General features: G+C 43.8%; 1 protein-coding gene across 1 annotated transcript; it reads left to right on the top strand.

Annotated features, from left to right (window-relative positions):
* Positions 1-32,750: 32,750 nt before the first annotated feature.
* Positions 32,751-113,071, top strand: PTGFRN (prostaglandin F2 receptor inhibitor). The gene is made up of 9 exons (XM_003806281.6): positions 32,751-32,882; positions 64,365-64,733; positions 67,329-67,742; positions 71,836-72,216; positions 83,926-84,351; positions 89,607-90,026; positions 96,904-97,011; positions 107,372-107,677; positions 109,499-113,071. Exons 1-9 carry the CDS (start codon positions 32,834-32,836, stop codon positions 109,663-109,665), a joined length of 2,640 nt encoding a protein of 879 aa, XP_003806329.4. The 5' UTR covers positions 32,751-32,833; the 3' UTR covers positions 109,666-113,071.
* The last annotated feature ends 8,825 nt before the right edge of the window (positions 113,072-121,896 follow it).

The raw sequence follows: 121,896 nt of genomic DNA on the forward strand, positions 1-121,896 counted from the left end.
GTGAAAGGGAAGCCAGAAGTCCCTACCAGTGTAAAAATAACCTCCCCATTAAAACCAAAAGGCTCCAGTTAATAATAGAGAGCTTCAAGTGAAGAAATAATAGCCCTTCCTAAATTAGGCTAGATTTGCTGCCACCTTGGAAAGAGGAATGAAACCCCATAAGAATAGGAAGGGCTGGGAAGATCTGGGGGTGTGTGTGAGTCTGGGGCTGCTGAAGACACTTGACCAATTTACAGTCTCGCCGTGGGCTAGTTCTGCTAGAGAACATCTAGTACTGATTCCAGTCAATAGGGTATTCTAGTCACAGAAGGACTGTGAGATTTGGCAAAGATCACAAAGCAAGAAATGCAGACAAAAACACTCAAAAATTGCAGCTTGGGATAGAGCAGAAGTAAAACCCCAAATTCTGGATTCACATGTTCTGACATACCCAGTTTATCTGGAACAAGAATCAAAAATTTAAACTGAACAGCTACCAATCAGGACTTATGTCTTCCCTAAAAGGCTCTGCAGTATGGGCACTCAAGGAATATTTTTTTAAAAAATAATCAGTGATAATCTGATAATGAAATAACAGATGAGTTTGTCATTTTAATTTCTGTATCTCCCCTTCCTATTATCACTGCCCAGACATTTTGCCTTAGTCTTTAAAATGTAAATTTACCTACAGCTATTCATTCTGCCTATTCTAATGCCTGTCAAACCAAAATGAAAGAAAACTGTACCAAGGCAAGTCTGAGATCTTCGTCTCAATCAGTAAAATCTTCCGTGAAAGCTTGCACTACTCAAGCAAGACAGATCTGAGCTCTTGATACAGTTAGGAAATGTGACCTACTTTAAAACCCAGCAGAGTGAGAGTGTGTGTGTGTGTGTGTGTGTGTGTGTGATGAAAGTGAATTGTTTTGCTGAAATCTGACACTAAAAATAGGGCACCGGATCCTTCCCCTGCTGGAAAAAGAAAAAAAAGAAAGGCATTAAAATGAGTGTGTGTCTGTATGTCTGGGAATATGTCTCCATGGCAACCATTGTCCCACCTCCCCTATCAACAGCATTACCCCTCTCCACGGAAAGAGGGCATATGAACGCCTTTCCCAGCACCCCTCCCAATCCCTTACTCCATGAAATCTAATTAAAGAGTGAAATGAATTTTAGCGCTGGTTCCAGAGGCTGGGAGAAGTCCACGACTGGGGGGCAGGGTAAAGAGAGGAGCGCTGGGGGAGGGACAGGGAGACCTGCCCTTCCACACTGGAGCAGCAGCACGCGACTCTGTTCTCATTTTTAAAAAGAGCCACAGCTCCCACGCTGAGGAGCTGCAAGGGAGTGATAAACCTGCCATGCAACGATGTTATTACTTTAATGGATACAAGACCGGTTGAGCACTTTATTTCCACCAGGGCTTTTTACTTTGCATCTTCCCTTTCCACAACATCCAGTTTTCCTCAGACACTCCCCCCTTTACTAATGAACGTTGTCCCCATTTCTAATCCCGCTCAGGTGAGGGAGAAAGAAAGCATTATTTGAGATAATAGGTCTGCCTCTGGGGTGAGGCGTATGAGTCAATCACACTGGTGAACAACCCCACCCCCCAATCTCAAAAATCCTTTTTTGTATAGATTAGAAGCCAGAGAAGAATAGGGGGACATGGAGTGGTGAGGAAGACACTCTGGGGAGGTTGAAGCTGATTTGGGCAAATGAGTTTCAGGGTTTTTTTAGCATCTGCCAGGGACCTCCCTTCCCCCTTTCCAGCAGCTGCCTGCCCTCCCTCCTCCTTCCCCCCACCTTTAGTGTCCAGTCAGCAGCAGCTCAGGCGCCTCCCTCTCCCTCCTCTTTGGCCATCCCTGCCCTCGGCTATCTAGGCATCTGTTCCTCATTCCTGCATCCAAACATTTTCTCCAGGTTGGCTGTCAGTCCGGCATTGTGCTGCAGGGGTCTCAGCTGGAGCAGAATTGCCCTCACATGAGCATGAGCATTCGGACAGGTCTGGACTTGTCCCTCTGACAAGGAGGAAGCGGTGGCAGGAAGCCTGTGGGCCCACCTGGGAGAGAGGTGAGAGTTAGTTTTACAGGGGCTCCAACTGTGTGATGTTTCAGCGACAAGAAGAAGGAAGAGCATGAAGAGTAAATCGGAGCCTGTCACTCAGACTTGTGTCTTCTGTCCTGGTGGACTGAGTGTGGCGGGCTGCAAGCACGAGGAAAGTCAAAGATGTGCTTTTTTACCCACAACAGGGTGGCAGGGTCGAGAGTCGATTGGCACAGGGCAGCCAGCGTGTGACTGTGGGCACCAGCAGGAGACAGCGCCAGCTGTGGCATCTGCAGTAGCCGCCACCTCGACTGCCAGCCCTGCCGCTTCAGCAGCAGGCACCTCCGTGTCCTTGGAAGGGATAACCAGCCTCTCCACCTGGACAGTGGGCCTTAAGCGAGCCTTCCCTTCTTGCAGCCAACTGAGGCAGCCGGCACCCTTGCTTGCCAGATACCCTGAAGCGTTCTGGAAAAAGTCAGGGAAGACCCACAAGCATGGGTCACTGTCAAGCCAGAGAAATTCCTCTGACTTTAGTTTTTCTTTTTTGCCCAGGTTGATGTGGCTTAGGGCACATGGCTTATCCACAGTATAATCATGAGAACCAATATTTACTAAGTCCTCACTCTGGGCCAGGAATTCTTCTAAGCATTTACCAACTCACTTAGACTTGCAAGAGCCTGTGAAACAGATGTCATTCTTATCTCCATTTGACACAGGAGGTAAGAATATTCTCAAGGTTGTATAGCTAGAAAGTGGCAGTGGCCAGGGTGCGGTGGCTGACGCCTGTAATCTCAGCACTTTGGGAGGCCAAGGCAAGTGGATTTCTTGAGCCCGGGAGTTTGGGACCAGCCTGGGCAACGTAGTAAGACCTCATCTCTACAAAAATTTAAAAATAAATAAATAAAAAGTAAAAATACAGCTAGAAAGTGGCAAAGCTATGGTCTCAAATCAGACAGTTTGAACCCAGAGCCCATGTGCTGGCCTCTCAGACTGGGATCTACTCAGTCACTGGACAACAACAAATCTCCAGTCTTCATCAGATTATCTGATTTTTTCCAAATTGCTTAGGAATTCTTTAAACATCAAAAATTCATTATATAACCATTATGTAAATAACATCATTAAAAGCATGTTCAAATGAGAAAAAGAAGTCACTACTAAACTTACCACCCCAAAGCAACTGATTTTATATATGCATGCTTTTTTGATCCTTGCACTCACATGTTCTATATAGTGAAATATAATTCTGTATTATGATTATTTCCTGATGTTATAACATTGTATTATAAGTGTATTTTCATAAGGTTATTTTCTGACATTTTAATTGCTGGGTAGCATTCCTTCAAGTTGATGTACCATAATTGACTTAGCTACTTCCCTATGTTGAGCATTTAGATTGTTTCCACTTAAAAATTTGAAAAATAAACAAACTCTTTGCCCTCATTTTTTCCTTTTATCAAATGCCTTGACTCTGTCCAGACGCAGGAGAGATGTTTAACCTGTGCAATTGAAGCTATTTTGATAACCTTTAGCTTATCCTTAAGGTTTATGCAAAGGTTAAAAGTGTATGAGCTGGAAGAATTTCATTCTGTACTATTCATTGCTGAAGGACTTGGAAGGAATGAAATGGTGAATGGAATTGCGCTTAAAGTATTGCTGCCAAGGTGCTAGAATGGTGTATGTAACAGACACAGGCCAAGGAGGCTGAGCAGCAGACTTGCAGAGTCAACATTTTTAACTTGGTAACAGATGGCCCACTGGTCAGAGCTCAAAAGGCTGGGGCTCCTTAAACCAACAGGACCCAGGCATATGATTCAAATGTTCTCAGTAACCAGAGGGACCGCTACTGTCCACTTGCCAAGGGCTGTGGTGACATGTGTGAATATGCAAGAGACGGGAATTATTTATCTTCCCCTAACCTCGATATTTCATTAGCCTCAGATAGAGACTTTTTTTTTTTTTTTTTTTTGAAACGGAGTTCCGTTCTTGTTGCCCAGGCTGGAGTGCAATGGTGCGATCTTGGCTCACTGCAACCTCTGCCTCCTGGGTTCAAGTGATTCTCCTGCCTCAGCCTCCCAAGTAGCTGGGATTACAGGCGCCTGTCACCACACCCAGCTAATTTTGTATTTTTAGTAGAGATGGGGTTTCATTATGTTGGTCAGGCTTATCTCGAACTCCTGACCTCAGGTGATCTACCCACCTCGGCATCCCAGAGTCCTGGTGTTACAGGCGTGAGCCACCGCACCTGGCCGAGACTTCTAAAACTCTGAATCACCACTGACTGTATTCCCAACTCCATCTGGACTCAGCCCTTCCGAAATAATGAGAAAACCTCACTATCTAGGGTATGCTTAGACAAGATGAGATTCAGCTTAAACCCTGGTAATAATTATCATTCTCCCCGTATCCTGAAAGCTCAATCCTGGGTGCTAAGTCAATCCAGACAGGCAAAGGGGTTTAAGAAAGCCAGGACTAGGGAGAGACAAGTGAGGTGCCTAGTGGGCAAAATTGAAGGAGGCATCACTTGCAGGTGCCGGCCCTGCACTTGTGTGACCCTGAGAATGAGGGCCTCCTTACATTTTGTGCCCTGAGCATCCCACTTGCTCACCCTGCTGGCCTTGCCCTAATGTCGCAGCAAAGCTCTGGCTTAGTCATTGCTGTCCTTATCAACTCCCTGCCCCTGTTAGGCTTAGAATAACTAATGGAACCTAGGTCCTTGACCTTGGCAGGTGAAGAAATGGGCCACATCCACTAAGGTAGCAGTAGTAGAAGGGCATAGGCTGATAACCTTCACAGGACCAGGTGGAAAGTGGAAGCCCATGTTCTCCAACCAACTGTGGACAAACAAAAGGACCAGACAGCCAGAACTGTAACTTCAATACGCACTGGCACTTGTGTTTTTAAGCTTGCCGAGAGAATTAACGTTCAACAGCTGTGCGTATTCACACTGCTGAATGCGTATTACACAATATTCTCAGACATTCTCCTACGCAGAGCAGCAGTATTGGCCCATCGGGTGATTCATGAGGTTCCAACACAAGCCGCCAGAGAAAGGGAGCTATCAAGATTTTGGTGATGAGAGAGAAGCTGTAGCACATGGTAAAAGAAGAAGACAAACCGGATATCTTTTCAGGCTGGATCAAGAAAAAGCTTTGACAGAATGAGACATGATTTTCCTTTATTTGAATTGTTGCAGGTCTACGGATCTTGGTGCAATTTGTTCAGTATATGGAGCAATGCAATGAGTATTCCAACCCTGAACAGCTGGGAAAGGAGAAAGATGTGAAAAATGAGGAGGGATCCAGGTGAGTTCACACTTGAATAATAGATTCTCTTGGTAATAAAACCACAGAGAGAGCCAGTGCTTGCCCAGATCTAGAGCTATCAAGAACTCCATTGAAACTCTACCGGCTTACAGTTCCTTCTATGCCACCTTAAGCACACCTATTCTGAGAGCATGGCTCTCCTTTTCTGTTGTCTGAGTCAGTGGCTGCCAACACAGGTGTGTGCACACAAATCTATTGGGGTACCAAAAAAAGAATTATATTTAATAATTATTTGTCTTCATCTGGCTAAATTTCTATTCTTGAATAGGTTTTAGGATGTACATCATATATTAGTACAGCAGTGGTAAGTATTCATTTTGACAGAAAAATGCTAAAAAAAAATTCATACTAATGGGTCACATGATCAAAAATGCTTGGAAGAAGGCCAGGCATGGTTCCTCCTTCCTGTAATCCTAGCACTCTGGGAGGCAGAGGCAGGTGGATACCTGAAGTCAGGACTTTGAGACCAGCCGGCCAACATGGCGAAATCTCATCTCTACTAAAAATACAAAAATTAGTCGGCTGTGGTGGCATGAGCCTGTAATCCCAGCTACTCGGGAGGCTGAGGCATGAGAATCACTTGAACCAAGGAGGCGGAGGTTGCAGTGAGCCAAGATCACACCACTGCACTCCAGCTTGGGTAACAGAAGGACTCCATCTCAAAAAAAAAAAAAAAAAAAAAAAAAAGCTTGGAAGTCACTAAGCAAGAAACTCCTGACTGGGCGCAGTGGCTCACATCCATAATTCCAGCACTCTGCAGGGCTGAAGTGGGAGTATTGTTTGAGGCCAGGAGTTCAAGACTAGCCTGGACAACACAGTGGGACCCAGTCTCTATACACAGTGGGACCCAGTCTCTATAAAAAATTTAAAAATTAGCCGGATATTGTGGCACACACCTGTGGTCTCAGCTACTCAGGAGGCTAAAGCAGGAGGATCACTCAAGCCTGGGAAGTCAAGGCTGCAGTGAACCATGACTGTGCCACTGCACTCCAGCGTGGGTGACAGAGTGAGACCCTGTCTCAAAAAACAAAACAAAAAGAAACTCCTTAGCTTGATGTTCTGGGCCCTCTGCAACTTGCTTATTCAACCTCCCCTCCTGCTATTTCATCCCTATACTACCCACTGTAATAAAATGGATCTGGTCATCCAGTAATTCCTGGTTTTTTTTTAAACTTCCTCTCTCTGTATCTTGGCTGGTGGAATACCAGCAAATGAGGAGAGCTAATGAAATCTCTTGGATACATTGAGCCTACAATCATTTTACTAGCAGAAATTTCAGCCCTGTCCAGGATACCCCTTCCTAGATAAGCTCTCCAGGGATAACTATCTTGTTCATAATTCTCAGTGAAACAACCTACTGCTGTCTGCCAGAGAGAAGTGGTGGCTCAGATGTATTCAACTTTCTTTCTTTTTTTTTTTTTGAGATGGAGTTTCGCTCTTGTCACCAAGGCTGGAGTACAATGGCGCAACCTCAGCTCACTGCAACCTCTGCCTCCCAGGTTCAAGTGATTCTCCTGCCTCAGCCTCCCCAGTAGCTGGGATTACAGGCACGTGCCACCACGCCTGGCTAATTTTTGTATTTTTAGTAGAAATGGGGTTTCACCATGTTGGCCAGGCTGGTGTCAAACTCCCGACCTCAGGTGATCTGCCCATCTCGGCCTCCCAAAGTGCTAGGATTACAGGCATAAGACACCGTGCCCAGCTAGATGTTTTCAACTTTCATGAACAAACATTACAACTACTGCCACCCCCACTGGCAGCTATCCCCACTGCTTGGTAGACTAAAGACATCAACATCATTGGAATTAATACTAACTGTGTACCCTGCCACACCAGTGTTGGTGCTAAGACCTTGGCAATACAAAGGAAAAATGATTCCAGGAAGTACAGTATGGAGATCCAGAAAACACCCTCTATCTCTATAATTTACTCAGCCAGGGATTTCCCAGAGCCAAACTGCTGGTAGCAAGGGTGCTGTATGTTTCTGTAGTTTGTACATGGCACAGTGGTGCTAGGCAGGCAGTGGATCAAGCCCTCAATCCAGGGACTTTTCTTAAGGTATCCTAAGGCAGATTGTATTTTCCAAAGATGGCAGCCACAGTATCTCCCATCCCTCAAGCTCTTCTGACAATGTGACATTGACACTTCTCCTGTAGAGTGGTGAGGTCAAATGACCTCTCCTTGTAAACTTGGGCGGATCTTTGTGATTTCTTTGACCAATACAGTATGGTAGAAATTATGGTTTGTGATTTCTGAGGCTAGGCCATAAAAATGCCATGTACTTGTAGAAGTACACTCACATACTCATCACCTGTGCCACGTAGCACAATATGCCCCAGATGAGCTGTGTGACTGTGGGCAAGCTGCCTAAGTTCTTGGAGCCTCAATTTCCTCTTTCATAGAATAGGGATAAGATTAATCCCTACTTCACAAGGATTACATAAATTAATCCATGCAAGTGCATAGTATAATGCCTAGCATATAGTAAGCCCTCAATGTTAACAATCATTATCATGTGGCATTTGGTAGGTGGCCAATTAATATTTGTTCCTTGATTAATTAAATTGCACTGTACACAGGTGGAAAGAAGATGAAGATCCAATTTGTATCCAATGGCACAGAAGGCTCTTCATGTCCATGCTCTGTTAATGTCACCTTCCCCAAGCCGTGTCTGCACCAACTGCCCTGCACAAACCGCCACAGGACACCCGCAACCCTGCGCCCTGCCCTAGTCTTCTCTGCATTTTCCCTCAAGCTCCATGTTGCCTGCCGATGTCTGCTTTTACAATTCCCTCTTTCCAGAGTATTCCCTTCAACTTCCTCATTCTCCTTTCAACTAATTTTTACTGGTACTCCAGTCCTCATCCTGCAGGGCACCCCTTTGGAGTCATTTTCTGACCTGGAGGTTTTATAGAAAATGTTCCTCTCTGTTTACCCTATCATGGCAGTGGTTTGCCATAGGGCAATTGCCTGCTAATTTCTCTGTCTCCTTCATTACCTGGAAGCTCCTGGAGGGCAGGATTTATATAATCTTCACCACTGTTTTCCTAGTAGTTAGGAGTGCCCAACCAATAACAGTCACTCAATAAATACTTTTTGAATAAATTGTTGCAAATAAATAGTAACCCTAGAATATTCAAGGTAACAATGTTCTGTACAATCACTGGAAGAAAACAGCTGTTTAGTACATTTTGAAAATATTTCCATCAAAACAGATTCAAATAAAATCTTGGCACTTCAATGGAATAAGCTTCAGTTAACTGGGAAAATAATGTGCTTGCAATGTGTTAACAGAAGATGGTAAATAAATGAGAATATAGTTACCTAGCTTTTTCACTGACCTTTCAAATAGATAAGCTCTGGAGATGACAGGGGGATGGGAAGAAGAAACCATATCCATTCTACAGTACTAAGGATTGTGCCTTGATTACTTAGTTGCTCAATGAATATTTGATGACAGACTCAGAAATGTAGGGCTTAAAGGAACTTTGATGACTGAGGATTGTTTGATTAAAACTGAACCATTTAGGACCCTGGGGGATGAACCACAAAGCAGCTGTCACTGGCCAGCAGAATAAGGGAATACCTCGCTGCTACTCCTAGGATCTGGTCCCAGGTGTCTGCACTGAATGGCTTTCCAGGAACCCCAGCAGTGCCTGCCAAGACTGCATTTTCAGATTTAACTGCTAAGGCTTTCTGTATGGAACAAGGAAATATCTGCAATGCTTTTTGTCTAAATGTGATCAGCACAGCATTCTGTAGTATTCCTTTCCAAGGAAAGCACACCACATTTAGGCTGGGAAAACATCCCAAATTTCCATTGTGATAGGATCCACCAGGGTGAGGCTAACAGCAGTTTCTAACATAACCAAGGCCATTTTAATTTCCCACAGAGGCCTTTCTGATACCTAAGGCTCCACATTGGTTTGCATTGCCAGAACCTGTTGGAGCACTGCATGCCATAACCTGTGTTTCTTGGTGAGTTGCTTGTCTAGTATTGAAAATCCCAAGACCATGACATCATGGCAATAAACTTCAGAATGCTGAGTGGGTTTCCTCCCTGCCTGGGAAAGCCTCCTTCTAGACAGGATATGACATGATGGTCTGGGAGAGCTTAGGTTAAATTTTTTTCTGCCACCACTCAGTGTAATATGGAGGTGGATGTATCTACTCACAGACTATGCCCATCATTTCTAAGCCTTCCTTAGATTCTTTCTCCACAACAGAGACCCCCACTGATAGTCCCACACAGTGTGTTCTAGTATAGGTGATTCAAACACACAATCAAGTTTTAGTACAATATGAAGAAACTTGGGGTCCAAAGAACCTGAGCTGCCATGTTTCACAGCTCCAGCGGGGCACCGTTCACTCATGCTGCTGTGCAAATCACCTGTTGCCGGCTGTCCCACATTGTTTATTAGCTCTCTTGGAACAAATGTAAAATCTCTAATAGGAGCTTCCTAGTTGTCACTCTCATCTTTGTCTACAGCCCCTTTCGCCTAGGCTCTGACCTTGGGAGTTGACATTTCTTCAGGCTAAAATAATAACACCTTCCTTTCACTTATAGTTAACAAAACACTTTCAAATACTTTATATCACATGAAACTCAATACTCTCATGATGTAATTTGGATATTTGTCCCCACCCAAATCCCATGTTGAAATGTAATCCCCAATGTTGGAGGTGGGGCCTGGTGGGAAGTGTGTGGGTCATGGGGGTGGATTTCTCATGAATGGTTTCGGCCATCCCCTTGGTGATAAATGAGCTCTCACTCAGTTCATATGAGATCTGGCTGTTAGAGAGTGTGTGGCACCTCCCCTCAACTCTCTCTCTTGCTCCTGCTTTGGCCACAAGTCACACAAGCTTCCTTCTGCCATGAGTAAAAGCTACCTGAGGGGTCTCTAGAAGCAGATGCCCCAGGGCTTTCTGTACAGGCTGCAGAACCATGACATGAGTCAATTAAACCTCTTTTCTTTATAAGTTACCCAATCTCAGGTATTTCTTTATAGCGATGCAAGAATGGCTGAATACAGGGAGGTTAGGCAGTTATTAATGCTCTGTTTTATAAATGAAGAAACAAATGCTCAGAGGTCGCTGGCTTGCCAACAGTCACCCAACTAGGAAAGAGCAGAGGTCATGACTCCTGGTTTATTGCTTATTCTATCAGAACAAACAAGCTTTAAATTATAAACAGAATCACCCTCAGACCACTGTTGCTGGCGCCCAAGTCAGCCTCAGTCTCTCCTACTTAAGACCCTAGGAAGATTTGTGCATGCTCATGAACAAGCCCTTTCAGCTGCCCTGTGGTCCTCCTTTCCCCTCCCCTCCTTCTTTGGTTTCCATCAGTCCCATGATGGCTTACTGCTGGTGCCTGCAACCGGGAAGATGGAACTAGTGCTCAGTGCCAGAGCCACCATTTTGGGTCAACTCAAATGTTTTGCAGGGATAAGGGGAAGGGGAGGGGGTCAGGAAATGTTCCAGCAGCCCCTACTGTTGTCCTGGGGCAGGAAGAACTCTCACTAGAGAACAAGAGGTACTGAGACAAGTTTCTGCATCTGACTCTTTCTTTAGGATGACTCCTTTTCCAATAGCCTCTTCTCCAACTCTTCTTGGCCCTCCATGTAAGTAGTCTCTGGTGGCCTGCCCCTTTAATCCTCCAGATATGCCTTGATGCATCTGAATTTCAGTCCAAGCTGGATTAAGAGGATCCAGACAAACAACTGCCCAGGGTGCCAGAACACCATGGATATAAATCTGAATGACTCCACTTAATTCCCCCCAGTCATGTGAACATTGGTTTCTCTCCCAGGACACAGCACCTGTAAGTGGTCAATTTAAAACCACTCTTCCAGAGTTGATCTATCCTTGTGGAATACATGCAGATGTACCATGTCCATGTGTAAGTGGCTTGATGCAACCATACCCTGAAACTGGAAATCACAATTGCATAAGTTTTGAAACCTAATAGGGTTTTGAACCCCAATAGTGCTACTTACTGAGATCAGTAATCTAATTATTACTGATTACTTTATTAAATAGTAATCTAATTATTTTTACTTACATTTTAAGTCCTTTCATACTCCTATCATGAAGTTGCCTTGTTTAGAAAATTGCAAAGGAAAGCTGAAGCAAGAATAAGAACATCAGAAAAGGGAAAAATATTTTGCCAAGTTTTATCAGTACCCGGACTCTGTTTTGGCTGCTGGGAATAAATTAATAATCTGTTTCAACATAGAACTTTTATTAATAGAAAATCAGTTTATTTCTGAAGTCACTAAATACATGTTGAACAAATATTTCAAAAATATCCATTTGAGGCTGAGCGCAGTGGCTCATGCCTCTAATCTCAGCACTTTGGGAGGCCAAGGCGGGTGGATCACTTGATCTCAGGAGTTCGAGATCATCCTGGCCAACATAGAGAGACCTCATTTCTACTAAAAATATGAAAATCAGCTGAGAATCATGGCATATGCCTGTAGTCCCAGCTACTCCAGAGGCTGAGGCAGGAGGATTGCTTGAACAAAGAAGGCAGAGGTTGCTGTGAGCTGAGATCACCCCACTGCACTCCAGCCTGTGTGACAGAGGGAGACTCTGTCTCAGAAAAAAAAAAAAAAATCCATTTTAAGGGGCACCAACTTGTTAGCCTTCCAGGATGCTCACAGTTTTGGTCTAGCCCTGATCCTAGAGGGCAAATCACAGCAGGCATCTCCAAACTCACTCGGCCTTTGGCTTGCTCTTCTGTGAAAGGAATTAAAGTAGAAGCTTAACAAATGTTTGTTAACTGTGTGCCTTCAAAATCATATGAATCTTTGATGTTCTTTTTTGAAAGAAGAAGTAAGCTGGAATTTAGAAATCTACTCTGCAAGGGATTTTGCCATGAAAATATTGCTGTGGTAATAAGATTTGATCTGAGGAAGTAGCAATGGTTCCATTGCCCCACCCAGGCAGGCTGGGATCCTCTCTTTACTGTGGCTCATTTTCCTCTACTTCTTACATAAGCCCAGTTTAGCCACCGTTTTGGAAGAAAGCTGTGGGCGAGCCTAGAGCCAGAGTGACTGATCAGAGAGGATGTTTTCAGAGGATACCATTTAGGGCCTCCTCTTGGGGAGGTCAGACTCCATAAAAAGCATGTGTGAACTCACACGCCCAAACACAAGCTCACCATCTACCTGTATTAGCCTCTAACCCAAGGCTTTGAAATCGGAATGTGCATACAGGTCAGCTGGGGATCCAGTTAGCGTGCAGACCTTGATTAAATAGGTCTGGAGTGGGTCAAAGTCAGCATTGCTAATAAGCTCCCGAGGGACGCTGCTGCTGCTGGTCCTCAAACCATACTTCGAGTGGCAAGCTCCATCCCGCATTCTCTACCTGACTCAGGAGCACAGCAGTCACGGTGTTAGAGTCTAGGGACAGGTGAATTAGGAAGATGAGAGTCAAGAAGAGGAGATGAATATACAGGCCAGTGACTATATCACAGTATTACAAGTGTTCATATGGGTACATATAGATGTGCGTAAGCATGGGAAAAGGGACTGAGTAGAGGGGACCAAGGCTAAAAATAAATCTTGCAGAAATCAATGGATTTTTTAATCCATGGATTCTCTTGACAGTGTCTAGGAAGAAATGAGGGCAGTTTGGCAAGATTGTATATTTAGCACCTTGGATGGCAACCTCCCTGGGGCAGTCAGATTGTTTACTCTCTTTTGTGTTCTGTCTAGTTCAGTGCTGGCGAATAAATTCTCCATAAATACTTCCAGACAGAATGAGTTAGTTACTTACTACATTTCATTTTTTATTATGGTAAAATATGCATAACATAAACTTACCATTTTAACAATTTTTAAGTGGACAACTTAGTGACATACATTCATGCGGTTGTGCAACCAACACCATACCTTTTGCTAGAAATTTTTTTTTTCTTTTTGAGATGGAATCTGGCTCTGTTGCCCAGGCTGGAGTGCAGTGGCATGATCTCGGCTCACTGCAAGCTCCACCTCCCGGGTTCACGCCATTCTCCTGCCTCAGCCTCCCAAGTAGCTGGAACTACAGGCGCCCGCTGCCACGCCTGGCTAATTTTTTGTATTTTTAGTAGAGACGGGGTTTCACCGTGTTAGCCAGGATGGTCTCAATCTCCTGACCTCGTGATCTGCCCACCTCGGCCTCCCAAAATGCTGGGATTACAGGCTTGAGCCACTGCACCTGGCCGAACTTTTTCCTCATCCTAAACTGACACTCTAACTCCCCGATCCTTCTGTTCTCCCCAGCCCCTGGTAGCCACTATTTACTTTCTGTCCCTATACATTTAACTGTTCTGGGTACCTCATAGAAGTAAAATCATACAGCATTTGTCCTTTTGTGTTTGGTTTATTTCATGTAGCATGTCTTCAAGGTTCATCTATGTTGTAGCATGTATCAGAATTTCATTCCCTTTTAAGGCTGAATAATATTCCATTGTGTGTGTGTATATATATCACATTTTGTTTCTTCATCCATTGATGGATACTCGAGTTGTTCTCATCTTTTCACTATTGTAATGCTATGACATAGGAATACAAATATCTGTATAAGTACCTGCTTTCAATTTCAAATCTTTCAGGTATAGATCCAGAAGTGGAACTATACAATGTAAATATGATGTAAATAAAACAGAATGGAATTACAAGATAATAGGGTAATTTTATTTTCATTTTTTGAAGAACCACCATACCATTTCATTTAATTTTTTAAATTTAAAAACTTCATTGTTTGTAATATAGGAAATAATTTAAGAATCTAGATTCTCCTTGCTGGGAGAACATGGGAGTGGCCTTTGAATCTGGTAATTTATGAAATGGGTTTTGCTGGCTGTACCTTCCCTATGAGATGTTGTGAAAGTGAAGCTGGAGGGAGCTATATGTTGCATCATTTCATCTGTGCTGGATGGGCCAGTGGATGGGACTGTCAGGCCTTCAGATTTCTGGACCAACCAGCCCAGGTCATAACTTAGCAGAGTCCCTCTCAGCAAAGTCTCTCTGCTGACCCTACAGCTGCTGAGAAGAGAGATGGCCCTGAATCAAAGCTGCGTGGGTTTCTCATCACAGGAGAACCCGGGAAGAGCAAAGCCAGCAAGACTCCTCATACCAGAGGCTGGATGGTTTCTGCAAATGGTGACACCAGCCGTAACATTTTCCAGGGGGTTGATCTCAGAGGCAGCCAAACCTCGGGGAGCACCAAAGCAGAACACTCAGAGGGTGCGGCTAAGGCCAAGGCTGGGGAGGGGCTGGTCTGCAGCTGGAGGCCATTAAAATGTGGCAAAGTCTCCCTTCTTTGTTCTTGGATTAATTTAAAGTGCTGCCATCCTGTAGGGCAGGGAGTTACATTCCTGGAATGGGAGACTCAGGAATATCCAGACAGAATCCTGACTTTCAAACACAGGATGTCTTTTTTTAAAAAGCTATTTATTGGAATAACAGACTTTTTAAAAATCATCTATAATCATCTCCCCTCCCCCCCACACAAATTCACTGTTTCCATGTTCTCATTTATGGCTAATGCACTTTTTGCTGCTCTTTTTACTCATCAGTCATGCCTAGATTTCTCTTGTCTACTCCTACTTCTGAAGGCAGTTCTACCCAAATTATTGTCATTTTCAGGTTTCTGGGATTGGAGGAGAGAAGGGTGAGTCTCCTTCCTTCTCACCACCCCTTCAACACACACACACACACACCCTCCAGGTGCCCTCTTCTTGGTTGGTAATGTTTTCACTTATCACTCACTCCAGTTATTGTCTAACTTCTATGGGAAAGGTGCCAGTTAGGAACAAAAATATGCCCTTTTAGCCTTATACCTGTTCTAGAGTTGAACATTGCAAAAGGATGCAGCAGTGATGTTTGCCTCATAGAGCTCCAGCGCCGGGCATTTTGCCCACCTCAGCAGTCCCCGTCTTCTTTCCCTGCTCCCGAGTTCCCTCTCTCCTTTCCTCCCCCACTGATAATAGCCCTCAGAAACTTCACTTACACTAAGTGGCTAGGGTAAGAATTTACTAGGAGATTTATTGTGTTTGTATGCCACCACAATGTGTTCCATTTTTTATATCTCCCCAACTCTTAAAACTATAACTTTGGGCCAGGCACGGTGGCTCACGCTTGTAATCCCAGCACTTTGGGAGGCCGAGGCGAGTGGATGAGGTCAGGAGTTTGAGACCAGCCTAGCCAACACGGTGAAACCCCATCTCTACTAAAAATATAAAAATTAGCTGGGTGTGGTGGCGGGCACCTGTAATCCCAGCTACTAAGGAGGCTGAGGTGGGAGAATCGCTTGAACCCAGGAGGCAGAGGTTGCAGTGAGCTGAGATTGTGCCACTGCATTCCAGCCTGGGCGACACAGCGAGACTCCGTCTCAAAAAAACTGACTTTGGCATTCCTTTCTTTTTTTTTGAGACAGAGTTTCGCTCTTGTCTTGGCATTCCTAGTAGAGACAGGGTAAGATTTAGAGACCATGGGCTCTTTCTAGCATCTCTAAACTAACAACCTTCAGGTTCTTGACCATAATAGGATCATGACATGGGTCTTGGGGGCTTCTCCCCAGCCACTGTTGTTTCTCATCTCCTGTGTCACTGATGCTGACTTGAAAACTTCCTTCAGCTCAGGTGGCCCTGGTGACACTCCCAGGCTGTATATTTTGACATTGCTGCATTTCTGATGTTTCTGGAGACCTAACTCTAATTCTCAGTTGCTTGCTTAGCTTTCCCGTTCAGGTATTCTTTATTATGATTAAGCTAGCTACCCTAGCAGGCAGCACACACATCTTTCTTCTTGGAAATAGGCAGGCAGAAAGTTAGGATGCAGGATTCAGATTATAACTTTCTTTTTCCCTAAGTCTGGGCAAACATTCAGGTGTCCTATAAGGTACTTTTTTCATTAATCAATGGGTTCTTTTAAGTAAAAAAACCTATAATCTAGATTAAATCCACAGACCATCTACATTAGGAAGACTAAATAACAGTGTAATTTTGAAGTCAGGGGGAGCCTGGGATTGAACTATCCCAGCTACTTGGGAGGCTGAGGCAGGAGAATCACTTGAACTCAGGAGGCGGAGGTTGCGGTGAGCCGAGATCACGCCACTGCACTCCAGCCTGGGCAACAAGAGCAAAACTCCATTTCCAAAAAAAAAGACTCTTCCATTTCTGACCATGAAAGAGTAGCTGGTATCAAACTTGCCCTCCTGCCAAAGCAACTAGAAAACTGGAAAAAATATATGAAACAACTGTTTTCCAACATCATACACAGGCATTACAGGGTAATCCCTGAGAGAAGGGAAACAGATTACATGAGCCCTATATTTGCCCAACTCCCTTCCTGGGGGTACTTTCTGGACCACAGAGCACTAGGGCATCCCAAGCAGAGCACAGCAGGCTCTCTGAGTTTGGGAGATTGAGATCGGAGTTCAGGGAGGTAGAGGTTGGAATGTTGTGGGGAGGATACTGGAAAGGAGAAAGCTACACAGGGAAAGAACCCCCAGAAATATGCATAAAGAGAACCTGTAAATCTTTGGATGAATACTAAGTTGCATAGACTTGGATTAAAACTGCACAAGGACTGGCAATAAAATAATCATTGAAGATCTGTAAACTGAACAATTCCCAGTGTTCACACAGGAATGATAACTGTTAGTGTTCCAGTCAGCTAAGGTGGAGAGTTATCACTGAACACCTGAGCATTCAGTAGAGTCCCCAGAAAGATCATGCCTTAGTAGTAAGATTATACCAGTCCTAGAGTAAAGGCTATCTCCCTTAACAAAGCTTAAAAACAATCCTCAAAATAATTAAGCTGATATGAAGGCAACTACCCATGCAAAGCTCATCACTCTTTAAAGGAAGACAGCAAAATCTAGATACTCAATAGTATAACAGTCATAATGCCTAGCATACAATAGATACCAAAATATGTAAAGAGGCAGAAAAAATGTGACCCATATGAGAAGAAAAATCAATGGAAACAGACTTAAAAGTGACAGTCATGATGGAATTTTCTAAAAAATAATTTAAACAGCTATTATAAATATGTTTAAGAGTTCAAGGTAAAATATAAGGATGAGAGAGACATAAATGGAAACTGTAAAAATAATGAAATGGAACCTCTAGTTCTGACAATATAATATCTGAAATGAAAAATTCACTGATGGACTTAACAGCATAATCAACACTGCAGAATAAAAGATCAATGAACTCAAAGACAGCAATAACACCTATCCAAAGTGAAGCACAAACAGGAAACAGTCTGAAAGACAATGAACAGAACCACAGTAACTTATGGGATAATATCAAGAGACTTACATACATATAATTGATGTCTCAGGAAGAAAAAGGGGTAGTGGAGGCAAAAAAATTTTTTTTGAAGTAATTGCCAATTTTTTCAAAATTTGATGAAAATTTTATACCACAGATCTTGAGTTTTTAATAAACCCCAGACAGGATATACACAAATAAAATCACAGCAAAATGCATCATAATAAAATTGCTGAAAACCAGCAAAAAGGAGGAAATCTTTAAAGTACCTAGAGAAAGGGACACGTTGTATACAGGAGAACAAAAATAGTAGTGATGGCTGACTTCCTGTCAAAAACACTGTAAGCCAGAAGACAATGGAAATGACATCTATAAAGTGCTGGAAGAAAAGTAAACCTTATAAACTAGAATTCTATATCCAGGGGAAATGTATCCTTCAAAAATAAAGACAAAATAAAGACATGTTCAGGTAAATAATAGCTGAGAGAATTTATCACCAGCAAATGCACTACAAGAAATGTTAAGGAAGTCCTTCAAGTGGAAGGAAAACAGTACTAGGTGAAATTTGATACTTTCTTTATACAAAGAAATAAAGGGCTCTGGAAATGTAAGCATGTGGATTTATATAACAGACATTATTTTCTTATTTTGAAATTTTTAAAAAAGAGAAATGACTATTTAAAACAAAAATAACACTAATGTAGTCTGATATTTACAACATCTGTAGAAGAAAAATGAATGAAAACAACAGCAACAAAGGAGGGGAAGAGGAAATGAAAGTAGAATGTTGGCCAGGCGTGGTGGCTCATGCCTGTAATCCCAGCACTTTGGGAGGCCAAGTCAGGCTGATCACAAGGTCAGGAGTTCGAGATTAGCCTGGCCAATATAGTGAAACCCCGTCTCTAATTTAAAAATACAAATATTAGCCGGGTGTGGTGGTGCATACCTGTAGTCCCAGATACTCAGGAGGCTAAGGCAGGAGAATTGCTTGAACCCGGGAGGCAAAGGTTGCATTGAGCTGAGATCGCACCACTGCACTCCAGCCTGAGCGACAGAGTGAGACTCCATCTCAAAAAGAAAAAATAAAAAAAGAAAGGCTCTCACATTATACATGACCGGTATAATATGATGTACAGGTAGACCACAAGTTAAAGATGCAGATTGTAAGCATGGAACCCACCTTTTTTTTTTTTTTTTTTTTTTTTGAGACAGAGTCTTGCTCTGTTACCTAGATTGGAGTTCAGTGGCATGATCTCGGCTCACTGCAACCTCTGCCTCCTGGGTTCAAGTGATTCTCCTGCCTCGGCCACCCAAGTATCTTGGATAACAGGCATGTGCCACCATGCCCGGTTAATTTTTTGTATTTTTAGTTGAGATGGGGTTTTGCCATGTTGGCCAGGGTGGTCTCGAACTCCTGGTCTCAAGTGATCTGCCTGCCTCAGCATCTCAGAGTACTGGGATTACAGATATGAGCCACCATGCCTGGCCTAGAACCCACTTTTAGAAAGAATAGCAAAGAAATATAGCTAAAAGCTAAAATAAGAGATAAAATGAAACACTAAAAAACAGAACAACACAATCCAAAAAAAAGGCAGAAAAAGTAAAAAAGAAACAAGACAAATAGTAGGATCAGCTGGACATAGTGGCTCATTCCAGAACTTCAGAAGGCTGAGGCAGGAGCATTGCTTGAGCCCAGGAGTTTGAGATCAGCTTGGGAAACATGGCAAAACCTTGCCTCTACAAGAAAATTAAAAAATTAGCTGGGTACAGTGGTGTGTGCCTGTAGTCCTGCCTATTCAGGAGGCTGAGGTGGGAAGATCATTTGAGACCAGGAATTCCAGGCTGCAGTGATCTATGATTGCACCACTGCACTCCAGCCTTGGTGACAGAGCAAGACCTCGTCTGTAAAAACAAATAAAAATAAAATAAATAAAATTAAAATAAACTTTAAAAATATCAGTATCGGTTGGGTGCAGTGGCTCATGCCTGTAATCCTAGCACTTTGGGAGGTCGAGGTGGGTGGATCCCTTGAGGTCAGGAGTTCGAGACCAGCCTGGCCAACATGGTGAAAACCCGTTACTGGTAAAAATACAAAAAAAATTAGCTGGGCATGGTGGCACATACCTGTATTCCCAGCTACTTGGGAGGCTGAGGCAGGAGAATCACTTGAACCTGGGAGGCGGAGGTTGCAGTGAGTCAAGATCGCGCCACTGCACTCCAGCCTGGGCTACAGAGGGAGACTCCATCTCAAAAAAAAAAAAAAAAAATTAGTATCATAGAGTTAAACACTCAACCATATTGAAATTACATTAGGCTGAATGCGATGGCTCATGCTCGTAATCCCAGAACTTTGGGAGGCTGAGGCAGGCAGATCACTTGAGGCCAGGAGTTTCAGACCAATCTGGTCATCATGGCAAAAACCGGTCTCTACAAAAAAAAAAAAAAAAAAAGAAAGAAAGAAAGAAAAGAAATCACATTAAATGTAAATGTTTCGAATGCCTCAACTGTAAGTTAGAGATTGTCAGGAAGGGTAAGAAAGCAAAACCCGGCCAGGCGCGGTGGCTCACGCCTGTAATCCCAGCACTTTGGGAGGTCGAGGTGGGCGGATCACGAGGTCAGGAGATCCAGACCATCCTGGCTAACACGGCGAAACTCCGTCTCTACTAAAAATACAAAAAATTAGCCAGGCATGGTGGTAGGTGCCTGTAGTCCCAGCTACTTGGGAGGCTGAGGCAGGAGAATGGCGTGAACCCGGGAGGCAGAGCTTGCAGTGAGTCGAGATGGGGCCACTGCACTCCAGCCTGGGTAACAGAGCGAGACTCCGTCTCAAAAAAAAAAAAAAAAAAGAAAGCAAAACCCAACTATATATTGTGTATTGTCTACTAAAACTGCATTTTAATTATAAAGTGACAGATAGGTAAAGGTAAAAGAATAAAAAAAAATACTATACAAACACGAATCTGAAAAAATCTGCAAAACATGTATGTGATGAGATTTATATTTAAAATATATAATGAATTCTTATAACTCATTAATAAGAGCAATCCAATTTAAAAATAGGCAATATATATTAATAGATATTTCACCAAAGAAGATATATATATGGCAAAAAGACACATGAAAAGATGTTCCACATAATTAGTCACTAGGGAAAAGTAAATAAAAACCATAATTATACACTCATTAGGATAGCTTAAATTTAAAATGTCTGACAATACGAAGTATTGACAAGGTTGCAGAAGAACCGAAACTCTCATATGTTTGTGGTGGAAATGCCAAACAATATATTCCAAACTATTAGAAAATAGTTGGGGGGTTCCTTGAAAACTTAAACATAAACCTGCCCTATGATTCAACAATTCCACTCCCAGGTTTATTCCTAAGAGAAATGAAAATATATGTCTGCACAAAAACTTGCTCATAAGTGTTCGTAATACCTTTATTTATAATAGGCTAAACTGGAAATAACCCAAACATGCCTCACCTGGTGAGTGGATAAGCAAATGTGTTGTAACTACACAATGGAATACTATTCAACACCAGAAAGGAACAATTCACTGACACAGGCAACCATGTAGGTGAATGTCAACAGCATTATGCTGTGTGAAAAAAGCCATATATCTGGAGGATACAGTTCATATGAAATTTTAGAACAGGCAAAATTATCGTAATAGAAAGCAGATCAGATGTTGCCAGGGACTGGGTGCGGAGGGAGGAAACTGACTACAAAACGTCACAGAGAACTTTTGGAGGAAATAGAAATATTCCTTATCGTAATTGTGGTGGTGGTTATATGACTGTCTACATTTGTCAAAACTCATCAAACTGTATGCTTAAATTGGTATATCATATGTAAATTATACCTACATAAAGCTAAAAATAAAAACCAAAAACAATTTTTAAAAAAGTGATAATCATAAGAAAGCTAGAGTAGCTATATTAATATAAGAAAAAGAAGACCTGGCTGGGCGCAGTGGCTCATGCTTGCAGTCCAGCACTTTGGGAGGCCAAGGTGGGCAGATCATGAGGTCAGGAATTCAAGACCAGCCTGGCCAACACACTGAAACCCCATCTCTACTAAAAATACAAAAATTAGCTGGATGTGGTGGTGGGCACCTGTAATCACAGCTACCCAGGAGGCTGAGGCAGGAGAATCTCTTGAACCGGGGAGATGGAGGTTGCAGTGAACTGAGATCATGCCACTGCACTCCAGCCTGGGCGACAGAGCTAGACTCTGTCTCGAAAGAAAAGAAAAGAAAAGAGAAAAAGAAGACCTTTCTACAAATCCTTCCCAGAAGACTTTTCCTCACATCTCATTAGCCAGAATTTCCCCATATATTCATGCTTAAGCTGATCACTGACAAGGAGTAAGATTTGGAAGAATTGAAGTTTAGAACCCTGTAGTGCTCAGGCATAGGGCACTCAGGAATCACCCACTCAGACTAGGGATTCAGCCGGTCTCCCCTGAGGCAGATGGCTCAATAGAGGTTGGGTGGACCCCTCAATAACATTGAGGTTCTGTTAGAAAACAGGAGAGGTGGTCAGGTACAGTGGTTCAGGCATATAATACCGGCACATTGGGAGGCTAAGGTGGGAGGATCACTTGAGTCCAGGAGTTGAAGACCAGCCTGCACAACATAGAAAGATCCTGACTCTCCAAAAAAAAAAAAGAAGAAGAAAAAAATTCAAAGAAAAGAGGAAGGGAAGTGTATGACTTAGGGTAGCTGTAGCAGATGTAACAAGTAAGCCCCCATATTTCAGTGTCTTAACAGCATCAAAACTCACTTCTCCCTGCCATAACAGAACAATGCAGATGTTCCTGTTGGGGGCAGCTTTCTTCCATGTGGAGATTCAGGGACTCTTATTTCTCTTCCATCTTGTGGCTCAGTTATCTTTGGCCTCTGCTTCTAACTAGCAGGCCAAGGAAGAAAGTATGGAGAAGCCACACAACTACTTCTCAACCTGCCTTCTATCCAAGTTACACATATAATTTCTCCTCACACTCACCGTCAAGAACCAACCATGCAGCCACATCTAGATGGAAAGGGAGCTGGAAATATAGCCCCTAGAAGGAGAGCCGATTCCTTTGATATCACCACACTGTGGAATGGGACACATTGGTATTCTGGTAGACAGTTGGTTGTCTGCCAAGATGGAGGTAGAGGTGGAAGCAATTTTGAGAGACAACCCAACAGCATCTATTACATAAATATTTTATTTTATTTTATTTTATTTTATTTTGAGACAGGATTTCACTCTTTCACCCAGGCGACAGTGAGGTGGCATGATCAGAGCTCACTGCAGTCTCCACCTGGGCTCAAGCAATTCTCCTGCCTCAGCCCCCATGTAGCTGGGACTACAGGCACATGCCACCATGCCTGGCTAATTTTTTGTATTTTTAGTAGAGACTGGGTTTTGCCATGTTGCCCAGGCTGGTCTTGAACTCCTGGGCTTAAATGATCTGCGTGCCTCAGCCTCCCAAAGTGCTGGGATTACAGGTATGAGCCACTGTGCCTGGCCTACATAAATACTTTTTAAAATCCTTTCTCAGTTATCCCCAGAATAATCCTTTGCCATAAACATTATTATTGTCTCCATTTTATAGATGGGGAAACTGCACACAGAAAGGTTAAATAACTTGCCCCAGGTCAGCAGCTTTTGTAACTGGCAGAGCCAGGATGTTCCCCCAGGGTCTGTGACGCCACATCTGCTTCTCTCAACCTTTATTCTGCATTGCTTGATGAAAAATTTCACTGAATCGCTCTTCATCATTTGGCTCAGATGAGTGTCAGAAGGAACACTTTGAGAATGGGCCACACAGATGAGGAACAGGTGTCTGCCTCACACTCACCAAGTGCTTTTTCATCATGGCATCAAGGATCATGGAAACGTTACACCAGCCACTCTTTTCTGGAGCAATGTTGACCCATGTCTGGGCAAATAAGAAAGGTTTCGTATGAGTATGTCTGTTCAAATAAATCCTAACTTTCTCACTGGGAAGGAATGACTAGTTCCCACGACTCACAGGACACCACCCCCCACCCCAATATCAAAAATTTCACCTTTTTTTTTAATACTAGCACACAGTGAGAAGTGGTACGCTTCTGTTTTTCTCGGTTTTCATCATAAGCTTTGGCTGTCCCTGGCATTCTGTATGCCACACATGTGCCAAACGCTGCAGCACAAGGATGGGCTAGGGGCAGGAAGGCAGCACAGGAAAGGGGCAGGTCTGGGAGAGGACTTTTGTTAGGTCAGTGCAAAAGTAAGTGTGGTTTTTGCAATTAAAAATAATGGCAACCAACCTAACACAATTTATTGAGATGGTAGTACATGCCAGACTTCATTTTTAAATTACAAATGAAAATGCTACTATCCCTATAGCTGCCATGTTAGATGAACAGGTTGGAGGAAGAGAATGCAAAATGAGTTCATTCTGATTCAAAGTTCTTGGTACATTACCTGAAAATGTGTTTACAGTGGGTGAATATCTTCCCCTAGAAAAGAAAGCCTCACTCAAGCCATTCACTTCTTTAATCAGAGCTCAGGAGCTTTCCAAGCTATTTTATTTTAAGCAATTTCCTGGTGAAAATCTAGCACAAACCTCCATTTGAAGTGCTAATAATTCACATTGTAACTCCAGTCGGCTCCCTTGTCTGCATTTGATGTACTTTGTGAAGTCATTTTAATATTCCATAATCACTTTAATATACTGTGTAATATTGGAGAAGTTACTTAGGTTCTCTGAGCCTCAGATGCTTCATCTGTAAAATGAGGGGGTTGGGTTAGATCAGTGGTTTTGGATGACTTTTTCCTCAAACAAAATTTTATGTGGCACTCCAATATATAAAAGAGATCAAAGCAGAAGTATTCTAAGTATAGCTGAAGCATTTATTAAGCAGACCTACTATGTTTCGAACGTTGTGCTAGGTGCCTGGGAAACAAAGCTGAGGGGAACACAGCCTCTACTTTCATTCTAGTAGAGGAAACAGACACATAAACTAGGACAGATACACAATCCTGAAACAAGCATCAGATGCAGAACTGGTGACATGGACACGGTGGAGACAGCAGCTAGGGAAACAGGGAGAGCTCTTGGGGGAGTAATGAGTAGCTGTATCCCTCGGCCCCTCCTGGGGTTTCCATGCAGCCATGTGGACAGTTCAGAGTATGCTGGAGTGGCCCGCCTCACACATATCTGTCTCTCCACTTGTCTGCTTCAGGGCTCTAGACTCAGACAGGTACAGACGGGAGACAAGGAGGAGTGAATGCCGTAGGGGCCAAGCTCAGCTGTTGAGGCAGGAGAATCAGGGAGTAAATACCTGAGCCTCTTGTCCCCTGAGGGACAGTTCAAAGGCACATTCTACACAGTTTGTTCACAGCTGTGCTTACCTCAATAACACATATTTATTGACTTTCTCTTGTTCCCTGACTTGCTCTCCCATTCCCTCAACACTGCTTTTTGAGATAACTTCCCAGATAAAGAACTCACAGCCAAATCAGTGTCTCACGCTTTGCTTTCAAGGGAACCTAACCTACAGGAGTAGCCATGTGACATGTGAAACGCATTTCTGAGGGAGGGGACAGCAGGAGATGGCAGAGTACACAGGAGCCATAAGCGGCTTGGTGCTGGCTGGACCATACCACCTGAGCTGTTGACTGCATAGAATCGGGCACACTCCCATTCATCTGCCCTGGACACGCAGGCCACTTCAGCCTTCAACCACTGTGTGCTTAGAGAAAGCAAATGAACCCTAATATTTGCTAACCCAGTGCAGACAGATGAGCAGTGCAGTTTTCTAGGGTTAGGAGAGTCAACTATCTGCTGCTCTTGGAAACAACATCCTTTCAGGAGCTCCTGTGACTCTAGTGGATGGCAGTGCCCTTTCTCATCACACTCCGCCTTGAGTTCTAGGGTGGCTGACACAGCCTCATCACATTCCAGTCTTTCCCTGGAAGCAGAGCTCATTGTGATTATTACCTCATTGCATTTAGTCGGCAAATGAGGAGTTAGAATTTAAAATGTCTGTTGAAGGGCAGGAGGAGTGGACTAGAATTTTACAGTAAGAAGGAGTTGCTGCATTGTGCAACTGCATGAACATAAGAAAAGAAATGAAAATGAAAAAACAGTAAATGAGGGAAAGGGAAAATAATGATGGCAAGGTAAGGAGGAGCTAGAAGGTTATGCAAAACTAGAGTTATGCAAAACTAGGAGCTAGAAGGTTATGCTAGAGGTTATGCAAAACTCATGCTATAAGTCCTCTTCAAGGCTTGGCACTGTGGCTCATGCCTGTAATCACAACACTTTGGGAGGCTGAGGCAGGAGAATTGCTTGAAGCCCAAGTTCAAGACCAGCCTGGGCAATACAGGGAGACCCTGTCTCTACAAAAAAATTTTTTTAAAAATTAACTGAGCATGGCGGCGCATGTCTGTAGTCTTAGCTACTTGGGAGGCTAAGGTGGGAAGATCACTTGAGCCCAGGAGGTTGAGGCTGCAGTGAGCTGTGATCATACTACTGCACTCCAGTCCAACTTGGGTGACAGTACAAGACTCTGTCTCAAAAAAAAAAAAGTTTTATTCATTTGCTAGAGGGAGGTCATAGAATTAAACATAACCTTCCCAATCACTACCATGAAAAGGAAAATACTATCAGTTACAATATTTACAGACTCCATACGAAAAAAGAAACTAGTCACTAAGGAAAAGCACAACTATTTGTGGTTCTGAGATGAGAGTAAAATTCCTCCATGCATCCTAAGCAGAGGCTGCTGCCTGATTTAACGAAGAGCATCTGTAAACCTGTCCTTCTGGGAAACAAAATGACAAAGTGCACAAAGCTGTTTCTTAGGACATCCCTCAATATAGGCTGATGGTATCATGACAAAATGCAATTCAGTAAAAGCAACTTTATGAGGGTGCCAATATGGTATAAACAGGTACTAAGCTTACTGATGTTCCACTTAATTCATAACTTAGGGGTAGATCTTTGGGTGTCTAGAAAAATGTACAGACTGCATTTACTTCAATAATCTTCCATAAATACTATTTTTTCCCAGCTGAGCATTTAAAAAAATATTGAGGGGCAGTACGTTTGAAATCCTCATCAAGATGATGACTTTTCTAGGTGGGGCCACATCAGGACAGCCAGCTATGACTCAGAAGTGGACCTTCGGTGTTTTAATGGGGAGGGCGCCCTAGATTCTCCTCAGAAAGTAACTTTGCCTTCCAACCCAGAGGTCAATGGGTGATCGAAACCTCATAAAGTTTATATCATAAAGCATGGATACAATAATTTTAAGCTGGAAAAAATATTAAAGCAGGTGCAACAAACCTGCTTCTGCTGCAGGTGGATGAACAACCATTCATTAAAGTACCCGTGACATGGCTGACTGTGCAAAATGCCATTCCATGTACATCCTCCAAGATAGACAAAGTTGCAAAATGTTGCAAAGTGTATCTGGGCAACAAGTGACTGGCTGAAGGGGATTATGAGTTATAAAGTAGATAAAAAATGGAGCCATGTCTACCAAAATGATGGCTCTGTTTTAGAACAATCGATCTGTGAGTCCTCTCCAGTGGAGAGTACACAGGGAGCAGGAGTTGTAATCCCAGTTTTTCATAATAAAGCCATGTCATCTGTCTATGAGTTTCTCTGTTCTCTAGTGCTGCAGAGCACACCTATGGCTCAGCCCTAAGTTAGAGAAAGAGAAGTGCAGCAAGGACAAAGACTGAGCTTTGGAAGATGGACTAGAAAAGAGAATTGGCTGGATTTAGGTAAATCTCGAAATCTTGAGATTGGAAAGGATTTCCTCCAAGGTCAGTTTGTCCATGGCTCCACCTAATGTCCCCTTAGAGGGGCCTTAATGCCTTGGAGGTAAACATTTTACCTCGAGAGGAGAGGATACCACTGTATAATTTAACTCTCCTCATCATTGAGCTAAGTGGTTATCACAAACTAGGCCAATTTTTTCTCTTAGCAATTTTTACACAGTGACTCAGAGTAAGACTTCGAATCAAAGTCTACTCCTCCCTTAAAGTGCAACACTTCAAAAACAACTGAAGACAACTCCTCAGAGCTCCCTGTTGACTTCTCCAAGTCTTCCAGAAGAACCTCTTTCCATATAAGGTAACTCTTCTCCTGATGAGGGTTGCCTGATTTCACAGATAAAAATATAGAATGCCCAGTTGAATTTGAGTTTCAGATAAACGACGAATACATTTTTAGTGTTAAGTATGCTCTGTGTAATATTTGGGACATACTTATACTAAAAATATATTGCTTATTTATCTGAAATTCCAATTTTACTGGGCATTCTGTATTTTGGCTAGCAACCCTCCCTACTCTGGATGCATTTGAGTGTGTAAATGTTGTTTTTAAAATATAATGCTTAGAACTTAAGATAATATTCTAGTTGAACACAGAAGTGCAGCTCACGTGGGGTGAGAAAGGCAAGTGGGGAAATGGTGAAAGGAAGAGGACATATTCATCCTTGTCTCCCTCCCTCCCCCTCCCAATTTATGTGTGAAGGCTGGGATAAACTCCCTTCCTGTGAGGGGATAAAGGCCTGTCCTGGGCATAGCAGGTCAGAGACAGGGCACAATGTTGGCTCGATGGGGCACCCTTGGGCACCATCCTACTTGGCAGCCCTGACCTTAGGTAAAGAACTTACTCCAACATCCATAGCGCCTGCAACTATTTCTAATGTGTTAGCCCCTCTTTTGCACAAGGGACTGCTGTCTCCATTCATTTGAAGAGACACTTTCAGCCCAGATGATGGCATATTTGCAGAATACAACACATAATGGCTTGTGTCTCTCTTATCCATTTACCTTTCTTTCAATTCCTTTGCTCTTGTGGTTTCCATCTCCTCCCCGTCCCTCACTGTATTCCAGGTTTTTCATGCATTAAATTAGATGATAAGCCCCTCCAGGGCAAGGGCCCTGTCTGCTCGTAACATAGGAAATAGCCTCAGTCTTGGGGAGAGCTTTTATTGCCAAAGGCTCACCTCCATCCAATTCCTTATTTTCTCCTCACACTTCTCTACCCCAGTGTTCCTGCAGGCGTGATGCTATGTGGGGTAGGTTCCCAGGGAGACACTTTTGGCCTGGTGGAGGTGGAATCTGGAACAGTTCTAAGTCATTTAAGAACACTTTTCCCACCATGTCCCACTTCAGTCTTTTAGGGCTGAAGAAAAGATGGGGAGGATTGATAGTTGGGTGGTGACGAGCAGGACCAGCCCTCAGGCAGGACCCTGCTTAGCCCATACCAAACAGATGAGGTCCCTTGCTGTTTTCAAACTTGTCACATGAGCATTCTACAGCTTCCCCACTAATCTCACCAGTATTGCAGGACTCTCACTCGTGGGGAAATAAAGGCCTCCTCTTCCCACCCCTCCCTTTCTAACTTTTAATTTCATTTTCTAATTCTATAATATAATCCTAAATTTCTTTTTGTTTAGTAATCTCTGTTTAACTTTAACTGGGAAAATATACATCTGGGCACAGAACAAGGAAGATTGTGAGTGAAAATGATTAGTGGAATGAAACGGTGCCATGGAATATACTCCTTCCCCTGAGCCCCTGCTGAAGTAGGCAGGGGTCAGGGTCATTTGGAGACTGTGTGCGTGTACAGGCTGCCAGAGGTGGCAGGGCCAACAACTCCAAGTCTAGGTGAGTCTTAGAACAATCAGCAATTTCATTCACTGGGAACCTTTTAACATTTTCATTCACAAAGTTAAATAATATGATGATGTTTTTGCCTGATCTCAGCAGGGAAAACTTGTTTGGCGTAACAGTATGAGGACTCTTGTGAGGTTTTAGGGGTATCACCTGCAGAAAGACATGTGTGACCAAAAGACCATAATGTCTGACTGCTGTGACCAGTGCCCCTTGGGGGCACTATGACTGGAGAAAAGAAACCCATGTCGGTACTCTCCTTGGGGGTGGGCGTGAATCAATTAGAATTGCTGGAGAGTGAGTCTTCCTGCCCCAGGCAAGCCTATAGACTAAGATAGGAGAACAACTGGTTGGGGCAAAAGCCTTACCTGTATAGAAGGTTACTCACTCTGGTAAATAAATATCTTTCATAGTAAAAGCATCATCAGATTCCAGAGTCATGAATTAACAAATTGTGCCAGTCTGCTGTGTTTCTTCCTTTATCCATTGGTAGTCAGGAAGGTGCAAAGGGTGTGGTGGTTATAACCAACAGTCTAGAGTTATTAATTTATGCTTATTTTTTGCTACAAAAGTGGCTCTTTGGTTAACTCCCATGACAGTTAACTGCCAGCCACCAGCAGGCTACCCACTTCAGTCCTCATTCTACCTGCCTTACCTAGACAATTTTATTTATTCTCATCATTTCAATGGTTAACCACTGTTATTTCCATGATTGTAAGATACACCATTAATTTAATAATACCTGGGGGTGGGTGAGGTGAGAAGAATCTCTATCATATTAAATACACAACATCTATTGTAAGCTTATCCTTACACTCCACAGCTAAAGACCTACCAATTTTTCAAGACTCGTTGCATAGTCATCCCCTCTGTGAAGCTTTCTCTGACAGCCTCCTCCTGGACTGGCCGCTCCCTTGTGGTGTCACAACTCTACCTTGCATATGCAATCACGATGCACAAAATGTCGACTCCTCAAGGGCAAGAACTGTCTGCTTCATCCCTGTACCCCCAGGATCTAGCCCAGTGTCTGCCATTAATTCACTCTATAAATATACATTGGGACCTACCATGTGCTAGGCACAGTCCCTGACACACATTGTTGATTAAACAAAAGAATTTTTAAAACACCTACTCTGCCATAAGGTGGGATACAAGGTGAAAATGTGACAGCCTCTTAGGCCCATGCATTATTAGACAGAGATGGGGGTAGTGTATACATTTTGCTAAACTGAATGTGACCAAGTGCCACAACGTGTGGTTCAAACATCAAGCGTTCTGGGTGGTTAAGAAAAGGAAAGATGGAGGATGAGCTGAAATCTGAGCTTCTGAAGGTGCCAGGCCTCACATTTCTCTGAAGCTCCACTATCTTCCAAGGCCTAACATTAGGCTTGAATTCAAGGTTGATTGAGTGAAATTGGGAAACTTCCCTGCGAGATTCTAGGGAAGAATTGGGATGGGGAAGAGAAAGGAATTACAGTGTGTATGAACAGAACCAGGAAAGGCTTGGCAGCAGAAATAAATTTTAAAAAAATTATTGTGTAAAATGTGCATAGCACAAAATTTACCATTTTAACCTTAAAAATTGTTTTTTAGAGACGGTGTCTCACAATGTTGCCCGAGTGGTCTCAAACTTCTAGCCTCAAATAAAAAAAAAGAAAGAAAAAAGAAAAAGAAGAAAAAGTGCCAGCCCAGTGGCTCAGACCTGTAATCCCAGTCTTTGGGGAGGCCGAGGCGGGAGAATCGCTTGAGCCCAGGAGTTCGAGACCCGCCTGGCCAACATAGGGAGACTCCAGTGTCTACAAAAAATAAAAACAATTAGCTAGAGTGTGGTGGCACACATCTGTGGTTCCAGCTACTTGAGAGGTGGAGGTGGGAGGATTGCTTGAGCCTGGGAGGTCAAGGCAGCAGTGATCCCTGATCGCACCACTGCACTCCGGCCTAGGTGACAGATCCTCATTTTGAGACCCTGTCTCAAAAATGAAAGAAAGAAAGAAGACAAAACAAATAAAAACTCCTAGCCTCAAGCAACACCATCCCTGCCCCCCGCCTCCCCCTGCCCCCCCAACCTCAGCCTTCTGAGTAGCTAGCATTACAAGTACCAGTTACCAGGCCTGGCAATTTTAAACATTTCTAAGTGTACCATTCAGTGGCATTAAGTACAATAACGTTGCACCACCAGGAATGAATTTTTAAGTCTCTTTCCAGAGATACCTGGCTAATCACACATTTGATAGTGGGGAAATACGAAACATTTGTTGGTTGAAAGACGGATGCATGAGAGTAAAAGCAGTGTTCTTCCCCAGTGTGGGCAGTTTCCGCATAAGCATCTGCGATCCGTTTTGCATGTGAATGAAAGCCCAGTGACGGGCAGTGGGCACCAGTGCTGCTCCTTGCGTGTTTGAATCATGCTTGCTAAGTTTCAAGCAAGGAATGCTCCATTTCTCCCAACCAAGTCGGGCCTTTTGTATTCAAATCAAAAGCACAAAACTCTATTGTAGGGGGAAAAATGAGTCTTTATTGGCAACCAGTGGTGTCCACTTACAGCAATAAATATGAAGTCTTAAGAGTACATTCTATATGAAGTACTATAGCTATTAATACACTTGGGTTTTGTTTGTTTTTTAAATGGGTGTCTTTGTGGGGTGCTGTTCTAATCAGTGCCACAGGCGCCGAGGAGAGGGAGGGAGCTGGGTAAGGAAGGAGGCAGGCCCACCCTAGCCACCGGGGAGTGGGCAGAGTCAGGAGAGCGGGGTTCTGATTTTGCCCCTTCCCTGTGAATCCTTGGGCACCTCACCGAAACACTTAAGGCCTCTGTATGGTAGAGGTTGGAATCCGTGGCTTTTAAAAGTCCTTTCAGCTCCTTCGCTCCTATCTGCATAATTTTTGGCATAGGCCAAGCGGCTGGTTGGTGGGGTGTTTAGCTCAGGACGAGAGGCCGAACGAGCGGGGAGTTGGCTGAGGATAGACTAGACACGCGTGGGTGACTCCAGCGTGATGGAACGCGGGGTGTCCCGGGATAGGGCTAAAGCGATGGGATTTCCAGACGAGTCTTTCCCAGGCCAACTTTTAAAGGTCGGAGGAAAGTTTCTCGTGGGGTGGGGGCCCAGAGGGGATGGCAGGGTGGGCTCCGACGCCTCCTCGCCTTTAAGCGGGTGGCCCCGGCTCTTCCTCCGTTACCTGGAGCGGGGAGGGGCTTGGGAAAGTTTGTGTTTGTTGCTGGCAAAGCGCCGGATGGGAGGCGCGGGCGGGCGCTGCGGTTCTTCCCTTCTGCTTTCGGGAAGCGGTCGGGGCTGCACACTCGGATCGGCGGGGCCGGCTCCCGGGCCCGGCCGGCTGGAGGAGGGAGGGAAGGAGGCGGGAGGGAGCGAGCGGAGCCAGGGGCGCACGTACGCCCCAGCGCTGGGATTTATCGGCTCGCGAGGAGAGCGGAGCAGGCGCGCGGCCCAGGCGGAGGAGCGCCGACTCTGGAGCAGCCGGAGCTGGAAGAGGAGGAGGAGGAGAGGCGGCGGGGAAGGAGGAGGAGGGGGAGAGTCGCTCCCGCCGGGCGAGCATGGGGCGCCTGGCCTCGAGGCCGCTGCTGCTGGCGCTCCTGTCGTTGGGTGAGTGTGCGCGGGGCTCAGCGGGGCACACGGGGACTGGCGGGGCCCTGGAGGGCTCGGCGGGGCGCGGCTGCAGCGCGCGGCCTGGGGCGCCGAGGGTGCCCGGGCTGCTCCCGGGAAACCCGGCCGGGGTGCGCGGGCTGTTCGGCCCGGCGGGGAGCGGCCGCGGGGCCGCCCGGAGCCTGGCGCGAATCCGCTCGGGCCCCGCGCGCGGGGTGCAAGTGGCCGCTCCGCCAGGCCGAGCCTCGCCCCCAACATGTGCCGGGGGGAGTGGCCCGGGGCCGTCTTTCCCCCAGGTCTCCCTACCTGTTGGCCGCCGGGAGCCCGGCTCACCTTGAACTCCCGGCCCGGAAGGTGCTGCGGTCCCGGCCCGGGTCCTCGGCTCGAGAGCGGAAATGTGAGCCTTTGATATGCCCCGCCATAGCCGCCGCCGGCCGGGTCGCTCTTCACCCAACCCGCGCGGAGTTGCCTTTCCAGGGAAGCGAGAGAATCCTCCAACTTCCTTCCACGAAGGTCACAGGGTGGCCCGGAGCGTTACAATGGAAATCGGCGAGCGAGTCCTGCCGTCATTTTCGTCGTGGCTAGATCTTCTGCCTCAGTCTTTTCTTTTAGCTTTTCTTGAAGCTGCCTAGCTGCGTATTTATACACAAAGACCTAAGAGCCTGGCTTCTCCAACTTTTTCTACCTGTTACTTTCCCTCCCTTACTATCCCCTCGTCTTCCACCCTCCGGAAACCCTGGGTGCCCCGTGAGGTTTTGGCCCAGCGCCCTCCCCCCACCCAAGGAATCTTTTGTGGGTTTTTTCCCTCTCCATTTTCCATTCACTCCATACACAGACACCATCTTCACGTAGATCCACATGGTGATCCTAGCCAGCCACGGAAATATGTTTATTAAGTGCCCACCATGGTACCCCAGGGCCGACTCTTAAATGCTTTGATATTCTTGGATCCTTGTTGTCAGTGTCAACCAGGACAAGATGATTCCTGTGACCTGGCCTGGGGTTCTCTTCCAAGCCCCTAGAGAAGGCGGCTCTGAGTCTTTCACAGAGCGCATGATGTGCGGTGTCCGTGCCATTCAGGTCCCAGCTGCACACAGGGCAAATGATTACTCTGCACTTATGGTCAGAGGGTTCCAGAGGAGGCCTTGTACAGCCACTCCCCTGCTGGGGACACCGGGGCCCACACTGCTCTAACCCCCATGACTCCTGCTGCTGATGAACCAGCCTTGCTGGCTGCTGTGTTTTCTTCCTTCACCTTGAAGGGATTTTCTGAACTGACTCCCTCAGAGAGCTCGTCCAGCCACATTGCTTCAGCTTCAGCCCATGTGCAGAAAGCTTCCAGATCTTCCACTTAGTTTTATGGCATCTTTTCTATAGTCCCTGATCCTAGTGCTTTATTTTTATTTTTGAAACAAAGCCTCAGTCTTTCACCCAGTCTGGAGTGCAGTGGCACAACCACAGCTCACTGAAGCCTCAAACTCCTGGGCTCAAGTGATTCTCCCACCTCAGCCTCCTGAAGTGCTGGAATTACAGGCATGCTCCACCACACCCGGTGGTAGTGCTTTTAATCTTTACTTGTCACTCTGGGACCCTTGTAAGTTGTATGTTAGTGGCGCACTGCTGTTATTAGTCCACGCACATTAATTGACTTTATGTGTCTGGGTCAAGCAGGGCCATGGCCTAGGTTTGCACAGATTGTGCACTGTACAACTTCGGGAGCTGCTGTTCACTTTGTAGTCTGTGTGAATGACTCCCCCTAGAGCTGTGCAGTTCTCTGAACAACCTGGGTACCAGTTATGAGGGTGGGATGAGGTAGAACTTTGAAAACAATGCCCTTGAGTAATAATGAAGGGAGAAGAGGGGAGGGGGCAAAGAGAGACTGACAAAAACAAAATAGAAGTGGGGAAAGCACAGCTTGGGGAAATCTTGATTGTACTCCAGCATATCCTGTCCTGGCTGGATGCCTCCTATGAATTACACAGGGAATTTCTGTGGTGTCACCAGCCAGTACCTTTTCACCTAACAGTTCTCTGAACCATTGATGACCCTCCTGATAACTCTGCTGTCACAGAATCTCACTCGGTGTGGCTTCAGCCTGACCTCTGGGAAGGTCTCGCTGTGTTACACTGCTCTGGCACTGTACTGATCCCTGAAATGTAATATGTTGATAAACAAGATCATCTTTCCTCCTGGGGTGTAACCTGGGTATAATCGTGGTATCGCTGCTCTTTTTGACCTCCACATTCACGTAGTCTCTCAATTCTTGGCTCTCCCCGTACCGCAGACTCCAGCTTCTTTCTTTCCTTCCTATTTCTACGGCTACTGTCTTAGCCCAGGTCCTGATTGTTTCCCACACAGTTGGTGTCTTCCTGGTTGATTATTTCCTCCAGCCTCCCTTTTAAGCTCATCCTTTTCCTAAATGATCATTTTTGGGGCTCCCACCTGTTCTCACTGGGTCCTTATGAGTTACCTCCAAGGAGATGTTGCCCCTTGTGTCCCTCCCCTCTGGTCTTCTCTGGCTCAGACACTTCGTTCCAACTAACCTGTTTGCTCTCCTTTATGTAAACTATATTAAACCTTCTGGCCCCTTCTACTTCTCACCTCTTGCCTGCGTATTAATATTTCCTTTTTCCCTTGAAACTCACTTTCTCCATGAAGCCTTCCTAAGCCTACCTACCATGATCACACCAGAACCCACCCAGCCACATAGAGCAGGTTTCACATCCATTGCCTGTGTCTGACCTGTCTTGCCCATCCACTCAATGTGGCATTTCTTGAGTGGCCACTCTGTGTGCAACTGTGTGTTCAATACTGGGAGTCCCAGACAAATGACAAAGACACAGCATCTCCCTGAGCGGCTGGTGGGTGTGAGTAGACAGAGAATAAAATAGCTAACCACAGGACTGAATGAAATACCTGACATGGAAACCAAGTGTGGGAAACAAGGAAGGGGATGATTAATTTTGACTTGGGGGTTGGGGCTGGTTTTGCTGAAGAAGTGACATTTGAGTTGAGCCTTGAGGATAATTAGAATTTTGAAAGAAAGGATAGAAGAGCATTCTGGGCTCTGGGGAAAAGCCTAAAGTGTGGATGAGTGAAAGTACATGGCTCATTGAGAAATGGCACGTAAGTTCCCTGTAGCTGGAGCTGGGAGGAGGAGGAAATAATGGGGGTGCAATTATCTGGGGGAGGAGGAAATAATGGGGGAGGAAAGGTGGGTTTGGGATAGATCCTGTAGGTTTTGCATGCTGTGCTAAGGAGTCTGGACTGGGAGGGGTAGATTTGTTGGTGCTCTGGGTGCTGCCAGCCAGTCTGTGCCCTGTCATCAGAGCATATATTTCCTTCATTGTATGTAATTGTTCCCTACTCTGATTGTTTCCCCTGGGGGCAGGGGCCATATTGATTTTGTTCACTACAATGTCCCTATTACGAATAGGATATATAACTCATACTGGTTGTTTGATACATATTGGCTGACTGAATACTTACATATGTCATTTTATCTGTGGGAATGGGTAGCCATTAAAAGTTTGTAGGGCAAGATTAACAGGACAGGGTAACGTGTTGAGGAGGATAAACCCTCAACTAGTGCAACATAAATTGGAGAGTAGAAGGCATGGAGATTGTAGGGTGGGATTAACACATTCTCTTTATTTATGTCTTTATTTTTGCAAATCTATTGAGATACTTTTTTAAGTGTCAAAAGCATTACATCTGTATTTTAAAATTCAAATAATGTAAAAGGACTTTGTATTAATCAGGTAGGCTAAACTGCTCTAACAAACTCAAAGCATAGTGGTTCAGACAATAGATGTGTCTTATATAACAATGTGAGGGAGATGCTTCAGAGGAAAGGGTTGGGTGGGAACCCTGCTTTACACAGTCATTCTGGCTCCCCAGCTGGTGGCAGTTCTGCTGTCTTCAACTCACAGTTTCTAAGATCACTTTGGTAGTCGTCATCACCATTCCAGCCCCTACAAAGGAGGAAAGAGCGTGGAGTAGAATATTTGGAGTCTTTGTGGGTCAGACTTGAAAGTGGCACACATCATTTCTGCACACGTTCTATTGGAGAGACTTTGGGCCCATGCCACACTAGCTGTAAGGAAAGCTGGGAAGCCATGTGCCAGCTACTATGGAAGAAGGGAAAGTCAGATTTTGAGGGAACAGCTAACAGTCTCTGTGTTACTTATAAAGGATATAAGGTCAAAAGAAAAATCTGGGCTAAACACGTCAGCTCATGCCTGCAATCCCAGCACTTTGGGAGGCCAAGGTGGGAGGATTGCTTGAGATCAGGAGATCGAGACCAGCCTGTGCAACATAGTGAGACCCCCATCTCTACTAAAAAATAAGAAAAGTTAGCCGGGTATGGTGGCATGTGCCTGTGGTTCCAGCTACTTGGGAGGCTGAGTGGGGAGGATCACTTGAGTCTGGGAGGTCAAGGCTGTAGGGGACCGTGATCGCACCACTGCACTCCAGCTTGGGTAACAAAGCGAGACCCTGTCTCAAAAAAAAAAAAGGAAAAAAATGTGTCCACCCTCCTGCCCAGGCACAGCCACTCCTGTCTAACGTGTGTGTGTCTCTGCATACTGAGTATTTTGTTTTTTTTTCCTCATAGCTTCTGTACAAGGCTGTGCACCTAATAGGCACAGACTAATAATAGCTACTATTTCTCGATTGCATATCAAGCGTCAAGCTCTGACGTACATTCTGGTATTTATTCCTCACAGCAATACTTTGAGAAAGTCACTATTATTTTGTCTTTATTACAGATAAGGAAACTGATGCCCAGAAAAGTTAGTTAACTTGTCTAGAGACATACAGATTCTTCCTAGCAGACCTAGGATCTGATCTCAGGACTCCATTCTGTCTCTGCTAAGGAAAAGTTTACTAATGTTCGCTAAACCTTATGCTGCGTATTGCTTGAGATTAGCTTAGGTGAAGAAAGATGATAGTGGTTTGAAAGTGAAAGTGCATTTAAAAATAGGAGGATCCAGGATTAGTGCAGCCCAGGTACACTTCCTGAAGGGAAGGGCAGTGCCAGCATGCACCTCAGAGGTGTGGCATCTCTGCAACCCTAGCAGGTGGCCATGCCGGCTCTGAGGACGGGCCGAAATGCAACTGCCTCTGGAAAGCACTGAAGGAGGAGGAAGGCCAGTGGGAGGAACCCTAGTGAATCCATCCAGCTTTAACAGTCTTTGAAGTGCTGTGGCCTTCAGAGATTCCTTGGCACTTATTTTAGCCTTGTTAACAGAATTCCTGTATCTGCCAAGCTGATTAATGCCTGCCCTGGCTATAATTATTCTTATTAGCCTGCTGAATAGGAACTCTAGTTGTCAGTGATCATTCCTTACAAGGCAGCAGGCTAGTCGGCATTTATGTGGCTATTTTGTTTTAGCGATGAGCTGCTGAGCTGATCTTCCCCCCGTAGATTGAATGTACATTTTCATATTGGCACTGCGTCTGGCAGTTAAATAAGGTGTGTGCTTGTCTGTCGATGTGTGTCTGCATCTCACTTTATCAAATGAAGTTGGAAGGATGCTGTCCAGGCAGTTCATAGCTGTTTTGTTTAATTGCATTGGTTTCTTAAAGGCAGGGTTGCAAGGGTCATTTGACTCTGCTTTGGGAAAATAACTTGAACTGGCAAAAATTCTTCATAATTTATCTTCTGGAAAAGGCGAAGTGCTGCAGTTGGCACAGTCAGTGGTTTTTTCGATCTTGGACTATTTCTCCCCACACCAACTGTAGTCTTTGGGAAGCAACAGAATTAGACCCAGAAGTTAACACTGTCGTGTCCCAGCAATATGCGTTTCCAGGAGGCTGGAGATCATGGCTCTGTGCATTCGCTTGTGTTCTTTGAAGGCTGATTTCTCCACAATACTCTGTATTGTGTCACTAAGCAGCATGATTCAAGTTTAAGTAAAATGTTCTGGGACCTTAATTGCATCCTGTTTCACACCTTTACAAGCAGTTGGAATGTGAAAATATTTATCTCACTTAGGGTATTTCATAGGAGTGGAGAAGAACCCGTGGCTACTGTTGCTCTGTCTAGGATGAATTTGGCTTAGAATAGCGAAGAGTGGAATTGTGCCTAAGGGTTCCGGGCACATTTCAGAGTGGGTGCTACCTTGGAATCCTAATGAAATAGAGATAGTGGGCAGACAGATGAGTTACTTCTTGGAGCTTAAAAGTGACTCCAAGCCAAGAATATTCTGATAATGGCTCTTCCTTGCTCTTCTTTAGAGCTGGACTAGACAGAACTCCCCAGCTTATGGGCCTCAGTAAGGGACTCACATGGATTTCAGGTGGGTTGTCATGATACTGATACCCACAGGGCAGGGGCTGCCTCTAAATCCAAAGGCCTGCTTACCCGGAGAGCTATACAGATATTATCATTTCCTGTGTGTGCTATGATTTGGCGAAGGATGGCAGTTCTCTCCTTCACTTGGTGAACTACAGCCCTTTAGCCCTAGCTTTGGAATGAGCTGTTTGAAGATGCAAGGTGTGAAGCTCAGTAGCACGGCTAGCAGCTCATTTATTCAGCAAATATTGAGCAAGCGCCTACTATTACACGCCGGGCATTGTTCTGAGGATTGCTGTATGAGCAGAGCAGACTCAGATCTGCCCTCAAAGAGTTGGACAAAATGCACTAGATGTCAGAAAGTGGACGATTGAGATGAGGGTCAAGGGCAGGTTCTTGGAAATGCCTGCAGTGAGGAGACAGGAAATGAAAGGGAGAGTTCTAGGAGTAGTCAGGGAACGGGAGAAGTACTGGGAGAGCACGCTGTCGGAAGCCAAGCAGAGAAGGGTGTGAGTGGACTTGTTAAAGAGGGATTGGTCACATGCTGCTACAGAACTGGAAGGATAAAGACAGAGAAGCCCTTGGATATGGGCACTGTGAAGTCTGCCCAGTGAAGGAGGAAGGGAAATCACAGAACTTGAGAAGTGGGTGGGGTGGGGAAGGAACTCCGAGTCAGAAACGATCGCCCACCTTTTCAAGTGGTGTGGAGCGGAAGACCACGGTGAGGGTAGTGGCTCAGGGCACGGCAGAACCAGATCAACTTAAACAGGATCCAGGCGTCTCTAAGCAGGCCCACAGGCCAGCTGGGAGACTCTGGTGGCAAAGGACAGGCTGAAGAGCAGTGAGCAGGCATGACTACTGGGTGTGGACTCCAGAGAAGGTGGCACAGGGGGGTTGGGGTGCAAATAGAAGCCCTAGCCTTGAAGAGCCACAGAGGAGGGAAGGGAGAGGGAGAGGAGAGCATGGAGAGAGCAGTGTGATATGGCATGCAGTCTCTGCAGTGATCTCAGACTTTTCAGCCCTAACAGTAGCCCCAAAGCCTCCCCAGACATGCTAGTTAGAGGTTTTCTATATGTTCCCTTGTTCCCTGTCTCTTTCTGTTTAGGACAGGGTCTCACGCCATCACCCTGGCTGGATTACAGTGGTGCAATCATGGCTCATTGCAGCATGAAACTCCTGGGCTCAAGCAGTCCTCCCACCTCAGCCTCCTGAGTAGCTAGGACTGCACAACCAGGCCTGGTTAATTTTTTATCTTTTTTCTAGAGGCAGGGTCTTGCTATGTTTCTCGGACTGGTCTCAAACTCCTGGCCTCAAGTGATCCTCCTGCCTCAGCCTCCCAAAATATCGTGAGCCACTGCTCCCGGCCTGTATGTTCCCTTTCTTTATCTGCACACATATGAAGTTTCCTCTGTGTCCCTCTGGATGTCTTCTTCTATGTTGATTGGTGGAATTAACTTACTCTCTGATAGCTTTTAGGTCTTTGGCTGTTAGGCAGAATCTCTAGCACAGGGACTCTTGCATTTTATAATCCATCTTTCTCTTATTCACATTAGCTAAGAAGATTTTAATAGTTTGTATTACAAATAAACCATTACATGTGTGTTTTTAAAATCTACTTCTGTTCTTCATACCCTTCCAGCCTTACTTCATCTCCCAATTAAAAGAGGAAAAAATAGGATTCAGGCTTCAGAATCAGCCTTTCATTTGAATCCTGTCTTCCCTCAGTGTGAACCTTGGACAGGTTTTCTAACCTCTTTGAATCTCACTTTCTGTCTCTGTGAAATGGGAATAATACCTCTCTTGGAGGTTTTTCCATGAAGATTAAAAACAATATATTTAGAAGAATGCAAACATTAGTGTATGTAAGTTCCTAGAACTCTGCTACCCCAACTGTGTTCTGTGGACCACCAGCATTGGCAGCACCTGGGGGAATCTCAGGTCCAAACTTGTGAATCAAAGTTTGTATTTGAACAAGATCCGCAGGGGATTCAAATGCATGCTAAAGTTTAAGAAGCATGTCTGGAGGAGGTTTGGCATACAAATTACTTGGTAGTCTGGGCTTTCTCAGTGGGACTGAGGCAAAGCCATGGTCAGAGTCTGAGCTGGAGGAGAGTGGGCTGGGGCTGGACCCCATGGGAATGTGACAGTCATTCAGTTAGCAGTGAAGGATGGAGGATGGCATAGGTCTGTAGTAAAGGCAGTGGGCCTAGTTTCGTGGCTTTATCCCACCAAGTTTGGCAGCCTAGGAGGGACAGCATCATGTGGTCTTTCCATGGAATGAGAGTGGAAGGATGAGTGATAAAGGAACCGAGGGAACTGATGAGAACATCACAGGAAAGATTAGCCAAGGAGTACACGTGGGATAGGCAGGTGAGTGGGGCTTCCAGGCTTGATGCACCTGCAGAAGGTTTGAGGGCCTGGAGGGCATGATGATGGCATAAAAGCAGATTCTGAGGTGCAAGGGAGTGGGTAGTCTAGGAAAGTAGGAGGTGAGGATCAAGAGAGGTAACTTCTGAGTTCAGGGTTTTGGCAGCAGAGATCTAAGGGGAGATAGGCTGGATGGCTAGTAGTGACATAAGCATTTATTCAGAGTTTCTGCCTCTTCCACCATTTTGGCTGGTTGAGCTAATATCTGACTGGGTTGGGCCTGAATGGATTAGGAGAGAGGGGTGTGACTTAGAAGCATTAGCCCTAGGCGTTGTGGGGAAAAGGCAGTAACCTATGACTAAGATGAATTGGGGGTTGGGGACCAGGTGCGATGCAAGAGAAACCAATATGAGGGTTCTTTCCTTCCCAATAAATTCCTGTCTACCTTTTTTGTAGCATTTATTTTGTGCCAGGCACTACGCTTTTCTTTTCTTTTCTTTTCTTTTTTTTAAAGAGGGGGTCTCTGTCACCCAGGCTGGAGTGTAATGTTGCAGTCATAGCCCACTGCAGCCTCAACCTCCCAGGCTCAAGTGATCCTCCCACCTCAGCCTCCCCAGCAGCTGGAACCAGCTAATGCACTTTCCGTAGATGAACTTATTTAGGAGGCTTCATAGCCCCATGAGAGTAGGCACTGTTGTTACCCCTGTTTAATAGATGAGCAAACTGAGTCACAGAGGTGAAGTCACTTGCTCAGGGTCACAGTGTAAGTGGCAGACCTGGGATTCAAACCCAGGTAGTCTGGCTCCAGAGTGTGGGTTCATAACCACAGTACACTAGTCTGTCTTTCCATGTTAGTCAAAATATATCTTTGAAAACACTGAAAGGAATTGATATAATTAGCTAAATTGTGATAACATTTGTTTCCTTGTCTTTCAAGACAGGAGGCTTGGATTTTGGCCCTTGTCCTTCTACTCACTGGTTTTGTGACCTTGGACAAGTTGCTGAATAGCTCTCAGCCCCTGTAAAATAAGGGTTGGGCTAGCTGATCCCAAAGGTCTCCCCTTCCATCTCCAGAATTCTTGGAGTTCATGCTGACCCCTGCTGTTGGCCATGTGGCCTCTTGGCCCAGCCCTGGCTTCCTGCCCATCTTCCGAGCACTCCTTATGATCCTGCAGCCTGTGCCTGTTGTCTCTCACCTGGCTGGTGCCTCTTCACAACAGTGGGTTGGTGCCTCTGAGGGCTCTGGAAATTGTTCGGTCCTTGTGTAGGCGACTGCTGCCTGATTGCAGCCCATTTCCTGCGCACTAAGGATCTTTCCCTGTGGTTCTCTAGGGTACAGAAGTGTCCCCACCACCAGGCTAACTGGGCTTTCAGGCAGACCCCTGGGGAAAGTCACAGAAACAGTAAAACCAATAAGCCATTTCTAGATGACAGACTGTTTCTTATCATTACCGATTTTCTTTTATGTGTGCAAGTTTTGATTGAGGATATCAGCCATGAATAAGCTGGGGCTGACTAATCACACCTCAGCCCTCACAAATGTGACTTGTGTCTTCTCCCTTCAGCCTAGGAAAGAGCCTGGAAGATGTTCCACAGGTTGCCCTTTTCCCAGTATGCCCCAGACCACAGTGAGAAGAGACACAGACATCTTGAGATGTGTATAAATATTGCTACTACTTTGGCTTTTACACCCTTCCTGAAGGGTAGAAGAGTTGAAATACTTTTGTTTTTTTGAAGCAGGGTCTTGCTCTGTTGCCCAGGCTGGAGTGCAGTGGGGCAATCTTGGCTCATTGCAACCACTGCCTCCCGGGTTCAAGCAATTCTCATGCCTCGGCCACCCAAGTAGCTGAAATTACAGGGATGTGCCACTACACCGGGCTAGTTTTTGTATTTTTAGTAGAGACGGGGCTTCACCATGTTGGCTAGGCTGGTCTCGAACTCCTGGCCTCAAGTGATCCGCCTGCCTCAGCCTCCCAAAGTGCTGGGATTACAGGTGTGAGCTACCACGCCCAGCCGAAGAGTTGAAATTCTGACATCTCCAACCAATAGACTCAGCTGGCTAAAAAATGTGCCCCTGGTATTTGGGGAATTTCTTCCTTTTCATTGCTTTGGTCTGAACAAGGAAGGTTCAAAATGATGCTGGATAAATACCACCTACTAAAAGGATACATTATAGAAAGTCTACGTGTTATAGAAGAAACTTATGTGTATGAGCTCAGTCCTTACTGCATCTTGGCTGCTGTCTGGCCCTCCCTGGCTACTTTGAGGTGCTACTGTTGATGCTGCTGCTAAGCCTAGTGATTTCATCTCAGTGGTTTTGGATGCAGATATTTTTGAGGCTTATCCCTTTAGGATGTACTGAGAAGAGAATATTAGCTGATTTGGTGTCTGTCCAGTGTACACTACTTTGCTTATGTTGCAGCGAGGAGTTAAAAAACACACACATTTTTGGCACAACTATTCGTTTTCCCATTTTCTGAAAGCTGGCGCATTGAAACGTTTTCTTATTTATTAGAAGACATTACAGTCCATCATCTTTGAGAAATCCTTACAGTAAGTTCCAAGTTAAGACCATAGTGTGTAACTCACGGCATGACACAGCACAGGGTACTGAGTCACATTAGTCAAAGTAAAAACAGTTATGACCCTTGAAGGAGTAAATTATTTGTGTCCAACTTTACTTTTCAATACAGGACATTGCTACTTTGCTTTGTAATCTTTTTTTTTTTTAGTACTTCCGCAGCATTGAGGGAATATTGACTCTGTTTCTGACATTGTGCAAGATTACAAAGTCCAAAATGGAATGGAACCAGTTATAAGTGAATGGCAGAATGGATCATAGGTGTTTTTTAAAGGCCTGGGTGAATGAGTTATTAGATCACTGTACATATGGGACTGTCACAATTATAGAGATGAAACTGAGGCCAGAGGCTGTTATTATTGAAAAGTTCCATGGAGCAGGTGGGGCTGGAGAGTTGGGAGCCAGGAGCAGGAGGAAATGCATTTCAGGTATGAAAGTGGGCAGTACGGTTTCTCAGAGGTGGGAGTAGATAAATGTGTACAGGTTGGTGTCCCATTTGGGGATTAGCTAACTTCAGCTGGAAAAGTAATAGAGACCTTAGGGGACGTGGATATTAAACTCTGGGGAAGGGAGGTTGGTGGAGAAGAATGTGAGCAAAGTCACCCTGAAAGATGTTGGCAGCATCACCAGCGCCCACAGAGCAGCTAAGAGCCGGCATGTGTGAGGCTGGAGAGGTCCGCTGGAGCTTACAGGAAGCCAGCCTGCTAAATTAAGGTGATAAGTCAGGCCATAATCCTATTTTTGGTTGTTTCTTATAAGAAAAACAACTCACAAAACAATTACTGATGTTCCCCCCAGATAGTTTATCAGAGCATTTCTTCAAAGGGCTATGACCTGATAAGAGAGACATAAGTTTTAGAGCAATGATGGGAATTTTAGTTGGTTTTCTATGGAAACAAGGTTTATGCAATCATGTGATCTATTCATCGGAGTCCCACTTTCATTACCATTTATCCCACAAACAAGTTTCAGCGGAAACAGTAGTATGAATCCCAGGAAGCCTAGTGTCATACGTGGCTCATAAATAATTGGGGAAGGTACCTTTGTTAGCCCATCTAGGGAGGGCCACAGAGGTAGCAAGGTGGCATATGCTGCCCAGTGGTACCCTCAGGGACCCCACATTCCAGCACCGAGTTAGCTCACACCACAGGCTGAAAGGTAGTTATCATGCAGCAGGATGTGAGTTTGGGTCATTAGAAAACAGCAGTGATGAGGCAAGCTCTGCTTTCTGTCCAGTATGTTCATTTAAGGCATTTGGGCCTCAAGACAAAGAAGTGTGAAAACTGAGCACATAATCAAGTGTTGGTGACCCCTCTTGAGGTTTTCCCAAGTACCCCTCCCACCAGTCCTTAGAAACGACTGGAAGATAGATGCACACAATACCTTCTTTGGTTTATATATTTGTCTTGGAATTATTTCCAGTTATTTGATTCTTTGGATTTCAAGTAAAGCCTCATTTCCTCAGTGAAATGAGGACATGTTGGACCCAGGAGTGCTGCCGCCTACAGCATGGGCCAGCCTGCGTCAGCTCTTGGTGATGGGCTGTCACTCAGCCACCTTCCTTGAGAGCGCAGCCATCGGTTTGTGATGATCTGTTTATTAGGATGAGCATTTGTGTGTCTCACCCAACCATAAGCAGCTCGAAAGCGGGATCATGTCTGTTTTTGCTTACCCCAGCATGTAGGAACTTGAATCTTTGAATAATTGAATTAATGTATGTGCTTAGAAAAATGCCTATATGGTGTATATATTATATATATTTAAAATTGTGGACGTTAAGTTATAACGGGGGCAGAAGATATCTATGTGTCCTTTTTACTATCTTTCTTATGTGTGCTTATTTATCTTCTTTTGTTTGGAAAGAATTGCGTGTGACTTCATTTCTAAGACAGGTTTTTGTGGTAGAGTAGGAAAAAATGAAATCTATACATGAGAAAGAAGGGGTGAGAAAAGTCTCCATTCTTCTTCCTGTGGATTTTCTCGTTTTTTTCCTTGGCAGCTTGGGTGGAAGACAGATGACTCATGAGTTCTCATTATTGTTTCTCCACTGCCTCCACCCCTTCCCTTTGCAGGATTGATACAACCGTTTCCACCCCAGAATGGCATAGGCTCCCTTCTTGGGCTTCGTCCTGGTTGGTCATAGTCTAGAGAAGCAGACTTCTTCAGTCCCAGTGTATGCGTCAAGTGCTTCGTGGCTGGGTTCATTCAAACCATGGATCATCTGCTTGTCATCACTGTTCTAGGGAGCAGCCCACACTGAGCCACATCTGAGCAAAGGGGCAGTAGTACTGCCGCCTGTAGCGTGGGCCTGGTCTCACTGCGTAGTTAATAACCACTATTTATTATCTGCCCCATGTCGAGCATTATTCTGGATCTGGGGGCACCTAAAAACATAGATCGACACAGTCCTTTGACTCCTCCAGCAACCAGTCTAAATGTGGAGGATGACACACACACAGGAAGAGAGGTGGCATGGACGAAGTGTCATCCAAGGATTGTTAAACGAAAGGGGAAACAAACTGAACATTAAAGAAAAGGGAGAGCATTCTGGGAGTACTTTAGGCAGAGGTGTTTTTGCAGAAAAGGTAAGTATGATCCCCTGTACCTGTTTATATCACTACCTATGTCTCGTCTCTACCTGTGCATGTATTTTTTTTTTTTTTTTTTTTTTGAGACGGAGTCTCACTCTGTTGCCTAGACTGGAGTGCAGTGGCACAGTCTCGGCTCACTGCAACCTCCGCCTCCCAGGTTCAAGCAGTTCTCTGCCTCAGCCTGCCGAGTAGCTGGGATTACAGGTGCCTGCCACCATGCCCGGCTAATTTTTGTATTTCTAGTAGAGATGGGGTTTCAGCATCTTGGCCAGGCTGGTCTTGAACTCCTGACCTCGTGATCTACCTGCCTCAGCCTCCCAAAGGGCTGGGATTACAGGCGTGAGCCACCACACCCAACCTGCATGTAGTTTTAAAGGCATTAGTGCCATGTCTGGATTGGGGACTTTTGTAAGGATCCAAAGCACCCAGATAGTTGGTTTTTACTAGCCCCAAAGAAGAGTGTAAATGAAATTGATGAGGTGAGTTTTGGGGTTTAGAATCCTGAGATTGTGTCACTTCCCAAGGTGCTGAGAACTGGTCCCTTGATTGACGCTGTGTGTCACAGTTGCCCCAGCTACATGCTCTGCGCTTTCTGTATTGAGCCTGGTGAAGGGCTATTTTTGAAAATTCACTGATGAAGGGCTGTTTCTGAAATTAATGAGATTATGTACTTTTTGTTAAGCCCCTGGATGACGATCCAAAGATCAATTCTGGCCCTAACATTCCAGAAGCTCATTGAGATAGGAGTGATCACAGTCACTGCATCAGCAGGCATGCTGCTGGGCTGGGGGTGTGGTGATGAGCAGTCCCTCCAGAGTCTCACAGGGAGGCTGACAGGCAGTTGGCTCCAGGTGATCGTGGTGGCAAGCAGACCCGCAGTGGGCACCTTCTAAACTCTGCCTGAGCTGGGGGCTGAGGTGGGGAAGGATCAGGAAAGCCTTCAGCAAGCTGGACTCATTTGAACTCATTAAGTCTTGATGACCAGTAGGTTTTTGTCTGGCAGAGAAGGGGTGGGTAGTTTACTTTAGGCAGAGGGAAGAGCACAGAGAAAGCGATAAACCAGCTGTCGCAGTGGCTTACACCTGTAATCCCAGCACTTTGGGAGGCTGAGGCGGGCGGATCGCTTGAGGCCAGAAGTTCGAGACCACCCTGGCCAACATGGTGAAACCCTGTCTTCATTAAAAATACAAAAATTAGCTGGGCATGGTGGCACATACATCTACTCCTAGCTACTCGGAGGTTGAGGCATGAGAATTGCTTGAACCCAGGAGGCAGAGGTTGCAGTGAGCTGAGATTGTGCCACTGCACTCCAGCCTGGGTGACAGAGAGAGACTCCCTTTCAAAAAAAAGAAAAAAAAAGATAAAACCATTCATAGGAGGATATTGGTTTTTAATAAATGAGGAAGACTTTTTGCAGCTAGTGTGGAGGGTTGAGTTGTAGGGTCATTTAGAGGGAAAGGATTGAGACTGGAGAGAAAGTCCTGAGTGTAAAGAGCCTGTGTGTCACCTGAAGGAGCTTAAGTCTAACATCATAGATGAATTTGTCTGTTTTTTCCTGATTCTGCCTTCCCTAAAAAGCTGGAGGTCCCTCCTTTCCTTTATTTACTTGATGTTTTAAAAGGTCCTCATCTTATTGGGGACTCATCTCCTTCCAACTTTTCTATAAGTCAACATACTGTTTCATCTTTATCGACTCTGACGCTTGGCCAGGTGTTAGCTCATCAACTTTCCGTGATGATGTGGTTCTGCACACAGTAGGCGTGCAGCAAAAAAATACTGAATGAAGGAATGAAGTATCAGACTGTAGTTAAAGTGTTCCTTAAAGGGCATGTGAACCCAGAGTCTTTTTTAATTTAATTCCCTGCAAGCCAAACTGTTAAACAACACTGTACTCCTTACTGAGCCTCATCAGGGAAGCTCGGCATAGACCCCTCATCACCCATGGCTTGTAGCACTGTGTCTACAAATGAGAAGGGCAGGCTTAAAGTGTTGTTGGGGAGGAGGGGTGGATGAGGCAAAGGAGGAGCAGACAGTGGATCTAGGGAACAGTCAAATAACGGGAGAGAGGACAGAGCTGCCCAAGGAAGGGAGTCGGGTTGGTGGGGAGTTTCCCCAATTATCTCAGGTGCCTTTTATGCTCATATGCAAGTTTAAACACAATATGAATCTCCCATTCTCTTAAACTAGAGGCTAAAAAGAGGACCAGGTGTTCACACAGAACTTGGCAGATGATGTTGGCCAGTTTGAACGTGGAGAGGATTGAAAATGGCTGAGCAGGGAGGGATGCTGAGCGGTGCTTGGGCCTCTAGCAGCTGTTAATTTTATAGAATGCGCTAAAATAAACCTTGTGGATAGATCTTGCCTCAGCCTTTTCTATCTCTGGTCCTTGGACAGAGAATTGTTTAAATCATTTCATGTTTATTGAGTTATTTTGGTTAATCATCAGTACAGATTGCCTCTAAGTGGTTTTTGCATCTTTTTTTTATTATCGCTTGGTCACATAACTTCTCGGAACCTCAGTTTCCTTGTTTAATACTCTCAAGGTTGAATATTAAATCATATGAACAGGATTTGCAAACTATAAAGCAATGCTATGCATGTAAGGTGTCTTTTTTTTGCCAGTTACTGAGTCTTTAAGGGCAAATTGTCTACTCAATACTTGGTTTACTGTGTTAGGATTCCATTAGGGAAGCAGAACCCTTATAAATATTGTGGGATAACACATATATTAGAGGAATTAGACCTTACACAATTATGGAAGGAGTTGGAGAAGTGAAGGCCTAAAAAGGAGAGTTAAAGTATCAGGGAAAAGTCACTAGTCAGCTGTCTTGAAGCACTGGCAGGTGGACACGTTGAAGCGTGAAGAGGAATCTGGAAGCCAGGCAGAGAGGGCTGGTTTAGGGTTCTGAAGAAGGGTAATCACTTAGCTCCGAGATTGCAGCCAAGCATCTAGTGGTCTTGGGGTCATGTTGGTCCATAAGAATAGCATTTGGGAAGAAAACAGAAGCAGAAAGAGCAAGGACAAACGGGTGTCTACTAGCACCTTCACATCTGTCCCACACTGCCTTTAACCACGAGCCATATACCAAAGTAATGGCTGCCGCTTGACTTCCATCTCCCAAATCTGACATGAAGTTCTATTTTGTCCAACCCTAACCTGGAACTACACAGATAAGAGGATTCTGGGATATGTAGTTCCAGCTTAGCCAGGTGACAAAACCTCACAATTTCATAATGTAGAATTAAAGGTTTGACATGGTTCTGGCCTCCCAGGATCTCTCAAAGGCCAAAAAACTGGAAGCAATGTCATAGTTATATGATCTAGTGCTTTACTAGTAAGAAGGAATTCAGTTAGTTAATGATCCCGTCTTTAAGAAGTACCGTGCATTTTTGTTCCTCACTTGTTGGTGGCACTGTATGTCTTTCTGCCTTGCTTACCTTTTTTTTTTTTTTTTTTTTTTTTGATACAGGGTCTCGACCTGTTCCCTGTTGCCCAGGCTGGAGTGCAGTGGTGCAATCATGACTCACTGCAACATTTGCTTCCCAGGCTCAAGCCATCTTCCTGCCTCAGCCTCCCAAATAGCTAGGACCATAGGCACATGCCACCACGCCCAGCTAATTAAATTTTTTTTTTTTATAGAGACGAGATCTATGTTGCCCAGGCTGGTCTTGCACTATTGGCTTCAAGCCATCTTCCCACTTCAGCCTTCCAAAGTGCTGGGATTACAGGTGTGATGCAGGAGGTAATGGTTGTCTTGGCAGCAAAAACTAAGAAAAGTTGCATTGACTGTGAAGAGCCTGTCAGTACTGATGAAATGCAAAGTCTTTGTCGCCTCCTTTCTAATCTTGTTTGATTTGGAGAACATGTGTATGAAGGCTGAAAGAAGATTTCCAGATATAAATGGCAGGATAGATAACATTAGAGCCAGAACTGCCATGTAAATGTCAATTAGAAACAAGATTTAAGTCTCTGGACCACCCTTCTTACCCCCTGTGGCCTGTTGGTCACACTGCCCCTTCCTCGTGTTTCTGTAGCCAGGCACAGGCTAACAAGGACTCAGAGAGTGCCTGCTATGATAATTTTAGCCCCTGGAAAAAATAACATACTTTATGAGATTTAATGGCCACACCTGGGCCTTGTCATCACTTAGTATTCTTTCACCTTTTTGATTGTCAACTCTGATATTTCCCTCTGTGACCACAACCTCCTTGCTTTACTCCTTTCAGATTCCCTCCTATCTGTTGAACCTATTCTTCATCCTAATTGTGATTCCCTGATTTTGAACATTCTTCCTTTTCAGTCCATCAGGCCATTCTCACTTTACTTGGCTCTGAATCCAGGGTAGACTCTGGTGGTCAGCATTTCAGCAGTGAGCTTGTTAACAACCTGGGACCCTCTGTCATATTTCTTTGCCAGACCTCACATTGTATTACATTTCAGTAATTCACACCAATCGTAGTTTGTAAGCCTGAACTTTATGATCTTGCTGGGGAAAATCTTAAAGTCTGCCCATCTGAGATTCCAGCAAAGTCCTGGCATCTTTACCACAGCTCAGCTCTCCTTTGTGTTCCTTTTGTGATGGTTTCCTATTATATTTCTTCTGATGCTTGTTCTAAACCTTTGTCAGGATCTTTAGCATCTGAACTCCTTTTTACTATTTTACTGAGACAATAGAGACCAAGCAAAGAAACCTCAAGCTTTTGCCTCAAAACTTTTTAATATTTTTACTCCTTTTCTCTGTCTAACCTGAAAAAAAGTAAGGGCTCTATCTTTGGCTCTTTTTCCTCTCTATGTGTATTCTTTCCCTAAGTGACCCCAGGCAACCTGTGGCTTTAAATACTCTGTGTGTGCTGATGACTCTCTAGTGAGTATCTCCAGCTTGGACCTCCCCACTGAGCTCCAGACTTAAACATCCAGCTGCCTACTCCACTGCACTTCCACTTGGTGTCTGATAGGGACCTCACATTTAAAATGACCAGAAGACAACTCTTGCTTTCCTTAGTACAGATTTGCTTCCCTCTAATTACTTTGCTGTCTCAGTAAGTGGCATCACCCTGTATGACAGATGCTCAAGCCAGAAGCCTAGATCATTCTTGATTGCTCTCTTCTTCATTCCCCACATTCAAAAAGTCACTTTGTCTTTTCATTCATACACAAGTTAAGTCCTGAATCTGACTACTCCTGAGAGTCACCACCACTGTCAACCAAGGCCGGTGTTCATCAGCTTTTGCTTGGTCTACAGAAACTTCCCCCATGCTGGTGTCCTTGCTTCCAAATTGGCCCCATATAATCTGTCTTTCCCACAGCAGTCAGACTGAAATTTCTACAAAGAAAGTAGGCTCTATCATTTTCTCGTTGATGTGCTTCCCATTTCAACCAGAATCCAGGGCCCCTGCCCCCTCATTCATTGTGATCAGTCACAGTGATCTTTTTTTTCTGTACTTTAGACACCCAAGCTTGCTCCATCACAGTGCTTTTATATTTGCTGTTCTGTGTCTGGAGCAGTTTTGCCCCAGAGCTTCAATCACTGTCTCTTCGTCATTCTGGTCTAAACTCAGACATGACCCTCTCAGAGAGGCCTTTCCTGACCACACTTCATATTGTCATATTTTAACTGAATAGCATTTGTCAGTGGGTCTACTTCATCACTGTCTCTTTCCTAGAACACAGTTTTCTTGCAGGCAGGGACTGGTGGCCATGTGTCCCCAGTGCCTAGAAGGTGCTTTGGGGGACTGACTGGCTGACTTTGCAGGATGAACCCCCTGCTTGCTGCTTCAGTGCCTTTTTCATGGTTGTGCCTTCTCTTCCCTACATCTTTGTTCCTTCTCTCCTGGCTCTTACTTTCCAGATCCCATACCCGTCATTGAAAATGCACTTTCCTGGAGGTTGCCAGTGATTACTTAGCCATCAGTTCATTTCTCTTTTCTCAGCACCCACCTTCCTTGACTTTTCTGCATGGTTGACATTGTTGTTCATTTTTTTCAAACAAAGGCATATAGTAGGAGTCTGCTTTAGATATTGTGCAGGATGCAGATATGGGTAGGAAACAGCTCCTGCTTTAAAGGAGCTTGCAGTCTGCCAGGAGCAAGTAGATGAGTATGTTCATAAAGAAACGGTAAGTGTTACTTCAAACCCTTTCTTGAAATTCTTGCATCCCTTGGCTGCTAGGGCATAAGCCTTTCCTGGTTTTCTTCCTAACTGGCTACTATTTCTTTTTTCTGTGCTGACTCTTTTTCTTCTGCTCATGCCTTAAACATAGGACTTTGCTGTGGTTTTGTCCCATTCCCTCTTTTCTGTACAGTAATCTGTCTCCCGATGGTGTCATCGACTCCCACGTCTTCACTGCTGGGCAGATTTCCTTTTTACCCCCCCTCCCTCCGTGCATGTGACTCCACATTGATGTTAGGCTCAAATATCTTCTAGGGGTTTCCATTCCAGTTGTCCGGTGGACATTTCTACTGGTCAAAATCTTACTATAAGAAAATAGATTTCACCAGTGATTAGCTTCCCTTTGGCTTCTGTCTCCCCTCACAGGTCTACCAGTTGACCCTTCCTCTGTTGTGGCTCTCAGAGCTGCTGCCTTTTGATTCCTGTCATTGCCCTTGTTTTCATTCTTATTACCTCTCCCCACCATTGATAGAGGGTCCCTGAATGATCTCTGGGCCTCCATGTCTCCTCTCCAGTCTGCTCTTGATACACTGTTTTAGTCACCCTATCTTCACCACTACCTGCCTGTGTCCCCCGTGGCCCCTTTAGGTCTTTGCTTATGCTACACCCCTTATCTCTGGTCACTTTCCTCCTTCATGTCTTCTGTTAAACCTCCCCCTCATCCAACCATTTTTCAAAGGCCAAATTCGAATATTGACACTGCATGAAGCTTTTTATGAATCCCTTTGGATGGAAATGTCCTCATTCTCTTTTGACCCCTGAGGCACCTGTTAGTGCATCTCTTTGATTATTTATATCCTTCCTTATACAGGTTGAGCATCCTTAATTCAAAAATCCAAAATTGGAAATGCTCCAGAATCTGAAACTTTTTGAGCACTGATACGTTGCTCAGAGGTCATGCTCAGAGGAAATGCTCGTTGGAGCACTTTGGATTTTGGATTTTCAGATTGGGAATCCTTAACTGGTAAGAATGCAAATATTTGAAAATCTGAAATCCCAAACACTTCTGGTCCCAAACGTTTTGAATAAAGGATATACAGCCTGTATGACAGTTTGCACTGTTACACACCTCCTGACTCTTAGCATACCATACGTGCCTTAAAAGAAGATCCACAAGCTGACTAACCTTTCACTCTCACTTATCACCTAGCACAGGGACTTTTTGCTCAGTAGCTGTGTGTTGAATGAGTTATCTTATCTTACATTTGTCTAGTGTATCTCAGTGAGGTCTTAGCTGAACTTTTTCTTTTTCTTTTTTTTTTTAATGATTATAAGCACTGTTCTAGTAGAACCTTATTTGCTTCTGGATGGGGTTTTGAAGTTCTGCCATATGTGACTTTATTACACATTCTCTGCTGGCTATAGCTTGTTTAATGTGCCTTGCTGCATTTTCATGACTTAGGGACTATCTAGATGAAAGTTGGCATGATCCTTTCCTGTCAGACCTCTCAGTGGCAGACTTGAGGAGACAAAGGTTTTTCATTTGTTGAGTCAGGTACTCCAATAAAGGCACTATAAGGTTTTATAAGTTTGACTTTCTGTGCATTCATTTCTAGCTCATATGTGGACTGGGAACTCCATGTGGCAATCCATAGGCCCCGAGTCTCTCCTAAAAGCCTTGTAAGGACTCGGGAAGTGGGAATTAGGCACCCATTTACAAGGCATGCTGAAAACCATAACCTCTTTAGTTTCAGCATTTCAACTCACCTGTACCACTGGATTCAATAACTGCTGATACTTATCTTACAAATGGTTCAGATTGGAAAGTCAGATTGTTTGCTTCTAGGCAGCTCAGTGAAATAATAAAATTTGAGCAGAAATAGAAACAATTGCAAGAATTTTTAGCAAATATGCTATACTCTGCAGGTCTTGATTTAGAATAATGTTGATGATAACCTGAGAAATAAAATCCAATTCCCATGGATATCAGAAGGAGGTGGAAAAGCATAGATAAATGAAGTGTAGTCTTCATTGCCTTGTCTTTCTTAATGATTCCTCATGGTTGGCAATAGCACTTATTTAAATAAACATTGCAGGAGTAGTTGTTTACTTTGAAGAACTTGCCTTTTTCTACCTGTCCCCATCGATTCCACCTGATAGAAGAAAGTCGAAGGCATTTAATTACTTTCTTGAGTATTCCAGAGGTAGGGAAATGGTAATCGGGAAACAATTAACTCTTGGTTGTTAATCTTCTACTGCTGAGAAGTCAGAGCAGAGGACTTCTAAAAGTCCCTCCTGTATGATTTTGGAATAAAGTTCTCTGCACCATTTTTGAGTATAAATATGTGTGGTGTTAAAGTTGGTATCACTTAAAATAACAAAGGTAGTACATCAGAAAAATTTTTGAAGAAATTTTTAACAATCCAGTTTCTCTTATTTCTCTCATCTATCTACTTCACACTGAAAATATATAATATTTCTTCTTTCAGTGACTCATTTCTGTGTTACTTTGCTGCCTATCTTGGTTCCATTGCCCATGGAGAATATGAAATATAGGGAATTTTAAGCTGTTTCTTTTTCCTACTCAGATTAAAGACAAAATCAACAGAGGATGATAATATATAATGCAATTGAAGGCAAACCAAATCCAACCTATCTTTGGCTTATGCTGCACTATCAAGTTTGGGTTTGAGTCCCTCACGTTATAGCTGTTATGACCTTCAGGAGGTTATTCAACTTCTTTGATTCTCAATTTCCTCATATCTATGATAGGGGTGGTAATAGCTACCTTATGGTTGTCTTCTGTGGATTAAGACAATTTGTGGATAGTGCCTGGCTCAGTCAGTCAGTGCGTGCCATGTAAGAAACACTGTACATTATTATTCTTCCTCTTACTCGATTCTAATATTGTTGTGGAGAGAGACTGGGAGACTTGATAGTAAATCAAACTGAATACATCATGAAATAAATACTATGAGAAATGCTTATATGATTTTAGCTGAAATTATGGGGTCTTTGATTAATCAAGTATTTTTTATTCTACCCTCCCCCTCCCCCACCAATTAGCTTGTTAAATTCAGTCTTTCATTTTTGTGGTTACTCTAGAGATTAGAACACGTATCAGTGATCTGTTAGTGTTTACTAGTGATCCTTTTACCACTTCCAGGATAATGAAAGACCTTACAACATTTAAGCTCCAATGTATTCCACCCCTCCCCTCACTTTTTCTGCTATTGATGTCATATGTTTTAATTATGTATGTATTTTGAATTCCAGAAGACATTACTAATATTGTATTTATAGTCAATATTCAGTAGGTTTACCCACATAGTTATTCTTTCTGTTGCTCACTTTGCCTTCTCACATTTCCATGATTTCAAGTGGGATTATGTTCCCTCTATTTAAAGAACCCCCTTTAGTATTTATTTTTGGTGCAATTAATTCTTTTTCCCTTGTTGAGAATTGGTTGAAAGCATGTTTATGTTGCCTTCCTATTTGAGGATTTTTTTTTCTCTGTATAGAATCCTAGGTTGGCGGTTACTTCCTTTCATCACTTTAAAGATGTCATTCTGTGGTCTTCTCATGAGCATCATTTCCGTTGAAAGTTAGCCATCAGTTGTATTCCTGTTCCTTTCTCTGCCTTTCAGTAGTTTTGCTATGATTTACCTAGGTGTGGTTTTATTTGTATTTATTCTGTTTATGATACATATCTTATCTTGAATCTGTGGCATGATGTCTTTTGTTGGTTTAAGAAAAATCTTAGCCATTATCTCTTCAAAAATTATGCCTAATTCTACTACAGTCTCTCCCTGTCCTTCTGGGCCTCTGTGACACATATGTTTGGCCTTTTTACCGTGTCTCATAGATTCTTGTCTGGCTTTTTTAGTTCTTTTTTATACCCTGGGCTTCAGTTTGGATAACTTTTACTGACTTTTGTTTTATTTTGTTTTGTTTTTGTGATTGTTTTGTTTTTTTTTTGAGACAGGGTCTTACTGTGTTGCCCAGGCAGGAGTACAGTGGCACAGTCATGGCTCACTGCAGCCTCCATCTCCTGGGCTCAAGCAGTCCTTCCACCTCAGCCTCCTGAGTAGCTGGAACTACAGATGTGTGCCACCATGCCTGGCTAATTTTTTCTGTTGTTGTTAGAGACAGGGTCTCACTATGTTTCCCAGGCTGATCTTGAACCCCTGGGCTCAAGCAGTCCTCCTGTCTCAGCCTCCCAGTGTGCTGGGATTATAGGCGAGAACCACTGTGCCTGGCTGCTGACTTCTGTGCTGCATCTAATCTGCTGCCAAACCTATTTATTGACCTCTTAATTTCGGATATTGTATTTTTTTTTTTAGTTCTAAAATTTCAATTTGATTGTTTCAATATATTTCAGTTTGGGTGAAATCCTGTTTTCTATTTCTTTAGTAAATTAATTATAGTTAGTTTACAATCTATGTCTGATAAAACCAATATCTGGATCCCTGGAGGTCTGTTTCTATTGTCTATTTTTTCTCTTTTGTTTTTGTTTATTTGGTTCTGTCATCTGGAATACCTGGTAAGTTTTAATTGAACACTGAAAAATTGTAGTGGCTCTGTATGATGTCATCTTCTATCTGAGAAGATTTACTTTTTTCCTAACAGGCCAGTAGAGTAAGAGAAGCTCATCTTTATCCAATGAGGAATTGAGATGCTTTGAGACTGTCTTTTAGTCTTGATGAGAGCTAGTTGCTTTTTCCGCTTTGCTCTTATTCCAAGAGCATAGCCCTTCCAGGGTTGTAACTGAGAATCTGAGTGTTTACCACCTTCCTTTGTGGACTCAGAATTCTAGTTTTTGTTTCCCCGTATTGTGAAATGGTCAAAAATTTTACTTAACCTTTAGCCCCCTAGTGTTTATTTTCTGCTTAGCTTCTCAGCCACTTACCACCTCCCCATACCCTTCAATGTATCTTTCATGTCAGTTACCTTGAGGGGAAAACAATGTAGTATGTCAAGCTCACTTCTCTGCTGTTGCCTTTTTTTCCTAGGATCTTGCTCCTCAAACTCTGACCTTCTTAGTATCCTTGAACTTCAGTTGTCTTCTTGGCCCCACAAGGTGCTAGAAGCTCTGAGTTACTTACTTCTACTTGCTTTCTAGCCTACACCACTTAAAAATAGCAAATATCTGAAGAGAAAAGGCAGTGGGTATTGTTGAGTCCACTTCAGTATCTTTCTGTGATCTTGGACCCTTGAGCCTGGCTGCCTTGATTGCTCACCACTGCATTCAATTAGCTTTTATCTATCTTTTATGGTTTCTGTAGTGGGAGTGAGGGTGGGGGCAGGGGGTGGGGAGTGATCTGATATTAGCTACTCTATGATAGCAAAAAGCAAAAATCTAAAAGTAGAAATCTCAATTATTGGTCTTTTGAAATTTAAACTCTGCTTACCACCCCCAAATATTTGAGTCAACTTCCAATGAAATACACATACATATACGTAAACACTGCACGAAGGTGATAGTTAAAGTGCCCTTATTTTGTCTTGGGTATCAAAGGTACTCTGAGGCTGTGGTAACTGCCCCGAGAGGTAAGAGAAACCTGTGTAGTTCCTGTTTTTTTGAAAGAATGTACAATGGTCCATCAACAGGTATTTTTTTTTCTGGTATTAAATTTTAATGGAATTTTATTATGTGAATTTTTGTGTCATTGAACAACCCAGTAGTGTCCTCAATAGGACTTTTAAGGCTGATAAATGTTTTTCGTATGAAGGTTTCTTATATTGACTCCTGAAAACAAATGAAGCCATAATTCAAGATTGTTACTTAGTAGCGGCATTTTTATGGGGAACTAAACTAATACAGTTCAGGTAAAGAAGTGTTTGGGACCTTCAGTTTGAAACACTGGTAGAACTTGGAAAAATAGAGGAAAACTTTCTTTTCCTCTTTTTCCCTCAGTTATCAACTGTTAACAAAAGGTTTTGACAAAAATTGGCAACATGTGGCTATGTAGATATTCTTTTTGATTTGAAAAGAGCCATATGCTCTATTTTTTCCAAGTTATATTTATTTTTAAATATCATTAGCTGTTATTTAACAATATTACAAGAAATCTGTGCTAAATACCAGATTGCTTGGTGGCAATTTGAAATTCTGTTACCAAAATTTAAAATCTTGATTTGCATGGATGAGGGGACATCCTAGTTCTGCATGCAAGACAGTGCTCAGGTTTATATCTTTTCGGATTAGAATTTGATCTTTCAAGCATCTGTTCATATCTGCTTTACTTTTCCCAGTGGAGCTATCATATAGCCAATGTTGAAGGTACTTTTGCAGGTTGAGTTGGAACATGAAGGAAGGAGTACCTAAGTGATCCTAGGGGAGTTGGGGAAGGCTTCACAGAGGAGGTGGTGCTGCAGCTGCCTCTTACAAGAGGGTGAAGAGATGGATGAGAGGGTATTCCAGGTGATGGAGGCATGAAAGCGGAGGCCATGAAGCACCAGAGAGTATGGCATTTCCAGAAAGTGAAGAGATGTTTGTTTTGTGGGATAGAAGCATCAGAGAGTGGGAGAACAGTTGGAGATGAAGCTAAAGTGGTATCCATGAGCCAGATCATGAGTGGTCTTGTATGTCTTTTATTCATTCATTCATTCATTCATTCATTTAACAAATATTTATTGAACAACTACTATTTTACCAGGTTCTGTTCTAGGCACTGTCATTCAGCAATGGACAAAACAAAAATCACTACTCATATGGAACTTACATTCTACTGGGGAAAAAAGAAAAAGAAAACAAATAATAGTGAAAACATAAATGCTCATAAAGTATTTTAGTAATAATTGATAAGGAGAAAATTTGGCAGGAGCAAGAATGGGGATGTGCCACTTTAGGGTGCTCAGGAAAGGCCTCATTGAGAAGGTGACATTAGAATATGGATCTGAAGCTGGTGAAGGAGCTAGTGGGATGAATGTCTGAGAGTGTCCTGGGCTGAGGAAATGTGCAAGGGCCCTGAGGTTGCAGTAGGTGAAACCTTGGGAGCAGAGCATGGCTGGAGTATAGTGGAGGAAGAGGAACAGACAGGAAGTCCAAGAAACAAAAACGGCCAGGTCCTGTAAGGATTGCCTCTATAAGGATTTCAGCTTTCATCTGAATGAGATGGGAAGTGATTGGAGACCTTTGAACAGAGTAAGATATAACCCAACTTAAATTTTTCAAAGATCACTTTGCTGTATTGAGACTAGAGAACAAGAATGGAAGCCAGGAGACCAGTAAGGGACACTGCAGTAATGCAGATGAGACGGGTGCTGGCCGGGGCCAGGGTGACAGCACTGGGGGTAGCTGATGGGTTGATTTTGTCCTATAGGTGATAAGGAGCCATTAAAGACTTGATCAGTGAAGTGACATCGGATTTGTATGTGGAAAATATGATTTTGGCAGCCCTGTGGAAGGATTGGAGAGTTCAGACAAGGAGATGAATCAGTTTCTAAAGCTCTCATCACTAAGGATAAAGATAGAGACCTTACAAGGATGCAGTCTCATGCTTGTGGGTAGGTTGTCCACCCTGGCCAGCTTCTTGACAAGGGATAGGAATGGAAAAGATTAACACATTAGGAAATTCCTCTGTAAACCTAGCCAAGGAAGCAAGGTGAATGACTATGATCAGGTTTATCCTAGAGGTGGCTTGCTCAGCACATAACCGCAGCCCCTTGCCATAGGCCAGGGATCATGAGTGCTGTAAGTACATTTCCTCATTTAATCCTTACCACAGCCCTCAGGGAGGGTGGTGACCATGGTCTCCATTTCACACGTGAGGAAACTGAGGCACAAGAGGGTTAAGCACAAGGCTGTTTTGCCTCTAAAGAGTCTCCACCATGATGCTTTCTTCTAGAAGATCTCATTGGGAGATTCAGAATTGTCTGGTTGTCTCAAAAATTAAATGTAAAAAAGTGATCACCTCATTTCTTTGTGAACTGTGCTAATGATGGCTTCAGAGAATTAGTCACTGCTGGGTAGTGATATATTATTTCAACGTTCTTTGAGTTGCCAGTGACAGAAATTACCTTTACCTTAAGAAACATAAGTAGGCTGGGTATGGTGGCTATAATGCTATAATCCCAGCACTCTGGGAGGCCAAGGAATATTAGTCCGTTTTCACGCTGCTGATAAAGACATACCCGAGACTGGGCAATTTACAAAAGAAAGAGGTTTAATTGGACTTACTGTTCCCCATGGCTGAGGAAGCCTCACAATCATGGCGGAAGGCAAGGAGGAGCAAGTGACATCTTATGTGGATGGCGGCAGGCAAAGAGAAGAGCACTTGTGCAGGGAACCTCCCCATTTTATAACCATCAGATCTCACGAGACTTACTCATTATCATGAGAACAGCACGGGAAAGACCTGCCCCCATAATTCCATTACCTCCCACCAGGTCGCTCCCACAACATGTGGGAATTAAAGATGAGATTTTGGTGGGGACAGAGCCAAACCATATCATTCTGCCCCTGGCTCCTCCCAAATCTTATGTCCTCACATTTCAAAACCAATCATGCCTTCCCAACAGTCCCCCAAAGTCTTAACTCATTTCAGCATTAACTTACAAGTCCACAGTTCAAAGTCTCATTTGAGACAAGGCAAGTTCCTTCTGCCTATGGGCCTGTAAAATAAAAAGTAGGTTAGTTACTTCCTAGATACAATGTGGGTACAGGCATTTGGTGAATACAGCTATTCCAATTGGGAGAATTTGGCCAAAACAAAGGGGCTACAGGCCCCATGCAACTCTAAAATCCAGCAGGGCAGTCAAATCTTAAAGCTCCAGAATGATCTCCGTTGACTCCATGTCTCACATCCAGGTCACGCTAATGCAAGAGGTGGGTTCCCATGGTCTTGGGCAGGCTCCGCCCCTGAGGCTTTGCAGGGTACTGCCTCCCTCCCGGCTGCTTTCACAGGCTGGCATTGAGTGTCAGTGGCTTTTCCAGGTGAACGGTGCAAGCTGTTGGTGGATCTACCATTCTGGGGTCTGGAGGATGGTGGCCTTCTTCTCACAGCTCCACTAGGCCATGCCCCAGTAGGGGCTCTTTGTGGGGGCCCTGACCCCACATTTCCTTTTCCTCACTGCCCTAGCAGCGGTTCTCCATGAGAGCCCCGCCCCTGCAACAAACTTCTGCCTTTCATCCAGGTGTTTCCATACATCTGAAATTGAGGAGGAGGTTCCCAAACCCTAATTCTTGACTTCTGTGCACTCACAGGCTTGACACCACGTGGCAGCTGCCAAGGCTTGGGGCTTGTACCCTCTGAAGCTATGGCCAGCTCTGCATTGGCCCCTTTCAGCTATGGCTGGAGCAGCACCAAGTCCCTAGGCTGCACACAGCACAGGGACCCTGGACCTGGCCCATGAAACCACTTTTTCCACTCCTGGGCTTGTAATGGGAAGGGCTGCCATGAAAACCTCTGACATGCCCTGGAGACATTTTCCCCATTGTCTTGGGGATTAACATTAGGCTCCTCATTACTTATTGCAGATTTCTGCAGCCGGCTTGAATTTCTTCTCAGAAAATGGGTTTTTCTTTTCTATTACATTGTCAGGCAAATTTTCCAAACTTTTATGCTCTGCTTCCCTTATAAAACTGAATACCTTTAAAAGCACCCAAGTCACCTCTTGAATGTTTTGCTGCTTAGAAATTTCTTCCACCAGATACCCTAAATCATCTCTCTCAAGTTCAAAGTTCCACAGGTCTCTAGGGCAGGGGCAAAATGCTGCCATTCTTTTTGCTAAAATATAACAAGAGTCACCTTTGCTCCAGTTCCCACAAGTTCCTCATCTCCATCTGTGACCACCTCAGGTGGGACCTTGTCGTTATCAGGCTTTTGGTCAAAGCCATTCAACAAGTCTCTAGGAAGTTCCAAACTTTCCCACGTTTTCCTGGGAACCCAGAATTTCAAAACATGAATTAAACCAGTGAAAAAACAGTGGCAGTAGTATATTAGTTTGCTAGAGCTGCCGCAACAAAGTAGCATGAACCAGGTTGCTTAAACAGACATTTATTGCCTCACAATGCCAGAGGCCAGAAGTCTAAGATCAAGGTGTCGGGGAGTGGTTCCTGCAGAGGGCTGAGAGGGAGAATCTGTTCCGTGCTTCTCCCTTAGCTTCTGGTGGCTTGCTGGCAATTTGTGGAGGTCCTTGGCTTGTAGACATATCCACTTAATCTCTGCCTTATCTTCATGTGGCTTTCTCCCTGTGGGCATGTGTGTGTCCAAATTACCCACTTTTTAAGGATACAGTCGTATTGGATTAGGGGCTCACCCTATTCCAGTATGACCTCATCACAACTAATTATATCTGTGACAACCCTGTTGCCAAATATGGTCACATTCTGGGGTACTGGGGGCTAGAACTTCCACAAGGAATTTTGGATGGGGACATAATTCAACCTATAACAAATGATAAAAATACAAAATTAATAAAAGGTTCCCATTTCCTGGAGCCCTTATTACATGGTAGACTCTCACCTAGACATTTTATTTCATTAACTCAGTGAAGCTGCCTTGTCCCAATTCATAGTGGCAGAAGTCAAAGGTAAGAGAGGTCTCTCAGATTGCAACTTAGGTCTCCTTGATTTCAGACATGCTTTCTCTTTTATATGTTATTGCAAGAACATCACAAAGGAGCCATATGTGTTTATTTGGTGCAATTGAAATGCTGAACAGGTAGTAAATACACTGCAAAATCATGCTGAAGTTCATTGCAATGAAGACATCTTAAAGGACTCACAGGTGCCAGTTGTAGGGTCCCTACCAGAGAGGGCTGGGAATTGCACACTCTTAAGGAAGGGAAAGCCAGTGAAGTCTTGCCTGTGTCCACTGGGCTTATCCCCGGCAACCAGCTGCTGCATTCCTAAGAACACCCAGCAACCAACCTGCCTCTCTCCCTTTGTGCTTCCCCATCCTCATTCTGAATTTAGATCAGAACAAAGAGTAGAGAAGGAAATGAGCCAGAAAATAGAAAATTAATACTTGGTAAAATCATCATATTTTAAAATTAATTTATAGGCAATGTCAGATAACAGGAGTTAAATCATTTTATCAGCAGGCTGCTCTAGGATTTAAAAATTGGCATCCGTCATTGTAAATCAGGTCTCAGGAGCCCCAGGGAATGGTCTCTAGGGATGAGGGCTGATATAGGCTGGGCAGAAATGTAAACACTTGACTGGCTGTGCCCTTTTATTTCACACAAAACCTAAAATATTTTTACATCACATTGAGTGGTTAGGGTGTGTTAAATAGTAACTGGAGGGAAGAAGCTATTGAGGTTTACAGTTAGCCTGCTTTTAATGCTTATCTTCCTCCCTGTTGGTCCTGGGAAACTGGTTGTGTGAGAGATGCTCATTGTGAGGTTGCATTCCTGGCTTATTATTTAAGGGTTAGGCTTAACCTTCTGCATAGACACATTTTCCCTAGTAGTTTGGCTTTCACGTTTCTGCCATGCCTGTGAGCAAGAGCATCCACAGGTTTGCCACGTTTGTTCTGGGAAGACTTTCTGTGATTAAAGACCTGCCTTTCATCTTTTATCATTGCAGCTCTTTGTCGAGGGCGTGTGGTGAGAGTCCCCACAGGGACCCTGGTTCGAGTGGTGGGCACTGAGCTGGTCATCCCCTGCAACGTCAGTGACTATGATGGCCCCAGCGAGCAAAACTTTGACTGGAGCTTCTCATCTTTGGGGAGCAGCTTTGTGGAGCTTGCAAGCACCTGGGAGGTGGGGTTCCCAGCCCAGCTGTACCAGGAGCGGCTGCAGAGGGGCGAGATCCTGTTAAGGCGGACTGCCAACGACGCCGTGGAGCTCCACATAAAGAACGTCCAGCCTTCAGACCAAGGCCACTACAAATGTTCAACCCCCAGCACAGATGCCACTGTCCAGGGAAACTATGAGGACACAGTGCAGGTTAAAGGTATAGTCCTCACATGGGCTTGTTATGCCAGGGGCCAGACCTTTCTCTGCCCCTGGGCTGTGGTGGACTTTGTCAAGAGACTTAATTTCTCTGAGGCTCTGCTCCCTCCTCTGTCCAGGGGAATAATCATGTCTTAAATAATCATGTCTTAAAATTTAAAAATCATTGTTATCTGATTAAAGGCAGGGGATGGGCCAGATGACCTCAGAGGGCCCTTTCTCTTCACTCCAGTATGGTTCTGAGCCACCCTATGCCCGGTGAGGTGGAGGCAGCATGATGCAGTGGTGGAGAGCTGGCTCTGGAGCCAGGTTGCCTGTGATTGTTTAGTCCAGTTGCTGGCTCTACTACTTGTCAGCTGCATGGCTGTGGGCATGTTACATGCCTCAGCTTCCTCCTCTGTAACCTTAAAGGTTGTGAGGACAGCTGAGTTACCAGGTGTAAAGCCTTAGAGCAGTGCCATGTAAGCATTCAGTGGTTAGTGACAGGAAGGGGATGGTCATGTTAATGATGCTCAGGTTTATGGGAATCACAGGCACTTCAAAGTTCATGTCTTTCTCTGTGGCTTTCATGATTTAAGTACTTGTTTGTACCAGATGTTTAATGTGTTACATGTAATGTGGTCTCTGCTAGCTTATTGACCTAGCTTTGCAAATATTACACCTTACGTACCTGGAATGTTTTGGGATTTGTTTTGGGGGTTTTGTTTGTTTGTTTCATTTTCCAAGTCCTTTTAGATTTACTCACACATTCAATTCTCTGAACCCAATCAAAATAGGGCAGAATATTTCCCTAATTTATACATGAGGAAATGGAAGAGCATAGGTTAATTACTTTCCTAAAATCACACAGCTAATTAGTAAACGAGCAAGAACAAACCATTTTAATTTGGGGCTAAGAAAATAGAAACATTATAATTGTTGTTATTGTTACTTAATTATGCATTTATTTGTACCCTGCCTTGTTCCCAAAAGGGTTTATGTCTGGGTCAGAATGTATGTAATTATCAGAAAGTAGAAAATGCACATGATGATATAAAAAGCGAGGGTTGATTGAGGCATTCATTCCCTCATGACTTGTAGAACCCTGCCATAGCTCAGAGACTGTTCCCTCACTAGACTCATCAGGGGATAAAACTGTCCATTAAGGAGGTAATGAAACACCCCATCTACCTCTTTATTCCTATAGAAAATCCCGAACATGTTATTTAGAAAAAGACACTCTTGTATTGGAGCTAAATATTGCCACATGCCACCTTTTCATTAAGCCAGATGCACCCTTGTATCCCCTTGGAGTCTCCTCTTGAGTGGGAGGGAGAGTAAGGGGAGAATTCCCCCACCTGCACCCTGCTTCCTCCAGTATCTTTCAGCCTCTTCTGCTGTCTTTGGAAGGCAGGAGACACAAGAGGAGGCCTTTCTTGGGTGAGGAAAGCAATGGATGACCATGAGAGAGACTGACTGCTGCCCAGGTGGAGCCTCTGATGGTTGCCATGTGTGGTCCAGGATCTGCCCGGCCTTCAGCTTCATGGCTCTTGAAACTATTCATCTGTGCTCTGAGAGATGAGCTGGCCTTGAGAACTGAGTCATATTAGCCAGACTCACAGACTGATACATATACTAGAAGGTCATTATATTTATTTTGCAGTAGAGATGGGTCTTCAGGATGTGTCCTCCTAAAAATGTAGCAGCTTTTAAATGTTATCTAGAATAGCCCCTTCTCAAGGACACTGAATTAGTTTCTGAATATGGAATTGGGGGGAAGAAAAAACAGATGATGAATAGTGGTGTTGGAGGGTCCTCTTAGCCAGCTCATCGACAAGCCTGATAGATTTTTCCCTGCTGCTTGGTAGTGGCCCCCTTTCTGGTTACCAGAATAGCAGTATCCATCTACTGCTTTTTTCCTGAGTACACCACCCATACTTCCTTGATCGCCGTCCCCTTTTTCTAGACTCTGTAGAAGTGCCTGGGCCTGTTCCTATCATGTGGATATGCTGTGTTCACCCTAGACATTCTTGGGCATTCCCCAGGCTGCAAGCCACAGGCCGCTCATGCCATCCTTTCTCCCCTGTGGATCTTGCTACTTTAAGTCTAGAAGGTCACCTTATCTGCAGATTCTGCGGGCTCCCTAGCCTAGCCCTGGTCCTAAGCAAAGAAATATTTGACAGTCATACCCAATGATTTATCATGACAGCTGAGTGCCAGGCACGGTCCTGGGAACTTACCCTGTTTAACTTAACTCTCATGTCAACTCTATGACGAAGGTCCAGTTGTCATCCTCCTTTTAGGAAACTGAGGCACAGAGGGGTAAAGTAACTTGCCTTAAGGGTAGCAGAAGCACATCACATCCCCAAGGCACGACTCCCACAGGGAGTTTTTACCACCCACTTCTAGCATGGGGTTTTTTTGGTACCTTTATTTTTCTTTTTCAAGTCAGAAAGTCAATTGAGATTACAGATGAATCCAAATGGGAAAACGTGCCCATCCGGGTCTTGGAATGGGAAAGGGAGGAGGAAATTGTCTGTGGTTGCAGCGGTGGACTGGCCCTTGCCGGCTGGGGTCGGTGTGGACGGGCTACTGACCTAGCTTTCTCTCTCCGCAGTGCTGGCCGACTCCCTGCACGTGGGCCCCAGCGCGCGGCCGCCTCCGAGCCTGAGCCTGCGGGAGGGGGAGCCCTTCGAGCTGCGCTGCACCGCCGCCTCCGCCTCGCCGCTGCACACGCACCTGGCGCTGCTGTGGGAGGTGCACCGCGGCCCGGCCAGGCGGAGCGTCCTCGCCCTGACCCACGAGGGCAGGTTCCACCCGGGCCTGGGGTACGAGCAGCGCTACCACAGTGGGGACGTGCGCCTCGACACCGTGGGCAGCGACGCCTACCGCCTCTCAGTGTCCCGGGCTCTGTCTGCCGACCAGGGCTCCTACAGGTGTATCGTCAGCGAGTGGATCGCCGAGCAGGGCAACTGGCAGGAAATCCAAGAAAAGGCCGTGGAAGTTGCCACCGTGGTGATCCAGCCGACAGGTGAGCTGGAAACGATGCGTTATAGGTGATGTTATTTTGTGACTAATGATAGTGGTATAAAGAACCGGGCCAGGGAGCCCCATGGCCTTCTGACAAGAACTGTTTCTGCTTCCCATGTGAAGCCTTATTTTTAGGGGTGAAGGGAGTAGGGTGTTGAGAGGTTGGAGGTGGGCGGGGTTACATTTGTTTTGTGCTGAGGATGCCTGTCGTTTTGCTTCGCAGCTGCTTTTATCTAAATTCATGTCCATGGAAAGCCACAGCCTGCACATAACACGAAGGCAGATCTTTCACTCAGAGTTTAGGTGCTGTGGTCCCTCAGCCAGATTAGGTAGGGCTTGGTGTTCAGTGGAGCTTTGGGGTGAAGGTGCCACACCCTGCCCCTAAACTTTATCGGGTTTGATGTTTCCTGAGTCCTTTGACGTGCCTTTCTCTGCAGCTGTTGGAGTGTGTGCCTGGCTCATCCCAAAACCTTTCATCTAACTTGTATCCTCTAGGCCTGCCTTTCGGTCCCCTCAGATGTGATTTTCCCGGAAGGGGGAGGAGCTCTCTAGGGCAGGGCCGCTTCTTGCTTTCCTGTATCATACAGACCACAGGAGCATCCAGTCCTGGGGTCTATACAAGAAGCCCTTTGTCCTGTCGTCTGTGAATCAGCTTTTTTTTTTTTTTTTTCAAACCCACTGCAATTATAGAAGTAATTAAGAAAATACAACATGCATTTTAGAAAACACATAAAAATAAAAGGAAAACATGCTCTTGTTGACTCATTGTCCAGCCAGCATCAATGGAGGACCTACTGTGTGCTCAGCTCTGTTCTGGGCCCTTGGGTCAGAGGTATTTGAGGCTTGTTCCCAGGCCCTGTGGAGCTTTAGGCTTCACAGAGACAGTGTAAAGAGACCAAGGAAGGGCAATGTCATTGCTCAGGATGAGTGGATGTCCTTGGTTTTCTGCGAGTCTGACATCTTCAGATCTCAGAGTACTTTGCTGCTGTTGCTGCTGCCTTCTGTTTTTTAAACTGGGAAGACCTTGGTTGTTGGACTCATTTCCTGAGCATGAATGTGAATATGTGGTGGCTCTGTTGCTCAGATGGGAAGGAAAGCAGGAAACAACACGCAGGGGGAATATTTTGTCTCTGAAGCTGCATTGTCCTGAGCTCTTTACTCTGCACTTACACCACAGCACAGAACCTGGATTTGGAAAAGTGGGTGGTGGAAAAGCAGGTCTGAGGTTCTTGAGTGATTGTGGCCATTGAGGAGAGGAGCTGCTCATTACTGGTCAGTCTGGGCTCCACTGGCTGCAGAAATCGCTTTCCAGATGGACTTAGGTTACCTTCCTGATCAGAAGTGATCGCTCTGCAGTCTGCCCTAAGAAACCTCTAGATATTAAACTTGCATCAAACAACTCTTAAGAGTTTCAGCTGTGTAGAAAGTTTACGTTTTTTTGGAAGAATTTGAATTGTAAAGACATTTTTTGTTTCAAACACACCATGAGACCTATAATATCTAGCTAAGAGACTTGAACACTGAACTTACTAGGCAGGTAATATCTGGCTCTCAGATGAGACAGGGTTCATAATCTTTTTGTGCCATGAGACTTTTCGACAGCCTTTTGATACCTACAGAACTTTTCTCAGAATTAACATGTTTTAATTCATAAAATACAGTACACAAGATGACAAAGGAAAATAATTATATAGAAATCGTTATCAAAATACTTGTAAAGCAAATTGATTTTGTAGTAATATTATGCTGCTTTATTAATGCATTGATAATAAGATAGTGGCAGGCTTAACAACTGTACTTTCTGAATAGTAATGAGTATACATGATATTTCAGGATATCTGCAGCAACTGTAATGTGATTTCTATTTGGGGTAGTCCCAGACACAGGTAATACTACACTGGTTTGTTGCTTACTTTCACAGTGGGAGGAGATGCTATATTTCAGGTACAGATTAATAAAAATAAAGATGGAGTTTTTTTCCCATCCAAGTTCACAGACTCTAAATTCTCTTTGCGGATCCCAGGCTAAGAACCGTCACACTAGGCTGATGGTCCTTCTCTTCTTGTCCACACCTGCACTATCCATAGCTGGCTGCTTATATATTATCACATTGTTATGATAAATGGCACAGAGTGAAGCTGTGCTACCCATGTGGCAGGGAGCCTCCTCCCCAGCCCCTCCTCCCTGTCATGGGAGTGGTCTGGTTGCTGCAAACTTTGTCTGATTTATGGATTTAGTTATATTCAGGGACACAGAACCTGCCCCACCACAGGCTTTGTCTGAGGTCCCTTCTTTCATTACAAATACTTAGAACTGGTCCTTTTTTTCCCTTTAGCCTACTCCATCCTGTCTCTCAGCAGTAAACTCCCAAATCCAGAATGTGTGGGACCTCTGGTTAGTGATGTGACAAGATACTGAGCCACTTGCACAGAGAAAATTACAAAGTGAACTACACAGCTGAAGAGACATCCCTGCCAATATTTTCTGAACCTGAGACTCTGTTTTCTCCATCCATACAGTCCACAGCTGCTTGTTAAGTACTTCTTCACTGACCCGACTCCCTCCTGAGTCGTCTTTTACTTCCAGTAGCTGAAGTCCTGGCAGAGGTGACTCCAGCAGGATTCCAGGGTTTCTGGCCACAAGCTTTGACTGTAGAATGGTTCAAACTGCAGAGCCTGGCTCAGGGCAGCAGTTTCCATACTTAGTCCTCACAAATGATACCCTCAGGCTACTTTTGGCCCTTTTAAAGAGATGAGCGAGAGAAAGAATTAGGAGACTAGGTGGAAGGAGAAATTGAACTTTTAAATTCCCTTTTCTAATACTGTGCCCACCTTATTTTCTGTCTTCTGTCTAGCTGGATCTTGAACTTGACTTGAAATATTTGTTTGAAATATTGTCAGGCTTTGGACATATTCATATGAAAGTAATTTACGCCAAGGAGCACGGACTTTGGAGTTGGTCTTTTCTGAATTGGGTCCCTGAGCTTACTGGGGCCAGTGCCATGCCATTGATGCCAGCGACTTGCTAGAAGGCCAGGGCTGTGCCTCTGCTTGAATCCCCTGGGAAGTGCTTGGTACTTGTCATCTAAGTAATTGTTCCCGGACATTTCACAAGTTGATGTTTTTCTACTCAGATTACAGATGCTCTTTTAAAATCTTCTGAATAGAATAAAATGTTTCCATGTGAAAGCTTTGACAGGGGAATGCTGGAACTAGATCTGCCTTGAGTCTGTGACACCAAATACTTCACTGCTTCATCTAAATATAGTCTACTTTTAATTATCCACACTAATGAGAAAGGACAGTAGTGCAGATAATCCAAAAATCGTGTTTTAGTTTTAGAATATGTTTTATGATTGGCTTTTATGTGGGAATGTCTAAGAAATAAATTATACTCTCAGTACATTACATTTTGAAGACTTGACTGAAGGAAAATTGTCTGGTTTCACTTTCCTGGCCCTTCTGTTGAGGATTTTTCCCTTTTATCCCTTAGACAGTTTCACCCTCACTTCTGCTGCCCTATTGCCTAGCCCCCAGCTAACAATATGTACCAGTCAGAAGCAAGTCTTCCTTTTCTGTAAAATCACCCAAGTTTCATCATGCACATGGAGAATGTATAATTTTAGTTTTACAGTCTTCAATAGACTGCTTATCAAAAGATAGCATAACAGTGAAGAGAAGAGTTTCTAAAGGCAGATAGCCTGGATTTGGATTCCATCTCTGCCACCTATCAGCTGTGTGACCTTGGGCAAGTTACTTAACTTCTCTGTGCTTCAATTTCCTCATCAGTAAAATTAGGCCTCTTAGGGTTGTTTTGAGGATTATTATATGTAAAGCACTCAGAACACTGCCTGGCATATATAGCAGATATATGTAAATGTTTGCGGCTATTGTTGTTTTTACAAAATAAAAAGAAATGTGGTGTGTTCTGTTAATTTATTCATTAAATATTTCTCAAGCACTTACAACTGTACAAAGCCTTCTAACTTTAATACTGTAAATAACAACTTAAAAGGAGATGCTTTAAAGAGGGTGGAGAATAGAAGGGGCAAACATAATCAGATTACCTAGATGTATTTGTTTTTAATTTTCAAGTTCTGCGAGCAGCTGTGCCCAAGAATGTGTCTGTGGCTGAAGGAAAGGAACTGGACCTGACCTGTAACATCACAACAGACCGAGCAGATGACATCCGGCCCGAGGTGATGTGGTCCTTCAGCAGGATGCCTGACAGCACCCTACCTGGCTCCCGCGTGTTGGCGCGGCTTGACCGTGATTCCCTGGTGCACAGCTCGCCTCATGTTGCTTTGAGTCATGTGGATGCACGCTCCTACCATTTACTGGTTTGGGATGTTAGCAAAGAAAACTCTGGCTACTATTTCTGCCACGTGTCCCTGTGGGCACCCGGACACAACAGGAGCTGGCACAAAGTGGCAGAGGCTGTGTCTTCCCCAGCTGGTGTGGGTGTGACCTGGCTAGGTGAGTGGTTTGGAGAATGACTCTTAACCTTTTCAGCTTAACCCCTCCTCGGAGTTATCTAAAGGAGTTATCTCAGGAGGCTCTGCGCTTTGCATGACTTTGATATTATTTCTATTGGTTCATGCATACTTTGGCCCAGATAGATCCCAAGCTGGGGATGAAATAGAATCTGGCAGGCAAGGGAAATGTTTAGATAATGTGGCCTCAGTTGTCTCAATACCCTCATTTGAGAGTATATAGTTTCCTTTTGTTGTCGACATTTGCAGGGTCAGGGCACTGCTGAATGGCTCTTTGAAATGAATCTTTGTTGGAGGGAGAACACTGCCATTCTTCGTTTGTTTCTCTTAGACTCCTAGGTGCTCCCTGGCAGGAGCTGGTGCTTTTCCAAAGCCCAATGCAGAAAGATAATTCCTTCAGTTATTAGAAAGCATTTTTTTTTTCACATCACGCCCTGGAATCCCACAATATATCTGTATATACCAGTTACAACTAAAGGGCCTGCCTGCTTCTATAGGCTTGTTTTGTGGACGCTCTCACCCCAGGTATAATTTCCCCAGTGGAAGAGCAGAGTAGCTCTCAAGTGTTGACCACCTTGCCACCCATTTTATAACAACCTGCCGTATATGTGGAGATCTTTGGCATGTCCTCTTACTTTATACTAAGCTCCTTTTCCCCTACCTCTTTTTTCCCTAAATGTTTGCCCTCTGGGCAAAATGTACACTAACTTTTCCTAATTTTTGTTATGTCTTGTAATTGCAAGTAATCAAAGGAGGGATGGGGTCAAGCTGGGGTATGGAAAGCTTCGCTCCCCACCTCCATTATTACAGAGATGGGACAGGCCTTCCATCACATTCTCCCCTGTTTTGATCTCTCTACTGTCCATGAGTGCCTGAGCCCTGATAAAGGCATTTGGCATTGCTCTGATTATTAGCAGGCAAAACAGATCTTTAAAGGCCAGGAAACCATTTCCTCCTTTGTCTGATTCTTCTGCTATGACCTCCAACTCATACTTATCTATTCCTTATCTCTGCATGGAAATCTTCTCTTGGGTTAGTGGCATATTCGCTCTCCTTTTTTTTTTTTTTCCTCCCCAGTAAGCCTTTATTTGGCAAAGATGGGGAGTTGGCCAGTGGAGACAGAGGGGGCAGGGAGAAGAAGAGCAATGAGAGTAAGCAGAAGGGACAATCCGATTCTGATGGAGACGAGGCAGGGTGTTCATCAGCCCTGTTAGCAAAGTAATCCTTTGATATCTGAAAAGTAAAAGAAGCGGAGTTTATCTGGCAAGCTTTTTATTCCTGCCGTCTGAACCCCATGCAAGAGAGTCACTATGAAGTACTGAACTGGAACAATGTTGGCCCAGCTAGAACTCTCCTTAGCAACCTTCAAAATAAAACAGATGTTGTCAGCACCAAAAGAAGATTTTTCATCTCTGGAGCTGAATTTGTCTCACAGCTCTGATCCTTGGCGTATTGTATGGTGCTGTCAAATCCCAGCACTGGCTCTCCGTACCCGCTCCCCCTTCAACTTCTGAATCCCAGCTCGAGGACTTTTTTTTTTTTTATTGAAAGTGCTGCTTGCACTCCAATTTGAGGCTTCTTTGAAGTACTTGTGCATTGATCCCGGCATACCCGGGGGGAGATGCAGGGACTGTCAGACAACAGGAGCGGAGCTCTAGGAGGAATGGGCTCCTTTAACTGGAAGGGATTTGTTGGTAGCTGTGTTCTCCAGAGAGTGAAAAGAAATAAAGAGACTAAATTGTGGAAAAGGCTCAGTTACTATCCAAAGGATCCCGTCATTTGTTTTCCTTTGGAAACTCCTTTGGAGTGCTACTACCATTGTGAAAGTCATCAGTGTGCTTTTCCTGACTGATGCTAACAGATATAGAACCTGCACCTTCCCTGCTGCTTTGCATGTAATAAGCACTCAATAAATATTAGCTGAATGGGTAAATAAACCAGTACCCACACATGGATTTTGTTAAAATATGTGCATAGGAAAGCTAGAATTGCTAAGAAAGCAGTAATGTTCAACTCCTAGGATATTCAGAGATATTTGCCCCTGAGTAAACCTAACGAAAGAGCGAGTAGTATGAAAAACAATTGCATTCTTTTTTTTTTCTTCTTCTTAAGACTTCTCCTCCTTCCCTGTGCCTATGACTCAGACCATTACAGCTGCTTGGACACTTGTCAGGAGCGGGTAGGGCAGGAGCATAGCAGCAGACCCTTCTCAAAGACTTCCCCGCTGGACTCTGTCCAGAAGCCAGTGAGCCTGGCCTGACACTCCATGGTTGTCTCTAGAAATGTAACGTGCATGTATATGCATATGGATATCATACCACATACAACTTGTGACCAATATAAGGTAACCGAGAAGTGACCAAAAAAGATAGACAGACAACCTGACAAGCACTCTGTTGATATAGGTGGTCTTAGGTCATGTAACTCTGGAATGTTGTCACAGAAAAGTTTTCGAGAGAGTTGGTTTGCTACACAGGTAAAATGCAAAACTCAGTTTTGCCACTTGACAGATTAAAATGAATAATTACCATTTATTGAGCATCTACTGTGTGCCAGGCACTGGACTAAGGACCTTATATACATTAAATGTTCAATGTGAAAATATTTTTGGCCTTGGGACTCAGCTTCACTCCTGAAACTCCAGAGCATAGTCCTAAGAGCTGGGTAGTTCTTGTCTTCATTTGCTTGGGGCTTGTGTACTGAGCTAGGTGAGGGGATTGAAGCTGATTGGGGTCTTCTAGAGTTCCACTGTGCTAAGCAGGAAGACGGGGCAATGACGTGAATGGGCCTGGCAAATCCAGAGCACTTGCAGCCACTGAGAGGATCATGATAATTTTTTAGATGTTGAGAAAAAACCTCTTTTACTTAGAATGTATGTCCTACTTTAAAGGGAAAGAAAAAAAAGATTTAAGTTGGCTTGCAAAATGAGGTACAATTTAAAGCAGGAGACATAAAAATAAAATCAAGATCAAAAGGGTAAAAGAAGAATAGATATTGCAAGGTGGTTGGTATGAATTAGTTATTATATTTGAGCACTGAATTTGCCTCTGAAGTTCTGAAGAGTTGAGACAAAAAAAAAAGGTGTGATTATACAGTTCTCCTCTGAGGAAGGAAAACATTAACTCTTTCAGCGAGACAAACTTTCTCTTGGCATTGAATTTATCATGTGCTTTTTCATTTTGGGGCATTGGAAAACATAATGGACAGGGCTTTCAACTGTTCTTTTACAAAAGGCCCTAAATGATTGTTTAAATGGATGTTTCTTATATCCACCCTTTATAAAAGCTGAGGACATAAATCTTAAGTGTGTGAAGGGTTTCTGTAAGAAGCTCAATTACTATGGGGGACAAATGATGCTTTGTGTTGATCCAATTTAGTGTATGTCTAAAACAGAGAACCTAGCAGAATGGCTAGTTAATCTGCACATTAAGCCATCTCCTTCTGCTATCAGATGTCTTAAATGAGCCTTTGGCAAGAGTTGGATACTAATCAGTTCATGGTTGAACTCTCTGCCCGAAGTACCAGACTTCTGTGGTGTTAATTGGAAGGGGTTCCACAGGCTTTGGATATAAGAGCTGGAGGAGGCAGAGTTGAGTTCTGCTGTTCAGTCTTAAGAACCTGATTTGCATTCTTCCCCACTAAAGGACTGGCCCCTCTTCAGCAATGTGCCAGCAAGGAAGGTAATTATTTTATTTAAAAGAGCTGTTAATCTGCTAAGTACTTGGTAGAAACTTTAGAGTTCTGGGCCATTTATAGGCGATAAGATTTAGACCTGTAGGTTTTTTAAGGATAACTAATATCAGCTGTCTGTCCAAGATTATTCTGGAAGGCAGAAGTGCACGTGGCCAAGTGTTGGAGTCAGGAGACATGTGTTAGTCCTCCTTCTAGGTATGTTGCCTCGGGTGTGTCGATGAACATTTCCAAGTAAGTTTTGGTTTCCTGGTTTAATATGATAATGCATATAAAGTGCTTAGTACAGTGCCTGGCTCTTAAATGCTCACTGCATTTTCTTGGTGGTGGCGATGATGATTTGTTAGTGTTTGAGGGTCTTCCCCACCAAGTTCTTAACCAATTAAGACCTAAGAGTTTGTCTTAGGGCATGGAGGAGCCCAGCATAGAGGAATTAGGAACATGTGTGTCCTAAAAGCAGCTGTTCCTAAGAGGAGCTAGAGAAAGGGGTTGAGCTGACCACACCCAGCCCTTTTCCTCCCCCTCAAAGCTAGTAATTCACTTTTCCTTCTCTGGGAGGAGCAAATGAGGATGAAGAAAGAAAAACTTCATGAGTATTTCTTTTTTTTTTTTTTTTTTGAGATGGAGTCTCGCTCTGTCGCCCAGGCTGGAGTGCAGTGGTGCGATCTTGGCTCACTGCAACCTCCGCCTCCCAGATTCAAGCGATTCTCCTGCCCTAGCCTCCCAAGTAGCTGGGACTACAGGGCGCCCGCCACCATGCCCGGCTAATTTTTTTTTGTATTTTTAGTAGAGATGGGGTTTCGCCACGTTGGCCAGGCTGGTCTCAAACTCCTGACTTCAGGTGATCCGCCCGTCTCGGCCTCCCAAAGTGCTGGGATTACAGGTGTGAGCCACCGTGCCTGGCCCTTCATGAGTATTTCTTTGGGTGCAGGGCATAGATGTTGCATTCAAATGATGTTATTTTTATTGCTCTGAAATGGCTAGTGCTCCATCCATCCTCATAATGGTTCTGCCACAGTAAGGTAATGAGTCTCCCCTCCCACCCCCTCCCAACAACAATAGCTCCTTATTTGTAGCCTTCACTCATTAAATGTCGGTGAATATTTAATTGTTATACAAATGGTGATCGTGGTGTCATTTTGACGATTGGTCAATATGCTCAGCTGCCTCTAAAGTACCTACCCAATTCAAAATAATAAAACCCTGTCATCAGCAGAGGCTGAGCACTCCTTCTGTTTCTTCTAACTGGAGCATGCAGCCATTCATGTAATTAGCTGTGCCAAGTTAACTAAGTTTCAGAGGGGGTATTAGAACATGGTCCTATTGTACACAGTTCAGGATTAGTGCTTCAGCTGTTGTCATCACTCTTGTCTTCCGGGACGTAGCAGGCTTTGAGAAAGATTAATAACCTGGGTGTGTAAGGAGGTTGCACAATTTGATCATAGTAGGAGCCAGGCCACGGAGCCAAAGCCTGTCCTATAATTCTGCTCTCACACACTCTGCAAGGCCTTAGTCTTCTAACTTAGCTCCTCTAACTTTTGCTTTTTGTTTGTTTTTCATTTGGAAATGTACATGAAAATAGTACCAATCTTACAAGGTTGTTATGGAGATTAATTGAAAATGCAAGGAAAGTATATAGTGTGGTGCCTGGCATATGGAAAGCCCTTGATAAATGCTCGTTGTTTAGCATTATTATTGTAAAATGGGGATAATAATACCTTCCTTACAAACTTGTCATGAGAGTAAAAGGAGGTATTTTGTATGAAAATCTCTAGATCAGGCTCCTGCACATAGTAGGCCCACAATACTTGTTTTTACAAATTAGCCAGTGATTCTGAAAGCTTTTTATTGTTTTGAAAGTTGTGACAAAGGAGTCTAATGAGCCATTATTTTTAAAGCCTTTCTTTGGGGGAGGGTCACTCTTTTGGAGTCTGTGCATAGCTTGGGAGATGGTGTGGACATGAGCAGACACCTTCCTGGCATCCAGATTAGGGAGCAGATCCCTGCTTCTCAGAACGTTAGTGATGCCGCACTTGGACTGGCCTCAGTATTCTGTGAGAGGGCTTACAGTGTGTGTTGTTGTTTGTTTTTAACTTTTAAAAATAGAAATTTACAAATATTCACAGTTGAAGAAATAACCACCAACTTCAACAATAATCAATATTTTGCTGATCTTATTTTATCTCTCTTCCCTATTCCAGACACCAGACACACACAGACACACACACACAAAAACACACACTTTTTTCTTCTAGAAGAGTATAAAGTATATCCCAGACATCATGTCATTTTACTGTTAAACACTTTAGTATGCATCTTTAATGATAAGCAGTTTTTAAACATAACCACCATTGCATTCTTAGCTGATTTCTTGATGAGATCAAGCAGAATGTAGCAGTAATCAGTGGTGAAATGCCTGTGCCCAAAATGAGCATTTTAATGCAAAATATTAAATTTAGTTCAATTCAGCCAGTATGTTAGTATTTTTTATGTACAAGGCACTGCATGCACAGCACGTACAGAGAATCAAGGTGGCAGTCCCTGGCCCTGGGAAGAGTCCTGTGGAAAGCCCATAAGACATACATACAAATAACCAAAGTTCAAGGCAGGATTCACATAAAACCCTTAGAGAGCAGGGAGCTTGGCAGGTGGTGGGATTTGTTGAATACGAAATAGGAGTGTGACATGTGAGTTCAAAGGAGGCATTCTCCGTTGAGTAGGAGAGGATACACAGAAGAGGTATGTGCATGACAGGCCTTGAAGAAGGGCACAATCTCTGCAAACCATTTTTAAAATTGTAAAACAATGTTAAAGGACAATCTCTGTCCATGCACCAAAACAAAAACGAAATCAGAACCTGCTCCTACTCCTACCATTCTGACATGGTGGAATCATATCTTCTCCAGGAGTGTAAGTCTAAAGTTGAGCTACAAGGCTGGTGGATAGCTCAAATGAACCTGCCCCTCGTAAGTTCACAAGCCAAGAATCCACTTATTTTTGTTTGCCTTTGCATTAAAACTGAGGCCTCCTTTTCTGAGGCCTAAGGTTAGTTTTAAGAGAGAATGAAGAGACCAACTGTTGAGGTCAATGAAGAGATTTTTCTTTCCTTCCAAGCTGGAATTCCTATAGCTAGATGCACACATTGTGCAAGTCCCCCGTACTCTCATTCCGCTGTGTTTGGGTATGTAGGATTCAAACAGATTCATTTCAGGGTGGAGAATGGAGTAGAATGAAAGAATCTCTTCAGTCATTATTTAAACTACTTATCGAGCAGGTGGCCCAGGTGCTGAGGCAGACAGAGCAGCAGGAAGGAAGGCAGAGAAACTGGAAGCACAGGAGTAGCTAGGGAATGGTGAGAGGTGCCATCTGAGTGGAGTTGAGAAGGCAGTGGGTGCTGCGGCTGGGTGCACGCAGTGGAGGGCCTCGAATGCCAGGCTGGGGAGCATTTTCTTAACTCAGTAGGTGAGGGAAGAAGCCATGGGAGGTTTATGGAGCAGATGCCCAAGCAGTCATGTCAGTCATGTCAAGTGGCAATGGGAGGTTGTTATTATAGTCTTGGCTAGAGGGAGTGAGGGCCAGGGTGAAGGTGTTCTTCATGAGGTTTTCACTTCTATTTGCAAATATTCATAAAGTGTCTACTCTGCATCAGGCCTGAGAACAAAGAAATGGAAGAGACACTGAGGAGGTAGAATGTGCGAGACTCAGGAACCCTCAGAGTGGAGAGGTGGAAGGGAAGGGAGAGCGTTGAAGATGGCACACCTTTGACACTGAGTGACCTTGAGAATGAGTGGCGGGAATGTGGTAGCAGGAGTGGTTGAAAAGTTTGGAGGTGGGGCTGGCTGTGTTTGGAACAAGGTTTTAGCACTCTCTCTCTCTCTCTCTCTCTTTCTCTCTCTCTCTCGCTGGCTCGCTGTGTGTGTGTGTGTGTGTGTTTGTGTTTGTGTGTTTGCAGAGGCAGATGTGGAGTGAGGTGAATTCAGTTGTGAGCGTGCTGTAGTAAAGACGCCATGGATGCTCAGTTAGAATGCCCAGACCTCAGCTCAGGCCAGTGTTTGGGTCTGGAGGCTAAGGAAGAGCTGGGTTTTCATGTCTGGGGGAGTGAGCTTTGCGGTGTGAGCAGGCCAAGGAGTGGGAGGAGAGAGAGAGCTGCCCAGGTGATTGGCACAGGAGCTAGTTTTGACCACCTTTTCTGTGTGTTCTGTGATCTGACCACTAATAGGTCAGTCAAGTCACTCGAACATGTTTTTTTAATTGACAGATTAAAATTATATATGTTTATGGTGTACCACATGGTGTTTTGAAATATGTATACATTGTTGAATGGCTAAATCAAGCTAATTAACATATCCATTACCTCACATACCTATAATTTTTTGTGCTGAGAATGTCGAAGATCTGTTCTCTTAGCAGTTTCCAAGTATACAATACATGGTTATTAACTATAGTCACAATGTTGTACAATAGATTTCTGGAACTTATTCCTCCAGTCTAACTGAAATTTTGCGTCCTTTGCCTAGCATTCTCCCCTCTCCATCCTCCAGCCTCTGGTAATCACCACTTTACTCTCTGTTTCTATGAGCTCAGCTTTTTGACCTCCCACATGCGAGTGACATTATGTGGTATTTGTCTTTCTGTGCCTGGCTTATTTCACTTAACACTGTCCTCCAGGTTCATCTGTGTTGTCGCAAATGGCAGGATTTTGTTCTTTTTTTTTTTTTTATGGCTGAATAGTAGTCTATTGTGTATATATACCATATTTTTTTAATCCATTCATCTGTTGATGGACACGGGTTGATTCCATATCTTGGCCCTTGTGAATAATGCTGCAATGAACATCTACAATCTTTCATCATAATTTTGACAGCCTTTGAAAAAAGTGCCACTCTGAAAGAATCTGCACGGGGGTGGAAGTAAACCATTAAGGATCAAAGGGTCTGTCACCTGTGAGGAGACAGAAGAGGAGTCCCCACAGGCAACTTCATGGTGTTTTGGATCACACTGGTCAGTCAGGCTGAGGCGAGGGCCTGCAGGGAGCTGTCTTCTGGGTCACATTCCCTGTGGCAGTAACTTAGTGTCATGGCAGCACTGCACTTAGCGTTCCTAAAAATCATGTGTCAGTCAGTGGAACTTAGAAAATATGAAGTTTAGAAGACAGTAGGTTTGGTTCATCTGTGAGCTAAGGATGCACTTGAAAGGTGGTAGAAGACAGGGCTCCGTTCCCATCTGCCACTTTTGAACTGTGTGGCCAAGTCACTAACTTCTTTAAAGCTCTCCCCTCAGAAATGGGAACTGTGAATAGTGATCACAAATATATACACGTGTATGTGTATATGAATATGTGTGTACCTGCATACACACACACACCAGGCACCAGTCTAGGCATTTTAAGTACAGTATATTTTAACTCTTAACCCTCACAATAACATTATGAGCTAGTTACTGTCATCCCCATTTGTATGGGTGAGGCACCAGAGATCTGAGTAATCTACCCAAGGTCAATAGCAAGTAAGTGGCAGAACCAGGATTTGAACACAGTCTGGCTCCAGACCTCAGCTCCTCACCACTGTTCTCTGCTGCCTCACAGTTTGCTGTTCAGGGTTATGGTTCTCCAGTCCCCACACAGTCTCATGCCACACAGGAAGGGTCTTATGTGTTGTGCTTGAAATGGACTTGAGGCTCCATGTAAGAGCCACTGCTGGCTGCTGCCTACAGATAGTTGATGCTCAGTGTTCTGGGGCAGTCTTGCTCTATGCACAGCTGGTGCAAATCTGCCCTTTCCACATGAGATGGACTTAGTTGTTCTGCTCTGCACCCACATTGCTGCATCCTGAATTCGACATGAAAGTTTAGATGTGGAGTAATTTGAGCATTCCTTATCTTTTGCATATGATGGTGTAAAAACAGTTGGGTGGTGTGTGTCCTTCAGTCAGTTTTTGCTAGGGTGATGTGTGGTGTGGTGTATTAGCACCATGCCCAGGTTCAGGACATCCCCTAGCAGTGTGACAGCATATGAGCCTGTAAAAATGAGCAGTCAGGATGGCCAGTGGATTCCTCTCTAGCCCTGGCAGTCCCACAGCCTGTGGATTTCTCTACGGTGTCCACATCACGGTACGATGTACTCCCATGGATGGGCACAAGCAATTAAATACTTGCGAAGATGACATTTGAGGAATTAGGATTTTGAGTTCTTTCCATTTTCTGGTCCACTGAATCATTCTTGGAGAAATCATGATGTTATAAATTCCATTAGAAGTGTAAATCACAAGAAAAGTTCCTTGACCTCAGCAGTTTGTAATCTGTATGTCATAAATGAAAACAATGTTAAATAAAACCAAACTTTGATCAAGGTGATGCAGATAAAGATAGTGTTGATAAATGGAGAGTTCTGTTTAGGTAGTATTATTTTTCTCCCAGAAGGCAAAGTGCTGTGGAAGAAAAACGTAGCCCTTTATAGGCCGGGTGCGGTGGCTCGTTCCTGTAATCCCAGCACTTTGGGAGGCTGAGGTGGGCAGATCACTTGAGGTCAGGAGTTTGAGACCAGCCTGTCCAACATGGCAAAACCCTGTCTCTACTAAAAAAATGCAAAAATGAGCTGGGTGTGGTGGTGTGTTCCTGAATTCCCAGCTATTTGGTTGGCTGAGGCATGAGAAACGCTTGAACCTCAGAGGCAGTTGCAGTGAACTGAGATCGCGCCACTGCACTCCACTTGGGAGACACAGTAAGACTGTCCAAAAAAAACAAAAGAAGAAGAAGAAAAATGTAGCCTTTTCTAAAAGCCTGAACATTCAGGCGGTAAACATTTACTGAGTGCTTACTGCATAAAAGGCAGTGTATTTGGAGCTTGAGGATGAGACTGTAAGCAAAGAGTCATTGTGGAGTGGGCTAACTGGCATACAAAAGTGCATAGATGGCTTATGGGAGCACAGAGTATATCCCTTCTGGGGACCCAGGACCAGGTGACATTGAAGAATAAGTGGAAGTTTGTAGTGCATCTCACATCATCACAGTGGTGTGAGACTGTGTGGAGACTGGAGAACCTCGAGTAATCAGGTGTAGAGGAGCTGGGGGAAAGGAGAGGAAGCCACAAGAGGATTCCAACATCAGCTCCTTGGCAGGTATGGAGGAAGCCTTGGGGCAAAGGAGGACAGAACCATGGAGGTGCAGAAATGGATTAAATTGATGCAGTGAACCCCAGAGGAAGGAGGGGTTTTTCTCCCAGTGGAAACAGGACTGTGGCAGAGGCAAGGGGATGCTAGGAGAATGCTGGCTTCCCTCCCACCCTTCTCTGCAGGGACATGGGGTGCTCACTAGGGCAAGATTCACAGTGACACAGGTGAGTTACATGTGGCAGTAGCGAGAATGTCTGTGGGAGAGTTTGAGGATGGGAGTGCTTATTGACCACTGAACACAGATTCCGCAGAAAAAGTCAGAGGAACGGTAAAGTGAGGACAGAAATATGTAGGGGGAATGATGACCTGAGGGCCTTGCATTTAGGGCATGGCCAAGGATGACAGGAAGCTGAGCCACTGTGCCACTGATGGGCCTCGAGTTCTGGAATTTACTGTTGGGTGGGGTTTTCCGATACTGTTCCAGTGGGGGTGTTGGAGGTCTGTGGGCTTGCTTGGCATTCCAGAGCAATCTTGGTAGGGGGTGGACACTAAGCTTCTTAAGAGATTCTTCTCAGAAGACCTTAACCTCTTGGGGAAACTGACAGCAGACCCCAGTGCCATGGAAGGATCAAGATTCTGGCCGAGGACATTGGGCTTCTGTCCTTGGGAGGTTTTCTTGGGGTGGGAGGTATGAGAAGTGGTGTTTTACAAGTTTTGCAAAAACACTGTTCTAGGATCCTATCCAATGCAACGACTGATTTCTGTCTCTCTAGTCCAGCAGGAGAAGCATTTAATTGTTAAAACAAGAGCAGTCCTTGTCTCATTCCTTTTGTTAATTCTTGCCATGTTACTCTAATTATTTTCCTATCCTGGCCTTTCTGTCTCTCGTTCAGAACCAGACTACCAGGTGTACCTGAATGCTTCCAAGGTCCCCGGGTTTGCGGATGACCCCACAGAGCTGGCATGCCAGGTGGTGGACACGAAGAATGGGGAGGCGAATGTCCGATTCACAGTTTCGTGGTACTACAGGATGAACCGGCGCAGCAACAATGTGGTGACCAGCGAGCTGCTTGCAGTCATGGACGGGGACTGGACGCTAAAATATGGAGAGAGGAGCAAGCAGCGGGCCCAGGATGGAGACTTTATTTTTTCTAAGGAACATACAGACACGTTCAATTTCCGGATCCAAAGGACTACAGAGGAAGACAGAGGCAATTATTACTGTGTTGTGTCTGCCTGGACCAAACAGCGGAACAACAGCTGGGTGAAAAGCAAGGATGTCTTCTCCAAGCCTGTTAACATATTTTGGGCATTAGAAGGTAGGAACTTTTTTCTTGTTATTCATTTTTGTTTTGTCTTTGCTTAAGTCGTGCCGCTGTGTGTTGATGCACAGTCACCCTCTGCAGGTTATCACTTACACTAGGAATGTGTGTCCTGGACATTGATCGCCATGCGACCCGTTGCACATGCTCTTTGGAGTCACTATCACCCCTCCTCTGTCCCCAAGCCCCAGAGAGGTCCCCCTCCAACTCACTGTCAATCAGCCAAGTCTCTTGTTTCCTGAACTTTACCTCTGAATGTTTCTTTTTTCTTTCTTGCGTTAAACATGATGACTCTGAGGACACTCTTTCCCCTGTAGAAACCGTTACCTCTCTGAGGACAGTTTCCCCCAGAGCCCACCTAAGTAGTGCCCATTTTCTTCCCACACTTCTCATAACTGGGCCTAGAGGTGTGGGGCAGGTGCCCTTCTTGATCCTCCCTGCAGCTTCCAGGTCGTTTTCGCTCACTCCTAAAAATATCTAGCTTCGAATCTCGTGTCATCATCACACCATACCACCTCTTCTTGTTACTATTGCCTGTTGCCTCCTAGGTCCTCCGTTCATTCTTTGAAGATGTTAGCGTTTGTTTCATGGCCACTCTGTCTGACACTGCTCCCATCTTGCTAACTTCAGTATCTGTGTAGAGCACTGGGTCACAATTGGAAGCACCCTAGGAACTTAAAAAAAATGCTGGTGCTTTGTCCCACCAGAAATTCTGCCATCCAGATACTAACCAGGCCTGACCCTGCTTAGCTTCCAAGATCAGACAAGATCGGGCGGGTTCCACCAGAAATTCTATTTTAGTTGGTCTGAAGTATATGCATTCTGGGCACTGCAATTTTTAAATGCTCCCACAGTGATTTTCATGTGCAGCCAAGGTGGCGAACTCTAATACAGTTAATCCTGTCATTCTTAGTTGCTTGTCCTCCTCTCTGTAGTCATCATGTCCTCTATCCTATTTTGGTCCTACACTTACATGCTTATATGCTACATTAGACCGTCTCCCTTCTGATAACTGAAACCCCTCCACAGTCTCAATTTCAAGCATCCTGTTCTCTAAACATATCTCCTGTCTTTCTATACCGCTCCATCTAGTACTCCAGCAACAATCCCCCAACCTTACTGGGGCCAACAATCTGTTAATCCTACCACCTGACATCGTCCTTCACTGCCATTGTGTCTTCACGTCTCTCTCACTAGGGTGCCCATTTGTAGTCCAGTGTACACCTGGAATGATGTACATTATGATAGCACCTTCTTTCATTCTCAGAGCTAAGGCTGGGAGGTAGGGGTAAGTTATGTGGTCACCTACTATTACTTAGCCTAAATTCCCAGTCAGTTTTAATCACTCCCTTGCATACACCCCTAGCTTCCTTCCCCTCTCGGTTTGCATTAGACTGTGGCCAAACCACAACCCAGTTCAAAGGCAGCTTTCTGTAGCCTCCCTACCTGTGCCCACAGAGCTAATGTGGTTGGAGAGAAACATTCAAACATGTTGACTGGTCTCCCTTTAAAGTAGTGGTCACTTGTGACAAGTGGGCTCTTGGCACTGCGTGGGAATTATTCTGCATTTCCTTAGTCTGTTTATTTCCCCACTCTCCTAAGTGATTACTGCATACCACCTTCTGTCTCTGCAAACCTCCTCCCACAGCTTCTCTCTCAGCTGTTGGCCCTGCTTCCTATTCTCCTAAAAGTAGAAATAATCAGGAGAATTCCCATTCACGCTGCCCCAGGGCTGAGACCAGGTCACGTGGCATATGTCCTGGCAGAGGCCAGCCCCTCTCACTACTTAGACCGTGGCTGCTCTCTCTTATGTCTTTGGTAATTCTCTCCCTTCTGGACCTTTCCCATTGGTCTGTCAATGTGCTGTTAGATCCAGGTTTCCTTGGGTTTTTTTAGAGGGGGTGGGGAGTGAGGGTTGTGGTATTTTTTGTTGTTTTAGTTTTGTTTTGTTTTTAGAGACAGGGTCTCACTCTATTGCCCAGGCTGGAGTACAGTGGTGTGATTGTAGCTCACTGCAGCCTTGACCTCCTGGGCTCCAGTGATCCTTCCACCTTAGCCTCCCGAGCGGTTGGGACTACGGGTGCTCACCACCACATTCAGCTAATTTTTTTTTTTTTTTTTTTTTTTTGAGACAGGGTCTTGCTCTGTTACCCTGGCTGACATGCAGTGGCATGATAATGGCTTATTGTAGCTTCAGCCTCCTAGGTAGGTTAAAGTTATCCTCCCACCTCAGCCTCCCAAGTAGTTGGAACTAGAGGCACTATAGGCCTCTATCATCATGCCTGGCTATTTTTTTTTGGTAGAGACAGGGTCTCACTGTGTTGTCCAGGCTGGTCTTGAACTCCTGACCTCAAACGATCCTCCTGCCTTAGTCACCCAAAGTGCTAGGATTACAGGCATGAGCCACCGTGCCAGGCACCCCCCCTTTTTTTTTATGCTAATCTTGATCTTGCTTCTTCATCCGTCTTTCTGTTTCCCACATCCATTTGTCTACTTATTACTTTTTCCTTTTATAACAACAATATTTGATGTATATATACTCAGTGTGTCTGGTTTTTCTCCCTCCATTCTCTCTGGTACCTACTCAAATCAGGCTTTCCCCTCAGCTGCTTGTGGTAAGATGGCCAGTAATCATCATATTGGAAAATCCTATTGTCAGTTATTTTCTTTGACTTAGCAGAATTTAACACAGGTGATTCCCTCCTCCTGGGAATGCGTTGGTTTTTCCCTTGGCTTGTGGGACACTGCCTTCTCAGGGCTTTCTTCCAACTTTATTAGCTATTTCTCAGCCTCCTTTGCTGGCTTCTGTTCATTTTTTGGACCCGGAAACATTAGACTACCTCAGGACATAGTCTTTGGACATAGTCCTTGGACTTGGACTTCTTTTCTATTTAACCTCACCTTCTTGGTGATGTCTCTAATCTCATCAATTTAAATACCATCTAGACACCAGTGACTCCAGATTTACATGTCTACCCCGGACCTCTTTCCAGAACTCCAGACTCAATATTACATTGCCTCCTTGACACTACTTGACTAACAGGCATCTCAAGCTTCTGTTCAAAAGGACGCTTCCCATCACATCTGCCAGCTCTCTTCTCCCAGCTTTCTCCAGCACCATTGTTCTAGTGGCTCAGCCCAAAACCTTCATCCTTGACTCCTCGTTGTTAAAATTGACTTAGAATCTGGCTACTTTTCACACTCTGCCATTTATGGCGCCACCCTTGCCTGGATTACATCCCTGGCCTCCCAGATCATCTCCTTGCTCTGCCCTAGCACACGGCAGCTGGAACAATCCTGTTAAATATAAGTCAGGTCCTGAAACTCCTTCGCTCTAAACCTTCAAAGCCTCCCCATCTCACTCAGAGCAAAACCCAGAGTCCTCTAAGTGGTCTTAGATGTTCTGTACCAACTGGTCACATTACCTTCTGGCCTCACCTAGCACCCTCCCCAGCACCCACTCCATCCAGCCACTCTGCCCTTCCAGGCTCCTCAAATACACCAAGTGTGCTCCTGCCTTGTAGCTTTCTGCCTGCTGTTCCATCAGCCTAGAATGCTCTTCCCAAGATAGATAGGACTTGCTCCCTCACCTCCTTCAGGTCCTTTTTATTTATTTTATTTTTAATTTTAATTTTATTTTTTTAGAATCACAGTCTTGCTCTCTCACCCAGGCTCTCTCACCCAGGCTGGAGTGCAGTGGCACCATCATAACTCATTGTCACCTCAAACTCCTGGACTCAAGCCTCTCAAGTAGCTAGGACTATAGGCACATGCTCTGTGCCTGGCTAATTATTTAATTTTATTTTTAGAGGCACGGGGTCTTGCTATGTTGTCCAGGTTGATCCCAAACTCCTGGCCTCATGCAATCCTCTCGCCTCAGCCTCTCTAATCAGTGAGATTACAGGCATGAGCCACTACACCCAGCTCAGGTTCTTTTTAAAATGTTGCCTCCTCAGTGAGGATGTCCCTGATCACTCTATTTACAGTTGTGGCACACACACCTTCCTTCCAAATACAAATCCACGCTTTTTCTCTTCCTTGGCTGCTTATTATCTCTTAAACATTTATCACCATATAACCATACCATATATTTTATTTGTTTATTTCATTTGTCTTCCTTCACTGGCATATAAAGGGAGGGATTTTTGTATTTATTTGTTCACCGTTATGTTTCCAGTACCTGCAGTACGGAAGGCTGTCAATAAATACATGTTTAAATTGATGAATGAATGACCGAACTCACAGGAAAATCAAGAAAGAATGTGGTGGCTCAGTAGAAGCTCAGCAGTCAGTGGTTCTGGAGAGAGTTCATAATATATATGTTCTGCTAATCGGTTTGGTGGAACAAGTGTTCCAAAAAATCTAACGTAAAAATCTCATCTTGTAACTGGATGGATTATAGGATTAATCATCTTATTAAAGGATAAAAAGAATGTATCTAATTCATTTATTCATCCACTCAACAAATATTTAAGCACCTTCCAAGTGCCTGACGTTGTGCTACTATAATAGATGAATTCTAATGTGTGCATGCATAGGCATTGTTGTTTTGACAGAGACACAAGGAGTAATCCACTTAAACCTAAAGTTAGCGTAGCCATAGACACCTCTCAAAATGTTTAAACAGCATTTCTGAAATTAAAGTGTAAACCAAGTGGAAATTATTAGATCTGCAAATACATACACTACAGTCATTTTAGCAATACATCTGTTCTGTAATGTCACTATCATATGATTAAACAGGGAGAATTCATGTCTCCCTTGCTGCATTCCTCCCTGCAGGCTAGCTTAGCTAGGGGCACTTCCCCTGCATTTAGCAGACCCCTGGGGAGGAGAGGCAAATGGTATGGCCAGGAGCCTGGCTTGGAGGTCATGGTGTTGTGTTCAACCATGTCTTTCCCACCTTTATAGGAGTGTCCTCTGCCTTGCATCTTTTGGAGCACCAATAGCGGGTTCCCAGATTCTTCCTGGTGAAACTTCTTAAGGACTTAAAAATCCTTAAAACCAGTTTTCACCATAATTTCCTCTCTCCTGACACCCATTGATTCATTTCAGACTATTACTTCCAATGGGGTGGTTTTAGCCTGCTTATAGATACACATGATTTTCTTTCTGAGTTTCCACATTTTCATAGGTGCTTTTGTGTGGCAATTTGCAAATAAATTTCTGTTTCTTGGTTATTTTGCTTTTCGTTGCATTTTTATTTTAACTGATCTTGTTGGAAATCACATCCTTCTGGTCCTTCATTCCAGATTCCGTGCTTGTGGTGAAGGCGAGGCAGCCAAAGCCTTTCTTTGCTGCCGGAAATACATTTGAGATGACTTGCAAAGTATCTTCCAAGAATATTAAGTCGCCACGCTACTCTGTTCTCATCACGGCTGAGAAGCCTGTCGGCGACCTCTCCAGTCCCAATGAAACGAAGTACATCATCTCTCTGGACCAGGATTCTGTGGTGAAGCTGGAGAATTGGACAGATGCATCACGGGTGGATGGCGTTGTTTTAGAAAAAGTGCAGGAGGATGAGTTCCGCTATCGAATGTACCAGACTCAGGTCTCAGACGCAGGGCTGTACCGCTGCATGGTGACAGCCTGGTCTCCTGTCAGGGGCAGCCTTTGGCGAGAAGCAGCAACCAGTCTCTCCAATCCTATTGAGATAGACTTCCAAACCTCAGGTGAGCAGTGAGCCCTGTTGAATCATAGATGGAGCTAGAAGAGACCCTAGGGTTTTGATCAGATGCCCTCATTTTTTAAAACAGCTTTGTTAAGATGCAATTCATATGCCATACAATGCACCTGTTTAAGTGTGTAATTCAGTGGCTTTTCATATATTCACAAAGTTGTGTGATCATCACCACGATCAGTTTTAGAACATTTTCATGACCCCAAAAGAAACCTGGACCCCTTAGCCAATACCCTCCATTCACACTCCATTCCCCACCTCCCATTCTGCAGCAACCATGATCTACTTTCTGTCTCTATACATTTTGCCTATTATGGACATTTCACATAAATGGAATATAATATGTGGCCTTTGTATCTGGCTTCTTTTTTGGAGCAAAATGTTTTCAAGGGTCATCCATATTGTAGCATGTATCAGTGCTTTGTTCATTTTTATGACTGAATAAGATTCCATCGTATGGATATCCCACATTGTGTTTATCCATTCATCAGTTGATGGACATTTGGGTGTTTCCAGTTCTTGACTGTTATAAATAATGCTGCTGTGGACATTCATGTACAAATTTTTGATGAATGAATGTTTTCATTTCTGCTTTCATTTTAAGAAAATGAGCTGAAGCTCAGCTACTTCAAATACTTTAGGGAACATAGTGGAGTATAAAGAAAGAGAGGAGGGAATTGAGCCTCCCAAGGTGTTAAATGACTTGCCAAAAGTGGAAGATCTTTAACATCCTCTGTCTGTGTATGTGTGTGTTTCAGTAGGAAGATGATTTAAAAGTATTTAAACCCCAATCTTATTTAGAATATCAATGCAAAGGATTATCATTTATGAGTTTAATACTAAATGTTTTCACTAACTCTGCCCTGGGTTCCTGGGTTTTAGTTAGAAATTTGTGAATGTATAAATTAATACTCATCTGTAAAAATTCAGGTATCAATTGAATCAGTACAATGAATGCAAGATATTTGTTGAATTAAATGATTAGCATTTATATTAAAGGTAAGCTAGACTCTAATAAAGTTTTTCTATTATTATTTTCTATTATTATAGCCTTTTATGGTATATAGTGAAATAATCTTCTAAGATCTCTTGACCTTTAAATTAAAGGGTAAATATTGATTTAAGCCCTTAGATTTGGAGAAAGCATAGGCCTCCTTTATTGTGTATCTGTTTGTTTTTAATAGCAGCTTTATTGAGATATAACTCACATACTATAAAATTTACTATATATAGAATGTACAATTTAGTGGTTTCTAGTATATTCACAGAGTTGTGCAACCATCGCTACTATCTAATTCCAGAATATTTTAATCACCTCAAGAAGAAACTCCACTCTGATTAGTAATCATTCCCATGCCCCCATGCCCTTGCCCCTGGCAACCACTAATTTACTTTCTGTCTCTATAGATTTGCCTCTTCTGGGTGTTTCATATGAATTGAATCATATCATATGTGGACTTTTGTGACTTGCTTTTTTTCACTTAGCATAATGTTTTCAAGGTCCATTCATGTTGTAGCAGGTATCAGTACTTCATTCCTTTTCATGGCTGAATAATATTTCATTGTATGGATATGCCACATTTGTTTATCTGTTCATCTGTTGATGGACGTTTAGACTATCTCTACTTTTTGGCTATTATGAATAGTGCTGCCATAAACATTATTATTTGAAAGTATCTTCTCCCATTTTGTGTGTTGTCTTTCACTTTCTTAATGATGTCTCTCGAAACATCAAATTTTTAAATTTTGATGAAGTCCAGTTTATCTGTTTTTTTTTTTTTCCTTTTGTTGCTTGTGTTTTTGCTATGGCTAAGAAATCACTGCCTAATCTAAGGCTGTGAGGATTTACACCTATGTTTTCTTCCAAGAGTTTTGTAGTTTTAGGTCTTATATTTTAGGCTATGATTCATGTTAATTTTTGTATGTGGTTAAGAAGAAGGGATCCAACTTTATTATGTTGCATGGAGATAGCCAGTTGTCCTAGCACCATTTATTGAAAAGTGTATTATTTCTCCATTGACTTGTTTTGGCACCCCTGTCAAAAATAATTTAATCATAAATGTAAGGTTGATTTCTAGACTGTCAATTCTATTTCAGTGATCTAGATTTCTCTTCTTATACCAGTATCACATGGTTTGATTACTGTAGCTTTGTAGTTAGTTTTGAAATCAAGAAGTTGGAGACTTCCAATTTTGTTCTTTTTCAAGATTGTTTTGGCTGTTTTGGATACCTTGTACTTCCATGTGACTTTCAGGATCCACCTGTTAATTTCTACAGTCCAGGCATCTGGGACTTTGATGGGGATTGTGTTAACTCTGTAGATCAATTTGGAAAGCATTGCCATTTAACAATACTGTTTTTCAGTTCATAAACATGGGCTATCTTTCCATTTATTTAGGTATTTAAATTTTTTCCATGGTGTTTCGTAGTTTTCAGTGTACAGATCTTGTTTCTTTTGTTAAATTTATCGTAAGTATTTTATTCTTTTTGATGCTATTGTAAATAGAATTGCTTTCTGAATTTACTTTTCAGCTTGTTTATTCATTGCAGTTTCATAGAAGTACAATTGGCTTTTGTATATTGATCCTGTATCCTGTGACCTTGCTGAACTTGTTTATTAATTCTAATTAATTCTAAATTTGGGGGACTCGTTACAATTTTTAAAATACAAGATTATGTCATCTGTGAATAGAACTAGTTTTACTTCTCCCTTCCAAGCTGAATATCTTCTATTTCTTTTTCTCGAGTAATTGCCCAGCCAGAACCTCCAATACAGTGTTGAATGGAAGTAGCACAAGTGGACATTCTTGTCTTGTTTCTGATCTTAGGGGGAAAGCGTTCAGTCTCATTCACCTTTAAGTATCATGTTCACTGTGGGATTTTCATAGATGCCCTTTATCAGATTGAGGAAGTTTCCTTCCACTCCTAGTGTGTTTCCTTCCATTCTTAGTTTTTTTTTTCATTCCTAGTTTGTTGAGTATTTTTGTCATGGAAAGGTGTTGAATGTGGTCAGATGCTTTTTCTCTGTTGAGATGAGATTATTATGTGGTTTTTGTCCTTTATTTGTGTATTTGTTTTGCTGTCTGTAGGAATCTGTTCCATCTTGTTTTATATTTGTTATTTGATCTTTCTTTTAAACTCTTATATGGAAAAGGGGAGACACAGAGTATTTTGTATCTATTTCTGGGTGAGGAATGGATGTTGAGTCTATTCCTCAATTCTTTAAATCTCAGCATAACAGATAAAACCGCTGTAGCTTCCAGGTTGAATAGATTGCCTAAGGTTTTATTTTATTTAATCCACAGAGTTGTCATGGCCAGTTCACATTTTAATTAGGAGAAGCTGCCACCAAATTCAGCACCCAGAACAATACTATAGCCCTGAATAGCCACCAGCAAACATTGATTTGAAACTGAACAGCCTTTGCTTCCTAAAAATCAGTGACATACCTTAAGACACGCAACAAAGGGGTTCTTCCCATGTTCACCTTCCTGTCCCCTGATTTCAGGGCGCCTGCTTTTTGGTATTAAAAACCAAGGGGCCCTACTGAGTGCTGGGTTTTACTGATTCAAAGTGTCAAGAGGAAAATGGTATTTAAATATGATAGTGTAGGCTTTGGCCTTTTAAAAGAAGAATAATAAATTTTTTTCTTCGTAATATGTAGAAAATTTGAAAATATAGTAACGTAGAAAGAAGGGAAAGAGACTTATCCATCATCCTACCAGAGACTGTTAACTTGTGTTGTTCATCTTCCTAGAATGTTTTTCTTGTATGTTTTCTTCATGACTTTGAGATCAAGCTGTACATACAATTTTAGGACCTGCTTTTCTCCCTTTAGTGTTATAAGATCAGCACTTTCCATATTGTAACCAATTCTAGGTAAACATTAATACCACGTTTAATGACTTTACATACTTGAATTTGCTTAGCCATTACCCTATTGATGGACATGCAGATGGTCTGTAACTTTTGCTTTCATTAAAAAAACTGCCACTAACAGCTTTTTTTAGAGGCCAAGGTTGGAACATGGTTTATGTCAATGTTTGTATTTAAAAGTTAAGTAGTTCCTATACTCTCTGCAGACAAGGAATTGGGGGACCCCTAGTGACTCCGGTTGTTCATTTAAACTCTCTGTACCATACGCTGTCATCTGTGAAGTTAACCAGACAAATCCCCTCACAAAAACAGAATTACCACAGAAATTGACCATAATGAAAATATTTCTAAGCCTGGGATAATGACCCATATTAACAGTGAGCTGCTGATTTCATTAGGAGGAAATCCACTCCTGTGAATAGCTCACCACAATGCAGGCCTTTTCCCCAGTCCTTGTCTGCCTTGTGAGCTGCAGCACAAATGCTCTGTTGATTCCCACGTCCAATAGGGGAAGTGAGAACTGTAACGTGACCTAGGAGGTATTTGGGTTTTCTTTGGAAACATAAAGAAAAAGTGAAATTTGTTCGAATTAAGTAAGTCTTCTTTGCTGCTTCAAATTAAATAAATAATCCATGAGATAAAACCATGAGAATTTCTTAATGTTTTGTCATTTTATGTTCTCTTAGAAGGGGCCTGAGCACTAGAAAAGCCCCTCAGTGTAGTTCTGTGTATTACCATGAAATTTCTAATCTGAGAAAAATGTGACCCCCTGCCCGCCCTTGCTCACCATGGTTGCTGCTAACCTGTACTCACTGACAGATGGCCGCCTATGGCATAAGTGTCCCCAGTCACCACACAGAGCCAACTCCAGGCAGTTTGGCCTAATCCTGCCCTACCTCACTGCTCCAGGCAGAGCAAGTCCAGGGTATAAGGCCCGAGGGAGCCAGGGCTGAGAGCTGAGTTAATTGAAGGGGATGATGTCCAGAAGTAGGTCAGGCTTCCTTGTCTTTGCTTTCATCCCTTTCCCCGTTTCCTGGAACAGCCATTCTGTCAATTCTTTATCCCCTTAGAGTTACGTACGCCCCTGCTGTTCCCTGAATAATCAGAACTCTCAGCAGTTTCTACCCAGAGCTGCCTAACCCCCACTAGGGTTCAATATTCTATAACCATCCTTTACCTTTCTCCCAGGAAAACACAAAATATTTATATACTTGGTTAGGAAAGCAATCTGATGAATTCATCTTATTAGTCATCATGTCGAAATGAAAATATAGCCCTTTCATCATGTTACTCCCTCTGTCATGGCCATTTCTTCTGCAAGTTTAAAAAAGATACTTTAGCATACTTGTTTCTTTCTGGCAATCTGAACAAGAAGTAGTAATACCTATATTCTTAACTTCTAATGAGTTTTACAGTCAGCACCTAGGGCCTTCAATCGTTGCTTCCCAGGAAACCCAAGGGGAGTCCCATAGCATTGATGTTCTGTGAATTTCTTTTAGGTTTGCCTGTTCCTAGATTTTAGGAGTTGGGATAAAGTAAACATTGAACTCTTAGGATTAGCTAAGCTGAAAGCTATGGAATGTTCTCACCTAAGAGGAATTCATAAGTGAGTTAAAAATAATAATTCTGCCTGCAGCGTTCTCAGGGAGGCATGTAAGACAAACCCAGTTTGGGTAGGGTTTTTTTGTTTTGTTTTTTAACCAGACTTTATTTTAATTTTATTTATTTATTTATTTATTTATTGAGACAGTGGCACGATCTTGACTCACTGTAGCCCCAACTTCCCAGGCTCAAGCAATCCTCCTCCTACCTCAGTCACCTGAGTAGCTGGGACTACAGGTGTGCACCACCGTGCTCAGCTAATTTTTGTAGAGATAGGATTTTGCCATGTTCCCCAGGTTAGTCTTGAACACCTGGGCTCAAGTGACCTACCTGCCTCGGCCTCCCAAAGAGCTGGGATTACAGGCATGAGTTACTGCATCCAGCCCAGACTTTATTTTTTAGAGCAGTTTTAGGTTCCCAGCTTTTGAGCAAAAAGTACTGAAAGTTTCCATATACTCCCAACTCTCCCACAACACATAGCCTCCCCAACCTGAGTAGTCTCTTAAAGGCATATCCACCTGTAATCTCAGCACTTTGGGAGGCGGGCAGATCACTTGAGGTCAGGGGTTCGAGACCAGGCTGGCCAACATGGTGAAACCCTGTCTCTACTAAAAATACAAAAATTTGCGGGGCGTAGTGGCACGTGCCTGTAATCCCAGCTACCCAGGAGGCTGAAGCAGGAGAATCACTTGAATCCAGGAAGTGGAGGTTGCAGTGAGCCGAGATCACACTACTGCACTCCAGCCTGGGTGACAGAGCAAGACTCAATCTCAAAAAAAAAAAAAAAAAAAAAAAAAAAGGAAAAAGGCATATCCAGGCTGCCTCCATTTTCCCTGGCATGCTGAAGCTGTGCCTTGAGTGCTACCACCACACCTCATAGAAATATCATTGTTGGCATGTCTGTCTTCTTACCAGATTTCAGCCTCTTGGTAACAGGGCCCCTTTCCCCAGCACCCAGCACAGTGCAGTGAGACCACTCACTCCACTGGGACCAAAAGCATTCTTGCTTCAGTCCCTGTTCCTCTGATCCCTAAGCCACCCTGGCCTAGAAGTGAACCATGTTGAACTAGAACCAGCCCAGGCTGTTCCAGGGTGGAGGGTAGCTTTCGAATGAGGTCACTGTGGCCACCAGAAAGAAAAGCCAGAGCAAAAGTAATTCTTTCAGAAGAGTTCTATTTTGGTTGTAATCTTAAGATGAAGCTCACTTTGATGTGCCTAATGCCCATTTCTCTCTGAATAGAAGAGAGGCAACCTTGGAACACCTATTTTGTGACTTTCTAGACCAGTTCCCAGGGAAGAGAACCACATTTTGATGCCCCTTAGAGTGCAAAGAATGGAATTTGACAAAAGCATGAAAGAGAATAATGAGGCTGGCATTACTTTTTTTCCAGGTCCTATATTTAATGCTTCTGTGCATTCAGACACACCATCAGTCATTCGGGGAGATCTGATCAAATTGTTCTGTATCATCACTGTCGAGGGAGCAGCACTGGATCCAGGTACCTCACTACATCCTCACCCCTTCACCATGTTGCTTTCTGTAAATGTTTCTCATATCATCCGCACTGTGTTACACAGATGTGGGTTAGGGATAGGATTATCTATTTATCCCCTAACTGTCTGGCCCAGTACTTTGTACTCATTAAGTGTTTAATAAATACATGTTGAGTGGATGCATCTATCTGCTAGATGGTTTGGAAATACATCCAGACATTTGAATCTGAGCTGTCAAGACAGTCAGTGGGGTCACTTCCAGGCCTATTTCAGGCTGATTTGAAACCCACTGGCAGAGTCTAGCTCCTTCTCTTGTGTCTTTCATTCATTTATTCATTCAGATATTTATTGAGTTCCTTTGGTATACAAGTGCTGCTCTAGATACTGGGAATAGACGAGTGAACAAAATGCCCAAAGTCAGGGGGCAGTTCCAAGATGGCCGAATAGGAACAGCTCCAGTCTACAGCTCCCAGCGTGAGCGATGCAGAAGACGGGTGATTTCTGCATTTCCAACTGAGGTATCGGATTCATCTCACTGGGGCTTGTTGGGCAGTGGGTGCAGGACAGTGGGTGTAGCCCACCGAGCGTGAGCCGAAGCAGGGCGAGGCATCGCCTCACCCGGGAAGCGCAAGGGGTTAGGGAATTCCCTTTCCTAGCCAAGGGAAGCTGTGACAGACAGCACCTGGAAAATTGGGTCACTCCCACCCTAATACTGCGCTTTTCCTATGGTCTTAGCAAACGGCACACCAGGAGATTATATCTTGCACCTGGCTTGGAGGGTCCCATGCCCACAGAGCCTTGCTCATTGCTAGCACGGCAGTCTGAGATCGAACTGCAAGGCGGCAGCGAGTCTAGGGGAGGGGCACCCGCCATTGCTGAGGCTTAAGTAGGTAAACAAAGCGGCAGGGAAGCTCGAACTGGGTGGAGCCCACTGCAGCTCAAGGAGGCCTGCCTGCCTCTGTAGACTCCAACTCTGGGGGCAGGGCATAGCCAAACAAAAGGCAGCAGAAACCTCTGCAGACTTAAACGTCCCTGTCTGACAGCTTTGAAGAGAATAGTGCTTCTCCCAGCACGCAGCTTGAGATCTGAGAACGGACAGACTGCCTCCCCAAGTGGGTCCCTGACCCCCGAGTAGCCTAACTGGGAGGAACCCCCCAGTAGGGGCAGACTGACACCTCACATGGCCGGGTACCCCTCTGAGACGAAGCTTCCAGAGGAACGATCAGCAGAAACATTTTCTGTTCAGCAATATTTGCTGTTCTACAACCTCCACTGCTGATACCCAGGCAAACAGGGTCTGGAGTGGACCTCCAGCAAACTCCAACAGACCTGCAGCTGAGGGTCCTGACTGTTAGAAGGAAAACTAACAAACAGAAAGGACATCCACACCAAAACCCCATCTCTGCGTCACCACCATCAAAGACCAAAGGTAGATACAACCACAAAGATGGGGAAAAAACAGAGCAGAAAAGCTGAAAATTCTAAAAATCAGAGCACCTCTCCCCCTCCAAAGGAACGCAGCTCTTCTCCAGCAACGGAACAAAGCTGGACCGAGAATGACTTTGACAAGTTGAGAGAAGAAGGCTTCAGATGATCAAACTTCTCTGAGCTAAAGGAGGAAGTTCGAACCCATCGCAAAGAAGCTAAAAACTTTGAAAAAAGATTAGACGAATGGCTAAATAGAATAAGCAGTGTAGAGAAGTCCTTAAATGACCTTATGGAGCTGAAAACCATGGCATGAGAACTACGTGACAAATGCATAGGCTTTAGTATCTGATTCGGTCAACTGGAAGAAAGGGTATCAGTGATTGAAGATCAAATGAATGAAATGAAGCGAGAAGAGAAGTTTAGAGAAAAAAGAGTAAAAAGAAACAAACAAAGCCTCCAAGAAATATGGGACTATGTGAAAAGACCAAATCTGTGTCTGATTGGTGTACCTGAAAGTGATGGGGAGAATGGAACCAAGTTGGAAAACACTCTGCAGGATATTATCCAGTAGAACTTCCCCAACCTAGCAAGGCAGGCCAACATTCAAATTCAGGAAATACAGAGAACGCCACAAAGATACTCCTCGAGAAGAGGAACTCCAAGACACAAAATTGTCAGATTCACCAAAGTTGAAATGAAGGAAAAAACGTTAAGCGCAGCCAGAGAGAAAGGTTGGGTTACCCACAAAGGGAAGTCCATCAGATTAACAGCAGATCTCTTGGCAGAAACCCTACAAGCCAGAAGAGAGTCGGGGCCAATATTTAACATTCTTAAAGAAAAGAATTTTCAACCCAGAATTTCATATCCAGCCAAACTAAGCTTCAGAAGTGAAGAAGAAATAAAATCCTTTACAGACAAGCAAATGCTGAGAGATTTTGTCACCACCAGGCCTGCCCTACAAGAGCTCCTGAAGGAAGCACTAAACGTGGAAAGGAACAGCCGGTACCAGCCACTGCAAAAACATGCCAAATTGTAAAGACCATTGATGCTAGGAAGAAACTGCATCAACTAACGAGCAAAATAACCAGCTAACATCATAATGACAGGATCAAATTCACACATAACAATATTAACCTTAAATGTAAATGGGCTAAATGCTCCAATTAAAAGACACAGACTGGCAAATTGGATAAAGACTCAAGACCCATCAGTGTGCTATATTCAGGAGACCCATCTCGCGTGCAGAGACACACATAGGCTCAAAATAAAGGGATAGAGGAAATTCTACCAAGCAAATGGAAACAAAAAAAGGCAGGAGTAGCAATCCTAGTCTCTGATAAAACAGACTTTAAACCAACAAGGATCAAAAGAGACAAAGAAGGCCATTACATAATGGTAAAGGGATCAATTCAACAAGAAGAACTAACTACCCTAAATATATATGCACCCAATACAGGAGCACCCAGATTCATAAAACAAGTCCTTAGAGACCTACAAACAGACTTAGACTCCACACAATAATAATGGGAGACTTAAACACCCCACTGTCAGCATTAGACAAATCCATGAGACAGAAAGTTAACAAGGATGTCCAGGAATTGAACTCAGCTCTGCACCAAGTGGACCTAATAGACATCTACAGAACTCTCCACCCCAAATCAACAGAATATACATTCTTCTCAGCACCACATCGCACTTACTCCAAAATTTACTTCCAAAATAGTTGGAAGTAAAGCACTCCTCAGCAAATGTAAAAGAACAGAAATTATAACAATCTCTCAGACCACACTGCAATCAAACTAGAACTCAGGTTAAGAAACTCACTCAAAATCGCTCAACTACATGGAAACTGAACAACCTGCTCCTGAATGGCTACTGGGTACATAACGAAATGAAGACAGAAATAAAGATGTTCTTTGAAACCAACGAGAACAAAGACACAACATACCAGAATCTCTGGGACACATTCAAAGCAGTGTGTAGAGGGAAATTTATAGCACTAAATGCCCACAAGAGAAAGCAGGAAAGATCTAAAATTGACACCCTAACATCACAATTAAAAGAACTAGAGAAGCAAGAGCAAACACATTCAAAAGCTAACAGAAGGCAAGAAATAACTAAGATCAGAGCAGAGCTGAAGGAGATAGAGACACAAAAAACCCTTCAAAAAAATCAATGAATCCAGAAGCTGGTTTTTTGAAAAGATCAACAAAATAGATAGACCGCTAGCAAGACTAATAAAGAAGAAAAGAGAGAAGAATCAAATAGACGCAATAAGAAATGATAAAGGGGATATCACCACCGATCCCACAGAAATACAAACTACCATCAGAGAATACTATAAATACCTCTATGCAAATAAACTAGAAAATCTAGAAGAAATGGATAAATTCCTGGACACATACACCCTCCCAAGACTAAACCAGGAAGAAGTGGAATCCCTGAATAGACCAATAACAGGCTCTGAAGTTGAGGCAATAATTAATAGCATACCAACCAAAAAAAGTCCAGGACCAGACGGATTCACAGCCGAATTCTACCAAGGTACAAGGAGGAGCTGGTACCATTCCTTCTGAAACTATTCCAATCAATAGAAAAAGTGGGAATCCTCCCTAACTCATTTTATGAGGCCAGCATCATCCTGATACCAAAGCCTGGCAGAGACACAACAAAAAAAGAGAATTTTAGACCAATATCCCTGATGAACATCGATGCAAAAATCCTCAATAAAATACTGGCAAACCGAATCCAGCAGCACATCAAAAAGCTTATATACCATGATCAAGTGGGCTTCATCCCTGGGATGCAAGGCTGGTTCAACATATGCAAATCAATAAATGTAATCCAGCATATAAACAGAACCAAAGACAAAAACCACATGATTATCTCAATAGATGCAGAAAAGGCCTTTGACAAAATTCAACAGTCCTTCATGCTAAAAACTCTCAATAAATTAGGTATTGATGGGACGTATCTCAAAATAATAAGAGCTATTTATGACAAACCCACAGCCAATATCATACTGAATGGGCAAAAACTGGAAGCATTCCCTTTGAAAACTGGCACAAGACAGGGATACCCTCTCTCACCACTCCTATTCAACATAGTGTTGGAAGTTCTGGCCAGGGCAATCAGGCAGGAGAAAGAAATAAAGGGTATTCAATTAGGAAAAGAGGAAGTCAAATTGTCCCTGTTTGCAGATGACATGATTGTATATTTAGAAAACCCCATCGTCTCAGCCCAAAATCTTAAGCTGATAAGCAACTTCAGCAAAGTCTCAGGATACAAAATCAATGTGCAAAAATCACAAGCATTCTTACACACCAATAACAGACAAACAGAGAGCCAAATCATGAGTGAACTCCCATTCACAGTTGCTTCAAAGAGAATAAAATACCTAGGAATCCAACTTACAAGGGATGTGAAGGACCTCTTCAAGGAGAACTGCAAACCACTGCTCAGCAAAATAAAACAGGACAGAAACAAATGGAAGAACATTCCATCCTCATGGATAGGAAGAATCAATATCATGAAAATGGCCATACTGCCCAAGGTAATTTATAGATTCAGTGCCATCCCCATCAAGCTACCAATGACTTTCTTCACAGAATTAGAAAAAACTACTTTAAAGTTCATATGGAACCAAAAAAGAGCCCACATTGCCAAGTCAATCCTAAGCCAAAAGAACAAAGCTGGAGGTATCACGCTGCCTGACTTCAAACTATACTACAAGGCTGCAGTAACCAAAACAGCATGGTGCTGGTACCAAAACAGAGATATAGACCAATGGAAAAGAACAGAGCCCTCAAAAATAACACCACACATCTACAACTATCTGATCTTTGACAAACCTGAGGAAAACAAGACATGGGGAAAGGATTCACTATTTAATAAATGGTGCTGGGAAAACTGGCTAGCCATATGTAGAAAGCTGAAACTGGATCCCTTCCTTACATCTTATACAAAAATTAATTCAAGATGGATTAAAGACTTAAATGTTAGGCCTAAAACCATAAAAACCCTAGAAGAAAACCTAGGCAATACCATTCAGGACATAGGCATGGGCTAGGACTTCATGTTTAAAACACCAAAAGCAATGGCAACAAAAGCCACAATTGACAAATGGGATCTAATTAAACTAAAGAGCTTCTGCACAGCAAAAGAAACTACCATTGGAGTGAACAGGCAACCTACAGAATGGGAGAAAATTTTTGCAGTCTACTCATCTGACAAAGGGCTAATATCCAGACTCTACAAAGAACTCAAACAAATTTACAAGAAAAAAACAAACAACCCCATCAAAAAGTGGGCAAAGGATATGAACAGACACTTCTCAAAAGAAGACATTTATGCAGCCAACAGACACATGAAAAAATGCTCATCATCACTGGCCATCAGAGAAATGCAAATCAAAACCACAATGCGACACCATCTCACACCAGTTAGAATGGCGATCATTAAAAAGTCAGGGAACAACAGGTGCTGGAGAGGATGTGGAGAAACAGGAACACTTTTACACTGTTGGTGGGACTGTAAACTAGTTCAACCATTGTAGAAGACAGTGTGGTGATTCCTCAAGGATCTAGAACTAGAAATACCATTTGACCCAGCCATCCCATTACTGAGTCAAAGGATTATAAATCATGCTGCTATAAAGACACATGCACATGTATGTTTATTGCAGCACTATTCACAATAGCAAAGACTTGGAACCAACCCAAATGTCCATCAGTGATAGACTGGATTAAGAAAATGTGGCACATATACACCATGGAATACTATGCAGCCATAAAAAAGGATGAGTTCGTGTCCTTTGTAGGGACATGGATGAAGCTGGAAACCATCATTCTCAGCAAACTATCACAAGGACAAAAAACCAGTACCTCATGTTCTCACTCAGGTGGGAATTGAACAATGAGAACACTTGGACACAGGAAGGGGAACATCACACACCGGGGCCTGTCGTGGGGTCGGGTTAGAGGGGAGGGATAGCATTAGGAGATATACCTAATGTAAATGACGAGTTAATGGGTGCAGCATACCAACATGGCACATGTATACATATGTAACAAACCTGCACGTTGTGCACATGTACCCTAGAACTTAAAGTATAATAATGATAAAAAAAAATGTCCAAAGTCTGTCCTCATGGAGCTTGGCAACCTAGATGAGGACATGGGCAAGAAATAAAGCACTCTATAATATCACAGCAATTAATGCTATGAAGACATGCAGAGCAAAGGAGTAGCTGGTGACCAGAGGGTGCTATTGTAGTTAGAATTCTTAGGAAATCATTATAAATTTTTTCTTTGCATTTACATATTAGCGTTGCCAACAGGATGCCTAAGAGTTGTGGGACCCATCAGTCTTACTCCTTTTTTGCTTAGCCTCATTTAGTGACCAGTTGATGTCCCTCTCTCACTCTTTGACCCTTAAGACTTGAAAGAACATTAAATGCACTCAGGGGATCTCTGCTATTGAGCAAGACTGTACCCATCTCTGCCTTTTCCTAAAGAACTCATGAAGACCCTAATTCCCTATGGGCTTCCCTTGTCTCCTGCATGCTTTGACCTCGACACTCTGTAGTACCCCACCCCATCACAAGCAGAGCCATGGCTGCCGGCAGAAATCTGCTGCTTGAAAAGGCCGAATTGTACAGAGGTCACAAGTTTCTATGTGGAGACTGCTGGAAGTGTGTCCCTGGGAAAGAAACTAAAAGCAGCTTTCCATTCTGTATGAAGGGGCAAGCTCTAAGCAAAGGGCGGTGGCCTGCAGTGAATCCAGTGAGCCCCTGAGCAGGGGACTGGGTAACACTAGCATCTGGAAGCAGAGGCCTGGATGCTGCCACCATCCAGGCGGACATCTGTCTCCTGCAGGACTCCCAGTTGAATGTTCAGGTCAGCAAATATTTTCTGTAAAGGACCTGGGTAGGAAATATTTTGGCCCTGTGGGCCAGATGGCCTTTGTGGCAACTATTCAGCACTGCCATTGTAGTGTGAAAGAAGCCGTAGATAATAATGTAAGCAAATGGGCATAGCTGTGTTCAGTGAAACTTTATTTACAAAAGCAGGTGGTAGGCTGGACTTGGCCTGCAGGCTGTAGTTTACTGACCCCTGGACTAGTTGATTGAACCAAAATTGGCTCCAGTAGGGAAGCTGAACATGGCTGATCTTTAGAGGTAGGAAACAGAAGGAGAGTTTATGGGAGATGTTAGAAAAGGAAAAGAAACAATCCCACCCACATCCATGGAGTTGGTTAGCTCCATTCACAGGGGAAGAGGAATGAGAAGCCACTCCTGTACCTGAGATGGGGAAGACTGAGGACAGAAAGCAGGATTCCGAAGAGAAAGTGATGGTAAAAGTAGAAGAGACTACCGGGGAAAAGGGAGGAAAATCCTTTTCAAAAGTTGGGAAAATGCGATACCATGTTTGCCCTTAAAGTTCATTTATGATACACACAAAAATAAATCCTTTAAATGCTCTTTCTCAGTAAATTAATAGGTCACCAGTTGTGCCTTTAATATAAAAGCCTTTTCCTCCAGTGTAATTAATTGCAAAAGCCATAGGTAGCTGTTATCTTTCAGATCACAATTTTCCAGAATTTTGCACTCTTGGACTGTGTGGTTGGAAGATACTGAATTATTAAACACAAGTTGTAATTTAGTTTTTCCTCACACATGCTGTGGGCTGTGAGGGAATGCTCTTTTGTGAAGGACATGTTGCATAAGTGATTTGTGGGCCAAGGTCCTCTGTGCTAAGCAGGGGTGGGGACAGCAGACTTTGGCCCTTCTGAGGCAGTATCTTAGGTCAGGTTCTCCGCAAGCAAAGACAGACAAGCATGCGAGTGATGGATTGAGGGAGTGTTCTCAGGAGAACACTGAGGGAGGGAGGGACTTGAGATAGAGCTGGAGAAGAAGGCAAGTCGAGGTGTGAATTCAGAGCAAGTCCACCTCCCCACGGGGAGTTCTGGAGCATGAGTGTACTGCAGAGTAGGCCCACCGGGGGGAAGGGGACTGGGCTTTTCTGTCCCTTCACTAGTCAGTCATTGTCCACAGGCTGAGTGGCAAAGGAGCGAGAGCAGTTCATAACCTCCAGGTGGCGGCTTCCATCAGCCTAAGCCCGGCCTCTGGAGAGGGGGAGGGTACAGGTGTGTGAGTTTTAACAGCCAGTACCTGCAGTGGCCAGAGGCTAAGCCCACCAGCTGGGGTGGACTGGCCACCAGCTGCATTTGCTGCAGCTGGTAATGCCCTTCCCCTTAGCAGGTCTGTGTGTAGGAGCATGTGTGTTGAGCTGTGGAGATAATGTTGTTCATGGTGACCAGCTTTTATTGAGCACTTACTGTGTTCCAGGTGCTGTCCTAAGCATTTTAATAAACGTGGTAAATTTAACCCTGGGTGCTGTCATTTTCATTTTGCAGATGAGGAAACTAAGTCTCAGTGAACTTGGGGAACTCACCCAGGTCACACGGTTCATTAGTGCTTGTGCTGGGATGCTAGCCCAGGCAGCCTGGCCCTGGAGCCTGGCTCCCACACCATAAGGCACAGCGCGGATCAGGGCTTAGAGTCTGGGAACCCGGTTTGGCTTTTTGCCTTCAGCAACCACCCAGCACCTGCAGGTGACAGCAGCACTGAGTTAAGAGTTTTCACTGAAGATGAGAGTGATGCGGGTGTCCACTCTGCCCTTGGCACTGTGAGAGCATGAGGCTGTTTATGGCACTCCCTCTGCCCCCAGGGAGCTAGTTTCCTTGGAGAGACACTGGGAACAAAAAAAAAAAAAAAATTATGCTCAAGTGCCACAGTGGGTCAATGGGAGAAAAAGAGAAGATATTACATGTTTAGAGTGAGCTAAGGAAGAATTATCATTTGGATAATTTCATAGAAATTCTTGCTTTTAGTTCTGCTTACTTTTTTAATATGTAAGCATCTGAAAATAATTTATTTGCCTTATGTGCTTTTTGAGGCTATTAGTGTATTTTTACTAAATGAATAAATGTTATCTCTTGTTCGGCAAAAAATTGTGTTATTTGACATTTATATAAAACGCTTTCTCAAGTGGATTTAAGACAACAGTGTCATGGCTGTTGTCTTTTGTTGCTGGATGAATCTCAGAGCCGACACAGCTGATAATAGTTGGTACCAGTCAAGGGAAGAGGTCAAGGGCTTATGATGTGTGCTCTGTTTTCACATTCCATGAGAATTACCACTTGTGCCAAAGTCTTCTTTCTCTTATGCCCATATTAATTTATTTGAGGCTGTTAGAACCTTAATTTTGCAGAGTACTTTACGATTCAGCATTACTCTCTGGGACTGTTAAACTGTGTTCCATTTTCTCAGCTTGACATTTTTTTTCCTCTTGTTTTGAACTTAAGCACTTCTGCAAGGAAAGAAAAACCATATAGTGCACAATAAAATCTAAACTGTTTACAACTCTAAATTTGGTGCAATTCATTTTATGTACATTTTGTTCCATATGACTTTAGTGTCCTTCCAGTCTTGGGTTCTTCTGCCTGAACTGTCAAAGGAGCTGGCTTTCTTTGGGAGACAGAGCCTGCAGTGTCCTGGCATACCAGCTTTCGGATCAGTGTTCTCTGTGGGAGACAGTTTTTGGCCCTGACTCTTCTTCCTGTGGCCCCTTAGTCTGGGTGGCAGCAGTGCAGTGGTTAAGAGGCTGGGCTCTGGAGCTGTACTCCCTGGGTTAAGCTGCACACTCTGCTACCTGCTGATTACATGACCTTGAGCAGGTATATAGTCTGGCAATAATGGCAGAATAAAAGTATGATAGTGCCTTCATCATAGGGCTGTTGTGAGGATCCAGTGAGACCGAAGGCATGTAGTGTTGTGCTTGCCGTACGTAGTAAGGGCCGCATACATGGATGTGGCCATACATATGACTTCTACCCATTGCACTGACCCCAGGGTTTTGGCTTGGTAATCCGTAGATGACATGGCCTTTGATGTGTCCTGGTTTGCGGTGCACTCTTTTGGCCTGGACAAGGCTCCTGTGCTCCTGTCTTCCCTGGATCGGAAGGGCATCGTGACCACCTCCCGGAGGGACTGGAAGAGCGACCTCAGCCTGGAGCGCGTGAGTGTGCTGGAATTCTTGCTGCAAGTGCATGGCTCCGAGGACCAGGACTTTGGCAACTACTACTGTTCCGTGACTCCATGGGTGAAGTCACCAACAGGTTCCTGGCAGAAGGAGGCAGAGATCCACTCCAAGCCCGTTTTTATAACTGTGAAGATGGATGGTAAGAATGTCACCCAAATTTCTCAGTGTTTGGGAATGTCTTCTTCTTGTGCCAGGCTGTAGCTGACAGAACCCAGGTGGCCACAGTTTGAGGAATGTGCCATAGCACATCCTGCTTTCTTTCTAGACCTGGCCTGAGCCTGCACCCAGAAGGGCACCAGCAGCCCTTGCAGTTTCCCCAGCTTTGCTATTATGTGCTAGTGTCACCATTGATAAATAATTTTCAAGACTTACTAGAAAAATTTTCAAGGCTTTGCCTCTTCCATAAATTTATAGAAACTCGCTTTACGGTGTCCGAGGGTTGGCATGGATTCTGCTAGGCACAGGCAGAGAGCAGCCTTGAGAGAGAGGGCTCAGGTCAATAGGGGAGGCTATAGCTTAGGGACCTGCTACTCTCACTACCACTGGTTTTGCTTCTTAAGAGAGACTCATGGCTGGGCACAGTGGCTCACGCCTGTAACCCCAGCACTTTGGGAGGCTGAGGCGGGCGGATCATGAGGTCAGGAGTTCGAGACCTGCCTGGCCAACATAGTGAAACCCCGTCTCTACTAAAAATACAAAAAAGAAAAAAAAAATTAGCCAGGCGTGGTGGCGGGTGCCTGTAATCCCAGCTACTCGGAGGCTGAAGCAGGAGAATTGCTTGAACCCAGGAGGTGGAGGTTGCAGTGAGCCGAGATCGCACCATTGCACTCCAGCCCAGGCGACAGTGGGATACTCCATCTCAAAAAAAAAAAAAAAAAAAAGAGACTCCTTCTGGAGTCAGTGGCACAGAGTGGGTACTTCACGGAGCCCCAAGATGGGAGGATGAGCTCCCAGCCTCGTTGGCCCACGATGAACACCAGGGTCAACCTAACTAGACAGTCAGAGCTTTGTTCCTTGAGCATCCCAGAGTGGGGACAGTTGTTCCTTGGTTTACAAAAAGCATGTCTCCTTTGTGGAAAATTTCAGAAAGTACATGTTAGTCGAAATAACTCCATAAAGAGAATTAAAGTCCAGGGGCCTCCGAGGATGAGTAGAAGCCTTTTGAGTGTTTCCCTAGTGATAAGTCAGATGGAAATTGGAGCCCTAGCTCTTCCACAGACTACTTGGCCTTTCTGATCCATTTTCTCTCGTAAAATGGGATAATAGTCTTCTATGGGGCTATTTCGAAAATTAAACCTTAGCAAACGTAAGGCACCTAGCCCAGTGGCAGCGTCCACCCAAGGAGCATGGGTACTTATGGGGAAAGGAAGGTGGGATTTCAAGGGTGGAGTCTAAATGGTGTTTGTGCATTTCTGACACTTAAATCATCTGTACCATATTTTGCATCTTAGGAATTCCTTGCTTGAAGTAACTCCGTATAAAAACCCAGATTTAACAAACAGGGGAGTGATTATTCACTTTGCTAGATAATTTAGTATAGTGTTACTTAAAATAGCTCCCTTAGTACACTTCAGTTATTTGATGCATAGGATTGATTTATGCATGGTTTTTTTAAGGATGCATCTGCTGCTGAACGTGCGGTGCCCTTATACTGACTTTTAAAAATCAATATTTTGCCAAAACCCTAAAAAGCAAGTTGACATTCAAAGGCATCGAGTGAAATCTTCTTTGTGGTTTTTATTCTCCCCGCAGAGCTGGGTAGGAAGACATTGGCTCATTTTTGTGACAGATAAGGCTGAGCTTCTCCTGTCTCCAGTGGTGTGCTAGGTGCTAGATGCAGGAGGAATGAGACCTTATCTCTCGGGAGATCCTGCTCCAGTGGGGAAGGGAGGCGAGGGTGCCCCCAAAGCGGCCTCCCTCGCAGCACTGACCGGCTTCCCCTTTGATCTCTCCCTCCCAGTGCTGAACGCCTTCAAGTATCCCTTGCTGATCGGCGTTGGTCTGTCCACGGTCATCGGGCTCCTGTCCTGTCTCATCGGGTACTGCAGCTCCCACTGGTGTTGTAAGAAGGAGGTTCAGGAGACACGGCGCGAGCGCCGCAGGCTCATGTCGATGGAGATGGACTAGGCTGGCCCGGGAGGGGAGTGACAGAGGGACGTTCTAGGAGCAATTGGGGCAAGAAGAGGACAGTGATATTTTAAAACAAAGTGTGTTACACTAAAAACCAGTCCTCTCTAATCTCAGGTGGGACTTGGCGCTCTCTCTTTTCTGCATGTCAAGTTCTGAGCGCGGACATGTTTACCAGCACACGGCTCTTCTTCCCACGGCACTTTCTGATGTAACAATCGAGTGTGTGTTTTCCCAACTGCAGCTTTTTAATGGTTAACCTTCATCTAATTTTTTTTCTCCCACTGGTTTATAGATCTTCTGACTTGTGTGTGTTTATAGCTTTTGTTTCGCGGGGTTGTGGTGAGGAAGGGGTGATGGCATGCGGAGTTCTTTATCTTCAGTGAGAATGTGCCTGCCCGCCTGAGAGCCAGCTTCCGCGTTGGAGGCACGTGTTCAGAGAGCTGCTGAGCGCCACCCTCTACCCGGCTGACAGACAACACAGACCTGTGCCGAAGGCTAATTTGTGGCTTTTACGACCCTACCCCACCCCCTGTTTTCAGGGGTTTAGACTACATTTGAAATCCAAACTTGGAGTATATAACTTCTTATTGAGCCCAAATGCTTTTTTTTTTTTTTTTTTTTTTTTTTTTTTTTTTTTTTTTTGCTTCTCTGCCCCTTTTCCATTTCTTTTGTATTTGTTTTCTGTGAGAGCACTGAAATGGCGGCCCTGGAATCTAGAATTTGGCTCTCCACTGAGCACCTTATCTTGCCACCTTAGCCTTAAGAATGAATATGAAGAAAAATACACAGCCACCTCTGTCCAGGGCAGTAAGAAGGGCTGCAAGGAAGGGGAGGATGGGGACAAGGAAAGGATCAGATACCTGCTCCAGTAGTTGTGAGGCCACTGTGCCTCAGGGGACTCCAGGAAGAGCAGAAGAGGGATCCCACGAAGTTATTTTTATGCAGCTGGGGCCAGGAGGGTCAGAGTGGTGCCAGGTGCAAGTTAGGCTAAAGAAGCCACCACTATTCCTCTCTCTTGCCCATTGTTGGGAGCAAAGGCATTGGTCACCAAGAGTCTTGCAGGGGGACCCACAGATATGCCATGTCCTTCACATGCTGCTTGGGCTCCTTAACCTGAAGGCAAATTGCTACTTGCAAGACTGACTGACTTCAAGGAATCAGAAATTACCTAGAAGCACCATGTTTTTTCTATGACCTTTTCAGTCCTTCAGGTCATTTTAAGGTCCACTGCAGGGGGTTAGTGAGAAAGGGTATACTTTGTGGTATGTTTTGCTTTCCTAATAGGGACATGAAGGAAACCCAGCAATTTGCTGTTATGTGAATGGCCTGTAGAGCAGAGTCAAGAGCGGTGTGCTTTGCCCGACTGCTCCCATCAGGAATAGGAGAGTAGACAGAAAGAGATCTTCCACATCCCAGGCTTCTGCTGCTGCTTTAAAAGCTCTGTTCTCGGAGCCTCCCGCTCCCTGAAGTGTCTCACCCCCTGCACAGCACTGGCCTTTCGGAAGCATCCCAGTAGGGTTTTCTGAGGCTCGCTGGTGACTCATGCCCTAATTGCAATCCTGTGCTTTTATCTTGACTTTGAAGGATCTAACACTGCTCTCTCTTCCAAAGGGGAAAAAAAGATTCATTTGTTTTGAGCAATAAACTAATACAAAATGATGGCCATTCATGTGCAGCTCTTTGTCACCATGGGCCGGATGAGTTGTGCTCCTCCTGGCTCACCATTTCCCCCTGCTCCCCCACAGCCGGTTCTGCACTTATCACCGAGTCGCCCCTGGAAGCAGATTCCCATTGAGTTTTCCCCACCAAGGGGACCATGCACATGGTAGAAACATTAGATTCTGCATTGACAGTAGCCTTTCCTTGGCCCGGGCCTGTGGTGGGAAGACGGGCAACAGGTATACCCCACCAGGCCTGAGTGACTAGAGGAAGAGGACGAGGCCTTGTTGGCACTAGATTTGGGTATTTTCTGCATGTCATATCCTAACTGCTATTTCAGAAGAGGCAGCTTGTAGGTGATTGTACAAGTGAGAATTAAAGAGAGAACAAATATTTAAACAGGTGCTGTATTAGTAACAGCCAGTGCCCTTTCAGCCCTTGCATCTATTAAAAGGAGATTCAGGATTTTATTGGCACAGGCCCTTCTTAGTAGGAAGAAAGGGTGCTTAGCTTTGGACCTGACCGGGTGTGTGTAAAACCATGGACTGAGTCACAGCAGACACTCGATGGTGGTAAATGTGACGGGTGCTTACACACTGTACCTTTTCCTTTCATACTGATGCTGCAGTTCAGGGCTGGAGTTGTTAAGGCATTGACCTCCACCCACCTGCCCCATGTCCACTGGGCTGCCCAAGCTGCATGTCACCTGAGGGCTGGCAGGAAGGGGCGAGAAATCCCAGGGCATTGTACCAAGGACCTAGTTCCTTCTAGGGATATAAATTTCCAGGAATGTGTATTTTTAATGTGGTGAGATGCACTCTTTTGTTGTACCAAATAGGGCTCCCCACCCCACCCCTGCGACAAGTGCTCTTCTAGAAGAGGTTCCTACCAGCAGCACTGGTGTGAATGAAAGAGAGACCCAGCCGCGTCTCACACAGGTGGAATTGCACTTCTTAACAAAAAGGAACTTTATAAAAGTTTGGGATTTTTTTTCCTAATCATAAAAATAGCCCCAGAAAGAGCCTAAGCTATGTTCAGACAGAAGCCTCGAAATTCCTGTAAATTGTTTACTTTATGATGTTTACATACACGTTTCACTTTGAAAAAAATGCAAATCAACTTTTTAACAACTGTTCAGATTTTTCATGGGACAGTAGAACTCTGACTCACCAACTGGGCTAAATTTTAATTTAAAAATGTATTTATTTGAGTGTCTTTCCCCCCGTCACCCTCACCATCTGAGGGGCTCCCTGAGATCTTGGTAGAGGAGGCCCCTCCTGCCCAGACCTTCGTTTGTTTCCCCGGTGGCCCTTGCTTCTTGCTTTGCAGACTGCCTGCAGCCATGATTTTGTCACTGACATCTGTGAGCCAAAGACTGAGCCTTTTTGGCAGGAATAATAAGCAATACTACACAACTTGCTACTTTCAGAAAACTTTTTTTTAGCTTCACCGATGACAACAGAGGAAGAAGGGAACTGGGATTTGGGTAAGTTCTCCTCCACTGTTTGACCAAATTCTCAGTGATAAATATGTGTGCAGATCCCTAGAAGAAAAAACGTTGACTTTCTTTTTAAGTGTGGCACATAAGGATCTGCAGAATTTTCCGTAGACAAAGAAAGGATCTTGTGTATTTTTGTCCATATCCAATGTTATATGAACTAATTGTATTGTTTTATACTGTGACCACAAATATTATGCAATGCACCATTTGTTTTTTATTTCATTAAAGGAAGTTTAATTTAAATTGAAGTTGTGTGAGGAGCTTGATATTGGCCTCTGTTATCCTTTCATATCTTCAGCGTGAGGGATTGTGACTGGATTCCAGCAGCAACTTTAGCACCTTCTGATCTCTTTGAATCCTGTAAAAGCATTGCAGATTTTCACTGATGATAAGAGAAGAAATGGATTTGATGGGATCAATGTTGAAGTTCCCACCAGGTGGAAAGGTGAGGGCTAGGATCCTATTGTTTACGGAAGGCCTCCTGCTCTTTCAGGGAATTCCCATGACCTTACAGGACTCCTCTCAGGAAAGAGAGAAGTTAGATATTGTTCCTCTCTGCAGTTGAGGAAACACCAAAGTTCCGTGACCATATCGTGACTGGAACGGAGTGGTTTTTCTGACTCATGATGCAGTCTGGGGCCAAATCAGTCCAGAAGGTAGCAGCCCCTGTAATAGAAAAACAATCCTCTTCCCTAGGCCGCTGGCGTCAGCAGGCCTGGGCAGGAGTGAATACCGAGAACCCAACTCCCTGCGGGCCCCTGGAACAGCTGCTTGCCCTTGGCTGGCCTCCGCCATTCACTCTCCTCTTGGCCTCGTTTGCGTTCTCTGTCTTTTGTGTCCTTTCCAGGGACCAACTTCATGTTGTGGAGTTATTCAAGCGCTGGGTCCGTGTCCCAGTCACTAACATTACCCAATGACTGGCACTCTTCCAGGCATGTAGAAGGCACTTGCACTTTGTAAATGCACAGTTAATGCTCTGCTCTAGGAAATGAGCCACCATTACATGCTTCTTAGCGAACCGGGAGGGTTCCACTCATGTCACAACGGTGACACAGTCAGAGCTGGTCATTGGCAATCCTCCACCTATTTCTGAACCCATTCCTGCCTAAAATTTAAGTTATAAATTTATATTAATAACATTAAGTTAAACTAAATTAAAAACAAAACAGGAACTTACTTGCATACTTACTGTGTGCCCAGGCATTGTGCTAAGCACAGTTGCTGCTGAGTTGTCTGTAGGCCTTGGCACATAGTATCTGCTTGCCTAGAAACTTATTTCTATCCAGCCTGCCTTCCTCCTAACTTGTACTTCTCTTTCAGGACCCAGGGGTCGTCTTCTCCTTCTCTAGGCAAAATGAAGGTCCCTTGACAGATGATCTGATAGTCTGAAAATGATGGGAGGATAGGAACCATTCATTGCTGTGGCTTCAGTACCAAATTGTGAATTGGACTCTTACAATGTGCCATGCACTAAGACAAGTACCTCATAGATGTGATTGCAATCTTAAGTGACCCAAAGGGATTTACAGCAGAAGCACTCTTGCCTGTTCTTCACAAAACTGGATCATTCAAAAAATACCACTCACTTCCTCTAACCCACAGACCAGTGTGTATGACACACTTTTAAAATGAAAGTTTTAGTATTATTTAGGTTTGGCAGGGCCAACAGATCAGGAGACAATTGCTGTAGAAAAGATGGTTTGTTATATTCATAGAACCCAAGAGGAGGGACATACCCCACCATGGGAGGCTGCGCAGGGAAGCACCAGGGTCAAGGCACAGGGGAAACATGGGCACGGGGCTTTATTGTGGTTTTTGCAGGAAGGAATAGGTGAGGCAGAGTAGGCAGGCTTAGGATTGGCTAGGTTGAATAATTTCAGCAAGCTCTAGGGCATAGGGGTTGTCCCTAGTTGTCTGGTACCTAATCCTGGGTGATTTGGGAAAGGGAGTAGTGGTCCTTAGTGCAAAAATTCAGTGGAGGAGGTTGTGCAGTGTAGGCTCTGGATTGGTTGGTTTGCATATGAAAGGCTTCTCTCAGGAGAGTCCTTAACTAGCTCTAGGAATTGGTTAGCCCTGGCAGGGGCAGTCTCTCCAGGATTAGCAAGACCCAGATGTTAAAGCATCAATAAACAGAAAATAAAAAGGGGTGATTAATGCATACACTCATTGCTTAGGGCTTGTAGACTACTGAGTCTTGTAGACACCTGGGTGGCTCAGCTCCACCCAGAGAGGTGATGCTCACCTGAGTCCACCCTGTTCTGTGCATTCTCCAACCTACTTGTGCCAACAGTACTGGTTACTATGATTATAATAAGTTTGTTGAATAGTATGTAAACCAATGAAATATGAATGCCAAAGGGGTGTTCAAAAGTGCTGTTGGTAAAACTGGATGTCCACATACAAAAGAATGAAGCTGGACCCTTACCTCACACCATCTACGGAAATTAACTCAAAATGAATTAAAGACCTAAACATAAGACTTAAACCTATAAACTCCTAGAAGAGAACATAGGAGGAAAGCTGTAATACTTTGGATTTGGCAATAATATGTTGGGTGTGACACCAAAAGCTCAAGCAACAAAATAAAAAAAAAAAATAGACAAATGGGACTACACAAACTTAATTTCTGCATGTCAAAGGAGAAGAACTAACAGAGTGAAAAGACAACCTTCAAAATGGAAGAAAATATTTAAAAATCATGTATCTGATAAGGGGCTAGTATCCAGAATATATAAGTAACTTAGTTGTACAATAAAAAGTAACCTGATTTTAAAATGGGCAAAGCATAAAAAGGAATGAAATAATGGCATTTGCAGCAACCTGGATGGAATTGGAGACCATTATTCTGAGTGAAGTGACTCAGGAATGGAAAACCAAACATCGTATGTTCTCACTCATAAGTGGGAGCTAAGCTACCAGGACACAAAGGCACAAGAAGGATACAATGGACTTTGGGGACTCTGGGGAAAGGGTAGGAGTGGGGTGAGGGATAAAAGACTGCACATTGGGTACAGTGTCCACTGCTAAGGTGATGGGTGCACCAAAATCTCAGAAATCACCACTAGAGAACTATTCATGTAACCAGACACCACCTGTTCCCCACAAACCTGTAAAAATTTAAAACAAAATGGGCAAAGGACTTGAATAAACAACTCTCCAAAGAAGATATACAAATGGAAAGCAAACATGAAAAGATGGTCAGCATCACTAATCATAGGCGAAGCACTGATGAAAACCGCAATGAAATACCAATTGACGTGCATTAGGGTAACCACTATCAAAAGAATAGGAAATAACAAGTGTTACTGAGAATGTGGAGAAATTAGAACTCTTGTACTCTGTTGGTGGAGTTGTAAGATGGTGCCGCTGCAAAGGAGAAGAACAGCATGGAGTTTCCTCAAAAAACTAAATAGAATTACCAAATGATCCAGCAGTTCCACTTCTGGGTATATATCCAAAAGAATTCAAAGCAGTATCTCAAAGAGGTATCTGCATACCCATATTCATCACAACAGTATTCTCAGTAGCCAAACGGTAGAGGTAACCAACCTTTTGTTGATGGCAACAGATGAATAAAGAAAATGTGGTATGTACTTACAATGGAATATCATGCAGCCTTTAACAAGGAAATCCTGTCATACATTACAGTGTGGATGAACCTTGAGGACATAAGTGAAATAAGCCAGTCACAAGGACAAATATGTATGATTCCACTCATATAAAGTATCACAGAAGGTAGAAAAGTAAGGTTGCCAAGAGCTGGGGGGGAGGGGAAATTAGTGTATACTGGGTATAGAGTTGCAAGATGAAAAAGTTATGGAGATCTATTGCCCAACAATGTGAATATACTTTCTAAACTGTACATTTAAAATGGTTAAGATGGTAAGTTTAATGTTATGCTTTTTACCACAATTTTAAAAAGTAAGAGGTATCGATAAAAACATGAATTCTCTGGAAAAAACTCATAAAAGCAAATTGCTTTTAAAAAAATGCTATCAATTTAGGTATGGGCAAAATAACTGTAAAAGATTGAGCGCGGTGGGGAGGATAACAGAAACATGGGAGGACTCTACACTCCATTGGCTTCACAAATGCTTAAGTTCTTACTCCATTTTTAAAAAATCAAACCTGAAATTTGTAGAGTAGACATTATAGGTTTGGTTTATGCAAGAAAGTGGCAAGAGACTCCAGGCAGCAGACCCATATTCAACAGGAAGGCTCGGGCCTGTGTCAAGAGATTGGTGAATGAATGTGCATGTATATGTTGAGGTAGAAATAAAATGTCTACGATCCATGGAAGTCTTTTTATGATTCCCACGTTTACCTGACATATTCTCTTAATTGATCAACTAACAGCCCAAATTGTGTCAGATAAGAAAGTTTCTACTGTTATTGTTACCATTTTTATAAATGAGGAAATTGAGACATAAAGAAGGCAAGTGATTTGCTCAAGATTTGAACCCAAATCTTTCTGACTCCACAGTCTATGCACGTTCTAAATCATTACACCAGTCTCAGTGCCTGAATATGCCAGGCATTTGTTAAGTATTTGTTGCATACATAGAAAGATGAGTAAGAACTAGCCCCTTCTTTTAGGAAATTCATGGTCTTACAAGATAGAGAAGTGTATAAATAATTCATTTTGTTACTATATAATAAGTAAACTTATAGAAATTCACTGACATAGCATAAACATTTCTTTGGATTTCTATCCAAAATGTTAAGAAAGTTTTTACATAGGAGATGCAAACCCCAATTTTAAAATTTTTACATGAATAGGCATTTACTAGGTAGTAATGGGACAAGATTCTAAGCAAAGGGGATAGCATTTGCAAAAGAAAGAACGGTAAGGTACATTCAGAGAAATACAAGTGATTCTGTATTCCTGAAGGTTGAAAGTTAAAGGATAGGGTGGTGAGAGTGTTCCCCAGGATCAGCTCACAGAGATCATGTCAAGAAGTTTGGACCTGATCCTCTAGAAATGTTTTGGAGCCACTGAAAGAAAAATTTGGAAAGTTAATGGCTGTGTTTGTATTTTAGATCACTCTGTCAGCCGAGTAGCAGGGAGAGACAAAGCTGGAAGACCAAAGGGGCTGCATTAGTCCAGATGAAAACTCAAGGCTCTCAATTGTGATGGCAACGGGTAGAATTAATTCATAAAAGATTTTAAGGAGAACTGATAGGATTTCATAAGTGGATGTGAAGCATGGAGGCCAGCCATGGGTCTGGGTTGATACTGGTGCATTCAACCATAATGGACAATACCAGTGAAAACAGAAAACAATGATTTCAGCTTTAGACTCGAGTTTGAGTTTCCTGAGGAACCTTCAAGTGGAGATACTCAACACCAGCTAGATGGTCTGGAGCTTAAGGGAGGACTTGGGGTTGGAGATCTATTTGAGATTGTCAATATGGAGATGGGGAATGAGATGCAGCGGGGTGAGAAAAGAAGGGCTGAAGACAGAACCTTGGAGAAGATAATAATTTCAAGTGGCCTGGAGAAGAGAAACCAGTGAGAAGCAGACTGAGAAAGAACTTCCAAAGGGGTAAGGGAAAATCCTGGAGAGAGTGGTGTCGGAGGAGGAAGGAAAGAATTGCAAGCAAGTTGGCCAATGGCCAGCCACACCTGATGCCACAGAAAGACCAGGTCAAGTGAGCAGTGTTCACTTTTGTGACCCAGGAAGTCTGTGTGGACCCATGCCCAGATTTCAGTGGGCCAAAGTGGCAGTGAGAATTAGGAAATCAAACAGAACGCAGAACACCAGGAAACTGTCAGAAGTTTGAAGATGGGAGGGAAAAGGAGGTGATTTGGAACTAGAGTAAAAATCGGCTATTTAGTAGGATAGGAGACACTTGAGCTTCTTTATGGACTGAGTAAGCAATGGATGGGTGTCTGGCCCCAAGGGGATAAGAGGGAACTAGGGTCTAGGTAAAGGGAGCTTCCTGTCTCCTCTCCTCCTTTCTGCCTCTCTTTAAGGCCTATTCTGATCCCCTCCCCTAAACTTTTTTTTAATCATAGCTTGTTGTCAACTGACCCTCCATAGGCAATTTAAGGAATAGCCCTTCCCAAGGAAGTATTCACTTAGAAAACAGGAGATGGCCTAGGATCCCATCTGTTTCTCTTTCTCCTCTTTTGCCAGGAAGCTAAACTCGCCCTATTTTGCACCCCATGCTTCTTTGCCTCCTCCATAGAAACCTAGTTCATGCTTTCCTCACAGGTAGGAAGAGTTGTCACCCACCTTGAAAACTTCTTCAGGATTGGTTAACTCATCAGCTCCTGGTGAAGCTGGGCCAGTGGGAAGGAAGAGCAAAGAGGTCAGGGAGTTGGGACCTGGACTTCATCCTCCATCACTGGGGCCAAGTCCCAGCTGGGCCTATGCAAGGCCTCAGTTTCTTCCTTTGTTATATGAGGGAGTTGACTGAGATCACTGTGGTCCCTTCTTGTAGTGTGACTGCTTGGTGTTATACACATGCAGAGGTGAAGCTCAACTTCAAGGCCTCCCTCACATGGGCAAGTCCAGGCCCTGTGGAACAGTAATCAATTTGACCTGAGTTCAAAGAGCTCAAGTGGGATAAGGGGTGAAATAATGATCAGCCTCCTGCTGACCCCTTAGGGTTTTTTCCCCCTCCTCCAGCCATTCACTATCGTACATTCTGCCTCCTGTAAATCATGAGTAGCTAGCTAGAAGGTTTGTTAGAAAGAGCTCTGAACCAAAAGTGAGAAGGCAGCCTTAGAATCCCGCCATTTTCTAGCCATGATATTGATAGACTCTGAGTCTGTTTTCTCATTTGTAGAATGGGATTAGTAATACCTACCACATAGTGATATGAGGTATTCTATAAGACTGTATATGTAAAGTGCCTTGCACAGAGCCTGATATGTAAAAGGTCCCTATTTAAATATTTCTTGGGCCTGAGTGCTTATGATCAGAGGACATAATACCTGCAATTTCTATGGTTCTGTGGAACTAATATTGGAGCATATCAACCTGAAAAGAAACTTTTTATTAATCTTCCAGGAACTAGAACAGAATTTTTCCTTTAGTACCTTCCTGGTTTCTTTGTCCAGTACTGTCTCCCCCCATCTGAATCAGGAACTACATTTTTACATTCCTTTCAAATGATACAATTGCAATGCAACAATTCCCAAGGTAAAAGAATAACTGTCTGTCTTGCTGGCTCTATTTTTTCTTTTCTTCTTCTTTTTTTTTTTTTCTTGACAACAGAGAGCTTCTTTTTTCCCCCCAGAAAAGAGGCAACATCACCCTGTCAATGTTAAATTCTGGCAGAAATGAAGCCACTGAAATGGAAAGAGAAAAAATATTTTGGCAACAGCCAGGAATGAGAAATTGCATAGCATTTACTGGGTTATATATATTCTGTGGATACAGGATACCCTCTATTATTGGCAATGATTGTCTCTGTGGTCAAGGCTTATTTCTAAAATAATTCTCTTTTCAGTGCACATGGCAGATTGATTGCATTGATGGCCTCAGTTTATTTGTGTTAATCTCTCCCTTTGCTCTATCACTTTGTAGTTCCCCTCCATAAAGAGGCAGAGTATATATTAACCCATCTCTTGCCTTTGGACTTTCATGTGGCTTGCTTTGGCCCATGGGATGGTAGTGGTCATGATGTAAGTAGAAGCTTTAAAAAATGCTGTTGTGTTTCCACTAGTTCTTTTGGACCCCTGACATTACCATGAAAATGTCCCAGTCCAGCCTGCCAGAGAGATGTGAGAGACATGTGGAAGAGAACTGAGTCATCCAAGCCAAGGCCATCCTAGACCATCCAGCTCCTGTCAGCAGGACACAGCCCCATTAACAGAGCCACCCAGCTGACCCATAGGCTTGTCAACAGAAATAAATGTTTGCTGTTGCAAGCCACCAAAGTTTTCTGATTGTTACACAGCAGTAACTACTCCATTCACCACATTTTCTTAAAGTGTTGGTGCCTGGGGGTGACCCCCAACTTCTGCAACTAAAATGGTGAATAAATTCCTGTAACTTGAGCCTCACTGATTTTATAGTTAGTAGCCTGGAGAGTTTGTTCGAAATCTCCATCCTAGGCAGACTGCCCTTTAATTGTTCCCAAAATACAATCTGCACATCCCTGACTCTGCCTCTGCCTCTGTACATTGTATTTGTCCACACTGAAATGTCCTTCTCCTTCCTGCCCATTTGCATCATACCAGATGTCCAAGGACCAACTTTAAAACCAGGCTTTTCTGAATGACCTACTGCGACTGTTCCCTGCCTTTTCAGCCTATTAATTCAGGTTATTTCTTGCCTGAGCTATAGATCGGATACCAGACCCATGTTTGCCGTATATGGCTGCTGTTTTTTTTTTTTTTTTTTTTTTTTATCTCAGCTGTTTATTAAACTAGATCCCAAGTTCCTGGAGGGCAGGGCCCTCTTACACCTCTTTTATCCCCCAAGCCTTGCATAGTATCTTGAAAAGGGAAGTACAGGACCTTTCACTTAAGACTTCAATATTTGTAGTTTGACCATCACTGGGGGGCTAATTGTTAGGTATCATTGCTAATGAATAAAACCAGAAGAATGGATGAGTGAATGGAGGGATGGATGGATGTATGGATGGATAGATAGATAGATAGATAGATAAAGTTAGATGCTTCCAGACCTGAATTTGTAGACTGTACCCCATTCTACTATAATTCTCACTAGGAAAATAAATTTTACTTTAAAATGCCACCTTTCCCCTGAAGATTTTACTGACCTCCCATTCATTCTCTCCAGATTAGACATGCCCTCTTCCTTCCCTGATATCCCTGTGTGACAGTCAAGTTCTTACCTGCTCACCTCCACCATGCCACATGGCACAAGCAGCAGCTCCTTCAGATCAAAGGCTGCAGCTTAATTATGTCCTTAATGGATGTCCAGCACATGGTAGGGTGCTTACTGCACAGGGAGTATTCCGTAACTATTTGATTATTTTATCTATCCCACCTCTGTCTTTATTTATTTATTTATTTATTTATTTATTTTGAGATGGAGTCTCGCCCTGTCGCCCAGGCTGGAGTGCAGTGGCGTTATCTTGGCTCACTG

The sequence above is a fragment of the Pan paniscus genome, chromosome 1, assembly GCF_029289425.2.
Source record: "Pan paniscus chromosome 1, NHGRI_mPanPan1-v2.0_pri, whole genome shotgun sequence".
In the NCBI taxonomy this organism is placed as follows: domain Eukaryota; kingdom Metazoa; phylum Chordata; class Mammalia; order Primates; family Hominidae; genus Pan; species Pan paniscus.

Excerpts from the sequence above, each read along its gene's own strand:
- PTGFRN (XM_003806281.6), top strand. The coding sequence starts at position 32,834 with ATGGGGCGCCTGGCCTCGAGGCCGCTGCTGCTGGCGCTCCTGTCGTTG. Across the intron at positions 84,352-89,606 it reads CATATTTTGGGCATTAGAAG|ATTCCGTGCTTGTGGTGAAG; the intron begins GTAGGAACTTTT and ends CCTTCATTCCAG. Across the intron at positions 90,027-96,903 it reads GATAGACTTCCAAACCTCAG|GTCCTATATTTAATGCTTCT; the intron begins GTGAGCAGTGAG and ends CTTTTTTTCCAG.